General features: G+C 42.1%; 7 protein-coding genes across 12 annotated transcripts; 3 read left to right on the top strand and 4 right to left on the bottom strand.

The window, feature by feature from the left end:
• Window positions 1-1,059: 1,059 nt before the first annotated feature.
• On the top strand, window positions 1,060-11,979 carry nudt12 (nudix (nucleoside diphosphate linked moiety X)-type motif 12). The gene is made up of 8 exons (XM_047380502.1): window positions 1,060-1,165; window positions 4,476-4,681; window positions 5,046-5,349; window positions 7,872-8,151; window positions 8,231-8,398; window positions 9,670-9,783; window positions 9,872-10,071; window positions 11,556-11,979. The coding sequence occupies exons 2-8, from the start codon at window positions 4,476-4,478 to the stop codon at window positions 11,664-11,666; spliced, it is 1,383 nt and encodes a 460-aa protein (XP_047236458.1). The 5' UTR covers window positions 1,060-1,165; the 3' UTR covers window positions 11,667-11,979.
• An 8,999-nt stretch (window positions 11,980-20,978) lies between these two features.
• Window positions 20,979-32,335, top strand: LOC124878221 (neoverrucotoxin subunit alpha-like). Its single transcript, XM_047382071.1, has 4 exons — window positions 20,979-21,085; window positions 21,267-21,366; window positions 28,937-30,418; window positions 30,607-32,335. The coding sequence occupies exons 2-4, from the start codon at window positions 21,276-21,278 to the stop codon at window positions 31,146-31,148; spliced, it is 2,115 nt and encodes a 704-aa protein (XP_047238027.1). The 5' UTR covers window positions 20,979-21,085; window positions 21,267-21,275; the 3' UTR covers window positions 31,149-32,335.
• A 9,803-nt stretch (window positions 32,336-42,138) lies between these two features.
• LOC124877183 (interleukin-6 receptor subunit beta) lies at window positions 42,139-55,941 on the bottom strand. Of its 3 annotated transcripts, XM_047380236.1 has the most exons (15): window positions 55,602-55,940; window positions 54,646-54,753; window positions 53,656-53,764; window positions 53,449-53,582; window positions 52,692-52,822; window positions 52,224-52,383; window positions 50,824-50,906; window positions 50,245-50,446; window positions 47,624-47,824; window positions 46,510-46,608; window positions 46,240-46,380; window positions 45,401-45,529; window positions 44,885-44,969; window positions 43,378-43,459; window positions 42,139-42,970 (listed from the first exon to the last, which is right to left on the bottom strand). In XM_047380236.1, exons 1-15 carry the CDS (start codon window positions 55,861-55,863, stop codon window positions 42,431-42,433), a joined length of 2,466 nt encoding a protein of 821 aa, XP_047236192.1. In that variant the 5' UTR covers window positions 55,864-55,940; the 3' UTR covers window positions 42,139-42,430. The 3 variants fall into 3 exon arrangements, with proteins under 3 accessions (XP_047236192.1, XP_047236194.1, XP_047236193.1); XM_047380238.1 differs by lacking the exon at window positions 47,624-47,824 and having other exon boundaries at window positions 55,602-55,941; XM_047380237.1 differs by lacking the exon at window positions 54,646-54,753.
• A 1,158-nt stretch (window positions 55,942-57,099) lies between these two features.
• Window positions 57,100-85,195, bottom strand: LOC124878422 (protein HIRA). Its single transcript, XM_047382356.1, has 25 exons — window positions 84,905-85,195; window positions 82,805-82,867; window positions 82,206-82,316; window positions 81,331-81,421; window positions 81,148-81,242; window positions 80,920-81,015; window positions 80,066-80,226; window positions 78,570-78,737; window positions 78,378-78,491; window positions 78,157-78,227; window positions 77,976-78,081; window positions 75,675-75,905; window positions 75,434-75,519; window positions 71,545-71,745; window positions 71,318-71,461; window positions 71,017-71,233; window positions 70,793-70,903; window positions 69,438-69,586; window positions 68,972-69,133; window positions 68,810-68,868; window positions 68,354-68,459; window positions 68,161-68,283; window positions 67,917-68,080; window positions 66,758-66,846; window positions 57,100-58,552 (listed from the first exon to the last, which is right to left on the bottom strand). The coding sequence occupies exons 1-25, from the start codon at window positions 84,939-84,941 to the stop codon at window positions 58,436-58,438; spliced, it is 3,072 nt and encodes a 1,023-aa protein (XP_047238312.1). The 5' UTR covers window positions 84,942-85,195; the 3' UTR covers window positions 57,100-58,435.
• Window positions 85,196-87,778: 2,583 nt separating this feature from the next.
• On the bottom strand, window positions 87,779-107,137 carry slc2a8 (solute carrier family 2 member 8). The gene is made up of 12 exons (XM_047382531.1): window positions 106,994-107,137; window positions 106,777-106,865; window positions 106,509-106,682; window positions 104,645-104,807; window positions 104,138-104,344; window positions 102,873-102,972; window positions 97,946-98,157; window positions 97,681-97,830; window positions 96,626-96,734; window positions 94,291-94,443; window positions 93,983-94,128; window positions 87,779-88,934 (listed from the first exon to the last, which is right to left on the bottom strand). Exons 3-12 carry the CDS (start codon window positions 106,601-106,603, stop codon window positions 88,788-88,790), a joined length of 1,482 nt encoding a protein of 493 aa, XP_047238487.1. The 5' UTR covers window positions 106,604-106,682; window positions 106,777-106,865; window positions 106,994-107,137; the 3' UTR covers window positions 87,779-88,787.
• Window positions 107,138-107,376: 239 nt separating this feature from the next.
• On the top strand, window positions 107,377-121,741 carry LOC124878541 (tetratricopeptide repeat protein 16-like). 3 transcript variants are annotated; one of them, XM_047382528.1, is made up of 13 exons: window positions 107,377-107,554; window positions 108,047-108,225; window positions 108,494-108,584; window positions 108,686-108,823; window positions 109,650-109,750; window positions 111,034-111,160; window positions 112,068-112,282; window positions 112,371-112,654; window positions 119,544-119,688; window positions 119,769-119,934; window positions 120,006-120,139; window positions 120,246-120,387; window positions 121,219-121,741. In XM_047382528.1, exons 1-13 carry the CDS (start codon window positions 107,522-107,524, stop codon window positions 121,378-121,380), a joined length of 1,917 nt encoding a protein of 638 aa, XP_047238484.1. In that variant the 5' UTR covers window positions 107,377-107,521; the 3' UTR covers window positions 121,381-121,741. The 3 variants fall into 3 exon arrangements, with proteins under 3 accessions (XP_047238484.1, XP_047238485.1, XP_047238486.1); XM_047382529.1 differs by having other exon boundaries at window positions 120,246-120,406; XM_047382530.1 differs by lacking the exon at window positions 121,219-121,741 and having other exon boundaries at window positions 120,218-120,354.
• A 6,904-nt stretch (window positions 121,742-128,645) lies between these two features.
• mymk (myomaker, myoblast fusion factor) lies at window positions 128,646-133,248 on the bottom strand. 2 transcript variants are annotated; one of them, XM_047382160.1, is made up of 6 exons: window positions 132,931-133,248; window positions 132,124-132,238; window positions 131,360-131,508; window positions 131,037-131,213; window positions 130,782-130,922; window positions 128,646-129,572 (listed from the first exon to the last, which is right to left on the bottom strand). In XM_047382160.1, exons 1-6 carry the CDS (start codon window positions 133,063-133,065, stop codon window positions 129,372-129,374), a joined length of 918 nt encoding a protein of 305 aa, XP_047238116.1. In that variant the 5' UTR covers window positions 133,066-133,248; the 3' UTR covers window positions 128,646-129,371. The 2 variants fall into 2 exon arrangements, with proteins under 2 accessions (XP_047238116.1, XP_047238117.1); XM_047382161.1 differs by having other exon boundaries at window positions 131,037-131,153.
• Between the last annotated feature and the right edge of the window lie 10,483 nt (window positions 133,249-143,731).

The following is a 143,731-nucleotide window of genomic DNA, read 5'->3' as shown; positions in this document are numbered from 1 at the left end:
CAAAGGTACAAAATGCTCTTTTTCTGCTCGTCCAAGATTGGGTCACTGGGATGAAATCGGTCCAGGAGGGAAACCCAGACTTCCTTTTCACCAGCAATACTATCCAGCTTATTCTGGAGTATCTCAAAGTATTCCCATGCCAGAAGAGATAAGGTTATCGGTCTGCCCTAAGGTCTCTTCCCAGTGGGATGTGCTTGACAAACAGAAGAAAAAGAAAGCCATCCCGATCAGATGCCAGAACCACCTCAACTGACTCATTTTGATGCAGTGGAGCAGTGGCTCCACTCTGTGTTCATCGCTCCATCTGTTTCAGTTTGGAGCCTTATTTTAGTGGCTTGTATGCAGGGTTTTATTTTTGTTGGAATGTAGACAGACCAGCAAATCGTGAGCTTCGCTTTCTGCATCAACACTTTCTCCACCTTGATAGACCAGATTAATACCATGACCCCACAGACCACACTCAATGTGTCTATCCATCTCCTCCATCCTATGGGGTGCTGCTTGTAAAGGTCAGTCATCAGTCATTTTCTACCGCTTATTCCATAGTGGGTCACAGGGGAGCTGGTGTCTATCTCCAGCAGTCTATGGGCGAGAGGCGGGGTACACCCTGGACAGGTCGCCTGTCCATCGCAGGGCAACACACAAACAACCACACACACACACTCATTCATACACCTAAGGGCAATTTAGAGTTACCAATTAACCTAACAGGCATGTCTTTGGACTGTGGGAGGAAGCCGGAGTACCCGGTGAGAACTCACGCATGCACGGGGAGAACATGCAAACTCCATGCAGAAAGACCCCAGGCTGGGAATCAAAGCCAGGACCTTCTTGCTGCAAGGCAACAGTGCAACCAACAGCGCCACCGTGCAGCCCAAATCCAAAATTGACAGCAGTAATTTGGGTTATATAGCCTCTCATAGAAGAAAACAAAATGGGGGTTCATTTTTCAAAGTCACCATGTCTATCATACATTTATAAATGTCACAGTTCCAAAGTAAATATTTAATTAGAAAGTTAAATATTTAGTTTGTAAAACGAAGATAACTCGAAATTACTACAGTGCAGGCAGCACCTGAAAGCCTCACAGTTCCTGTGTTGCCCTTGAACGCAGCTCGTCGCTGTTTATTCAACAGCGGAAAGGTGACTTAGAGGAGAGAACAAGGTGAGTGGATTAACTTTTACTTGTAGATTAAATTACAGGCGGTTAATTCCTGAAGTCAAAGTCCTGGATAAACCGTGAAGCTTCTACAGCTTGTGTCATTGTGACCAGGCGGGTTAATGTTGCAGAAAAAATGGTGAAATATGTCTAAGAGGTCTTCAAGACACAGGAGCTAAATCTGAACCGTCAACAGGAAATCATTCCCGGTTTATTAAAGCCGAAACACGGCTCGTTATCAGGGTGACGGTTAGTTTTATAACACCGTGAAGATTTGATGGGCGGGGCTCCAAATCCAAGTTGATTGACACAGCTCTGGTCCAATAGGAGAGAGAGAGAAAAATATTTAAAGGTCCAGAGTACCTTTAACTTTTATTTCAGCTTTTGACTGGATTTAAAGGTGCATCTAAAAATATTAAATATCGTGGAAATTTTCATTTATCACAGTAACTCACGTATAGTTGCATTTTAAACAGAGTATTTGTGAATGTTTCCTTTATTTTGATGATTCTGGCTGTAGCGAATGGAAACTCAAATTTCAGTTTCTCATAAAAAAAACAAAAAACAATGAAAATGTTGAAGGCGTTTTGATACAGAAATGTTATGTTATGACATTTATGGGGAAGACTGTAGAATGGGAAGTTGAGTGAAAGGAAAAAGATTTTGAAGCAGTACTCATTAAAGAGCTTAACCTCTCGTAACCCAAGGCGTTTTTGTGAAGTTAGTGCTCAAAATTACATGGCCAAATGTAATTGAGTTTTTCTCAGCAATTACAAACTATTTAAATAAGCTCGGTGTTAAATTAAAGGTAACACTCTGGAGATTCAATCAGAAGTGTAAATATCACAGTAGCAGCTATTGTTTCAGAGATAATGAGGATGGCACACAGAAAAAAAATTAAGATTTTTTTTCGCTTGCCAGAATATTTCCTGCATTGCACAGTATATAAACCTTGTAGAAATATCACGAGGAAGACTACAAACTTTAGAAAACCCTAAATCCACTTGTGGACATTACCTGTGCAACGTTTCATGCAGCCGAGGTAAACTAAAGCAAAGTTACAGAGATTTTAGTAAAGACATTCGTGGGCGTTTTTCCTTTTGGAACCATATGGCACATTTCGGCACATAATAATAATAATAATCATCTTTATTGGTCATTGCACATGTACATTACAACAATATTTGTCCTCTGCATTTAACCCATCCCTTACAGGGAGCAGTGGGCTGCCATTGTGCGGCGCCCGGGGAGCATTCTGGGGCTAAGGGTCTTGTTCAGGGACCCAGAGTGGTAATCTGTGGGATATGAACCTGGCCCCTTGTGTCCCCTCTGGAACACAAACCTCCTGTTCTAACCACTAGGCCACCACTCCCCCTCGCTAAAAACAAAACAACCAATTTATTGACAACTAGGAATGAATGTACGTGTTTACAACACCTATGTTTACTGGGCAGGTGGGGGTGGGTGTGTCGGGGATAATTACAGATGCAAACATTTCAGTGCTATCTTCCACTGTGTGGCTTACAAATCCATTTATTACAGGACATCACGAAGCACTAGTATAAAAAGAAAATCAATCTTTAAACGTATTTCGCAATAAAACTAAAATTTAAAAAAAGCCTTTCAAGCAGCAGAACTACATAATCCAGCTCATCATTGACCTACCCGGGATAAATAAGCTCTTCGTCTTCAGATGAGGAATCCTCTGCACAGACTGCAGTACCGCAGTCCATTGTAATTAGGTCCAAAGCTTCAGCGACATGTAGAACTTTGTGTGGGAAGCCATTGTGTTTCAAAAACAAACACTCGAACAGGCGAAATGATAACCACATAAACAGCCAGAGGTAGGAAGGTCCGGTGCGTAACAGCTGTAGCGACTGCGCCTTGCGCTACACCGTGCTCAGTGTTTATACTGACAACCTACATTACGCACGACAATAACTCAAGTTTGGATTGGACGAATTGCACAAATGACCCCTCCTTTTCATCCTTAGAGCCAGTAGAGTAAAGTTATCTCAACGTCTGTCGCGTAAATCCTACCAATCAGGAAGCAGAGACCGAGACGTCCGGTGAATCCATTTTGTAGAGTGCGTTTACTTCCCGCATTTTTCTGATTCAACTGCTTGTAGTATTAACTGTGTTTGGTGTTTGTAGAAATGGTTCATATCAGCTTTTAGCCAAGAGTCTGATGTTTCAGAGGATACCACACATGTCTATGTTTAAGTAAGGAAAGTTGGAGCAATAAACAGAAGAAAACGAACTTGGAGCTTAAGAGGCTAAGGTAGATTCCCAAGATGTGTACAGTTTCTGGAGTTGGTACCTCATGAGCCACCACCCATGAACGCATCCAGTACAAGCACTACAACTGTCATAATCCTTGTTTTAATCCACTGCTGAATCAGACACATCAGAAGTGTCTTACCTGGGCTGAGGAGAAAAGGGACCTGACTGTTGTTCAGTGGTCCAAAGTCACCTTTTCAGATGAAAACCAGTTTTCCATTTCATTAGGAAATCAATGTCCCAGAGAAGAGTGGAAAGACACAGAATCCAAGTTGCTTGAGGTCTAGTCTGTCAGTGATGATTTGGGAAGCCTGCTGTTGGTCCACTGTGTTTTATCAGTTTCAAAGACAGTGCAGACATCTACCAAGAACATTTAGAGCACTTCCTGCTGATGTCCTCCATGCCACACTTCACCGATGCAGTAATTCATGCAATGGAGCCCTGTGCAATACTAAGTGCATCAGTGGTCCTGGTCCTCAGGATGTCATGTCCTTCAGGTTTCAGATGTGTCTCTGCTCCAGCACATGATTCACATACCTCCTCAGCTGCCATCAAGTGCTCCTGAAGCCTGTTAATCGCCCATTCCTTTAGGTCAGGTGTGTTGGAGCAGGGAAACATATAAAACATGCAGAACAGTGGGCCTGAGGACCCGGACTGAGAACCACTGCTGTATAGGGATATGGTTTTCAGTTTGTCCACATTTCTGTATTAAAAATATTCTTTATTGGTATGACGTCATCTTAAAATTTTCTAATGAACCAAATTCATCATTGAATCATTGAGAGGAACAGAGATAATATATCACTCCATGTGTGGAATGACTCTGTATAAGATGCAAGTTTTATATTTTGAACTGAATTACTAGACGGATGGTATCCTAATTTATTGAGATGTGGCTGCATATTTAATTCCACAAATGCCCATCAGCATTTAGTGTCCTCAAAGTTATTTAATATTACTGAATAGAAGAATAAAGTTGTTACCATGATTAGCACAGCCGATTTACATCTAATAGTAGGTTCTTTGTAATTACCAGATGACGAGCCTGCAGCTAAGCGCAAAGGAGGAGATGGTGGAGAAGTTTCTGGACACTGCAGCAAGAGGAGACTTGTCCCAGGTGTCCACCCTTCTGTCCCACGCCCCTTCACTTATCAATGAAACGGGATACAGTGGCTGGACGGCGCTGATGCTTGCAGCCCGTAACGGCCACCACCATGTGGTGGAGAAGCTGCTGTCGCTCGGGTAACATCCTCCTCCTACATCTTCAATAATGATGATTCCATGTTCAGATGATAAAGACTTTAGAGCAGTGAGATCTGTTTGTCTTCACCTGATGATAGTAGAAAAACGTGTTTAAATCTAAATTGACACATGCTTTGGACCAACAGGGCAGAAGTGAACAGGCTCAAAAACTAGAGACTGAAACATAAATTAAAACAAAAGCGATTTATTGTCCGAGTACGTACATGTTGATAGCAGTTACTTCTTCAGTTCAAGAACAAATTAACGTATAAAGTACTGTATAATTGAAGGTGCTAACTGTAAAAAGACCAATGAGATTCTCATGTTAAAACAAATCTAACTCCTTTTGTTTTTTGTTCTTTAGTTGTGACAAGTTCACCGTTAACAGTTCATCCCAGACTGCTTACGATATCGCCAAGTTCTGGGGTCACAGACATATCGCCAACCTGCTGAGCCGCTCAGTCGATGGCTGCAGACAAATCCTGCCAGCCGCCGATCTCAGCACACAGGAAAACTACTTTGGTAGAGAGACGCTGGACCGGCTGAGTAGAAAGAGAACTGACAAGGTATGGCTAGAGACCAAACAGAGCGACTCAGACACCATCTACCTCCTGTTCTCCAACCTCAGCCCCATGGTCAGCACGTCCCAGGAGGACAACAGTGAAGAGGTACTACCCTGGGAGCTATCATTGCTGGGGTTGTTTTCAGTTAAAGCTGCAGCTGCTATGCCAGCGGTTGTAGTTTCTCTAACACATGTGTCGATGAGGTGTCAAAATATGATGCCATATGGCACAGAAATTCACCTCTTTAATGATCTACTATATACTCCATCAACGGTTCATTATAGTAATACAAGTATTTTAAAAATGTTTTATTCCTTATCTGTTGAAATCAACTAAAATGAACTGGTCTTAGCTGATTCACCAAGCTAACACTAACAATAGCACGCTAAAGCAAACTTAACATACCTAACCTCTGATTTTCAGATTACCGTATTTTCCGCACTATAAGGCGCACCGGATTATAAGGCGCACCTTCAATGAATGGCCTATTTTAGAACTGTTTTCATATATAGGGCGCACCGGATTATAAGGCGCATAGAATAGAAGCTACTGCAGTCAAACGTTTGACTGGGGTTGCGTTATGCATCCACTAGATGGAGCTGTGCTAAAGAGAATGTCAACAAAACAGTCAGTCAAACTTTATTAATACACTACAAATCAGCGTTCTGATAACTCCATTCACTCCCATGGTAAGGTCTCCTCTACATAGAAGTCTATTGAATAGAGCCAACCGCACGTTAGGAATGCATTGGAGTCTATAAAGTTGAAGTTGAAATCAAACATTAGTTAAAACTTGAAAGGGAACTTTTCCCTGATTCAGTAAACACGTAAAAGAAACAGTTTGATGCACTAAATCAAACGTTAGTACATTCACAATATAGTAACGTTAACTGTTGAATTCTCTCGCTGCTGCTCTATTCCCATGTTCAACTGCGTAGCTGACAGCCTTGAGTTTGAACTCAGCATCGTAAGCGTGTCTCTTGAAAGGTGCAATTTTGGGGTCGTTATACACACACAAGTGGTGTTGGACTAGGAGTAAGCACAGTACAGGTGTTTACCGCTATTACTTCGGCGACACCCCTGACTACGGTAGCCGTAATGCTGCAAGCGGTGCGGCTTTGTAGTTTACCAGTCGTACTGAAACATTTTGACAGAGCGCCGTGTACAACCAGTATGGATCAACCAATTAACCAATTGATCCATATATAAGGCGCTCCGTATTACAAGGCGCACTGTCATTTTTTGAGAAAATTAATGGTTTTTAAGTGCGCCTTATAGTGCAGAAAATACTGTATTTGTATTGCTGGAAGTTATAAGGTTAATGCTAACAAAGCTGGCCACAGCTAGCTACTGGAATTTTAAGATTCCTTGAAAACATCCAAGAACAATAATTCCCGAATTGTTCCCCTTTTCCTCAACTGGGGGAACCTCAGAAATAATAACATAAGAAAAAAGAACATATTTACAACAATTTAACCAGGATCTAAAAAGCTATTACTAATGCTAGCTAATTGGCAGCATTTGTTAGCTTTTCTTCGGGTTTGGGGCAGCATAAAGTCAAGGCAAGAAATGTTTGAGAAAGTAGGCCACTGTCACTTTGTATTAAACAACTCAAAGCTGCAGTGCCTGGTCGGTGGCGGACTGTTTAGGGTGTGATGTCCAGCATGCATTTTCAATCCTCTTTTACCCCCAAGTGTCAAAACGTTTGATAAAACATTCTGGCTTCAGTCCATTAATCTGCTCAAAGTCTGTTCAGATGCCAGTTGATGTGATGCACTACTGTGCTCCGAGAGTTAGCAGGCTACCGCTAACATAGCATGCTAACATCCACAATTGTAGTGACATATGAGATAATTAGCTAAGCTGCTAATGAAACCATATTTAAAACTAATAATACTGACTCTACAGAGGCTACTGCTAACATTAGCTTGCAGACTGCAGTGTTAGCAGTCCCGAAACTTAGCATGGAAACACTAATGTCCACAGCTAATTATTTTAGCATTCAGACCTTTTGAAAATGTTTAAGCATAACAGAATTCCACCTGGGTTTTGTCTTCCTTTGCATTACCTGTGCGATTGCAAATATTTCTTCAGTAAATGGCCGCTGCAACCAAATTAAAATATGTGTAAATAGCTACTGCTAACACTAGCAAGCCCCAGTGTTAGCAACTATAGAAGTTAGCTTGCTAAAGCTAATTTTCAAAGCTAAATGTCAGTCAGTCAGTCATTTTCTACCGCTTATTCCATAGTGGGTCGCGGGGAAGCTGGTGCCTATCTCCAGCAGTCTATGGGCGAGAGGCCGGAGTGTATTTAAACAAAAACATTCCTCTGTTATTCACCTCAGATGTAACGTAGGTGTGCTTTCTCAAGTTTCTCAAGTTTGTTCAGGCAACATGGAAGTGTGAATACTGCAGATAATTATGAAGTACAACTTAATTAGTATTTAAATCAGGTTGCTGGACAATTTGGGTCAATTAAATCTCTGTGTAGTATACATGAAGAGTGAGTAGGTCAGTATTTTGCAGACAGATTAGATTAAGATTTTGAAACCAACATGTTAAGATTAATTTCATTAGTCCAGAATTACCACAAGGCTATCATTTTACCTTTATTTACTCTACCTGTAGCAGGGGGACATCAAGCTGTGCCGGTTCAGGTATGAGGATGTTAGGGACCTCCTGCAGAAAGCTTCAACAGTGATGATCTTCCTTGGAATGGAGAAGATGAAGAATCCTTCCTCTTCCACCTCTTCTCAGACAGTAGAGAGTATATCTGAGCCTCCAGTTTGGTTTGCCATTAACACAGATGAAGATGCTGCTGCGCTCCTTAAACGCTGCAGAGGAAAGAACTGTTTATTCCCAAGATCTCCAAACAGAGACCTCCTGAAACTCAATGAGGAAGAGGCAGGTGAGGAACATGCAGTGTTTTGCTTTTTCCTGCTTAAGTTTTACCTGAACAATGATGCTTCCCTCTCTGTGAACCCAAGGCATCGTTGCACAGGCCCGATCTGTGCTGGCCTGGCACAACCGCTACAGTTTCTGCCCGACATGTGGTAGCAGCACCCATCTGGAGGAGGGTGGATACAAGAGAAGCTGTTTGAACTCTGAATGCAGGAGCCTGAAGGGTGTCCATAACACATGCTATCCAAGAGTTGGTATGAATCTGCACTTACGCCAACCTCTCTGAGTAGCACAGAGCACCCCATATGCTCTGTGCCAAAAGTCAAATATCAACATCAACATTAATCTTTTAATACTCCAAAGAAAAAGCAAGACGACAGCAGGATTAAAAGGAATGCCCCAAAATATTAAGTTCTCATGTACTTTCCATTTTTCTTGTTGGTTATAACGAATATGGTAAAGATTACATATACAAATTAATTAGAGCAGGACCATGTACAGACCCCTGTGGAACTCCATAAGCAAGTGAGACCAAGAAGAACCAGAATTACATGTTGATGGTAACCCCACCCCTGTATTAACCTGACATTTATTGTGTACAATTTCAAGATAAAAACTAAGAAATCTGTCAGAGGGGAAAAATAAAAAAGCTGCACCAACTGGTTGCATAAGTGGACACATCCTTAAACCTCTTCTGTCCACAGCCCTCTCCTTGTTGCCCTTATATTTTCTGTCCAAATTAGCTCTGCATTCTGTCCAAGCTATTACAAAACTTTAATTTTCAAACCCTAAGCAGTCAGCTCAATTTCTAAATTGGGTAATTTGAAAATCTCTTTTTTACCACTAGAGAGGTGGCTTGAACACCAACAAAAGGTGGCTAAATCAGTTTATGGCCTCATTCCTCTGGAATTTTGTGATTCATGCATCTGATCTTCGGCTTAAATAGTCCGTTTGGTAAAAGCTTTGGGTCACACCACCAAATCAATTAATTCTGGTGTTCCAATCACTTCCATGGCTGGATGTTTCTAATGTGTGGTGTGGAGAAACTTGACTGAACAGAGTCCTGACCTCAACCTTCTTCAACACCTTTGGGATGAATTAGAGCAGAGGCTGCAACTCTGGTTTTCTCATCTAACTATGAACACACTCCTAAACCTTGAGGAAGATGTTTGCAGAATAGTTAAAGTTGCTATTGCTGGCAACAATGGGTCCATTAACACATTGGACCTTTATAGATTAAGAATAGGATGTCATCAAAGTTTATATTCATGTAAAAGTAGGAAGACAAATACTTTTTCCAATAAAGTATACCTTAAAAGTTCTCACAGTTTAAGTTCTTAATGTGTTCACAGCAGGAAACTAATTACAGATCGTCCTGCTGCTTTTAAAGTAACAGACTCTGGAGTTATCTTAAACCTAAACTAGCAATAATTGTCTTTGTTTGGCCTTTAAAAAAACATCTAATAATTTTGAGCAGACATGATCAGTAATGGTGACAGGGTGTTATGTTGATTGATGTTTTCAGACCCAGTAGTCATCATGTTGGTGATCCACCCTGATGAAAACCAGTGTTTACTGGGAAGGAAGAAGGTTTTTCCTGCAGGGATGTTTTCCTGTTTAGCTGGGTTCGTCGAGCCTGGTGAGATGGTAGCACACAGACAGCACAACTTCTCTGAAACTGCAACCATAAACAGTCGTAGCTCTGAGCGTATTTCCCTTCGCTGCAGGGGAGACAATGGAGGAGGCGGTGAGGAGGGAGGTGGAGGAGGAGAGCGGCGTGAAGGTCGGCCCGGTTCAGTATGTCTCCTGCCAGCCCTGGCCCATGCCCTCCAACCTCATGATCGGCTGCCTCGCTGTCGCCATATCCACCGACATTAAAGTGGACGAGAATGAGATCGAGGAGGCTCGGTGGTTTCCACGGCAACAGGTCAACAGTTAATCCTAAAGATGTTAGAGACGTTCTGCTAACTGCACAGTTAGACTGCATCTATCATAAAGCACTGTCTTTTTTTGGGTCAGAACTCCTTTAAAATTACCCAGTTTTAAATCCAGTTCTGTAAAATTTCTAAGATAAAAATCATTTATGCTGCTGTGAAAAGCTATTTGACTTCTTACAGATTTTCTTCTGTTTCTGCTTTGTTGTTACACTTAATTGAGATTTTCAAACTACTTTTAATATCAGAAGAAGTTAAGATGATTAAAAACAAAAAGCAGTTTTCTAAAGATGGCAGCATTTATCGAAGTTAGAAAAATTATCCATACTAAGTTGGTCCTGCGTGAAAAAATAATTATACCCTCAACCCAATAACTGGTTGTGCCACCATTGGCAGCAGCAGCTGAGTCTTTGAAATTAGCCTTTTACTGTGGAGGAATCTGACCCACTCTGCTCTGCAGAATTGCTTTAATTCAGCCACACTGGAGGGTTTTTCAGCAAAAACTGCCTGTTTAAGGTTACCGCACACCATCTCAATTGGAATAAAGTCCGAACTTTATTCCAATTATTTTGGACGATTCACCTCAGATTAGCTTCATTGTCAGAGGGTTCAGGTGAGTTGATCTTCCTCATCCAACATCAGAATCAGACCTTGAACTGCTGCAGACAGAAGGTCCAGAAACCAGTTGGATGCTTACAAAAAGCAGGTTGTTCTCATGGATGACAGTTTTTCCAGTTAAAAAGGAGCTGGGTCCAGATAACAAGGAGGAGCTTGTTATCTGGACCCAGGATTAGAAATGAGCAGAAGAGAGGAACAGCTAAGGTTGGGCGGTTTGCAGAGAAACTTGGAGAAGCAAGGTGGAGATGGTTTGGACATGTTTTATTAAGAGATAGTAGAAACATTGGAACTAGGATGTTGAAGATGGAGCTGCCAGGCAGGGGCAAAAAAGGAAGACCCCAAAGACTATGGACAGTGAAGGAGGACATGGAGATGGTTGGTGTAACAGCTGAAGAGGATACGGTGAGACGGAGGCAGCTGATCTGTTGTGGAGACCTCGGAGGGGATCAGCCAAGAGAAGAAGAATGGAGGAGGAAAAGACAAAGACTATAGTGAAGGATCATGTATGTAGTGAAGGAAGATCTAGGGGAAGATAGGGTGGAAGCAGATGGTCTGCTGTGATGCCCCCTAAAGGTAGAAGCTGAAACAAACAGTATTTTAAAGATATTCCCAACTCTTAGCTGGTTTCCTGGTTTTTCCTCCTCACATCCTGTATTTGAATAAATGTTTTTGGAAACTTGTGTAAAATAGAAAAATGTAGTGAATTAAAACTAATAAATTATTGGGCTGGGATGGGTGAATATTTGTGTTTAATGTCAAGGAGACAATCAGACGTGCCTCTCTAAAAAACCTGAACTGATTTTTATCGAAGATATTTGTTATGAAAACACAAAACTGAGTTTTTATTTTCTGTTTTTAGGTGATTGATTCTTTATTCAGAGGAGCTCGATCAGCCTTTATCTTTCCTCCCAGACAGACAATCGCCCATCAACTGATCAGACACTGGATCTGCATGAACTCCAACCTCTGATATGAAACCTTCAGATCTCCTGCTCAGCTGAAGCAAACGTTAGATGGACAGATGATGTAAAAGAACACACCGGCTGCAGGGATCTACAGATTGATTCTTCACATGTTGCTTTAGGTTTACTTTTTATTTCCTGGGAAATGAAAACGTTGAATCAAATGTTTGCATGAAGCTGCGACACAAAGAGCAATCACAGAGTAGGAAACCTGGTGGCAATTTTTTGAAATTGGAGAAAAACAGATCATCGTCATCAGCAAAGCAAAGCAGTTGTACAAGTGGAGTTTCATAAAACTGGTAAATAACAATTTTACAAAAATGTTTATTCAATTATTTGATTATGGTCCTGCATTTAAATCAGTTATTCAGGAATCCCTCAGTTTTAAGTTAGTAGAAGAACTCAATCCCTGTTAGGTATTATTTAATCAACGCAGAAGTAAGGAACGACACAGAGTCAGTTTTACTTGCGGCAAGGGTAGCTGTGCACTACAGACTACGAAGTATTAGCCCCCTCTCTCTTTATTTATACATGCTGGTTCACACACAGTTCAAACAACATTCAGGGTAGGTGTGTGTGTGTGTGTGGGGTCAGAAAGGTTAGGGTTCATTTGTCTTGATTATAAACAAACAGAGGAAGTGGGGACCTGGTGAATAGCCCCCAGATGCTGCTAATAAAAGAATAAAAGCATAACTCATTCTTGTGACCATCTCCCTTCCTGTAACATGTAAGGAAGGAAAAGCACTTACATGAATGATAAACAATACAAAAGTCATAAAAACCCTAACAATCCCAAATTCAAAAATAAAAGAATAAAAACCTAATTACCTTGGGGTTTGGGTTCAGCAGCCACTGGCCGGCTGTGCTTCTTCGAGGGCTGGAGACGAGGGGAAAGAAGTACGACTTGTATCTGCAAAAAAATGTCATTTATATACGTCAGAATCTGAACGCAGCACGAACAACTTCAACTGCTTGGAGAAAACTTTTTAAATTATTTCTATATATTTCTATATTGTTCCACTTTGCAAACAAAACAAGGATGCACAGGGACCGTTTATTTTACTTTGTGCTATCAGAACATGATCATTAAAAACAGCCTGTTTGTGCCCATCAAGTTCTGAAGTCACAGGAAATCCTGAGGAAGGCTGAATTATCTTATCTGCTTCACATCTGAACATCCTTCTTTTTTTTTTTTTTTTGAAAGGTTATTCACAACAGCTTCAGTCCAGTCAAGTTTCCACTGTGCTGCATGTTTTAGATGTTTCTGCAGTTCGGCACTCCTGAATTGAATAAATGGCTCATTAGCAGACATCTGCAGAACTTGATGGCATGCTGAGGAGTTCATTCAATCATTTGTGTCAGCTGTAATGGAGCAGATGCACATCTAAATCATGCTGGAACCAGGCCCTTCTGAGGACCAGAACCAGAAACCACTGCATTAAGAATAGTTTAGCATGAAGGAAGCCTGAACTTTGCTGGAAACTGTTTATAAAGATGTTTAGGATCCTAAATATGAATAAATGTTAATATTACATCTGAACTGCATTGCAGCCTGTTGAACAAGTAGTTTTTTATTTAGCTGGCTGTAGAGGAGCTGGGATGAGAGTCTGGTTCTAAACCAGTTAAAGGTGGACTTCTCCCTTTATGTTGGTAGTAAGTTTCTGCCTCAAGCCGAGGAGTTCAAGGATCTTGCTGTTGTTTCTACAGGTGATGGTAGGATAAAGCAAGAGGTGGTTAGATGGATCACAGTTTCATCACCACTGATGAGGGTGTTGCTACGGTCTGTTGTGGTGAAGAAGGATTCGAGGTGAATGGTGAGGTTCTGGATTTACAGTACTGGTCCATGTACATTCTGATGCCATGGCCATGAGATATGATTGATACCAGAAAGAATGAGATCCTGGATACAAGTGGCTGTAAAGAGCTTCCTCCATAGGATGACAGGACTCTGCCTTAGAGATCCTGGAGGGAGCACAGGGAGCCAGCTGAGGTCCAATCATCTAATCAGGAGGCCTCCTGATATCCCTGCTTTTGAATTTTCCAGGAGTCCAACTGGGAATAGACCCTGGGGCAGACCAAGAATTCCCTGAATGGATAATACAGGTCCTTCTCAAAATATTAGCATATTGTGATAAAGTTCATTATTTTCCATAATGTCATGATGAAAATTTAACATTCATATATTTTAGATTCATTGCACACTAACTGAAATATTTCAGGTCTTTTATTGTCTTAATACGGATGATTTTGGCATACAGCTCTTGAAAACCCAAAATTCCTATCTCACAAAATTAGCATATCATTAAAAGGGTCTCTAAACGAGCTATGAACCTAATCATCTGAATCAACGAGTTAACTCTAAACACCTGCAAAAGATTCCTGAGGCCTTTAAAACTCCCAGTCCGGTTCATCACTCAAAACCCCAATCATGGGTAAGACTGCCGACCTGACTGCTGTCCAGAAGGCCACTATTGACACCCTCAAGCAAGAGGGTAAGACACAGAAAGAAATTTCTGAACGAATAGGCTGTTCCCAGAGTGCTGTATCAAGGCACCTCAGTGGGAAGTCTGTGGGAAGGAAAAAGTGTGGCAGAAAACGCTGCACAACAAGAAGAGGTGACCGGACCCTGAGGAAGATTGTGGAGAAGGGCCGATTCCAGACCTTGGGGGACCTGCGGAAGCAGTGGACTGAGTCTGGAGTAGAAACATCCAGAGCCACCGTGCACAGGTGTGTGCAGGAAATGGGCTACAGGTGCCGCATTCCCCAGGTCAAGCCACTTTTGAACCAGAAACAGCGGCAGAAGCGCCTGACCTGGGCTACAGAGAAGCAGCACTGGACTGTTGCTCAGTGGTCCAAAGTACTTTTTTCGGATGAAAGTAAATTCTGCATGTCATTCGGAAATCAAGGTGCCAGAGTCTGGAGGAAGACTGGGGAGAAGGAAATGCCAAAATGCCAGAAGTCCAGTGTCAAGTACCCACAGTCAGTGATGGTCTGGGGTGCTGTGTCAGCTGCTGGTGTTGGTCCACTGTGTTTTATCAAGGGCAGGGTCAATGCAGCTAGCTATCAGGAGATTTTGGAGCACTTCATGCTTCCATCTGCTGAAAAGCTTTATGGAGATGAAGATTTCATTTTTCAGCACGACCTGGCACCTGCTCACAGTGCCAAAACCACTGGTAAATGGTTTACTGACCATGGAATCACTGTGCTCAATTGGCCTGCCAACTCTCCTGACCTGAACCCCATAGAGAATCTGTGGGATATTGTGAAGAGAACGTTGAGAGACTCAAGACCCAACACTCTGGATGAGCTAAAGGCCGCTATCGAAGCATCCTGGGCCTCCATAAGACCTCAGCAGTGCCACAGGCTGATTGCCTCCATGCCACGCCGCATTGAAGCAGTCATTTCTGCAAAAGGATTCCCGACCAAGTATTGAGTGCATAACTGTACATGATTATTTGAAGGTTGACGTTTTTTGTATTAAAAACACTTTTCTTTTATTGGTCAGATGAAATATGCTAATTTTGTGAGATAGGAATTTTGGGTTTTCATGAGCTGTATGCCACAATCATCCGTATTAAGACAATAAAAGACCTGAAATATTTCAGTTAGTGTGCATTGAATCTAAAATATATGAATGTTAAATTTTCATTATTACATTATGGAAAATAATGAACTTTATCACAATATGCTAATATTGAGAAGGACCTGTATATTCCTTGACTGAGAACACCTTGGGCTCCACTAAGGAGGAGCTGGACTGAATGAATCGATCAATGGATAGATTCTCCTCTGTGTGGGAAGTTGGTTTGCTCAGATTTAGCTTGCATCAATAATGTAGCCCCCAGTGTGTAGTCTGGTTTTCAGCAGCAGAAGACAACTAGACTCTGAGACATTGAGACCACATCATAACCTCAGACATTCTGAAAAGCAAGACAGTTTTAATAACTTAATAGAAGGTTAAAATTCAATAACTGTGAAGAACTCACAGGGAAGGGGTTGGATCTTTGTAAATGGGTCAAACTTGCATCCTTCAAGTAAGTTGAAAAGTTGGCCTGATGTGATTTTGTACAAAATACATCTGCTCTCAAAAACCAATTAGGAGGTAATTCAATAATAGTTTGAAGTCTTGTGGAAAAGTAAGAGGTGTTTCTGAACGGGTAATTTTGACCTTTGAGGAATGTGTTTTAGCTCCCACTCACTCACCCTCATGACCAAGAACAGCAGTGTTTAGATACAGGGGTTGGACAATGAAACTGAAACACCTGGTTTTAGACCACAATAATTTATTGGTATGGTGTAGGGCCTCCTTTTGTGGCCAATACAGCATCAATTTGTCTTGGGAATGACAGATACAAGTCCTGCACAGTGGTCAGAGGGATTTTAAGCCATTCTTCTTGCAGGATAGTGGCCAGGTCACTACGTGATACTGGTGGAGGAAAACGTTTCCTGACTCGCTCCTCCAAAACACCCCATAGTGGCTCAATAATATTTAGATCTGGTGACTGTGCAGGCCATGGGAGATGTTCAACTTCACTTTCATGTTCATCAAACCAATCTTTCACCAGTCTTGCTGTGTGTATTGGTGCATTGTCATCCTGATACACGGCACCGCCTTCAGGATACAATGTTTGAACCATTGGATGCACATGGTCCTCAAGAATGGTTCGGTAGTCCTTGGCAGTGACGGGCCCATCTAGTACAAGTATTCGGCCAAGGGAATGCCATGATATGGCAGCCCAAACCATCACTGATCCACCCCCATGCTTCACTCTGGGCATGCAACAGTCTGGGTGGTACGCTTCTTTGAGGCTTCTCCACAACAGTAAAGGTGGACTCATCAGAAAACAATACATGTTTCACATTGTCCACAGCCCAAGATTTGCGCTCCTTGCACCATTGAAACCGATGTTTGGCATTGGCATGAGTGACCAAAGGTTTGGCTATAGTAGCCCGGCCGTGTATATTGACCCTGTGGAGCTCCCGGCGGACAGTTCTGGTGGAAACAGGAGAGTTGAGGTGCACATTTAAATCTGCCGTGATTTGGGCAGCTGTGGTTTTATGTTTTTTAGATACAATCCGGGTTAGCAACCGAACATCCCTTTCAGACAGCTTCCTCTTGCGTCCACAGTTAATCCTGTTGGATGTGGTTCATCCTTCTTGGTGGTATGCTGACATTACCCTGGATACCGTGGCTCTTGATACGTCACAAAGACTTGCTGTCTTAGATAATCAATCTAATTATGACAAATAAAGTCAGAGTTCTAGGTGATAGGTGTTATGTCAGATCATTCCCTCTAAATAATGAGGAACGAGGAAGATACTCAGAGAGAGATGGAGAAACAACAGAGACGGAGGCTATGGTGCAACTGAACCCAGGATTGCAGGAGAATTGGACAACATGAACAGAACGGATGTTCTGGGCATGTCCCCAAGAAGGGACAGAGCTGGTTGGCAGGACCATTCCTGTTCTTTGTTTGGTGACTTGTTCTATGTCCAAGGTCACAAAGGTAACTGTGCAAGATGGAGGAAGGATGGGCTCATGTGAGCATTTTACATACCATGTCAGCATACCACCTTCTTGGTGGTATGCTGACATTACCCTGGATGGCTCTTGATACATCACAAAGACTTGCTGTCTAGGTCACAGATGCGCCAGCAAGACGTGCACCAACAATTTGTCCTCTTTTGAACTCTGGTATGTCACCCATAATGTTGTGTGCATTTCAATATTTTGAGCAAAACTGTGCTCTTACCCTGCTAATTGAACCTTCACACTCTGCTCTTACTGGTGCAATGTCCAATCAATGAAGACCGGCTACCAGGCTGGTCCAGTTTAGCCATGAAACCTCCCACACTAAAATGACAGGTGTTTCAGTTTCAGTGTTCAACGCCTGTATGTTCTGAGCTGCTGATGGAAGAAGGTTCTCATTATTTAGAGGGAATGATCTGATGTAACACCTATCACCTAGAACTCTGACTTTATTTGTGGTAATTAGATTGATTTATTTTGTTTCACATAAACATGCCTGCAGCAAGAGGATTATGTTAGTGCATGAGTCAACTCCTTGTAATGATTGAAATTCCTCGAAATACAGGGTGGGGAGGAGTAGCAATCATCTTTCTGTCAGATTTTTTAATTAAACCCAAGCCAATTTATAACAACAATTCTTTTCAATATCTAACCCTTAGTTCTCCTCATCCAAACTGCCAAGCAGTTAAACCACTTCTGTTTGTTGTTTCGTAGTGTCCACCAGGCTGGTATTCTCAGGCAATGTCCTGTGCCAGCTGCGACCGGATATGAGGTGAAAATCCGGCCAATCAGATCAATCAGAAGAGTTTCTGCCCCCAACTGACAAATACGCCACTAAACAGAGCGAGAGAGCAGAATATTTCTGTGAGAACAGATGGGTGCAGGGGGCGTGTTTTACTGCTCGCCGTGCTGCGTTCAAAGGCTCTTGAATAAAGGTGGACGCCCGCGATCAGAGCTATGCGCTGAATGAAAGATGCGCCGTTGTGATTGCTTAATACGCTCCTCTGATTTTTGGCAGGGATGTGACGCCATACAAAATAAATCAATCTGATTGACACAAATCTGATTTATACACAGTCTTCCCGTATCTCTGTAGCCCTTTTCTCTCGTCTGCTGGCGTGACAGGTTAGAATCTGCAATATTACTTCTTAGGAACTTTGACTACAGACAGAAAAAAATGTTTGTAACCCTGAAAAAAAGCCAGGAAAGGATTTTACAAGACCTTCGGATGAAAGGTGATCGTTTGGACCTACCAGGATGAGATGCTTCTTTCTTAGGACATCCGTCACCTAGAAATCTGTGATATCCAGGAGGTTCCTCTCCACACATCTCTGAGAAAAGGAATCATAAACACATGATGAAGACTCAACCTAAAAGCTGCTAATCACATTTTATTTCAGCTTTTTAGCAAAATTTGAATTGTTTAGTTTTCTGTTCAGTTTAACATCATTGAAAAGAGATTAATAAAGTTTTTTATGTTTGCTGTAATCTTACATTTGTGGTCATTATGCTTACCTTTTTAGTCGCTTGGGTTGTTATATTACTTTCATTGTTTTTCTAGCTGTATTGAAATCCTAATAACTCTTTGCTTCTTTTTGGTGGACCTGTTTATGTTGCATATTTTTTGGGACTGCATTTTTTTTTTTTTTTTTTGATTAAATAAAAACTGTTATAGTTGGCAGTTAGAGGAATAACTCCATCCCAAACTCAGAAATGAAAGAATGAAAAGGTTTGGTTTCAGCAGCCACTGGTCAGTTGTGCTTCTTTGAGGGCTGGGGACGGGGGAAAGATTCAGGACTTGTACAGTGGGGAGAACCAGTACTTGATACGCTGTCAGTTTTGCAGGTTTTCCCACTTCTAAAGCATGTAGAAGTCTTGAATTTTTTATCATAGCTACTCTTCAACTGTGAGTGACGGAATCTAAAACAAAAATCCAGAAAATCACATTGTGTGATTTTTAAGTAATTAATTTGCATTTTATTGCATGACATCAGTCTTTGATCACCTACCAACCAGTAAGAATCCCAGCTCTCTCAGGCCTGTTAGTTTTTCTTTAAGAAGCCCTCCTGTTTTCCACTCATTACCTGTATTAACTACACCTGTTTGAACTCGTTATCTGTATAAAAGACACCCGTCCACACACTCAATCAAACAAACTCCAACCTCTCCACAATGGCCAAGACCAGAGAGCTGTGTGAGGACATTTGGGGTAAAATAGTAGACCTGCAGAAGGCTGGGATGGGCTACAGGAAAATAGCTGAGCAGCTTGGTGAGAAGGTAACAACTGTTGGAGCAATTACTAGAAAATGGAAGAACTTCAAGATGACCATCAATCTCGCTCAATCTGGGGTTCCATGCAAGATCTCACCTCGTGGAGCATCAGTGATCATGAGGAAGGTGAGGGATCAGCCCAGAACTACACAGCAGGACCCAGTCACTGACCTGAAGAGAGCTGGGACCACAGTCTCAAAGAAGACCATTAGTAACACACTACGCCGCCATGGATTCATATCCTGCAGCTAGGTCCCCCTGCTCAAGTCAGTGCATGTCCAGGCCCGTCTGATGTTTGCTAATGACCATCTGGAGGATCCAGAGGAGGAATGGGAGAAAGTCATGTGGTCTGATGAGACAAAAATAGAGCTTTTTGGTCTAAACTGCATTCGCCATGTTTGGAGAAAGAAGAAGGATGAGGACAGCTCCAAGAACACCATACTTACCGTGAAGCATGGAGGTGGAAACATCATTCTTTGGAGATGCTTTTCTGCAAAGAGGACAGGACGACTGCACTGTATTGAGGGGAGGATGGATGGGGCCATGTATCAGGAGATCAACAACCTCCGTCCCTCAGTAAGGGCATTGAAGATGGGTCATGGCTGGGTCTTCCAGCATGGCAACGACCCGAAGCACAAGGCCATGGCAATCCAAACTTGTTAGGAGAAAGTCCAACTCTCTTAAAAAGATCCCTGCAGTCTCTGAATAAATCAAAAACTGTCAATCGTCCAATTTGGCAGGGGAGAAGAAGATGAGATGAAATGGTCACTGGCCACTTGAGTTTATCCAGAACCTCTGGGTTACCTCTGTTATTTTTTTTCTCTCATGTTTCTGGGAACAGATCTTCATGTTGGCTTTGCTCCTAGACAGCTCAGGTGTGAACTTGCTTCTGGGATTTATGCACAGTCTTCCCACATGTCTGTAGCCCTTTTCTCTCGTCTGCTGGCGTGACAAGTTAGAATCTGCAATCTTACTTCTTAGGAACTTTGACTACAGACAGAAAAAAACTTTTGTAAACCTGAAAACGAGCCAGGAAAGGATTTTATAGTTTAGGATGTCTTCCAGCACAAACAGCTTTTACATGGAGGTTTAATTTTTTCCATGGTAAATGATGCTCATTGGCTGAGTTCTTGAATTTTTCTTTGCGAGTTTAGTCTGATATTGCAGACTGAAGCTGAATTTGTAGAAAACAAAAACGTAGTAGCGTCTCACATTTAGCACAAAGCTTTGCCTTTGAATTCTCATTTCTGAGTGTAACTCGCATCTTTAATCTGTATACTAGCGAAGACGCTGCTTATCCTGAGACACACTCAACAGTGTACAGGTATCTAACCTGGAAAACTACAGCAGTCACCACCAAAATAAAAGCAAGTCTAACAGTACCAAGAGCTTTTATGCATGATGAATAATTAATTCCTAACATTGCCTTTGTTTGTATGGCAATGGGAGGATCTATTTTTTTATAAGCAGTCTGAGGAGATGACTGTTTGGTAAACTGGCATCTGAAGGTGTTCCCATTGTCTCAGTGGGAGGGGTTATGGGGATATAAGGATACAGAAGAAGTCTGAAACTCACACCAGTCAAAAAGACTTCAAGACTACTTGGCTGATCGATAACCTTCAACAGGTAATGAAATCCTTACTGAGGGGACGTAGTTGTTCAAGTCTCAAAATTAAATTTTGTATATTTTATGCGTTTGTTTTAACAATGTCCTGCCTTTTTTCTTTTGCTGTTTGTGACATCTGTTAAGCTTTATTTATTGACATTTTATTTATTAATTTACATCTTTTTCTTTCTGCTGCCTCAGGTTGAAGACATGTCTTCGAATCAAACGCAGGTAGCTGCCTTGGGTCGGCCTTTCTCTTTAGGCATGCTGTATGATGCTCGCAAAGATCAGCTGATGACAGGTGAGATGACACATCTCGGTTTATTTATGCAAAAACAAATAAAGCAAGGAAAATGTTTGCAGATATGAGTCTACATACCTATTCTAGAATGTTTTCCACTTTAGTTTGCCATTGTTCAATTAACCCATAATAATTTGCAAATTCAGTTCTTAACACGTGCGGAAATCCCATTTAATTTTTTGGGGGACAATAAACATGAAAATTATTAGTACTTATAGCATTGTTCTTTATTAGTCCACATTTTCCTGTATACATTTTTTTCTATGTTCAAGCACCAATATTGAATTCAATTCAATATCAACAATGGTATTAGGTGGAGTGTGGCAATGGTACACTTATTCAATTCAATTCAGTTTATTTATATAGCTCCAATTCACAACACGTCGTCTCAAGGTTCTTCACAACAGTCAGGTTCATACATTCCTATTAATCGTAACCATTGAACAGTTCAGTTAGATTCAGTTATTTATTCAAATTGGATAAAAAGTTTTTCTGTCTAAGGAAACCCAGCAGATTGCATCCAGTCAGTGACTTGCAGCATTCACTCCTCCTGGATGAGCATGTAGAGACAGTGGACAGTCACTGGCGTTGACTTTGCAGCAATCCCTCATACTAAGCATGCATGTAGCGACAGTGGAGAGGAAAAACTCCCTTTTAACAGGAAGAAACCTCCAGCAGAACCAGAACCAGGCTCAGTGTGAGCAGCCATCTGCCACGACCGACTGAGGGTTTGAGAGAACAGAGCAGAGACACAAAGAGAACAAAGAAGCACTGATCCAGGAGTACCTTCTATGAGAAGGTAAATGTTAGTAGATGTAGCTCCTTTAGTCGTTTCACCTAGAAAGAAAGAACAGATAAACTCTGAGCCAGTTTTCAAGGTTAGAGTCTGAAAGAGAGCACATAGAGTTAGTCACAGTAGAAGCTCAGTCAGTAGCCATGTCTAGGAGAGAGAAAGGGTTAAACACTGAAAGACAGGGCTATGTGGGTCATTGGTAGAGGGTGAGCATTAAGTTGTTGCCAGCAGAAGCTTGGACGATGCCCCTCTCCAGAAAGGTGTCACAGGTAAACACAGAGTCAGGCCAGGTGTAGCTTCTAGGAAGAGAAAAGAGAGAACATAAAAGTTAAAAGCTGAAATAACAGCAAATAATGCAAAATTGGAGAGTAGTGTGAGAATGTAGCGAAGAGGGCGAAAGTGGTCATTATGTCCTCCAGCAGCCTAAGCCTATAGCAGCATAACTACACAGATAGTTTCAGTTTATTTATTTATATAGTGCTTATTTACAACAATGTCATCTCAAGGCACCCCACAAAGGGGAGGCCGGACCAAACCACCGGGTGCCAGAGCCCGGCCACCCAGAAGGGGCCACGTGTAGGGGCAATAAGTAAAATGATAAACTGATAGTTTGTCCATCTAGAGCCCAGTGATGGCCATTGTTATACTAAAAACCACAAGTATTGGGATACTTCCCTCTGTCAGACTGATTATAACCATTGGAAAAGAGAAGGGGTCATACAGGTAGCAAAAATGGAGGGTGTGTTTGCACCTCAACCATAACTGAGCTGGTTTAGGCTAAACCTGACTCCCCTTTACTCCATCCAACAGGGAGGGAGGAAGGCGTAGGTACAAAATAAGGAAGATGGGCTAAGCCACTCTAACTATAAGCTTTATCAAAATGGAAAGTTTTAAGCCTAGCCTTAAAAGTAGACAGGGTGTCTGCCTCACGGATTAAAACTGGGAGCTGGTTCCACAGGAGAGGAGCTTGATAACTAAAGGATCTGCCTCCCATTCTACTTCTAGAGACTCTAGGAACCACCAGTAAACCTGCAGTCTGAGAACAAAGTGCTCTGTTAGGAACATATGGACCAATCAGATCTCTGATGTATGATGGAGCTAGATCATTAAGGGCTTTATATGTGAGGAGGAGAATTTTAAATTCTATTCTGGATTTAACAGGGAGCCAATGAAGGGAAGCTAAAATAGGAGAAATATGATCTCTCTTTTTAATTTTCATCAGAACTCTTGCTGCAGCATTTTGAATCAACTGAAGGCTTCTAACTGCATTTTGTGGACATCCTGATAGTAAATAATTACAATAGTCCTGCCTTGAAGTAACAAATGCATGGACTAGTTTTTCAGCATCACTCCTGGACAAGATATTTCTAATTCTGGCAATGTTCCGGAGATGAAAGAAGGAAATCCTAGAAACCTGTTTAATATGGGATTTGAATTACATGTTCTGGTCAAAAGTAACACCAAGGTTTTTTACTTTATTATCAGAGGTCAATTTAATGCCATCCAGGTTAAGTGATTGACTAAGCAGTTTTTTATTTAAAGACTCCGGTCCAAAGACGACAACTTCTGTCTAGTCATCCAAGTTTTTATGTCTTCAAGACATGCTTGTAGTCTATCGAACTGGTTGGGTTCATCAGGATTTATGGATAAGTAAAGCTGAGTATCATCAGCGTAACAGTGAAAATATATCCCATGCTGCCTGATAATTTGACCTATTGGAAGCATATATATAGTAAAGAGAATTGGCCCAAGTACTGAACCCTGTGGTACTCCACAATTAACCCTGGAGTTTAAAGATGATTTATCATTTACATGAACAAACTGGAATCTGTCAGACAGATAAGATTTAAACCAGCCTAGCGCTGTTCCCCTGATCCCTACAGCATATTCCAGCCTTTCTAAGAGAATATTATGGTCGACTGGATCAAATGCAGCACTGAGATCTAACAGAACCAGAACAGACACAAGTCCATTATCTGAGGCCATAAGAATATCTTTAGTGACTTTCAGCAGAGTTGTTTCAGTGCTATGATGAGCTCTGAAGCCTGACTGAAACTCTTCAAACAGGTCATTGCTGTATAAATGCTCACACATTTGATTAGCAACTATTTTCTCAAGAATTTTAGATAAGAACGGAAGATTGGATATAGGTCTGTAATTTTTCAAGTCATCTCGATCAAGTGAAGGTTTCTTAAGTAAAGGTTTAATTACAGCTAACTTAAAATTAATTAATGACATCATGATGACAAAGAATGAAGACAAAGGTGGGTAGGTTTGTTAATGTTTTGAGCAAAGCCAATTGAGTCTAAGATAGCATTAAACGCTATATTTAGGCTATCACTTTCAGCGTCTACATGAATGTTAAAATCCCCCACTATAATAACTTTATCTGTATTTAACACTAAATCAGATAAAAGGTCTGAAAACCGATCTAAAAATTGAGAGTAAGGGCCTGGTGGACGGTACAAAACAACAAACAGAAGTGGTTTTAGTGCTTTGCAATTTGGATGAGGAAAACTAAGGATTAAATATTCAAAAGAGTTGTAGCTATTGATTGGTCTGGGAGTAGTCAATAAATCGGACTAAAAGATGGTTGCTACTCCTCCTCCTCGCCCAGTATTTTGAGGAATGTGAAAATTTAAATAATTAGTAGGAGTTGACTCATTTATAGTAAGATAATCCTCTTGCTGCAGCCAGGTTTCTGTGAGGCAAAATAAATCAATCTGATTGTCACAAATCAGGTCACTAACTAGCAAAGTCTTTGAAGAGAGAGATCTTATGTTCAGTAAGCCACATTTAATTGTTTTATTTTTATTTTTAGTCTGAGTTGTTTATTTTTTTCAGTTCCTCCTTTTAGATCATTTTTTAATCTATTCAATTTTGGCCGTGGGTGAGACATTGTCTTAGTAGGGTAATGGGTGGGTAGCAGTACAGAAGCTGCAGAGAGGAGTGTTAAACTACGACCCTGCTTATGATTACATCTAACACAATTTATTTGCATGCTTCTCTAATTTCCACTGTAGTCCATGAGAGTAGATTCATAAGAAATTGAAGCTCAAAGTAAGATCCAAAACTATTAAGAAAATATCATCAAGAATGATCAAACTACTAAATATTAATTTACTGAAGTGTCAACAAACAAAAAAACAACAATAAGATATTACAACTATACCTCAAAATGTTGCAACTTATAAATATACAGTGATTGTACTTGATTGTACTAAATTATAGACTGTAACTTTATACCTATAAATAAAATAAAAAGTTTTAACCAAGCATTCATTAATTTATCTACTGTATGCTATCTTAGCTATCTGTGAAAAAGTATACAGTGCAGTCTCTGTCAACCACACTAAAACATTTTCACCTCACAGAAGATTCTCTAAACAAAAGAACCAAAAGTACTTCTACTTTTTATTTTCTCTCCCATTTCAGCTAACCTGGTTGGCTGACAATTGGACAGGCACACACACACACACACACACACACACACACACACACACACACACACACACACACACAGGGGATATTCATTAGCACACCCTCACCATAAAACAGAAAAAAATCAAAACTGAACAATCTTTGACCTTAAATAAATTAGATATCTGTCAAACTGAACATCTAAGTCATATGATAAAAACAAGCCTACAAAAAATAAAACTCTGACCTCAAACTTAAAATAAAAATACACATTTCAAAATCTGGATATCTCCAGGAACACATGTAAAATGTCAGTAAAATATGAACATCCTGACAGATGCCGTCTTCTCTTGTTCCTCCTCGTTATCCTCCCTCCACTGTGTCCTCTTTTCTCTTCTAACCTCCCTGTCCCCTGTTTGAGCAAGTTAACTACAGTAAATTAAGCTATTTGCTTAGACAACGAGCTGATTAAAAAGGAGGCAGATTTTGAACAAAGAGGGAGAAATGTCAATTTCATGTAACCACATTGGGCTCGTTAATCAAATGGTGTCATAAATGACTTATGTTCCTTTTTCAAAAAAAGTTAATGAAACTCAAGAGCCCTTACAATAATATTAGGAACCATAATGGCTGGAGGGGGTCATACTGAAATAAAATTTTACTATTTACAAACCATAAACTATGCCTGAAGGCTGAAAGAAAAGAAAAAGGACACATCAGCTTTCTGAATTACACACAGGTAGACAAAGAACGTACCGTACAAGCATTATTTATATGTTGTAATTAATAACATCCTAAACCAGCTGATCACACAGAAAATCAGCTGTTCAGACGCACAAACATTTCCCCAAAAACACACAAAACAAATCACCATGAAACAGCGTGTTTGGTTCACAGCAATAGCAGCACATCGCACGACACTGACGGCTAGAGGCGGGGCTTCAGCCGCCATTACTCCAGCCGCCAGTGGGTCAGTGGAAACACAACAGGTACCATACCAAGTAGAGCGAAACCGAGTAGAGTGGAGCCGCACCGCCTAAAATGAGCCAGTGGAAAGGGGGCATTACTGGCTTTTACACATTGGAGCAGTTTCCGCATCGGGTGAGCCATGTTTCAGTGAGCGACAGGCTCCACTGATGAGGAAACTGCTCCAATGTTACCCCTTTTCCACAAACACGGTTTGGAGTCTGTTCCGGTTCCTGAATGTATTTTTGAACCGGAGACGCATGATTCCACCGACGAAAAGAGGTTCCAGAGCACAAACTCTGGTTCAACTTGGGGAACGCAGAATACTTGGTTCTTCTGCGTGAATCACTATGTAACCTGTGGGTGGGTCAAAACTGCAAACAATAGAAGAAAAAAGTAATGCGGCGAAGACGGAGAACCATCCATCAATCATCTTCTGCTTATCCGGGGTCGGGTCGTGGGGGCAGCAGCCTAAGCAGAGAGACCAAGACTTTCCTCTCCCCAGCCACTTGGGCCAGCTTGTCCTGGGCAATCCCAAGGTGTTCCCAGGCCAGCTGAGAAACATTGTCCCTCCAGCTTCTTCTGGGCCTCCTCCTAGTGGGACGTGCCCAGAACACCTCACCAGGGAGGCGTCAAGGAGGCATCCTAACAAGATGCCCGGGCCGCCTCAACTGCCTCCTCTCGATGTGGAGAAGCAACGGCTCTACTCTGAGTCCCTCCTGGATGACCGAGCTTCTCCCCAGAAGACAGAGCTTCTCACCGGCAGGGTGTCTGGGAGAGCCCAGACACCCTGCGGAGGAAACTAATTCCGGCCGCTTGTATCCGTGATCTTGTTCTTTCCATCACGACCCAAAGCTCATGACCATAGATGAGGGGAGGAACGTAGATCTACCGGTAAATCGAGAGCTTCGCTTTTTGACTCAGCTCTCTCTTCACCATGACAGACCGGTACAGCGCCCGCATCACTGCTGACACAGCACCAATCCATCTATCAATCTCCCGCTCCCTTTTACCTCATTCGTGAACAAGACCCCAAGATACTTGAACTTCTCCACTTGAGGCAGGACCTTCCCCCCGACCCGGAGAAGGCACTGTACCCTTTTATGGCTGAAGACCATGGCCTCGGACTTGGAGGCATTGATTCTCATCCCAGCTGCTTAACACTCGGCTGTGAACTGCTCCAGTGAGAGCTGTAGATCATGAGCTGATGAAGCCAATAGGACCACATCATCCACAAAAAGCAGAGACGCAAGCCTAAGGCCACTAAAACGGATCCCCTCAACACCTTGGCTGCGCCTAGAAATTCTGTCCATAAAAGTTATAAACAGTCTCAGTCTCCTTCATCGTCTCTGTCCCATCCGACCTTCAGACCTCCATCTCTGCCACCCTCATCCCCCAAGGTTGCTGCGCCCAAAATCTCCGCTTCGCCTCTGCTGGCTTCCAGGACTCAGTGCCTTCCCGGGAAGACCTCCTGGTCGCCGCCTGAGCTCTGTGCCTCCCTGGGATGACATCCCGTTTCCCGCCTGAACTCTCTTGTCTTGTTTCTTGTCCTCCTTGCAAAGCCTCCTCCGGCCACCCTGTTTGGCACCTCTGTTTTATTGTTGCCGTTTGGGTTTTGGCATATCAGTTCTTTTCCTTGTGCTCATTGATAGGTGTATTCCTTTAGTTCATTATTTTCTGTTTCTCTTGTAAACCCCTTTTAATTTAGTTTCTTGTGTATCTGTTTGACATTTTTCCCTAGGGTTTTCTAGTTTACCTCCTTTCATGTTTATTTGTTCGCCCCCCACCCCCCTATCACTGCTCTTTTCTTCTGTCTCAGCTGCTCCACATTTCCCCTGATTACTCTTCCTCAGATTCCTCTCTGATTAGCTCTTCTGGTTTGCCTGGCTTTTTTCTACCCCTGCTCAGTTTAGTTATACTCATTGGTTCTCTTTGCTCTCCACTGGATGCTGCCCATTGACTTCATGCCTCTGTTGCTCTGTGTTCCCAGAGCTTACAGTATTTCAATTTCATATGTCTCCTTGTGCAAGACCCGTTTTGTAGGTTTTCATACGTGTTCTTATTAAACCATCCAAACAAGTTTATGCTCTGCTCTGCATTTGAGTCCTTTAAAACCAAAACATGACAGCTGGTTTCTTACATTACTCTGCTCTGTTAACTCTCCTCCATGTCCTTGCTCCTTTTGATCGCCTTTTATTCATCCATGCTCCATGTCTAGGTTCTTCTGTAAGTTTGATCATACTTATTGTTAAATCATTCTACTCACCATGCTGGTTCCAGACTCCTTACTGTAAATAACGTATTGAATGCCTGTCTCCAGCTTGGCATGTATATAGTAGTTTTGTGTCCTGAGAACTTTCAGATTAATATTAATGTATTTATTTTTTACAGGTTTCACTCTGTGGGAGAGAGAAACTATCAACAAGAACAAGACCAGACAGATTCAGAAAAGCAGTTTCCCTAATATCAGTGTCTCTGACTCGTTTGAATCCAAGTCTTCTCTGATGGATCTGAATGTGTCTCTCAAGGCCAGTTTTCTGGGTGGTCTGATACAGGTTGGGGGATCTGCTGGCTTTCTGAATGATAAGAAGAAGTTCAAGAATCAGAGCAGAATAACCTTTCAGTACAAAGCAACAACTGAATATGAAGGGCTGGCTCTGTCTTCTCTCAAAGTTGAGAACCCTCAAGCTAAAGAATTAGTTGAGAAAAGCAATGCAACACATGTAGTTACAGGCATCCTTTACGGGGCAAATGCTTTCTTCGTGTTTGACAGCGAGAAGTTAGATTCCAGCAGTGTTCAGACCATTGAAGGCAGCATGCAGGCTGTGATGAATAAAATCCCATTGGTGGATATTGAGGCCAAAGCAGAATTAAAGCTGAATGAAGCAGAAAAATCTATTACCAATAAGTTCTCCTGTACATTTTACGGTGACTTTATTCTTGACAAGAACCCTGCAACGTTTGAAGATGCATTGCACACCTACTACAAGCTTCCAGAGCTCCTTGGAAAAAATGGGGAGAATTCAGTTCCTGTTAAAGTCTGGCTGACTCCTCTGAAGGATCTGGAAATATGTGGAGCTGAGCTGAAGAAACATATTTCTACCGGTTTACTCAGAAAAACTACAAATTCTGTAGAAAGTATCAGAGAAATGGAAATGAGATGCCATGAGGCTCAGGAGGAGAAAGTAGCCGTGCGTTTTCCTCAGATTTGTAAAAAGTTGATTCTTTTTGAAGATCTCTGTAATGACTACACAACAATGCTCAGACAGACCATGCAGGAGAAGATTCCTCTCATTCGGGAAGGTAAAGAAGATGAAGAATCTGTGGAGAAGCTTCTTGATGACCAGGAGAAGTCTCCATTCAGTTATAAAAACTTAGATAAGTGGTTAGATAATGCAGAGAGAGAAATTAACGTCATCAGGTCCTGTGTGGACATTATGGAGGGAATCAAGATCGTTCCAGACGAGAACAACTTGGAAAGAGAGGCTCTAGCGGCCGGCTTAGAGGACGTCACCTGCTTTGTTTTTACCTCTTTGGAAAGTGATGACCCCTTCCTGGACCAGATGATGAACTATCTGAGCAAAGATAAGACAAAGCCTCCACCCAGCGTGACTCCGCCCAATAAAGACCAGTGGTTCTTCTCAGACCAAGTTGTAACCAACATGAGGAAAAAAGCCAGTGAGATGATTTCAGCTGCTAAAGAACTGCAGGGGAGCAGCAGATTTCGTTTCCTTGTAGCAGCTCTGCCCAAAGAAGAATTCAAAGGAGCAACCATCTACCAATACAGGGACGGCCGTCTGCAAACCGAAGACTTCTCCCGGCCTGCTGTTCCTGATGTGACAGCTCAGTTAGACCCAAGAGATCTTGCATGGTGTAAGGCCATTTTCTACAAATGTACAAATACTTTATTCAAGAGTAATTTGTTTTAACAAAATCCTTCATACAAAAGATTGTATTAAACTGTTTCAAATCTATATTAGAGAGGAAAACACGTGGCTCTGTTGTTTTAAATTGTATTAAATGTGATTAGAAGTAACAGATTCTCTTTTTTTATCAATCAGACCACTGCGATTTGACCTTGGATCCAAACACATGCAACGGCTGGCTTCATCTATCTGATCAAAACAAGAAGGCAACATGTGGAACCCAGCAGCAGTATCCTGACAACCCCTGGAGATTTGACCACCATACTCAGGTTCTGTGCCAGCAGGCGCTGACAGGAAAGCATTACTTTGAGGTTGAGTGGAGCACTAAACATCCTAATAAGGTTGGAGTAGCTCTTGCATACAATAGCATGCAAAGAAAAGGAGATAAACAGCCAAGTAGCTTTGGAGAGAACAATGAATCCTGGTACTTTGGTATTAAAAATAATGAGCTCGATGCATGGCGTAATGGTAAGGTGTGGAGTAGTGTTGTTCCTGTTGATGGATGCAGCAGAGTTGGAGTGTATCTAGATACACCAGGTGGCTCTCTGTCCTTTTACAAGGTCTCCAAAAACACACTGACTCACTTGTACACCTTCAGGGCCAAATTCACTGAACCACTTTACCCAGGTCTGTATGTTTGGCATACATCCAACTTTGTTTCCTTCAGACCAATTTAGAAATGAACCATAGAGTCAATAATGCAAGATTCAGACAGATGTGACATCAAATATATGTCATGGCATCATCAACAAAAAAACTACCAGATTCACAGAAGTACTTTCATTTTAATTGGAGCTTTTATTGAACCTTTCACTGCTTTTCCTCAGTGTGAATTTTGATAAAAACGTTTCACACAGTGACTAACCTGATCCAAAGCAGCACTCTCTAGATATATTTGTTAGAATTCATCTAACAGATAAAAATCTTTTTGACTCCAAGTTAAATCCCCACAAAGGAACAGGTGAAGGATTTGATTGAAATCCATCCGATACGCTTACATTTAAAAAGTAATTAGGAAGTGTGACCATCAATGTCTGTCTGTGTTCATGTGAATCCAACATTATAACTGATAACAGCAGAATTCAGACTTGAAGAACATTCTGTTCTGCTGAATTTAAACCCAGCCAAGGGTCCGGGTTACGCTGCACTACCACAAATCATAAAAATATTATGTTTTTCCTAACGTGAATTGTTGATGATTTAGATTTTACATACTGATGACTCAAAGTCAGTCCTAGATCAGTTTATCAGACCATTATTTTTATAGCACCATATGTAAAAGGTTGTGCAACACAAAGTGCTGCATTAAAATCAGACCTCCACCCTGCGGAGTCTCATATTGTTTGAACTTGAGACTGTGTAGATCCTCTGAAGGTGTCTGACTGTCAGCTGCCATCTGCTGTCCATTCTTCCAGGTGAACCACGATCAGGTATCAACATGATGTAAAATCCTATGTAACAAGCTCACAGTCTGTCATGGTAAGAGAGAAGAGTGGTTTGGCTCTTAGGTGTGTTCAGGACAGGTTTTTCTGCAAGTTGGATTACAGGATAACTGTTTTATTAGTCTTTTCTGTTATATGGTACAAGGATCATTTTATGACTTTTAACGGCTTTTATGAACCATACAATATGCTCATGTTTTTAGCATTTACAGGGTTTTCTACCATACCAGGTGAGGTGATAACAAGGATCTACTTTTTTGTGGTGGAGGAAATTAATGTTTTGAGTTACTGGTGAATTTAGGTCCTGTGTTGTGTTCAACTAAATGATGATGCTTTTACGTGCTTCCATAGAAACTGGTATGTGAAAAGGTTTTAATTGCATGCTAAATGACTGTCATCCTTAATAAATGAATAATATGAAAGCTTCCTTGCTTTTGTTCAAATGAAACATCTGTTCAAGAACAGTTGAGGAAAGGTTTTGTCTAATTCACCAACTTTTGATTTTGGGGAGCGTGCAGTCTTCAAACTGTGTCTTTCCATCTATTTTTATAATCACAGCAACGACCATTTGAATTTCTTCTTTTGCGGTACATATTTTTTGTCTTTAAAATAAACACTGAACTATTCAGGAAACATCGTCTTGTGACTGTTTTGATGGTTACCTAGGGTCATCACAATGTCTTTCAGGTCACAGAGTTACAATAAGGGTGTTGTCATAATGTCACTCTTATTGAACTGCCACCTTAACAAGGTGGAGAGGGTTGAGTGTTCGGATGACCCCAGAGGCTATGTTGTGAATTCATTTTAGTTTATTTATATGGTTTATCATTCAAATTGGTTAAAAAGTTTTCCATCAAAGGAAACCCAGCAGATTGCATTGAGTCAGTGCCTCTTGGATAAGCTTGTAGCAACAGTAGACAGTTGCTTGCATTGTGTCATTGACTTTGCAGCAATCCCTCATACTGAGCATGCATGTAGCGACAGTGGAGAGGAAAAACTCCCTTTTAACAGGAAGAAACCTCCAGCAGAACCAGAACCAGGCTCAGTGTGAGCGGCCAACTGCCATGATTGACTGGGGTTTTAAGAGATCCGCGCATACACACAAAAAGCACTGAAAAACACTGAAGCACTGATCCAGCAGTACTTTCTATGTGAAAGAAAATTAAAATGTTAAAGGCAATAGTAGCTTCTCCAGTGGCTTCATCTAGGAGAGAAGGGCAGCTAAGCAGATGAACTCTGAGCCAGTTTTCAAGTCTAGAGGATGAAAGAGAGCACATAGAGATAGTCACAGTAGAACTCAGCCAGTAGCCATGTCTAGGAGAGAGAAAGGGTTAAACACTGAAAGACGAAACCAAGTTGATCATCTGTAGAAGGTGAATATAAAGTTGTTGGCTGCAGCAGCTCAGCCAGTGTCAATTCAATTCAATTCAGTTTATTTATATAGTGCCAATGTTGTCTCAAGGCACTTCACAACAGTCAGGTACATACATTCCAATTAATAACTAACCATTGAACAGTTCAGTCAGATTCAGCTATTTATTCAAATTGGATAAAAAGTTTTTCTGTCTAAGGAAACCCAGCAGATTGCATCCAGTCTGTGACTTGCAGCATTCACTCCTTCTGGATAAGCATGTAGAGACAGTGGACAGTCACTGGCGTTGACTTTGCAGCAATCCCTCATACTGAGCATGCATGTAGCGACAGTGGAGAGGAAAAACTCCCTTTTAACAGGAAGAAACCTCCAGCAGAACCAGAACCAGGCTCAGTGTGAGCAGCCATCTGCCACGACCGACTGGGGGTTTGAGAGAACAGAGCAGAGACACAAAGAGAACAAAGAAGCACTGATCCAGGAGTACTTTCTATGGGAAGGAAAAGTAAATGTTAATGGATGTAGCTTCTTTAGTCGTTTCACCTAGAAAGAAAGAACAGATAAACTCTGAGCCAGTTTTCAAGGTTAGAGTCTGAAAGAGAGAACATAGAGTTAGTTACAGTAGAAGCTCAGTCAGTAGCCATGTCTAGGAGAGAGAAAGGGTTAAACACTAAAAGACAGGGCTATGTGGATCATCGGTAGAAGGTGAGCATTAAATTGTTGCCAGCAGAAGCTTGGACGATGCCCCTCTCCAGAAAGGTGTCAAAGGTAGACACAGAGTCAGGCCAGGTGTAGCTTCTAGGAAGAGAAAAGAGAGAGAACATAAAGTTAGAAGCTGAAATAACAGCAAATAATGCAAAATTGGAGAGTAGTGTGAGAAGTGTGAGTGTCCCCCTCCAGGAAGGTGTAACTGCTAAACACAGAGCCAGACCAGGTGCAGCTTCTAAGGGGAGAGGAAACAGAGAGAGAACATGAAGTTAAAAGCTGAAATAACAGCACATACACAAAATTGGAGAGTCGTATGAGAATGTAGAAGAGAGAGTGAAAGTGGTCATTATGTCCTCCAGCAGCCTAAACCTATAGCAGCACTATGGTAAGGAAACCACCTCATTGGTAAAATGTGTTCATGTGGAGATCCATATTTGATCATTTTGGGTTTATTTTCTATGTATTTGACCAAAGCATACTTTCTGAACAAAACCTAATCTTAGTTTTTTGGTGGTTTCTGTCTACATTAGTGTTCATGCTTTTAAATCAACTGCTATTAGAACAATCTGTAGGCCCGCAACAAAGTCACTGACATATATCAGTCATGAATGGGTTTTGGGATGCAAAATCATTTCCAAGGCTTTTGGACTGCATTGAAGCATTTTTCTTGAGAGGAAAACAAACATGGAAGAGTTCAGAACCTTCCCAGGAGTGGCCCGCATTTCATATTTACTTCAAGAGAATGATTCAACAATAGAAAGACAGACTGAACAAAAAACCCCAAAACAAACACAAAGGGCCCTCTCACATTTGCCAAAAAACACATTGATGATCCTCAATTAGTCCGTCAGTCAATCATTTATAGAACACCTTTCACAGTCAGGAGTTAGACAAAGTTCTTTACAGAGGTTAAAAATAGAAGGACAGATGTTGGGCCGCAATAAGAAAAATACATCTCACCCTTTACTTTAGTTCCCACTCTAGATAACAAAGGTCCCTTTCCAGGGGAGCTTAGGGTTTTGGAGGAGCTGTACACCTGAAAAAACTCTGATAAATAGGTGGGTCTAAGACCATTAAGAGTTGTAAATACCAGTAGGATCACCTTAAAATCCCTTGTATAATGGACCGGTAGCCAATGCAAGGAATTTAAAATCGGTGTGATGTGAGCTCGCTTTATGGTTCTCATGAGCATATATATGCTATATATCTATGTATATATATATCTATATATCTATGTGTATATATATATATACACATAGATATATATATATCTGTGTATATATATATATATATATATATATATATATATATATATATATATATACACAGATATATATATATCTATGTGTATATATATATATATATATATATATATATATATATATATATATATATATATATATATATATATATATATACGGGGGTTGGACAATGAAACTGAAACACCTGGTTTTAGACCACAATAATTTATTAGTATGGTGTAGGGCCTCATTTTGCGGCCAATACAGCATCAATTCATCTTGGGAATGACATATACAAGTCCTGCACAGTGGTCAGAGGGATTTTAAGCCATTCTTCTTGCAGGATAGTGGCCAGGTCACTACGTGATACTGGTGCAGGAAAACGTTTCCTGACTCGCTCCTCCAAAACACCCCAAAGTGGCTCAATAATATTTAGATCTCGTGACTGTGCAGGCCATGGGAGATGTTCAACTTCACTTTCATGTTCATCAAACCAATCTTTCACCAGTCTTGCTGTGTGTATTGGTGCATTGTCATCCTGATACACGGCACCGCCTTCAGGATACAATGTTTGAACCATTGGATGCACATGGTCCTCAAGAATGGTTCGGTTAGTCCTTGGCAGTGACGCGCCCATCTAGCACAAGTATTGGGCCAAGGGAATGCCATGATATGGCAGCCCAAACCATCACTGATCCACCCCCATGCTTCACTCTGGGCATGCAACAGTCTGGGTGGTACGCTTCTTTGAGGCTTCTCCACAACAGTAAAGGTGGACTCATCAGAGAACAATACAAGTTTCACATTGTCCACAGCCCAAGATTTGCGCTCCCTTGCACCATTGAAACCGACATTTGGCATTGGCATTGGCATGAGTGACCAAAGGTTTGGCTATAGCAGCCCGGCCGTGTATATTGACCCTGTGGAGCTCCCGACGGACAGTTCTGGTGGAAACAGGAGAGTTGAGGTGCACATTTAATTCTGCCGTGATTTGGGCAGCCGTGGTTTTATGTTTTTTGGATACAATCCGAGTTAGCAGCCAAACATCCCTTTCAGACAGCTTCCTCTTGCGTCCACAGTTAATCCTGTTGGATGTGGTTCATCCTTCTTGGTGGTATGCTGACATTACCCTGGATACCGTGGCTCTTGATACATCACAAAGACTTGCTGTCTTGGTCACAGATGCGCCAGCAAGACGTGCACCAACAATTTGTCCTCTTTTGAACTCTGGTATGTCACCCATAATGTTGTGTGCATTTCAATATTTTGAGCAAAACTGTGCTCTTACCCTGCTAATTGAACCTTCACACTCTGCTCTTACTGGTGCAATGTGCAATCAATGAAGACTGGCTACCAGGCTGGTCCAATTCAGCCATGAAACCTCCCACACCAAAATGATAGGTGTTTCAGTTTCATTGTCCAACCCCTGTATATATATATATGGTATTCTGTTGATGAGCTTCAAGAGGTAGTCACCTGAAATGGTTTTCACTTCACAGGTGTGCCCTGTCAGGTTTAATAAGTGGGATTTCAAGCCTTAAAAATGGGGTTGGGACCATCAGTTGTGTTGTGCAGGGGGTGGATACAGTACACAGCTGATAGTCCTACTGAATAGACTGTTAGAATTTGTATTATGGCAAGAAAAAAGCAGCTAAGTAAAGAAAAACAAGTGGCCATCATTACTTTAAGAAATTAAGGTCTGTCAGTCCGAACAATTGGGAAAACTTTGAAAGTGTCCCCAAGTGCAGTCGCAAAAACCATCAAGCGCTACAAAGAAACTGGCTCACATGAGGACCGCCCCAGGAAAGGAAGACCAAGAGTCACCTCAGCTGCGGATGATAAGTTCATCCGAGTCACCAGCCTCAGAAATCGCAGGTTAACAGCGGCTCAGATTAGAGAACAGGTCAATGCCACACAGAGTTCTAGCAGCAGACACATCTCTAGAACAACTGTTAAGAGGAGACTGTGTGAATCAGGCCTTCATGGTAAAATAGCTGCTAGGAAACCACTGCTGAGGACAGGCAACAAGCAGAAGAGACTTGTTTGGGCTAAAGAACACAAGGAATGGACATTAGACCAGTGGAAATCTGTGCTTTGGTCTGATGAGTCCAAGTTTGAGATCTTTGGTTCCAACCACCATGTCTTTGTGCGGCGCAGAAGAGGTGAACGGATGGACTCTACATGCCTGGTTCCCACCGTGAAGCATGGAGGAGGAGGTGTGATGGTGTGGGGATGCTTTGCTGGTGACACTGTTGGGGATTTATTCAAAATTGAAGGCATACTGAACCAGCATGGCTACCACAGCATCTTGCAGCGGCATGCTATTCCATCCGGTTTGGGTTTAGTTGGACCATCATTTATTTTTTAACAGGACAATGACCCCAAACACACCTCCAGGCTGTGTAAGGGCTATTTGACCAAGAAGGAGAGTGATGGGGTGCTGCGCCAGATGACCTGGCCTCCACAGTCACCGGACCTGAACCCAATCGAGATGGTTTGGGGTGAGCTGGACCGCAGAGTGAAGGCAAAAGAGCCAACAAGTGCTAAGCATCTCTGGAAACTCCTTCAAGACTGTTGGAAAACCATTTCAGGTGACTACCTCTTGAAGCTCATCAACAGGATGCCAAGAGTGTGCGGAGCAGTAATCAAAGCAAAAGGTGGCTACTTTGAAGAACCTAGAATATAAGACATATTTTCAGTTGTTTCACACTTTTTTGTTCAGTATATAATTCCACATGATTTAATTCATAGTTTTGATGCCTTCAGTGTGAAGCTACAATATTCATAGTCATGACAATAAAGAAAAACTCTTTGAATGAGAAGGTGTGTCCAAACTTTTGGTCTGTACTGTACATACATTCATTGGCCACATTATTAGGTACACCTGTCAGACTGCTCGTTAACACAAATGTCTAACCAGCCAATCACATGGCAGCAACTCAATGCATTTAGGCATGTAGACATGGTCAAGACGATCTGCTGCAGTTCAAACCGAGCATCAGAATGGGGAAGAAAGGTGATTTAAGTGACTTTGAATGTGGCATGGTTGTTGGTGCCAGACAAGCCGTCTGGCACCAACAACCATGTCTGAGTATTTCAGAAACTGCTGATCTACTGGGATTTTCACGCACTACCATCTCAAGGGTTTACAGAGAACGGTCCTAAAAAGAGAAAATATCCAGTGAGCAGCAGTTCTGTGGCGCAAATGCCTTGTTAATGCCAGAGGTCAGAGGAGAATGGCCAGACTGGTTCGAGCTGATAGAAAGGCAACAGTAACTCAAACTAGAAAATTTCGGAAGAAATTTAGACGGGGCCTGCCTCTTGGTGCGTGCTTCTGGGACCGGAGCTAGCTATTTTTATTGAAATTCATTGTCTATGCTATTATCAACTATTATCAGCTTAAAATATTACTACTAACTCTGGAGGACTCAGGCTTTTATTTTGAAATTTTCAGTAAGCCTTATTTTAAAAGGCCAACGTGGGAAACAACAGTGACACCTGGAGAGGCGTGATCGGTAGGAATGGCCTCCCCGATCTAAATCCGAGTGGTGTTTCGTTATTGGACTTCTTAGCTAGTCAAGGATTGTCCATAATGAACACCATGTTTAAACATAAGGGTGTCCATCACTGCACTTGGCACCAGGACACCCTAGGCAGGAGATTGACGATCGATGTTGTCGTATTGTCAGACCTTTGGCCGCATGTTTTGGACACTCGGGTCAAGAGAGGAGCTGAGCTGTCCACTGATCATCACCTGGTGGTGAGTTGGATCTGCTGGAGGAGGAGAAGGCCAGACAAACTTGGCACGCCCAAGCGCATAGTGAGGGTCTGCTGGGAACGTCTGGCAGAGCCCGCGGCCAGGGATGTATTCAATTTTCACCTCCTGGAGAGCTTTGACCAGATTCCGGGTGATGTTGGAGACATAGAGTCCAAGTGGACCATGTTCTCCACATCTATTGTCGATGCTGCTGCCCGTAAGGTCTGCGGTGCCTGTCAAACATCACTGTGGTGAAACCTTTTATTTACATCTGCTTTAGGTTTTCTTAAGAAATCAAATGTTGCAACATTCCTGATTTACTTCTTCTGTTGCCATTCTAATGGTGTAGCTTTGTAATTTTCTTAACAGCAAGCGGTCATGGTTATAATGAAGACGGTAAAGAGTACGTGTAGAAATGTATTGGAGCAGGACCATGAACAGATCTCTGCGGAACTCCATAAGGAAGTGAGATCAAGGAACTCTAGAATTAAATGTTGATGGTTGTCTGAACCGATTTTATTATTATTCAGTATTTTGGGAAGTGTTGTGACCTTGACAGAGCTCACAAAATGACAAAATTTAAAAACCTGTACCTTTAAAATGACATTTATCCTGTAAAATTCAGGTGAGAAAAATACAAATCTGTTTCAGGGAACAATATGAAAAATAAAAAAGCTGCGCCAATCTGGTTGCATAAGGATGTCTTCTGTTCACAGCTCTTTTCAGGTTGCCCTTAGATTTTCTGTCAGATTTAGCTCTGGACTCTGGCCAGGCTATTACAAAACTTTTATTTTCTTCTGGAGAAGTCATCGTTTTTGTTGATTTGCTCAAAATGATTGGACTCGCTTTGATGATTAAAATAAAATTTGTCGTCTTTGTAGTCATACTTGCTGTCTTCTGCTTGTCCGGGACCAGGTGACAGGGGCAGAAGTCTCAGTAGAAATGCCCAGAGCTGGAGAATACTTATGGACCAGTTGGACAAACTCCCATGAACACTCAAGCTCCCTGTAGAGTTTATAGAGCTGGTCCAGTGTCCCATGGCTGGGATGAAAACCACACTGATCCTCCTGAAGCTGAGGTTTGACTATCGGCCGGACTCTCCTCCCCAACACCCTGGCAGAGGTCTTCCCAGGGAGGCTGAGGAGTGGGATCCCCCTCGAGCTGGAACATACCCTCTAAATGTCCTCTTCGTCTTCAGCTTTTTAAGGGACAACAGAAGATTTTGTCCCAGAACTGATGGTTATTTAGACCTCCGCATAACTTCATTCGCCTTGAAAAAAAATCTTAATTCAATCTCAAGAAAAGTAAGCCCACAGCAGGGTGCAGCCCCCACCGTGTTTCACCATGGGTGTGGTGTTATTTTGTAGTTTGGTTTCATCAGAGCATAACACATTCTCCTACGAGAGTTTTGTAAGTTTTTTCTGAAGACTTTCTGTTTTTTGGTAACAAAAAAACTTGTCTTTAACCCTACTACTTAGTCCAAACATATGGAGAAATCAGGAGACTGTCGTCACATGCAGAATAAAACCAGTACTTACTGGGAATTCCTGCGGCTGTTTGTTGTTGTCTGCCGCTTCAGAGACTGCCTGTCAAGTTTCTGCCCCGGTTGTCCCACATTTTCTCCAGGTATTGTTTAACATTTTGTACCTTCTCCTGACAGATACCTTTGTACAATGAGATCTTTTTGACCCTTTGTAACCATTCTGCAAACTATGGCTTTCAAGCTAAATGATGCAAATGGTCAAATGCAAGGAAACCTTTACTGCAACCACAGGCTTTATTTCAGGTTATTCTTGTGCTCTCTAGCACATTTTAGATTTTAGAGCTGCTAAAATCTCAAAGTTTTACCTTCAGGCCACCGCTACAGAGCTCTGTTCACTAAAACCAGCCGCCACAGAGACAGTTTCCTCCCCCAGGCTGTTTCTCTGATGAACATTTAATAGAGTACAAAACAACAGCATAAAGATGTTGCAAATGCACCTTTTCTATTAGATATGTGTATATTGTACATTGTAAATTTGTATATTCTGTAATGCAAAAAAAAAAACCAAAGAGCAAAGTGTACCAGAGTCAAATTCCTTGTTTGTTTGTACGAACTTGGCAATAAAGCTGATTCTGATTCTATAATTGATGGCAGGTGTGATCTCCAGAAGACTGAATGCTGGAACATAATCAAAAGCTGCTGCCACATAATATTAGTTAAAGGGTGTTCACATTTATACAACCACATTATTGCAGCTTTTTATTTTTTCCTATTAATCAATGTTTATTTCTTAGATGAATTGTGCAGTATAAACATGAGTATATGTTGAAAAGGTTTTTAAATGATGTTCTAATATTTTTACATCACAGAAATCTGAAATTCTAACGAGATCTTCTAAGAGCCCCTAAGCAACTACTAAGCAGTCGGCTGAACATCTAAATTGGGTGATCTGAAGATCTCTTATTCACCACCAGAGGGGGAGGATCAGATACATACATCTGATCCACAGTTTAAAAACCTTAAAAGTTATCATAGTTTAAGTTGCTATTGTGTTTACAGAGTCCATGAAGCTTAATCTGCTGCATCAACAACAGGAAACTAATTACAGGTCCCCCTGCTGCTTTTAAAGTCACGGATTCTTCACCTTTGAGCTGCAAAGAGTCTGAAAACCTTTGGCTGAAAGCCTATCATCAGCTACCATCAGCTGATCAGACACTGGATCTGTATGAACTCCAACCCCTAAAATGAAACCTTCAGATCTCCTGCTCAGCTGAAGCAAACGTTAGATGGACAGATGATTTAAAAGAACACACCGGCTGCAGGGATCTACAGATTGATTCTTCACATGGTGCTTCAGGTTTACTTTTCATTCCTGGTAAATGAAAACGTTGAATCAAATGTTTGCATGAAGCTGCGACACAAAGAGCAATCACAGAGCAGGAGACCTGGTGGCACGGTTTTTTGAGGTTGGAGAAAAACAGATCATCATTATCAGCAAAGAAAAGCAGTTTTACAAGTGGAGTTTCATAACACTGGTGAATAACAGTTTTAGTAAAATATTTAATCAAGTATCTGATTATTATCCTGGGTTTAAATCAGTTATTTAACTTGACTAATATGAGTTGATAGAAGCAACTGTTAAAGAAATAAAATTTAGTCAGAATCCCTCAGTTTTAAGGATGTTGTTTTGCAGTCAACTATTTTTTTCTGAAACTGTTGCAATAATTGATGCTCCAGAACATTTTTCCAACATCGGGTTTAAACCAGTATTACAAACATTTCATCTCTCTAAGCAACTGAAAGATATAGATTTCTTCTGTAAGAATTAATTATCAAGATTATCATCTCATTTCAACTTCTTGCAGGATTAAATGTTTTTTTTAATTATAATTCACCCAAGAAGGTTTTATGTTTGGTTTGTGATGGATTTTACAGCCACTAGGGGTCCATATTTGACCTCTAAGTTAATACAGGACTGATCTCATCTCCAGCGTTAGGTTCTGCTCTGAAGCAGCCGTTTGTTAAATACTTGACCTCATGGATCATATTGGAGCATTCGAGCGGTCCACTCTCTGTTTCTGGTCGTCTCAGTAAGTCTGTCAGGAGTTCTGGAAACTGAACATCAGGCTGATCCTGATGATGTGATGTCAGGTAAATGTCTTCCTCTCTTTGAAGAGACCAGCTGCACTCTTCATGTCTGTGCAGCAGAGTCGTGTCGGATGTGAAAACTGACGGAAGGGAGAATAGCTGCTGCTCTGTGATTGGTCTGATGTCAGACTCCTGTCCTCTGATTGGTTTGGTACCAGAATCATTTGCATTGTCCAGTTTGATGGTTGACATCTGAACGAAGAGGTTGCTGATTGACTGCAGACATTTGTCCTTGTGCAGACCTTCGGATGAAAGGTGATCGTTTGGACCTACCAGGATGCGGTGGTCCTGTCCTAGGACATCCGTCACCTGGAAATCTGTGATATTCAGGAGGTTCCTCTGCACACATTTCTGAGAAAAGGAATCAAACACAAAGATGATAAAGACTCAACCTGAAAGCTGCTAATCACATTTTGTTGCAGCATTGTGGCTAAACTTGAATTGTTTTGCTTTCTGATCAGTTTAATGTCATTGGAAAGAGATTAATAAAGTTTTTCATGTTTACTGTAATCTTACATTTGTGGTCATTATGTTTACCTTTTTAGCTGCTTGGATTATCATTTTACTTTCATTGTTTTTTCGGCTGTATTGAATCCTAATACCTCTATGCTTTTTTTTTGGTTTTTTGCAGAACCTGTTTATGTTGCATATTTTTTGGGACTGTAAATGTTTTTTGATTATATGAAACCTCTTGTAGTTGGCAGTTAGAAGAACTCCATCCCAAACTCAGAAATGAAAGAATAAAAATGATGTCATACCCTCAGGTTTGGGTTCAGCAGCCACTGGCCGGCTGTGCTTCTTCGAGGGCTGGAGACGAGGGGAAAGAAGTACGACTTGTATCTGCAAAGAAATGTCATTTATATACGTCAGAATCTGAACGCAGCACGAACAACTTCAACTGCTTGGAGAAAACCTTTTAAATTATTTCTATATATTTCTATATTGTTCCACTTTGCAAACAAAACAAGGATGCACAGGGACCGTTTATTTTACTTTGTGCTATCAGAACATGATCATTAAAAACAGCCTGTTTGTGCCCATCAAGTTCTGAAGTCACAGGAAATCCTGAGGAAGGCTGAATTATCTTATCTGCTTCACATCTGAACATCCTTCTTTTTTTTTTTTTTTTGAAAGGTTATTCACAACAGCTTCAGTCCAGTCAAGTTTCCACTGTGCTGCATGTTTTAGATGTTTCTGCAGTTCGGCACTCCTGAATTGAATAAATGGCTCATTAGCAGACATCTGCAGAACTTGATGGCATGCTGAGGAGTTCATTCAATCATTTGTGTCAGCTGTAATGGAGCAGATGCACATCTAAATCATGCTGGAACCAGGCCCTTCTGAGGACCAGAACCAGAAACCACTGCATTAAGAATAGTTTAGCATGAAGGAAGCCTGAACTTTGCTGGAAACTGTTTATAAAGATGCTTAGGATCCTAACTATGAATAAATGTTAATATTACATCTGAACTGCATTGCAGCCTGTTGAACAAGTAGTTTTTTATTTAGCTGGCTGTAGAGGAGCTGGGATGAGAGTCTGGTTCTAAACCAGTTAAAGGTGGACTTCTCCCTTTATGTTGGTAGTAAGTTTCTGCCTCAAGCCGAGGAGTTCAAGGATCTTGCTGTTGTTTCTACAGGTGATGGTAGGATAAAGCAAGAGGTGGTTAGATGGATCACAGTTTCATCACCACTGATGAGGGTGTTGCTACGGTCTGTTGTGGTGAAGAAGGATTCGAGGTGAATGGTGAGGTTCTGGATTTACAGTACTGGTCCATGTACATTCTGATGCCATGGCCATGAGATATGATTGATACCAGAAAGAATGAGATCCTGGATACAAGTGGCTGTAAAGAGCTTCCTCCATAGGATGACAGGACTCTGCCTTAGAGATCCTGAAGGGAGCACAGGGAGCCAGCTGAGGTCCAATCATCTAATCAGGAGGCCTCCTGATATCCCTGCTTTTGAATTTTCCAGGAGTCCAACTGGGAATAGACCCTGGGGCAGACCAAGAATTCCCTGAATGGATAATATATGCCTTGACTGAGAACACCATGGGATCCACCAGGGGGAGCCGGAGAGCATCGATGGATAGATGCATGGATGCATGGATGGATGGATGGATGGATGGATGGATGGATGGATGGATGCATGGATGGATGGATGGATGGATAGATGGATGGATGGATGGATGCATGGATGCATGGATGGATGGATGGATGGATGGATGCATGGATGCATGGATTTCAGATTTCTCTGATAACTCACAGAGTTCTGGAAAGGATGGAGATGATCATCACAGAGACGACCAGCAGCAGCAGAGGAGTCGCCGTCAACACCACTGGAACTTCATCTGAGGAACAGAAAATTCTCAAATATGAAACAGCTCCAACATCTCTATGACATAGATGCTGGTTTTGTTAAGTCTGGCAGATCTAGGATTAGATGTTGCTGCAGTAGCATGATGTTAGCAGGACGGTGATACAAGGAGATGGAGCCAACCAGCAATGCTGCAGATTCACCATTCAGGACAAACCTGAGTTCTGCTCTGTGGAAAGAGATTCCCTCAAACTAAACACCAGAAAGAGTTAAAAACTTGGTGAGAAGGTGTTGTTGGACCAATCATAACAGCTTCACAGTTCTGGAATTTTATATATAGATCTCAGAGAAGATCAAGTTTCTCTGATGCCCATTTTTGTTCCGGCCTGCAGCTTCTTGAATCACATGATTTAAAAGAACAAGCTAACGTCTCTTTGATTTGGGTTTCAGGGCTGAAGATCTCACCAAAATGAGTGGCCACAAGGATGATGGTTCTGGAAAGATTATCAGCCAGTAGGAGCAGGGAGTACTCGGTGCTGGGAGTCAGGTTGGAGAAGGTGTGCTGGTGCTGCTGGTCCGGCCACAAAGACAGAACTGGAAAACACAGAATTCACATCTTTTACAACCTGTTTGAAGACACACGTCTGTCCACAAGTTAAAGAAACAGACATTTATTTATCCTGGTCTGGATCTGTTGTTTTCCATCCTTTCTTATTTTCCAAAGGTTTTATGGAGCTAGTGGCATTTATTTATTCGTACCTGGACAGGAATAAGCGCAAAGAGAGAAGGGGAAGATATGCAGTAAAAATAGCTGGAATTGAACCGGGGACAGCTGTGATGAAGACTGCAGCCCCTACCACCTAGCGGCTGTTCTCCAGCCTTTCGGAAGGTGTTTCAGCTCCTTTGTTGCTAAAAAAAAAATAATAAGGTTCGGTCTGAGCTTTAATTGATCTTTGCAACTGCACAGGGCCCCATGCTGGGCTTGATTTCACACAGAACAGGCTGACAAATGAATTTACAAGTTGATTTACTAAGAAAAACTCCTACAGCTAAAAGATGTTAACAGAATCTTCATTGAGCTGAATAATAAAGATAATTTAGTTGAAGCTAATTTATTAAGAACGGCTGCTTGTACAAACATTTATTTTACATGCATGTATTGTTGTGTTCTGGTAGCTGGAGGGCTTTAATGGAGGTCCAAAGGAAAAAGGGCCTCATTAAACCTCTGAAGAAATACAAATTGGACCAGAACTTTTGTTCCATATTATGATTAAAAATGTGATTCATTTCAGGTTAAAACGCACTCTGTGTGTCAGTGTCTCTCCTCAGCATCAATCTGTATCTGTCCACTCTGATTGGTGCAGACTTCCTTTGCCACGCCCACATGACGGTCACGGTGGTTTTAGTGACGCTGACGACCGTCAGGCTGACGACTTCCATCAGAGCTGAGAGAAGACAGAGGAAAAATGACCCAGATTCATCTTCCTCCTCTTAAAACAACCTTGCTCTGTGTTTCTGGAGGTGAAGCTGAGCACTAAAACACCCTGGATGTCTTCAGCGGTCGCCATGTTTACCTCCGTGCTGCAGACTGGCTGCCAGAGACTGGGCAGGTCCACACTGCTGGTTGTAGACAGGGAACACACTGACCAGGTAGGACTCATCAGGGTCAACATCTGGAAACACAAGACGGTTAAAAGCTCGTGCGTCCAAACTTTTAACTGGAGCTGCTTCTTAAATATGAAATTTTCCAAAGTAATTTGAAGAAATCCTTCTGTTAGTTCGCTAATTTTAAATAAATTTGGCAACATTTTTACAGACTCTATGGGAGCAGCTGTGATGGAAAAACACGAGACACAAGAAAACTGTGGAGTCTGCGGTTGCTATGGTGATTGACACTCTTCCTCAGACAAACAGACTTAAAATGAAGGCCTCAACAGTCACTGCACAAAAACTACAAGTTGTCTCAGAAAACTTCTGGTGGCCAAACGTGTGAACTTCTAAGTGTCTCTAGTGTTTTACATAGAAGATATGACGGCGTAAACCGACCCTTAAAGTCCCGAAAAACGTTCAGAGCTGGAATATAATGGGAGCCAATTAGAGTTCGGGTTTCTACACTCATGGACGATTTGACAGAAAACCACAAGTCATAAAGCAACATTAGACAAACTGCCTGGAAAGAGACGAAATACCCACATTATGATGTACAAACTGTTCATGTGGAGAAAAAACTGGTTATGAAAGTAGTTTCAGTAAAACGTCTGATGAATATTGAACGGTGAGATCATCACATTAGCTTAAACATTTCACAGTAAAATGTCAAAGATGCATAAACTGTAAAAGGTTTTAAAATGCTGTTTCAGTCAGTTAAGGTCCGACTTTCCTTCATACATCTGAACTTTATATGATGTTTCTGCTGTAAGCTGAGCTGAGATGCTCCAAACAGGTTCTTTCTGTTCTTCCACCAACATTCAGTTTCTGTAACCGAGGGACATTTGTTGCTAATTTTGGCAAAAACAAAAAGAAAAAGTTGAAAACTCGCCAAAAAAGGTCTAGATTAAAATATTTAGAAGGAGAAACCTTCTCCACACTCATCATCTTAGTTTGGTTTGTTGATGTAGGCGATAAGATGTGTGGCTGTGTCTCTTTTTAATGTTTTTATTATAATAAATCAAACACATCTGAGATGACCTGTGATGACAGCAGAGGAGGTGAAACCGTCAACTCTACGCCATCGGCTGGTGGACAGATTTTTCTCTGAGTGCCACCGAACCGCAGCATGGCTGCCAGGCGGGACAGAGGATGGAGCGCCAGGGAGCGTCCACTGGACCAGGAGCTCTTCGTCTTCTGGAAAATTGCTGGAAATCCACAAGTTTCTCACAGAAGGCAGAGCTGCAGAAAGTATTCAAAGAAAAATGAAACGTTCAGCTGCAGGTTGTGAAGGTCAGAAATAAAACACCTTTGCGCAAAGACATGTAGGATAAAAATTATACAGTGTTAAATGAGATGAAATGATGACACTAAATGTCATGATGTGAATTTAATTATTAAGTAACTTTACCTTTGAAGAGTTACAAAGTCTTTTTAAAGTCCGCAGTATTAATACTCCAGATCTAAGATGGCTGCTAAAAACACGTTTGCTCCCAGATATTGTAAAACTCCTCTCTTTATAAAGCATCAGTCAACAGGTTTGATTATGTTCAGTTTAGGAGGTGGAGCTAATCAAATAGCCCCGCCCAGGTGATAAGGATCAGTCCCAGGCATATACTGGTCCTTCTCAAAATATTAGCATATTGTGATAAAGTTCATTATTTTCCATAATGTCATGATGAAAATTTAACATTCATATATTTTAGATTCATTTCACAATAACTGAAATATTTCAGGTCTTTTATTGTCTTAATACGGATGATTTTGGCATACAGCTCATGAAAACCCAAAATTTCTATCTCACAAAATTAGCATATCATTAAAAGGTTCTCTAAACGAGCTATGAACCTAATCATCTGAATCAACGAGTTAACTCTAAACACCTGCAAAAGATTCCTGAGGCCTTTAAAACTCCCAGCCTGGTTCATCACTCAAAACCCCAATCATGGGTAAGACTGCCGACCTGACTGCTGTCCAGAAGGCCACTATTGACACCCTCAAGCAAGAGGGTAAGACACAGAAAGACATTTCTGAACGAATAGGCTGTTCCCAGAGTGCTGTATCAAGGCACCTCAGTGGGAAGTCTGTGGGAAGGAAAAAGTGTGGCAGAAAACGCTGCACAACGAGAAGAGGTGACCGGACCCTGAGGAAGATTGTGGAGAAGGGCCGATTCCAGACCTTGGGGGACCTGCGGAAGCAGTGGACTGAGTCTGGAGTAGAAACATCCAGAGCCACCGTGCACAGGCGTGTGCAGGAAATGGGCTACAGGTGCCGCATTCCCCAGGTCAAGCCACTTTTGAACCAGAAACAGCGGCAGAAGCGCCTGACCTGGGCTACACAGAAGCAGCACTGGACTGTTGCTCAGTGGTCCAAAGTACTTTTTTCGGATGAAAGCAAATTCTGCATGTCATTCGGAAATCAAGGTGCCAGAGTCTGGAGGAAGACTGGGGAGAAGGAAATGCCAAAATGCCAGAAGTCCAGTGTCAAGTACCCACAGTCAGTGATGGTCTGGGGTGCCGTGTCAGCTGCTGGTGTTGGTCCACTGTGTTTTATCAAGGGCAGGGTCAATGCAGCTAGCTATCAGGAGATTTTGGAGCACTTCATGCTTCCATCTGCTGAAAAGCTTTATGGAGATGAAGATTTCATTTTTCAGCACGACCTGGCACCTGCTCACAGTGCCAAAACCACTGGTAAATGGTTTACTGACCATGGTATCACTGTGCTCAATTGGCCTGCCAACTCTCCTGACCTGAACCCCATAGAGAATCTGTGGGATATTGTGAAGAGAACGTTGAGAGACTCAAGACCCAACACTCTGGATGAGCTAAAGGCCGCTATCGAAGCATCCTGGGCCTCCATAAGACCTCAGCAGTGCCACAGGCTGATTGCCTCCATGCCACGCCACATTGAAGCAGTCATTTCTGCAAAAGGATTCCCGACCAAGTATTGAGTGCATAACTGTACATGATTATTTGAAGGTTGACGTTTTTTGTATTAAAAACACTTTTCTTTTATTGGTCGGATGAAATATGCTAATTTTGTGAGATAGGAATTTTGGGTTTTCATGAGCTGTATGCCAAAATCATCCGTATTAAGACAATAAAAGACCTGAAATATTTCAGTTAGTGTGCAATGAATCTAAAATATATGAATGTTAAATTTTCATCATGACATTATGGAAAATAATGAACTTTATCACAATATGCTAATATTTTGAGAAGGACCAGTATATCTTTGGAGGTCATGTGACAGGAAGGTGTTTGCTCCACCATCTGAACTCTCACTTCCTCCTCTGATAAGAAACTTAACCCGACTCAGGATGTTGCAAAACCGAAGGAACAGAAGATGCAATCTAATAGTGGAAGTTTAGCCGGTGAAGGTGAAATCTTCTGCTTTGGTCTAAGAGAATAAATGTTTTTGGTGTTTATTTTACACAGAACTGAATCTTACTGATCTGTCCTTCCTACCAGGAACCGATTATTTTATATTAATAGTTTATGATGAAGTCAACAGCTTCTCAGGCGACATGGAGAAGAAAACAGTGACAAAGACTATGTATAATGTTTAGTTTTTAGGTCCGCGGTTGATCATGTCTTCTGTCAGAAGATAATGTTCTCAGAACCATAAAAACCGATCCAGGCGCCACACAGTGAAACACTCACAGATCTGGGTTTGTGTGTCGATTTGAAGTCGTGCTGCAGGTCCAAAACCGGCTGTGTTGAAAGCCTCAACAGTGATGCTGTAGTTCCCCTCCTTCACCACCAGGAGCAAAGTCGTCTCTGTGACGTTTTGAACGGGTTCACGTGGATTAATGCTGACCCGGTATCCGAGGACCCGATCTTTGGCCCCACCAGGGTCAGGGGTCTAAAATAAAGAGAGGACACAAAACAGCTGACGAGAAGCTGTTTGGAGGAGTTTCTAACATGTTTTTATCACTTTTTTAAATAAATTAGTAATTCCTGTTTTTTATTAATTAACATGTTTTTAATGAATGCATTAAAAAAAATATTAGAAGCTGTAGATCTAGAGATTTTATTTTTCCAACCTGCATTATAAAAAGAATATATAATACCAAACAATTCATATCCCCAAACTCCCCCTAATGTTACTCATTTTTATTTTAATTATTCAAACATCAGATAATTGGGACTGAGGCTTTGCCTCATTATTAGTTTGACTTGTTGAACTGAGTCAGTAGTTTGTTTCTTATTGATAGGATGCGTTCATTCAACACATTTTACCACCCAGATGAGATGAAGGAGGAGAGACCCATCAGTGCCGGTTTTCTCCACTCTGTAACACATCTCTGGAGGTTGGGAAGGCGCTGGGAAAATAGCAGTTAAATATAATATTAACTGATCATTTCAACAAGCATAATTCATTTTACATGAAGTAAAAATAAAATGAATGAATCTCTTAATACCATTTTGTATTGTCTCTGTAAATGATGAATGTGCTTTATGTTCTCAGTTTCCAGGTAAATCTGTGACTGTGAAGGGCCCGTTTGCTTTTACAACAATTTAATTCAATTCAGTTTTATTTATATAAGTCACAACACTTTGTCTCAAGGTTCTTCACAACAGTCAGGTTCATACATTCCTATTAATCGTAACCATTGAACAGTTCAGTCAGATTCAGTTATTTATTCAAATTGGATAAAAAGTTTTTCTGTCTAAGGAAACCCAGCAGATTGCATCCAGTCAGTGACTTGCAGCATTCACTCCTCCTGGATGAGCATGTAGAGACAGTGGAGAGTCACTGGTGTTGACTTTGCAGCAATCCCTCATACTGAGCATGCATGTAGCGACAGTGGAGAGGAAAAACTCCCTTTTAACAGGAAGAAACCTCCAGCAGAACCAGAACCAGGCTCAGTGTGAGCGGCCATCTGCCACGACCGACTGGAGGTTTGAGAGAACAGAGCAGAGACACAAAGAGAACAAAGAAGCACTGATCTAGGAGTACTTTCTATGGGAAGGAAAAGTAAATGTTAATGGATGTAGCTCCTTTAGTCGTTTCATCTAGAAAGAAAGAACAGATAAACTCTGAGCCAGTTTTCAAGGTTAGAGTCTGAAAGAGAGAACATAGAGTTAGTCACAGTAGAAGCTCAGTCAGTAGCCATGTCTAGGAGAGAGAAAAGGTTAAACACTGAAAGACAGGGCCATGTGGATCATCTGTAGAAGGTGAGCATTAAGTTGTTGCCAGCGGAAGCTTGGACGATTCCTCTCTCCAGAAAGGTGTCACAGGTAGAAACAGAGTCAGGCCGGGTGTAGCTTCTAGGAAGAGAAAAGAGAGAACATAAAAGTTATAAGACAAGAAACTGATAACAGGCTTTACAACCTGTTCAGGTTTGTTTATCTCTGGTGTTTTCAGGCTGTGTCTGTCATTAACTTTTTATTCAGTCCAAAAAGCTCAACAATCAATCAGGTTCGGGGATTTTTTTTTCCTCCTGTGGTTCTGCACCTGAGTGGAGAACAATCAGTCTCTATGCTGTATGGTTGGTTCCCATGGTGAACATTTTGGTGCAGAGCTTTGGTTCTTAGCGTATTTATGGTTAGCCATCTTCTGCTGCATTGTTTGATTATTTTTAGGGGCCCAGTTATGTCCTGTAGTACATACTTGTGTGTGTGACGTGAAGGTTTACCTCTATCCAGTGTTTGTATGTTTGTGTCTGAGCTCCAGTCGCTCCAGATACCGGACTTCGTCATGCAGGCCACAGCAGCTTTGTACGCCATAAAAGGTAGGAGGTTTGTGATTGTGTAGTTCAGAGCCTGACCTTCATATGCAGGAATGAGATCTGAAATCTAGAATGAAAACAGGAAGAAGTCTGTTTAGCAGCCTAGACAGAAGAAGGTCCCACCCTGCAGCATGAAATCATTAAGACACGTTATTACCAAACTTCACGTTGTTTCTACCTGCTCCACTGCAGGAAAATCAGAACAACAAACCACCTGAACTTCTATTGTTTGGTATTTTTGTAAATCTCTGAAAAGGGAATGTGTATGTGTACACAAGAGGACGGCAAGTTTGTTTCCAGCAAGTTTTTATGGTGCATCAAACAAAGGAGGAGACCAAGTGCTGATTAATCGAAGTTTGCTTGTACGATGCTAACCTCGGTCCATGTGTGAGCGTCGTTGGGTCTATACCGAAGCCGACAGCTGCCACGAACGCTGCTTTTCCACGACGCAACAAGTGAGTCCGCAGTGGAAGCAATGAGAGCTAAAGCAGGCTGAGAAGGTTTGACTGCAGAGGAAATAAGTATTTCATCAGTTTCACTGCAGTTGGTCAACTTTTTTAGGAGGCGCAGAAAAAAATACAAAAATACAAAATCAATCGATGTGCACACAAGAAAGCACAACCAAACACAATTGTAATGTGTGCACCAGTAAATGTGGAAAATGTGCTCCAAATGAAACATGCACACACATGTGCAAACAAGACAGTTACACAAAACAAATTCACATGCATACAAAAAATTAGAATGTGCAAACAGCATAAATAAATCTAACATCTGCAAAAAACAAAATAAGAAGCACGCGAGATATCAACATGTGCACACAAGATAATACCATGTGCTGCAAACAATACAGCAACATGTGCACATAAGATAGTTATAATGTGAACACATCATAACCTGACTAATCTAAGTGCTCTGCTCAGGTTGAACATGTTTCTGTTTATACAGCAGAGTATAAGAACCTGTTAAGCTCCAGGTCTGCCTATATGTTGCACAGACCCCCTGAAATTGGGAACAGGTATCTTCTCATGAACACACAGCGTAGTACCGTTGGTCCCTCAGGAGCTCAGAAGTTGATAAACATGCTGGAAAGATTTACTTAAAATCAGGAGAAGTGTGTCGGTGTTTTAACCTTTGTCAAACAGAAACATCCTATGAGGCTGGGACCAAACGTCCGTCCCAGTCAGGTAGCTCTTTATTCGGGCTGTCACTTCGAGGGTGGCTGCTGGGTTAAAGATGCCATGGCAGGAGATGATTTTATAGTCGCTGAGGAAGACAGCAAAGCATTAACCAAAGCTGGTGAAGATATCTAAAGATTTCAGCGTAGAGCTGGGTTTACCTGGTGAAGACCAGAGAGGCCTTAGACTCAGACACCTGACTCCAGCTGCAGGTCACAGACCTGTGTTGATCTGAAGTTTCCTGGTAGTAGCAGGACATGTTCAGAGTCTCTGCAGTGAGGAGACAAAAACCATGATTCAAGTTCAAGTCCAACAGTTTCACCCTTTTATTTCTCTCAGCTGCTGCTGTTTCTGTTTGGTTTCTTTGTTTATTGAACAAAATGTCGCCACAATCAAAAGGTAACAGCTTCTAGAGGAAAGTCAGTATAGAGCCAACTTAGTGAAAAGGAAACCCGTGGTTCATTCTCCATGTGTCTAAATGAAGATTGGTGCTGTGCAGTCACCCTGTGGGCCTCAAGCCTAAATTTCTTTGATAACAGCCTTCAGGTCATCTGCCTCACTGGGTCTGGTGTCTCTCATCTTCCTCTTGACAACACTCCATAGATTTTCTATGAGATTCCGGTGAGGGGAGTTTGCTGGTCAATCAAGAACAGGAGCACCATGGTTAATGAACCAGCTTTTGGTACCTTGTTCAGTGTGGACCGGTACCAAGTCCTGCTAGAAAATGAAATCAGCATCTCCATAAAGCTGGTCAGCAGAAGAAAAGCCTTTTTTTTCTGAGACTGAATTCTGGGTTTTCATTCTCTGTGAGCCATATTCATCAAAAATTACAAGAAATTAAGGCTTGAAATATTTCACTCTGTGTTATAAATCTATGTAATTTAGATGTATCCGTAGCATAGAATGCAGCGCCTCTACAGGTGGCTGGTGGTATATCACACCAGGGCAGGGGGGCTTGTTTAACCCTTAGAAACAGGAGAGCCACCACTGCTCCACATAAAGGAATATGTTGTTGCTTCTACAGTTCATGAGATATGTCTGACAATCTTTAAATATTGTAGTGATGCAACATAAAGTCTGCCGAAATGTGATTTTATCAGGATATATTTTCCATTTCAAAGCACTTTCATAAACTTCAAGACTCCTCTCACTCCTCAGTGAAGAAGAAGGCGGTGGATGTTGGCAGTCTTGCGAGTCGGTGACACAGACACGGTCGTTTTCCTTACATGGCTTCAGCTCCGAGTGTCTCACTGATACTTCTGTCGGATATAAAAACACAAACAGATCTAATCATCCAATCTGATTTCATATAAATGGATGCAACCCCAACAGCTTGTAGAACCACCTTCAGTGACTCTTCAGGTGTGTTTCTGCACTACAGCATTTTAATCAGGTTGGGATCTAGACTTTGACTAGGCCTTTGAAACATTTTCAGCCATCCTGTTGTTTGAGATCATTGTTCTGTTGATGACCCAGATTGGACCGAGCTTCAGGGCTCTGCAACCTTGACAACCTAAAGAGCCATTTTCAGCCTCGTTTAGAGCTGCTAATGTTATTGGAAATGTGTTGCCATTTTTAAAGAACCACTATTTTATTTCTATTTTTAGCTTTTTAAATAAAGAACATAAAACTTTAGCAAAAAACATGATGTATACATTTTCTTCTGAGATCCAATCCAAATCCGTAATTTATAAAGCACATTAAAAACTGTTTGTACTGAACAGTACTAAAACAGACATAAATAATAATAAAGTAGAATGAAAAACAATAAAAGCTAAAACACACAAACCAGTTTTTTGTGCCTTTAAGAGACTAGAAAACAAGAAGAGTTGATTTTAAAGGTCTAAAGAGCCGCAGGTTGCAGAACCCTGGGACAGATGGACTCATTGGACTGAACTTTGAACGGATCAATGAAAAACAAGATTGTTCTGATCGATTGAGTTCCGGTATTTTTTTTTAATCTTTCTCCACACGGAAAGCTTTGAAAGACCTGGATCTGTTTCAAGTCATTTTCCTTCATGATGTCCCACCAGAAAAATAAACAGGAGTGAAAGAAACACCAGAGTTTAAAAACGGGTGAATCAAACGGTTCTGATGAAAAACTCACCGATAGAGAAGACACCAGGGCGGCTCAGCAGGGTCCATATAGCAAGCTGGAGCTTCAGAGACCAAAGGTCCATTTTAATAGGAAAAACTGTCGCCCATGAGAAACATCTGCTTGTTATGAAGAGTAGAAAGCATCCATCTGGTTTCTGGAGCTTCTGCCTGCAGCAGTTGAAGGTCTGAACCTGATGTTGGAGGAGGAGCAGGAGGAGGAACTCACTTGAACCCTCTGAGACTGAAGCTGCTGAGGAAATGACTGCATTCATCTAAAAGTGACGGCCTTCTCGCGTCACATCATCATGACGCACGCAGGAGGGTCTGTGACTAACTGAGGTCATGGAGCTTTTAGAGGAACATCTGATCTGCTGCTGTTTCTGATCTGGTTTGAATTTGCTGAAGGTTTTCCAGCCGATAGAAACTGGTGTAAAAACTGGAGATAAATATTTATTCAGGGTTTGTTTGCTTTTAATCGTGTGTTGAATGTAAGACAGCAAAAAGTTAGAAAAAATAATACATTTTATCAAATTTAGGCTTTGAGGGATTAATCTTTCCCAAAATTAAGACTAAATCCAGATTTCTCCTCCCTGTTTTCCCCTAAATTATGAAACCTTTGTCACAAAGAAATTATTTATATTTTAGAAAACCTGAACAGTTCAAGATTTGGTAAAAATGTCTAAAATATAATTTCATGAACTATTTAGAACAAAATTAAACAAAACCGTTTGATGCAAACATCCTTTTAATTCAATGCACATAAATGTAACTAGTAATAAATGTTAAATATTGGATATTTTTTATAATTGAAGCTTTTGTTACCTGATGAACGGCTGTTTGTCTGGTTGGATGGATGGAGGATGGATGGAGGATGGATGATGGTTGGATGCCAACAGCAGGTTTCCCTCCACAGACACAAACTCAACATCTGGTGTCTCCTTCACAACTAAATCTGAACCTTCTGTGGTTCCACCATCATCAGATCACCTCACGGTTGATAAACATTGCTTAGATGTTCTCCTCTGGCCTCATGCAGTTAAGCCCAGAAGTATTCACACTCCTGCCACATTGAGATGAAAGATTTTAATTCAGCCAAGAGGTTCGTTTCTGACGGGAAATGGGACGGACGATGAAGGAAACAACTGTTTTATTTTTAAATCATTTTTTATTTTCTTCATAATCATTGGGAAAAATCTTCAAACCCTCCTGGTTGCTGAGCAGCTTTTTGCAGCTTCCCTGATATTTTGATGATTTAATTTTGGGGATGAGCTCCAATTCTTTGAGCTTGGAAAACCTCCTTGCCATCACCCTAAGCTCCCTACTCAGATTCAGGTCTGGACTTTGACTAGGCCACTGCAAATGTTGGTCAAATTAAATATTATTAATATTAAAAGTAAATCTGCCAGAGGTATGAATAATTGTGAGTTTCACTTTATGAACATGTTTTCTTTAGATTCAGCTGCTGGTTTGTCTGCAGGAGGAAATAAAATCCAAACCAACAAATTAAATTCATTAGTTCCACTTTTTAATCTTCATTTTTGCTCCGAAACAAAATTGCTGCAACTTTATTTTATTTCCTTTTTCATATAAAATAAAAAAAAAAAAAACATACGAAAAACATTTACAAACATTTGAAAACAACACAAAAAGAAGCAGGAGAAAGAAACCAGTGAAACTTTGTACAGATGGACATTAAGGAAGCGAAGGGAGCGTTAACACTGCGACACTCTGACTAAACGTTAACCTCTGCTGCCACCGGCTGGCTCTGCTGCTTCATCTCTGATCGCTGCAGAAACCCAAAACTAAAAAACATTTATGAGACGAAAGCAAATTTTCATGTGGTTTTCAGATTCTGGGTGCAGTTATTCCAAAATCTGCAGCCGTCTCCGTTTCCCCACAGCTTCTATTGAAGCAACCAGCAGCTACAACTTCTCCCATTGCCTCATGATGAAGTTTCTAACCTTTAAAACATCTGAGCTTCCTGATTATTAAGTGACTGACGACAGTTTTTCACCTGATTCTGACATAATATTGTCTAAAAAGCAGAACATCTAGAGGGATTCCTGCAGGACAGTAACAGCAGAGGTCTTCATTTTTCCTACTTCATTGCTCAACTGACATGAGGTCCAGGTCAGTACTCAGAAACTGCCGGGAATATTCTCTCTGCTGTGGGGGAACTGGTTTCCATCGGCGAAAGCAAACAGAAATGAAAGCAGCTGGTTCAGTTGGAGCGATCCGTTTGGGATTCTGTTCTTTAAACATCATTAAGTGCTCTCAGGCTGATCAGCAGTAAACCTGTAAAAACTCACTGAGCTTCTCTGTCTGGACCATCCAATGCTTGCAGACGACACTTTGGTTCGAGCGGTCTGCCTTTTTATGCTGCTCGGCTTTGGTTCTGAGGAGGAGCAGGTGGGTCCAACCTTTCACTTCCCTTCTCCCTGGATTTACCTTCAGAAATTCCTGATTGGAAAACCCAGAGGATGAGCACAGGTCAGGGACGAGGAAATGCAGAAGAAAAAAGAAACAAAGTCAAATTAAAGGAAATCTGGAATAAGAAGAGCGACGGTGGGTTCTGAAGAGCGACGGTGGGTTCTGAAGAGCGACGGTGGGTTCTGAAGAGTGACGGTGGGTTCTGAAGAGCGACGGTGGGTTCTGAAGAGGTCCGGTGTCCAAACAGTGGCAGACATGTTTTAAGGTCCCAGAAAACGGTTCTGTTTCCTGGGCCTCAGCTAGAGAAGCGACTCCAAGCACCCTGTGTGAGTTTACCCGAAGCGGGCCGAGTGGGACCAAACCTGACTGGTTTCATTCAGTCTGTGTGAGAGTGTTTGTGGGTCAGTCTGGATGTTATTTGACACGTAGCAGCTCCAGCTGGTCCTGATACTCTGTGAAAAGTCTCTGAAACCGCAGATTTTCTCCGATGACGGGTAGAACCTCCCGCAACAGCTCCCGTTTGTGCAGCCCCTGAACAATGAGACACAGAGGGACACAATGAGACACAATGAGACACAGAGAGACACAATGAGACACAGAGAGACACAATGAGACACAATGAGACACAGAGAGACACAATGAGACACAATGAGACACAGAGGGACACAATGAGACACAATGAGACACAGAGAGACACAGAGAGACACAATGAGACACAATGAGACACAGAGAGACACAATGAGACACAGAGAGACACAATGAGACACAGAGAGACACAGAGAGACACAATGAGACACAGAGGGACTCAGAGAGACACAATGAGACACAGAGGGACACAGAGGGACACAATGAGACACAATGAGACACAGAGGGACACAGAGAGACACAATGAGACACAGAGAGACACAGAGAGACACAATGAGACACAGAGGGACTCAGAGAGACACAATGAGACACAGAGGGACACAATGAGACACAATGAGACACAGAGGGACACAATGAGACACAGAGAGACACAATGAGACACAATGAGACACAATGAGACACAATGAGACACAGAGGGACACAATGAGACACAGAGAGACACAATGAGACACAATGAGACACAGAGGGACACAATGAGACACAGAGGGACTCAGAAAGACACAATGAGACACAGAGGGACACAGAGAGACACAATGAGACACAGAGGGACACAATGAGACACAATGAGACACAGAGGGACACAATGAGACACAGAGGGACTCAGAGAGACACAATGAGACACAGAGGGACACAATGAGACACAGAGGGACACAGAGAGACACAATGAGACACAGAGGGACACAATGAGACACAGAGAGACACAATGAGACACAATGAGACACAATGAGACACAGAGGGACACAATGAGACACAGAGGGACACAATGAGACACAGAGGGACACAATGAGACACAATGAGACACAGAGGGACTCAGAGAGACACAATGAGACACAGAGGGACACAATGAGACACAGAGGGACACAGAGAGACACAATGAGACACAGAGGGACACAATGAGACACAGAGGGACACAATGAGACACAATGAGACACAGAGGGACACAGAGAGACACAATGAGACACAGAGGGACACAATGAGACACAGAGGGACACAATGAGACACAATGAGACACAGAGGGACTCAGAGAGACACAATGAGACACAGAGGGACACAATGAGACACAGAGGGACACAGAGGGACACAATGAGACACAGAGAGACACAATGAGACACAGAGGGACACAATGAGACACAGAGAGACACAATGAGACACAATGAGACACAGAGGGACACAATGAGACACAGAGGGACACAATGAGACACAGAGGGACACAATGAGACACAGAGGGACACAGAGAGACACAATGAGACACAGAGGGACACAATGAGACACAGAGAGACACAGAGGGACACAATGAGACACAGAGAGACACAATGAGACACAGAGGGACACAATGAGACACAGAGGGACACAGAGAGACACAATGAGACACAGAGGGACACAATGAGACACAGAGAGACACAGAGGGACACAATGAGACACAGAGAGACACAATGAGACACAGAGGGACACAATGAGACACAGAGGGACACAGAGAGACACAATGAGACACAGAGGGACACAATGAGACACAGAGGGACTCAGAAAGACACAATGAGACACAGAAGGACACAGAGAGACACAATGAGACACAGAGGGACACAATGAGACACAATGAGACACAGAGGGACACAATGAGACACAGAGGGACTCAGAGAGACACAATGAGACACAGAGGGACACAATGAGACACAGAGGGACACAGAGAGACACAATGAGACACAGAGGGACACAATGAGACACAGAGAGACACAATGAGACACAATGAGACACAGAGGGACACAATGAGACACAGAGGGACACAATGAGACACAGAGGGACACAATGAGACACAATGAGACACAGAGGGACTCAGAGAGACACAATGAGACACAGAGGGACACAATGAGACACAGAGGGACACAGAGAGACACAATGAGACACAGAGGGACACAATGAGACACAGAGGGACACAATGAGACACAATGAGACACAGAGGGACACAGAGAGACACAATGAGACACAGAGGGACACAATGAGACACAGAGGGACACAATGAGACACAATGAGACACAGAGGGACTCAGAGAGACACAATGAGACACAGAGGGACACAATGAGACACAGAGGGACACAGAGGGACACAATGAGACACAGAGAGACACAATGAGACACAGAGGGACACAATGAGACACAGAGAGACACAATGAGACACAATGAGACACAGAGGGACACAATGAGACACAGAGGGACACAATGAGACACAGAGGGACACAATGAGACACAGAGGGACACAGAGAGACACAATGAGACACAGAGGGACACAATGAGACACAGAGAGACACAGAGGGACACAATGAGACACAGAGAGACACAATGAGACACAGAGGGACACAATGAGACACAGAGGGACACAGAGAGACACAATGAGACACAGAGGGACACAATGAGACACAGAGAGACACAGAGGGACACAATGAGACACAGAGAGACACAATGAGACACAGAGGGACACAATGAGACACAGAGAGACACAATGAGACACAATGAGACACAGAGGGACACAATGAGACACAGAGGGACTCAGAGAGACACAATGAGACACAGAGGGACACAATGAGACACAGAGGGACACAGAGAGACACAATGAGACACAGAGGGACACAATGAGACACAGAGAGACACAGAGGGACACAATGAGACACAGAGGGACACAATGAGACACAGAGGGACACAATGAGACACAATGAGACACAGAGGGACACAATGAGACACAGAGGGACTCAGAGAGACACAATGAGACACAGAGGGACACAGAGAGACACAATGAGACACAGAGGGACACAATGAGACACAATGAGACACAGAGGGACACAATGAGACACAGAGGGACTCAGAGAGACACAATGAGACACAGAGGGACACAATGAGACACAGAGGGACACAGAGAGACACAATGAGACACAGAGGGACACAATGAGACACAGAGAGACACAATGAGACACAATGAGACACAATGAGACACAGAGGGACACAATGAGACACAGAGGGACACAATGAGACACAGAGGGACACAATGAGACACAGAGGGACACAATGAGACACAGAGGGACTCAGAGAGACACAATGAGACACAGAGGGACACAATGAGACACAGAGGGACACAGAGAGACACAATGAGACACAGAGGGACACAATGAGACACAGAGGGACACAATGAGACACAATGAGACACAGAGGGACACAGAGAGACACAATGAGACACAGAGGGACACAATGAGACACAGAGGGACACAATGAGACACAGAGGGACTCAGAGAGACACAATGAGACACAGAGGGACACAATGAGACACAGAGGGACACAGAGAGACACAATGAGACACAGAGGGACACAATGAGACACAGAGGGACTCAGAGAGACACAGAGGGACACAGAGGGACACAATGAGACACAGAGGGACACAGAGAGACACAATGAGACACAGAGGGACACAATGAGGCACAGAGGGACTCAGAGAGACACAATGAGACACAGAGGGACACAATGAGTCACAGAGGGACACAGAGAGACACAATGAGACACAGAGGGACACAATGAGACACAGAGGGACTCAGAGAGACACAATGAGACACAGAGGGACACAGAGAGACACAATGAGACACAGAGGGACACAATGAGACACAGAGGGACACAGAGAGACACAATGAGACACAGAGGGACACAATGAGACACAGAGGGACACAATGAGACACAGAGGGACACAATGAGACACAGAGGGACACAATGAGACACAGAGGGACACAGAGAGACACAATGAGACACAGAGGGACACAATGAGACACAGAGGGACACAATGAGACACAGAGGGACTCAGAGAGACACAATGAGACACAGAGGGACACAATGAGACACAGAGGGACACAATGAGACACAGAGGGACACAATGAGACACAGAGGGACTCAGAGAGACACAATGAGACACAGAGGGACACAATGAGACACAGAGAGACACAATGAGACACAGAGGGACACAATGAGACACAATGAGACACAGAGGGACACAATGAGACACAGAGGGACACAGAGAGACACAATGAGACACAGAGGGACACAATGAGACACAGAGGGACTCAGAGAGACACAATGAGACACAGAGGGACACAATGAGACACAGAGGGACACAATGAGACACAGAGGGACACAATGAGACACAGAGGGACACAATGAGACACAGAGGGACACAGAGAGACACAATGAGACACAGAGGGACACAATGAGACACAGAGGGACACAATGAGACACAGAGGGACACAATGAGACACAGAGGGACACAATGAGACACAGAGGGACACAGAGAGACACAATGAGACACAGAGGGACACAATGAGACACAGAGGGACACAATGAGACACAGAGGGACACAATGAGACACAGAGGGACTCAGAGAGACACAATGAGACACAGAGGGACACAGAGAGACACAATGAGACACAGAGGGACACAATGAGACACAGAGGGACACAGAGAGACACAATGAGACACAGAGGGACACAATGAGACACAGAGGGACACAATGAGACACAGAGGGACACAGAGAGACACAATGAGACACAGAGGGACACAATGAGACACAGAGGGACACAGAGAGACACAATGAGACACAGAGGGACACAATGAGACACAGAGGGACTCAGAGAGACACAATGAGACACAGAGGGACACAATGAGACACAGAGGGACACAATGAGACACAGAGGGACACAATGAGACACAGAGGGACACAGAGAGACACAATGAGACACAGAGGGACACAATGAGACACAGAGGGACACAATGAGACACAGAGGGACACAATGAGACACAGAGGGACACAATGAGACACAGAGGGACACAGAGAGACACAATGAGACACAGAGGGACACAATGAGACACAGAGGGACACAATGAGACACAGAGGGACTCAGAGAGACACAATGAGACACAGAGGGACACAATGAGACACAGAGGGACACAATGAGACACAGAGGGACACAATGAGACACAGAGGGACTCAGAGAGACACAATGAGACACAGAGGGACACAATGAGACACAGAGAGACACAATGAGACACAGAGGGACACAATGAGACACAATGAGACACAGAGGGACACAATGAGACACAGAGGGACACAATGAGACACAGAGGGACACAATGAGACACAGAGGGACACAATGAGACACAGAGGGACTCAGAGAGACACAATGAGACACAGAGGGACACAATGAGACACAGAGGGACACAGAGAGACACAATGAGACACAGAGGGACACAATAAGACACAGAGGGACACAGAGAGACACAATGAGACACAGAGGGACACAGAGAGACACAATGAGACACAGAGGGACACAATGAGACACAGAGGGACACAGAGAGACACAATGAGACACAGAGGGACACAATGAGACACAGAGGGACTCAGAGAGACACAATGAGACACAGAGGGACACAATGAGACACAGAGGGACACAATGAGACACAGAGGGACACAATGAGACACAGAGGGACACAATGAGACACAGAGGGACACAATGAGACACAGAGGGACACAGAGGGACACAATGAGACACAGAGGGACACAGAGAGACACAATGAGACACAGAGGGACAATGAGACACAGAGGGACTCAGAGAGACACAATGAGACACAGAGGGACACAATGAGACACAGAGGGACACAATGAGACACAGAGGGACACAATGAGACACAGAGGGACACAGAGAGACACAGAGGGACACAATGAGACACAGAGGGACACAATGAGACACAGAGGGACACAATGAGACACAGAGGGACACAATGAGACACAGAGGGACACAATGAGACACAGAGGGACACAGAGGGACACAGAGAGACACAGAGGGACACAATGAGACACAGAGGGACACAGAGAGACACAATGAGACACAGAGGGACACAATGAGACACAGAGGGACTCAGAGAGACACAATGAGACACAGAGGGACACAATGAGACACAGAGGGACACAATGAGACACAGAGGGACACAATGAGACACAGAGGGACACAGAGAGACACAATGAGACACAGAGGGACACAATGAGACACAGAGGGACTCAGAGAGACACAATGAGACACAATGAGACACAGAGGGACACAGAGAGACACAATGAGACACAGAGGGACACAATGAGACACAGAGGGACTCAGAGAGACACAATGAGACACAGAGGGACACAATGAGACACAGAGGGACACAATGAGACACAGAGGGACACAATGAGACACAGAGAGACACAATGAGACACAATGAGACACAGAGGGACACAGAGAGACACAATGAGACACAGAGGGACACAATGAGACACAGAGGGACTCAGAGAGACACAATGAGACACAGAGGGACACAATGAGACACAGAGGGACACAATGAGACACAGAGGGACACAGAGAGACACAATGAGACACAGAGGGACACAATGAGACACAGAGGGACACAGAGAGACACAATGAGACACAGAGGGACACAATGAGACACAGAGGGACACAATGAGACACAGAGGGACACAATGAGACACAGAGGGACACAATGAGACACAGAGGGACACAATGAGACACAGAGGGACAAAACAAACTGATTAGCTTCGTCCATTCATCCACGACATCTCATTGTATAGTTAAAAGCATTTATTGAGACAACATTTGTTAATTTAAGGACTGAATCCTAATAGAAATCCAGTATTTTCACAGCTTGAGGTAGAAAGACGTGCAGCAGTCTGCTGGTTCTGATTTTGATGCTGCATCTAGGGAACAGTCACCTCTCAGGTATAAAAGTCGACGGTTGAATATGACACTTTTTAGGCTGCTGTTTGTCACATTATTTTTGCAAACATCGATTTTAGGATGAAGACATATTGTGCAGCCCCAGGCTATACAAGACCGTGCGCTTGGAAAGTACCTGAAGCAAGAGTTCACTGCTGCCTACGCTGAACGAGAAGGCGAGGGCTCACCTCGTCCCTTTAGAGACATCAGGAAAACAAACAAGCAACAGAACTTATGGAGCTCATTTTAATTTATCACGCGATTAATTGATTACTGCGACAGGTGAGGAGAGCTGAAAGTTTCAACCAAATGTCTCGACCCTCTGTCCATGAAGATGTTTTTAACGTATCTAACGAGATCCAGCGCTGCCCGGTTGTACAGTTGATAGCAGGGGGCAACGGTGGCTCGGGGTTGCTGGTTCAAATCCCCACTCTAAATTGTTGTGTCCTTGGGTAAGACACTTCTCCCACTTTGCCAGCAGATGGTGGTCAGATGGCTGTGTGGCACTGATTGTATGGTAGCTCACCTCTGTCAGTCTATGAATGGGTGGATGACGGATTGTCGTGTAAAAAGCTTTGGGGTCTCTGGGGACTTGATAAAGGGCTATAGAAGTACAGGCCATTTTACTGTTGCTTTGCATCAAGAAGGTCATGGCTTCAAAATCCCGGCCTTTCTGTAGGAGTTAGCATGTTCTCTCTGTGCACGCACGGGTTCTCTCTGGGTACTCCGGCTTCTTCCCACACACCAAGAACATGACTAGGCTAATTGGTCTCTAAAGAGTGAGTGTGTAAACATGGTTGTCTGTCCTGTGATGGACTGGAGACTTGTCCAGGGTGTCCCCCTCCCACCCAGTGACTGCCGGAGAAAGGAACCAAATGACCAAAAAATTACAAACATCATCTGAAACCGATGCCGATATATCGCACATCCACACGGTCACCGATTACCTGTCAGGTGTGGAACTTGGTAAACGGTCCCAAAGCTGAAACGCTGCCCATCCAGCTCAGACTTGTTTACATGACTTTTAGTTTTAAGATTGATTTCTACTTTTTCACCGTGAGATGAAGTCTGTGGGTTACCATGATTAGAGGTCTTTACAGACTCCCAGCAGATACATGAACACTAAATGTTTGCATCATTTTAAACCTTATTTACCTCATTTATAAACATGTACGCACCACATACTTGCAGCCAAATAATATTTTCATACAAGTAGAAACATGTCTGGTTAAAAATAAAGTTAAAGGAGATATCATGGAGTCAGGAGAGCTTTAAGGGATGGATAATAAGATCCAGTGGTATGTTACCAAAGTTGCTGGTTGCCAGCATGAAGCAGCTGATTTGTGGACCGGACCCAGAAGTTCTTTACAGAGTTCCCGGAGACGATACTCAGAACCTGGAAGGAGAAGGAAAAAGACAAAGAAGCAGTCAGAGGAATCAAAACAGCTGCTTCAAAACATTTGAGCTGGAGGCGTTCCTGAGCTGCGTACCTCATATTAGGGGCATGAAATAAATTAGTGGCTGTTATCTGTGTCTGACTGATCATGTGGGGAAATATTGGTTGAACTGCAATTGTAACCCATATATCAATGTAGCTTCTCCAAGACCGACTCCAGCAGCAGTTTTCATCATTTACTGTCAACAATCAGGTCTGCTGAGAGGATCATCAGGGCTGACCTTCCCTCCATCCAAGACTTGTACAGGTCTAAGGTCAGGAAAAGGGCAGCTAACATCCCTGCAGACCCCACACACCCTGGACACAAACTGTTTAGACCTTTACCCACAGGTGGCGCTAGAGAGACAGTTTTGCCCCCCACGATGTCTCTCTGATGGACATTTCAGAGTCAGAGAACCCAGATCCATACCAGGTATATTTACACTAATTCAACCTCGTCTTCCTCTTTCACTGCATATAATTGTCTTTACAAGAAAAACTTTATTTCCCCTTTTATACATTTCTATTTTGAATGTCTTCACTGAGAGCAAAGTGGAACTGAAGTCAAATTAAGCTGATTTTTCTGTCAAGTTTCTCTAAATTTAGCAGGTTGTGTTTCCAGGATTCCTGCAAGTTTTCCATGGATGGAGATTGACTCATGGAAAACTGATGGATGGTTAAACTAATAGACAGATAGTTGGTTGGATGAATGGATGGATGGATGAACTGCTAGAGGGCAGGTGAATGAACAGATGGATGGATATTTGAAAGATCGGGGCAAATTGAATGAACCAATGGGTGGATGGAAAGAAAACTGGCTGGACGACGGATGAACAGTTAGATGAATGGATGGACAGATGGATGAAGGGACGGATGGATGGATGAACGAACCGACCAAAAAATTCATGCAAGAACATTTGGAACGATTGTTGGATGGACATAGAGGATGGATAAAACCTTGAATCAGTGGGAGCGCTGGATCTGTTCAGCCCCATGTCTGTGTTTATAACCTGTGTCTGAAAGCTCAGTACCTTCATTGACGAGGAAGCGGGCGTAGATCAGCAGCCAGTAGCGGTACTCCTGCGACGACTGCAGCGTCAGGGCGGACGCCAGCTGGTTCTCCAGGAAGGCGAGCGTCATGCTCTGCTGGAGGAGGTGCGGCGTGGACGACAGACGGGATGCCAGCCGCCCAGCGCTGTGGAGGAGACGGGAAGCTTTTAGTCTGGAGGAACATGCTGCAGCTCAGAGGTGGAAACTTTGATAATAGCAACGTACTGAAGGTTGCGTCCCTGCATGACAGCCAGCGGTCCCAAGGACGCAGGTGCATCCTGGGAAGGAAGGCAGCTCCTGAAGTCGGCACACTGGATCAGAGAGTCTCCTTTATCTGCGATCAGAGTCCTGCAGGAGAGGGAGTGTCATTAATCAGGAGTTTTACTATAAAAACTGTCAGAACTGTTCCAGTTCTCACCATGTTTCCAGAGACAAGCTGAAGCAGTAGGACTTCCCGTTGGACAGTCCGATGATCGGAATGCCCTGCTGGGTCAGCAGAGACTGAGACACTGTGGTGTCAGCACCTGTGGACCCGAACAGGATGTTTGTCATGGAGAACGGAGACAACCAGTGTATAAAGTGATTTATTAGAACATCTACATCTAGAGTTACAGCACATCCCAGAGACTCGGTAGCCGAGACGTTGCTACAAGTCATTTCTGCACAGAATGGAGATCAGAAGGGACATGCACATTAGAATAGACCCATCAGCAGTGCGTTACTGCCACCTAGTGGACTGAAATGGCCAAAAGCAGACTGACAGGCTGAATACTGGGAATGAACAGGAACATTATGGAAATGTCCCAGCGGATTGGACATGTTGGAACTCTTTGAGAGAAGTGTGTTTATGAGATCGCCTGGTTCAGAGTCTCACCAGATAAAATCGTCTGCAGAGACTCGTTCTTCACCAGAGCCTTCTGCCTCTGAACATCCCTGCACACAAACACATTCATCCACGTTACCAAACATCATCCGTAAACTTCCTGCTCTTCCAGTGGTAAAAAACAGCGTCATCATTTGTGTGTGCAGCCCTGACCAGACAGACAGCGTCGCTCCGGCGGTCAGAGCCATGACGAAGTGGGAGGAGCAATGCACTGCAGAGACCGGCGTGGCCAGCTGGATGGCAGGGAGGAGGCGGCGCCCGCAGCTTGAAAACACCGACAACATCCTGTCGTCACAGGCGACAGCAAGGATGTCGCTGAAGAGAAGGAAACATTTAGTATCTCTTCATCGTGAGACGTTTCAGAGCAGACGTGGGACATAAGATGAAATACTTGAATAAATGTTGCTGCACATGAACTAACAACGACCTCAAAACAAAGGCAGCAAAAGAAATCAGGAGGAACAGCAAAGAACACAAGAAATTATTATTAAGTTTTAGGATTAATAAAGAAACTCTGAATTAATTTCATCAGAAAAGTGCTTTCAGGAGCTGTAAGCCCAGTAAATGTAAATTTTGTTGTATCCTTGAAGATTAATCTTGCTGCAGCAGCGCCCCCTACCTGCTCCCCGCAGCAATGAGCACAGAGCTAGGCAGCAGCGTGTTCCAGTCCCGTCCGTCTCTGGAGCACCGCAGCTGGCTGAGCTTCGAACCAGCAACCAGCGACACCTCATTCTCCACCTCCAGGAACACGGACGGCTCCATGCTCACCTGCACACAAACACCTTTACACTAACTGCCGCCCGGAGAAGCAGTTTAAACAAAGAGGGTATAAGCTTTTAATCCAGCTGTTCTATGAGGGTCAAACATGCTGGTGTGGATTTCATGTGAGACGAGGCTCAGGTGAAACATCTAAAGATGAACAGATTTCCAGGGAACGAGGCACCGATGTGAGACATGCAGCAATCAGGCTTTTTTCTGGCAGATCCAGATTTCTGGTTTCATTTGAGGTCAGACCTGCTGAGGTCCTATTTTCACCAGTCCCATTTGATTCATTTTTTCTTGTTTTAATGACTATAACACAGAAATCAGTTTACATGTGTGTGATAGGGATTTTAGTTTGAAATCCAACATAAAATCAGAGTACATTATCTCCAGAGCGCCTGAACCTGTATCTGATTATTAAACCTGACGCATTTAGACTAAAATTAGTAAATGAACTGGAGAACACACGGTTTCATTATTTGACCTGCTGCTCACCAGAGCAGATTAAAGCAAAACTCTCCATCACTGACCTAAATATTTCTGCTTTGTCCACAAATAGATGTGTTTACACGTTAATTGACATTTTTTCCTTTTACTCTAATAGAAATATTCTTCATTTTTAACATGTGGGTAAAACCTTGCTTTTAGCAAGGAATCTCAATCTGGGTTTTAAACAATTTAGGACTTTTATGGTGGATTTCAAAGAGAGACTAAATGTTTGTCAGCAGACCGAGGAACCACTTTGTGCATCCATTGAACCAGACGATTGTCGCTCTCCCTGCAGGGCTTTTATTTTGAATGATTCATGTTTTAAATATTGGGTGCAGCAAAGTTTAGAAATTACGAAGCGGGTGACGTAGCGACAGATACGCGACCCATAAACAGAGGCCTCAGATTTTGACACAGACGTCCCAGGGTCGAGTCCCCACCCGGAGACCTCTGCGGCATGTCTTCCCCTCTCTCCACCCCACTTCCTGTCTGCCTGCTTTGATAAATAATGAAAATTAAGCCACTAGTGCTGCAAAGGAAAAAACAACAAAAAATGTACGAATCTAAGCAGCTTTTTACAAGATGATCTCAGAGAGAAGCTCAGTTAAGTTTTGCTGAGTTTGTTTTCTGGAAGTAAATCACTGAACTGCACTGAACCACTCGACTGACAGATTTTGGGGCAGGACTGATGAAATGTAAGCAGAGATGCTGGAAGCCTGATACCTGCAGTCTGAAGGCCTTCTGTGGACTCGGAGTGGGCAGTCTGAGAACAGCTGCAGGAGGTGGAGGAGCTGCAGCCCTGCTGGGCTCCCGTTCAGGTGGAGGAGGAGTTATCTGAAGGTGGAAGGTCAAACAATCTGGTTACTTTATGACACCTTCTCTGGTTTAACGGTACGGTACCTCTGTCAGGACAGAAAGACAAATCAGTCCAACTTCTCACTCGTTACCTGGGTGAACGTTTGAGGGACGGTGGCGGCCATCTTGTCTTTCCTTGGCCGTCCCTTCTTCCTCTTCTCCACCACTTCTCCTCCATCCAGCAGCAGTTCAGGTTTCCTCTTGGCGAACGTCAAGTTCTTGTTGATGGCGGCCATCTTGTCTTCACTGTCGCTGCTGGTTTCTTCTTTGGTTTTGGTGTCCTTCAGGGCAGAGACAGCGTCCTTCGGTCTGTTGGATAAACAGAACAGATGAAACGTGTTCCTTCAAATATTTCTGACATGTTTTCGTGATCTGCTTCACTGAGGGAATCACCTCTCCAGAGGGGTGAGTCCGGCTGTGGAGGAGATGGCTGATGGGATCCCAGGCGTGGCCTTTGACCTCTCTGTGAAGCGGGAGTCCAGGGCTTTCATCGGCTCGATTTTGGAGGCTGACGTGAGCAGCAGACTGGACTTCAGCCTGAAAGCAGAGAAGAAGAGTAACAGGTTAATCTGATGGAGACTGCAGCTGGGTCAGAACATCTTCTCAGTTGCTGTACGTACCCGTCTTTGTCGTTCTCCAGGCCTTTGGTGCCACTGTTGGCAGGCGGTGAGGTGAGGACGCCGTCCTGGTTTGGCCTCACACCCATAGAGGAGGGCTGTCCTGGGCTGGAGTCTGAGTTGAGCTGAGGAGCGAGCTGATTGGACATGGAAGAACCAGATGGCAGAATGGGAGCGCTGTTGAACAGAGCCGGGGAGAAATCCCTGTGGAGAAAAAGCGGACAGCGACTTATTCCAGGTCATAACACGCCCACAACGTGTCCGACTATCATGCACCAGATGTCTTCGCTTTCATCTGATAGTAGCATTACGCTCAGAGTGAAGCACAGAGTGGCCAGCAGAGACCACAGACCGTATGAGCAACATAAAGTCAGGTCTTTTTTGGGGCTTTTCTATGAGTTCTGAAGTAAAAACAGATGTTCTGGAGGGCAGGGGGTGCTTCAGAAGTCATTGTTTCACTCTGTGGTGGCATCAGCCAACTTCTATGGTTAAGTGAATTGGAGCAGCAGTTCACATCTGTGTGGAAGCGTTAAATAAGTTCCTCAGGAAGGTCAGATCTGTTCTAGGATGCCCCTTCGCCCGGTGTAGATGGTGGAGACAGAATGACTCTAGCAAAAATATCATCAGTGTTGGACAATGTCTCCCATACAATGCATGAAGCTGCTGCAGACCTGGAGAGGTCAGAAACCAACTGCTGCATCCTAGGTGGACAGAGGAGCGTTATCACAGGTCCTTCCTTCCAGCAGCTGTAAAACTTTATAACCATCAATGCTCCTAACAACCGGTTTACATCACTGCTGATGTAAGACCACCAAGATGGCGCCGACGATGGCCGTCTCGGAGCTTCGCCCGCTCTTTGTTTGTGTATTTTGCGTTTTTATGTTTTTCGAGCCACAGAACTTCTCAACATCAGAGAGTCCTCTCTTGGGATTTTTTCACCATCTTTCATTGATCCGAAGTTCATCAAGCTTCTGGCAAGCGGAGCTGCGGCACTCTATGGGATTCTGTGCGGACGGAGACGTCGGAGGGGAAAGCGTGCTGGTAAAGCTCCGCCAAAGAGGACTTCGCACACCACTGCCTTCAATCCACCTGGCAAATGTCCGCTCTCTAAACAACAAGATGGACGAGCTGCTTCTTCTCACCGGTAAAAACACGGACCTCCGCGGATCAGTGATTCTCTGCTTCATCGAGACATGGCTGAGTGAAAACATCCCGGACCGAGCACTGCTGATGCCGGACCTCCAGCTGCTCACAGCGGATCGCAGCGCGGAGTTATCGGGAAGAGGCGAGGAGGCAGAATCTGCTTTTATATAAATGAAAGTTGGTGCAGAGACGTAAAAGTGCTGGAAAAAACATGTAGTCCTGATCTGGAGTCATTTTCCATAATCTGTAAACCGTTTTATTCACTGAGAGTTTTCCTCGTTTATAATAATCGGCTCATATTTTCCACTTCATGGCTGCACTTCTGCTGCTGAAAAACATCTTGCTGAGCTGATTACAGACCTGGAGAAAAAATACACGGACTCTTTCAACATAATACTGGGAGATTTTAACAGAGAAAACCTCTCAAATGAACTCCCCAAATACAGACAGCATATTAAGTGTCCCACCAGAGACAAAAACACACTGGACCATTGTTACACAGCTTTAAAGGACTCATATCATGCTGTTACCAGGGCTGCTCTGGGTTTTTCAGATCATTATCTAATCCATCTCATCCCAACCTACAGACACAGACTAAGAGCTTCCAAACCCAAGGTTCACACTGTTAAGAAGTGGACTGAGGAATCAAAGCAGATGCTACAGGCCTGCTTTGAATGCACAGACTGGACTGTTTTTGAAACCTCAGCCACTGACTTAAACCAACTAACTGATGTGGTGACATCATACATCAGTTTCTGTGAGGACATGTGAGTGCAGACCAAGACCTTCTGCACCTTTGGGAACAATAAGCCATGGTTTACTCCACACCTCAGGAATCTGCACAGGGAAAAGGAAGAAGCTCACAGCAGTGGAGATTGGGCGCGGTACAGGCAGGCCAGGAACAAACTAACAAAGGAGATCAAAGCAGCCAAGAGAAGCTACAGTGAGAAGCTGAAGAACAGCCTTTCTACTGGTGACACTTCAGCTATATGGACTGGTCTGAGAAACCTGACTGCCTACAGGAGCCCCTCCACCCATCCTGAACAGAGTCGTCTCCTGGCCAACCGTCTGAATGGCTTCTACAGCAGACATGACAAGAAACCATTCACACCTCAAGAGAAATGTGAGGTCCCCTCCTGCCTCAAACGATCCACCATCATCCCGGTTCCCAAGAAACCCACCATCCTAGGATTAAATGACTACAGGCCTGTAGCCCTGACGTCTGTGGTCATGAAATCCTTTGAGCGGCTGGTGTTGAAGCACCTGAAAGACATCACAGGCTCCCTGCTGGACCTCCTGCAGTTTACTTACCGAGCAAACAGGTCAGCAGATGATGCTGTTAACTTAGGTCTACACTTCATCCTGCAACACCTCAACCACCCAGGGACGTACGCCAGGATCCTGTTTGTAGACTTCAGCTCGGCCTTCAACACCATCATACCAGACATCCTCCACCAGAAGCTCACACAGCTCAATGTCCCAGCCTCCACCTGTCAGTGGATCAACAGCTTCCTGACGGACCGACAGCAGCAGGTGAGACTGGGGAGCATCTTCTCCCGATCCAGATCAATAAGTACTGGTGCCCCCCAGGGGTGTGTTCTATCCCCACTCCTCTTCTCTCTGTACACAAATGACTGCAACTCATCGGACTCGTCCGTGAAACTCCTGAAGGTTGCAGACGACACCACAGTCATTGGACTGATCCAGGACGGTGATGAGTCAGCATACAGACAGCAGGTGGATCGGCTGGTACACTGGTGCAGCCAGAACTACCTTGAACTCAACCCACTCAAAACGGTGGAAATGGTGGTGGACTTTCGGAGAACACCACCCCCATACACCCCCCTCACCATCCTCAACAACACTGTATCGGCCGTGGACCACTTCAGGTTCTTAGGAACCACCATCTCTGAGGACCTGAGATGGTCTTCACACATAGACACTGTTTGAAAGAAGGTCCAGCAGAGACTGTACTTCCTGAGGCAACTCAAGAAGTTCAACCTTCCTCAGGAGCTGCTGGTCATCTTCTACACTGCCATCATTCAGTCTGTCCTGTCTTCATCCATCTCAGTGTGGTTTGGATCATCCACAAAACAGGACAGGTCCAGACTGCAACGAATAATCAGGAATGCAGAGAGAATAATCAGAGCTGACCTTCCCTCCATCCAGGACTTATACAGGTCAAGGGTCAAGAAAAGAGCTGCTAAAATCTCTGCAGACCCCACACACCCTGCACATAAACTGTTCAGAGCTTTACCTTCAGGTGGCGCTACAGAGCACTGTTCACTAAAACCAGCCGACACAGAGACAGTTTCTTCCTCCAGGCTGTTTCTCTGATGAACATTCAATAGAGTACAAAACAACAGCATACAGATGTTGCAAATGCACCTTTTTTATTAGATATGTGTATATTGTAAATTGTAAATTTGTATATTCTGTAATGCAAAAACAAAACCAAAGAGCAAAGTGTACCGGAGTCAAATTCCTTGTTTGTATGTAAGAACTTGGCAATAAAGCTGATTCTGATGTTGCACTGTTTTTCCATTTCTTGTTTTACAGACTGGGGTTAACTAGAGCAGAGACGGCAGTTCTGGTTCTGATCCAACCATGAACACACATCTTAACCTTGAGGAAGATGTTTACAGAACAGGTTGCTGTTGCAGGGAAGAGGGACCATCCACATATTGGACACTAGATTGTCATCAAAGTTCATGTAGATGTGTGCAAACGTAATGGTTTGTTTTCTCACCCCGTGTCCAGCTGAGCGATGCAAAGCGGAGTGATTCGTCTTCTTCCATCAGCCGTTCTCGTCTCAACCTGCTTCTTCAAAAGGTTCTGCAACACAAAGACACAACAGATCAGGAAACCTAAAGGTCAGAAGGTGTTTAATCCAACTTTCCACATGAAACCTTAGAGCCTAAAAACAATTCATTACATTCAGTTTTTAATTCACACTGGGACCGAACATGTATCTGTATCTCTCTGCTCACCTTCCTGATGTCCTCCAGAGACTCTCCGTTCATGACACTGTTGACCTTTGGAGCAGTGGATTCAGGCCCGGTGGTGGCTGCAGCAGCTGCTCCGGCATTGGTCTGCGCATAGTTCTGGCGCTCCTGCTGATATCTGAGCATCTCAGGGTTCTCGATGATGGTGGTGGAAAGATGAACCTCGGTGTTGGTGATGGCCAGGCTCTTCCCGTAGATGTTCTGGTGGATGGTGTTCTGTACGGCACAGACGGAGGGAAAACGTTCTGAAATGTTATCTGCTTTTCAGTCCGCCGACATCGTCAGGCCGGAGCGTGGATCCAAATCAGGTGTTTCCAAATGTGTTTTCATAACATGTTTAAATTAATTGTGTTTATGTGGCAGAAAATCAGCAGCTTTTAATGCCATGGCAACAACTCTTGAATCCAAGTCTCTACAGAGCCGTTGGTGCCTTTCAGTCAGACAGGATCCACGTTCTTCCTGGGATCCACTTGGAATATTAAACAGTTTGCATTTAATTTTGGGCATGAAGAGTCTCCTTATCTCTGCCGTGGAGCTGCACTCAGCTACACAAACGAGGAGAAAGCCTCTTTTTCTTTAATCTTTATAAACCCCACTGGCTGGGAAATACGAGCATTTAACTCAGTAAACTTCTGGGTTTTTTATACCCAGATTTAGTTTTCTTCCACAGTGCTGGTTCGGTCAAGCTCTTCAGAACGCTGGATTTCTCCTCAGTTTAGATGGCAGCTGTTACTATGAATCCACTGCAAAACATGTTCAAACCTCCCTCACTGAATGAACAAGAGAATATAAAGATTAAAATCTAAATATAAAAATGAAAAATGAAACTCAAAGAAGGAATAAAATTAGTATCAGTCCAAACATGATGAGACGCAGAAAACAAAGCAGCTTTAACTGAAGTCCTGTTGGTAAAAAGTCTGTAGACTCTGTGAGGAAGAGCCAGGAAGTGCACTCCATCATCTCTGTGCTGCAAAGACCCATCAGCGACCTCTGACCTGTAAGGTTACAGTAGTTCTGAGATATGATGGAGAGCTCATCCATGTCAGGCCTTCCATGTTCAAACTGAAGCTTTAAATCAGGTTTCTGAATGTTTCAGGACGTAAAATTTAGGACTTTGAGACCTTTTTAAGATTGTTAGGATTTAAATTTATGACCTAAATGAACTATGAGAGAGAAGTTAACTTTACACATTTTTAAGAACTCAAATTTAACTTATTTTAAAACTTAAATTGCTCTTTTTCAGCTCCTGTGTGTGACTCCACTGCTTTTACATCAAAACTAGAGTTTTATGGTGAACCCAGACTGGGCCAGAAGTGACATCATCTGGACCTCTATCAGTTCTGGAGCTGCACGATCTTCATCAAAATGGTTATGAATGCAGGTCTGTAAAAGCAAAGGACTGCATAGATGCAACATTCAGTAGGATGTTATATTTCAAGTTTCATGCATGCCACTAATATGTTTGGCCTGATGGATGGACTTTCATCATCCTAGATGCTCAAACTAGATTTATATTTTTCAACGCTACGAGGAAGGAGAAGGAAGAAAAGACAGTCATTGCAATATACAGGAATCCTATCATAATTAGACCTTTTCCTGCTAAATGCAGGCCTGAGAGGGCTTCCTGCTGAAGAGCACCGAGGCAGCTCAGATCTCTGGACTTCAGCCATGGATGAACATTTTCACACAGGAGTGCCCTGAAGTGGCGCATGGCATCCAGAAATAAAAGTGACGCCAACGTCAACTAGTTAAGACAACTGAAAAAACTCACTAAAATTCAGGCGAGTAGAATAAGCCTCTGACTAAATACCAGAAGCTTCTGACAATTTGTGCAATATCACAATAGCGAAGGAAAGCTTGGATGCAATATTTGGCAAATTATCATATGTCACCCCAAACTACATAAAGCAGAGAAGATACCAGACCTTCCTAATGCAACGTTTCATCCATCCAGCTGGGAACACATCAGACAAGACAATAGGTCCCAGAACAGAACCCTGAGGAACCTCACAAGATAAGAGTTTCCATTTCTACCATGACCCAATTTTCACAGACACTGAAAAATCTCTCAGAAAGGTACGATGTAACTTCCTTACTCATCTCCAGAACTTATGTATAATGGTTGTTCAGCTACAAATTTATCTCCAGAATCTTGGACCCAAAAGGTAGTTTCACGTAATGATCTGTAGCTACTTGGAAGAGATGGATGCAGATTGGATCAACAGCAACATAAGAAGACTGTGCAGTATCACTTTGGTCCCAGTGAGAAGGTATCGTTCATCTTACCTTCTCCTCCTCACTCAGAGGGTCTCCCAGTTCATCCAGGGAGAAGTCCAGGTAGGCCACAGTACCGTCCATTGAACATACCACCATCCCCAGACCTGTCAGGGTCCTAAAAGCACACCTCATACTCAGACATGGAGGGCAGTTACCTTCATATCTGCATGTTACAGTAACACATACTCACCAGGAAATGTCCATTATTGATTTATCAAACAGATCATGGATGACCACCAGAGGGCGCTTCAGTGAGGTGAGCTGAGGAGAAAATGATTTCAAGACATTTTGTTAACCTGACTGGAAGCCGAGTTAACAAGAACAAGCGTCAGGAAACATAAAGCTGCAGCTATCAAGAGAAACAAGCCCAGCTGGTACTGATACATGTAGAACCAAGTGAGAAGGACCGACCCAGACGGAGAGCGAGCGGTCTTTGCTTCCCACGGCGCAGCAGCAGTAAGGACAGCTGGGCTTCGGAGAGCTGCCGTTCTTCTGTTTCTTCTTAAAGATCTTTGGGTTGAATTTCTACAAACACAGAGAACCACATCAGTCAGAAAGCTCGAAGGAGAACACGGGCTGAACCCATCACTACAAGCTTCTTACCACCACAGTGACGGCTTTGCGATGGCCGACAAAGTCCATGTTGGTCTTCCAGCCGTCTCTCTCCACGATCTGAGCGGTGGGGCCAGAGTTGTTCATGGCGTGGGCGGAAACCAGGTACTGACCATCTGGAGACCAGGAGAGACGCAGGATGTGGGTCGTTCCACCGCACTGGAAGACATTTTAGATTTGGTTTCACTGAACTGCAGTTCAAACAAAAAAAACCAAAACATAACTTTCTAGGGTTGCCACGAATTAATGGCCCAATTTAAAGAATTTACGTTCTTCCAAAAATCAAAAGCAAATATTTATTTTTTGTGTGCAAACGTTGGTATTTATGTCTACAGTTACAACAGTTTTGCTACAAATTAATGTGTGCAGAGAGGCCTTCCCGTGCAGTGTGCAGCCCAGAACATACCGCATCAAGTATGCATGTACTTCAACTTAGGAGAGTAAAGGAGGTCTGGATACTTTTCAGTCTTTGTTACTAACAGGAGCAGCACAGCGCCATGCATGAGCAGGTGAACACACAAACCCAGAAGAAAACTAAACTGATTGCAGTTTTTTCTTTTAATCCTCTGTGAGGTATGAAAACTTATCTGTCTGGTACGCATCAAAACCTTCCAAACACAGTTTTACCTCACTTCAACTTATTCCACCACAAAGACCTTTTTAATGTTTTAAGACCCTGAAATAAATATATAAATCTGGCTTTAATGTAATTTTCTGTCAGTAATTCACTTTGTCATGACTCATCCATGATGAAGCTAAAAAAGCTTAATGTAGCTTCTCTTAATGGTTCTTCTTTTATAACTTTTGTTCCCCTTCCCATAGAAAGGACTCCTGGATCAGAACGTCTGTGTTCTTTTTCTGTCTCTGCTCTGGTCCTGGCAGATGGCGGCTCACACTGAGCCTGGTTCTGGTTCTGCTGGAGGTTTCTTCCTGTTAAAAGGGAGTTTTTCCTCTCCACTGTCGCTACATGCTCATCCAGGAGGAGTGAATGCTACAAGTCACTGACTGGATGCAATCTGCTGGGTTTCCTTAGATAGAAAAACTTTTATGAATAATAAACTGAACTTAACTGCATTGTTTAAGAACTCGGATCTAATTGGAATGGATGTACTTGACTTGGAATCTGTATGGTTGGTCTGAATTTGACCATGTGGTATTTGTTTGGTCATGTGACAGTAACAGTAATGCAGCACAGCATTATGGGGTGTTTAACTGAAGCTGAGAAGCAATGTCAGCAGTGTGGTCTTTCTTTCAGTGTCTATAGGGAAAGGGAAATATACATATCGGTAAATATCGGCCATAACATCAATAGTAATATCAGATACCGATATTGGCCCCATATTTTCATATCGGTGCACCCCAGACAACTACATGTGGTTTCTTCTCTGGTCTTTAGATTTTAATGTTGACACATTATTACAGTCAGCAGTATCTATTATGACGATTAGCCGCAGCAGCCTGAGATGTTTGCAGTCACAGCTTTGTACCTCACTGAAGGGTTTGGTGATGTTTGCCTCCATCTGCCAATCCACGGTCCTCCACACTTTCAGGCTGTGGTCGTCGGCCTGGGAGGCGATGTACTTCCCAACTGGATCCCAGGTCAGACCTTTAACCAGTCCTGTGTGCCCTCGCAGGCAGGTGATCATCTCTGAGAAAACAGTGAAGACTTCCATCATATTTCAGCATAAAGCAAAGATAACGTTTTGCTTTAACCCAATTTGTTTGGAAATGTACATTTTAGCCATGGTCCTGTGTGGTTCTGACTGCATGATTCTGTGGGCCAGGATGTTGCTGGTTAGTTAGCAGGATTGTAACCTGCTCCAACGCAGAGTCTGAAGCTAACTGTTACTTCACTTAAAGTATCCGAGTCATTACCGTTTTATGTCTACTGGAATGAGGAAAGTCTAGAGAAAATCCTCCATCTGTGGCCATAGTACACAGCTGACTGACAACTTGCAACAACAGGTGGGGAAATGGGAGTACTACTTTATGATGCCTTGACTGGAAACCAGTTCATCCACGCCAGACCAGGTCCGCTGCAGAACTGGAAACCAGTTCATCCATGCTAGAACAGGCATCTCCAAAAATGACCAAAAATGCATCTCTGCATATATTTCAGTGAGATTTTAGAGACCGTTGGAGACCGAGTCGTGGATCTAATCACATTTCGGATCAGTTCATAAAAATGTTGTTCTGTGATTCATTTGGACTCTCTTCATCATATTTCGGGTTTTCTGCTTATAATTAGGGACATGCGTGTACGTAGAGTTGATCATAATGTGTTTGTTCCTCAACATTTATTTTCAGTTGCAGACCAGGTGGCAGCAGACAGTTTTCCCACCTGGGAACTTTCGAGCGTTCCAGATGACGATGGTGTTGTCCACACTGCAGGAGGCCAGCCACACGTCGTGAGGAGACCAGGCCACATCCATCACATCTGCAAACACAGCACCAGAACCCATAAGGTGCATGAACCCGGCTGAGAATCTGATTCCGACTGACGGATCGAGTCCTAACGACTCTGCCATTATAAACATGGCAGTAACCCCAAGTGTGTGTCGTGTTGTACCTCCGGTGTGGTTCCTCAGGATGGTCACACACCTCCACTGCTCCACGTTGGCCAGCTTGCTGCTTGACCCAAACACAGTGCTTGGACCGATCAACCTGCACAGATCAGAAAAATAAAGAGAAGAAACTGTTAATTCTAAGTTTTCCTGAGGTGGAAACATGTGGTGTTAGTTGGTAGACGTACGCTGCTCTCTTCCACACCATGACCAACTTGTCATCTCCTCCTGAAGCCAGGCAAAGCCCGTTGTTGGACCAGCGCACGCAGTTCACACAGGCTGCAGAGAAAAACACACACCTATTGATTCATGTTATAAAAACAACTATTTGGTCTCTCCTCTGAAATCTGCAGTCTGGCTGCACTAAAGGATTCGGTAAATAACCGATTCAATCACACCAAAAGTGAATAAAATACTTCGGGAAACCATTTATTTCTGTCACAGCGCTCGGATGCAACAGTTCAGACACGTTCTGATGACTTGTCACAGCAGACAGAGAAAGACCGGAGGTTTTCCATACCAGATCCAGCAGATCTGTTTTCTTCCAGAGCGGGCTTTGATTCTGTTGGTGGACTTGACCCATCAGGCCAGGATCCAGGCCAGGATCAAAGCCACCCTCCACTTCCGGTCAAATTTCAATCTGATGTGATTTTAAACTGTTTCCAACGTGGGAAATTATTAGATTTAAATGACTGATTATTATTGACATCCTGATCCTGAAAGCTCAGCACAAACTGAATCAGGTGATCTTTGTCTTCCAGGATTCATTCAGAGCAACTGATCAGTGATCCACAAACCTATCTGTGAGTCCTGGCGATAAGCCACGCTATCCTCTGCAGCCTGTTTATTGATCAGATGTTGCATGGATTACTTTTGTGGCACATTTCCACTCAGTCCTGGGAATGCCAGCATTTTAAAGCCCTGATTTTTAGATCAAATCTTTTTTTTTTATCTGGTCACATATGCTTCTTATCCACCTTTAAATACCCAGAACTGTCCACAGCAGCTCTGCAGTTTGAAGTCTGCTGAAAACACTGTTAACAGTTGAGACGGGGCTGTTTACCTAAGTGATTGTCCATCTGACAGAGCATTTTAGGAATATTCTCATTCTTCTCATCTTCCTCTCTGAGGACAGGCGCCATGTTCCAGATCATCACCTTCCCGGAGTCCTCCCCTGAAAAATAAATCCTCATTAAACATTTCAAATGTTGTTTTAATTGAGTAATTAAAAATCTGGGATGGAGAATAAACCCAAACTGTGATGCAGTAATTCCTCCCTTTTCACTCTGTTAACACATCATTTAACAATATGACCTTCACACCTTCTGATTTGAGTTTACTAAGAATTAGAGTTAAAGGTTAGAGATGCATGCCATGCTCCATAAATGAGGATAATCTTTAGAACCTACTAACTATAATCAAGAAATCTAGAGGACACTGAAATAAAACAAGCAAATGAATTTGGGTTTATTATATTTCTGAGAAAGAACATTTGCATCTGCAGGCCAGACTTCATGAAGGCCAGAAACGTCTGACAGGCGCATTTCTACTGTTTGGTATTAGAGGGGGAAACATCTATATATATATTCTGATGGATGTTATGATGAACCTGTAAGGTTCATCATAACATCCATCAGAATTCAAGGCAGGAGAAGGTCTCACCTTGTCCACCTGTTGCAAACTTTGTCCCATCTGGGTGGATGTCCACAGAAAAAATGGGTTTGCCTGAAAAACACAAAAGTCAACATTTTATTTTTTGATTCAATTAAGTTTGAATAAAGTCATAAAGCACAGCTAACACTTCCTGGTAATGCAAAAACAAAAAACAAACAGGGAGCTTTAGAAAATACCTGAGCAACCATCACAGAAGCACCTCTGTGGATTTTAGTCCTTTCGGTTTGCCTTAATAGAAGTTTCCAAACTATTCTGTGACTTTCCAAAGCTGTGTCAGAGCACACGGAGGAGCTGAAACCAGTTTCTTCTTTGCTCTTGAAACTGTATATGCCCACAGTGCTTTCTAGGATTTTCCTAGAAAGAAATCTGCTCCAGCTCCACCTCTTCCTTTCTCTCTGAAAACATCTTTCATAATCTGTTTCTGTATTTTAACCTTTATTTTAGTAGTTATTTACTCAACTATAATAATCTAAACGCAATAATCTAAACAACAATGTTAGTGTTCAGTTTTCCCTTAGCCTGTATTAAGAACAACACTATCAGAAACTAATGGCTTTATCAATGAACGAGTCAACGTAAGCGCAGGTCGTTTTCCAGTACGTTTTATCTGAGGCAGGTTAGTGTTGCAACAAAGCTGAAGCTGCCCTACAGTGGGCGGCCCCGGGGTAGCACTTCAAAATAACATGTGGGGCATGAGCTGTTACTGTTAGTTTTGAAAGTAACTTCTTAAAATCTGCACATAACTTCATACTGGTAATCAACCCATGCTTAATCAGGTGTGGGCATCAAAGACAGTCCATCAAATGTGTGAAATATAATATTCCCATGCAGAGCATTAATGCACAACACATGAAATATAAAAACCTACCAAATATTGCCTCCAAGTAGTCTTCTGTGATTGTGATATTGCACATTTTCATACAATTAGTTTGATATAATGGGCAGCTCTTGGGATTATTAACTTTTTGTTTGCGGTATTCTTCTCCACATTTAGACACCTCTTTCTAATGGCAGAAATATGTTTATAATCTGCTGCCAATTTCACACTCAACCAAAATTTCAAACTAAGAGCACCAACACATTAGGTGGTGGTGGATTCAGTTACAAACTAGGGCTGCACAAAATCAGTAAAACAAGTACTTTTAATGTTATTGTTAAATATTGTGATGACGATATTGATTACGATCTACTCAGATTTTAATGCTCTTCTCGTTAGTAGTACCATGTCCCCACATGTTTTAGCTCCTTGGCCACTAAAATATACACCGACCTTTGGCATCAGGGACACTAAAAGGCCTTTTAACTGGCATTAACTGTTTCAATGCATGGCTCCTGAAATATAATTCGATAAATTTGGCATCTTTGATGCAAACCTAAACATCTGATCTCCCTGTGTGCACCTCAGGGTTTGCAAGCCAAATAAAAAAAAAACAATGTAGCCAACTGAAATAAATTAAACTGTGGTAAACGTTTGTTTTGAGTTATTTATGTGTAAAATGACATAGGTTCTGCAGGTTGCATGTTTTAAACCCAATATAAAGATCAGTTATGAGCTGTTGAGACTGAAGATGTGAGCTGACGCCGTGCTTCCTTCCCCTCAGACAGCTGGAAACCAACCTGTTCCATAACCTGATCCCTGCAGCGGAACATTCAGGCCGTTTCCTCAGCGGTTAACTTTCCAAAGTAACACCAGCTGGAAGCTTCCTCCAAGCTCTCCGTCTAAACTCTCAGCAGTTTGATAAAATGTCGCTGAGAGCGCTTAAAATATTGAACAAAATGTCACTTTGACAGACTAACTTTGAATTTATGTCATTTTTTCGGTTCGTTTAGCGTCGGGGAATCCGAGCTAGTCGGGGGGCTAACCAGCTAGCTGTGTTAGCGAATTTACATGCATTAAACCATAGAGAATAAATGTCCTAAAGAAGAATATATATGATGTTTTTATTGCATATTCAGGAGTGTTTGAGAGTAGGAAAGGGATTAAATTGAAAACAAGTGAGGACCACCACCATGCCTCCTGAACAAGTCCCCCCCCTCCGACAACAAAAGCCCAACTTGGTCCAACAGATTCCTGCACAAGCAGCTTACCGTTGTGGCTGACCCAGCTCGGCTTCAGCAGCTTCATCTTCACCGGCACTTTTCTCTATTTCTCTGTTAACAGTATAAAAAAGGAAATAAGCCCACCGGGCGGTCAGTTCAGGCGGTGAACTAACGCCAACCGCCCTCCCTTTGTCTCAAACTCCGTCCAACAGTTCGCTGCTTCTGCGGCTGAACTCCATCTCTGTCCGCGTCGCGACTGGCAGCATCACCGGCTATCAGAGCCGAGCAGCGGGCAGGCTGACAGCCAGCAGCGTCGGAACATAAACGGTGTGACACCAGCAGGCGGTTCTGGACTGTTTCCGTTAGGTTTAACCGCGCACAGGAAACAGTTGTGCACCTCAACGAGTTCTTAAGTAAAAATAAGAATAAACAAAATCTGACACTAAAACTCGTAAACATGCCTTTAGTTCAGTTTTAAGGATTTTTATTGTTTTAAAAATGTCTTAAACTCAAATAAAACATTCAGCAGCATAGTGACGATAGGACTTTTATTTTGAAATATTAAAAACAGCAAGTGCGCAAACTCAGAAATTCAAATAACGATTTACGATTAAGCGTTTATATGATTTATTTTTTATTAATTCTAAAACATTTGATTAAATATTGACGTAATTTAATAACTATATACGGGATACAAAAAATGTAAATACATATTTTGTTCCGTTAGTTTTTTTCTACTTTATTCTTTCGAAGATCCTGGAAAAAGACCATCTCGGTTTTTTGTGCGTTATTAGTCACCCAGTAAAATAAAAATTAATTGATTGGACTTATATTTGCTTTGTTATGTTTGATTTTAGGAGGTACTTGTTCTGAAGATTATTTTAACGCTGTACATACATAAAGGGTAAAAAATAAAATAAAAAAAAAGTTTCGTATGTTTATCATTTCATTTCTCACTCTTATCTGTTAAGAATCCCTCAGAAACTTCAACTCACTTCGTTCTTTGCTATTACTTCAGGAATGAAATAAAAACAAATTAATTTGATTTTATCTGTTACTGCCCCAATGTTTTATTTCCAGAAATACCAGTCTTATATTAAAATCAACGTGAGATTATTATTATTTTTAATTGTATAGTTTCCTAAAGACTACCAAATATAGTTAAAATATACATTTAAAACTGAACTCCTACTTGTGGAACAGGGTCTCTGAGAGACATCCTTTTAGTTATGCTACAGGCTTTGGCTTCTGGAGGATCTGACAAACACACATTTTCCTTTTATTTTGGATGTTATTGTGTGTTTTTATTGTTATTATCTTTGTGTTTCTTGTTTTTTATCGACAGGTTGCAGCTGTCTGCCGCATCAATGTTTGTCTATGTTTCGTTTCTTTAATTTGAGCACTCAGCTGGTCAAAGCAGTTTGGGTTCTGATTGAGGTTTTTACTGTTAAAAAGAGGTTGCTCCACTCCACTGTTGCCATGCGCTTGCTCAGGAAAAGAAAGCACATCAAAATGAAGATTTGGTGTCACCTGCTGGCTTTGTAAGACAACTTTTTACCAGTTGGCAAGAATTTGACTGGAATTGTGTTTAATTGGATCTAATTGGAACCTTTCTGTTTTTGATGGAAAATTTACTATTATGACTAAAATTAACCAATTTGATGTAATTGTATATAAATTTGATTTTTTTTTGTTTTGATAAATAAGGGGAATCTAATGCTTCTGTTGAAATCATTGGAATTTATTACAAATTTTATGTTTTTTTGTCTTCCTCAGCTCAACATTTCATGAGAAAATTAATCTGTTTTAAAATAGTTGTTACATTTAAATAATTCCTGCAGAAGTTGAAAAAATCACACAAATTAAATTTTTCAAAAGTCATCCAGGGTCATTGAGAAGATAAAACACATTTTGAAAACAGTCTTCTTGGAGCTACGTGCAGCCAACTGTAAAATGATAGCGAGTGGAACAATGTTTCTGCAACACAAATTCATTGATCTCGCTTTAAAGAAAACCCAAAACAATGACTGTAACTTTTTTTTACCCAAGGAGATGATGAACCAGCAAAAACAGGAAATGTAATTTTACAAACTTTGAAGAAACAAAAGGACCAATATGCACAAGTCCATGTTTAAAACATTTAATTTACAAGAAAATAAGCATAAAAAATATTTTAAAAAAACACTGCAACCCACTATGGAAGAAGCGGTATAGAAAATGACTGACTGAGATTGGAATAGACGTATAATTACCCATCACAGCTGTCAGTTTATTGTTTACAATGAACAAAAATGTAGTTAAATTGGTGTAAACAGGACTTCTGTTATTTCATGATGCCTTCACTTCCTGCTTCATTTATAATATAGTATAGTTTTCTTTTTCTGCAAAAGTCTTCTGCAGAAAGCTAGTTTAACAAACAATATCCACCTAAACTACAACAAACAAAGCAATAGAAAATGAGAAGTTTCAGCAGATCTTTTAAAGGGAACTATTACAGCAATTGCCCAGAAATCCAAAATACACCCACAGCCTTCTGTTGGTGCCGTTAATTTGCTAAGATTATTCTCACCTTTTTAATCAGACAGGTAGAAAGAAACCAAACCTCAACCAAACAGTCACTGTGTGAACATTTAAAGTCTTATTGACGCATCAGAACCTTTTGGAGGCCTCATTTGTACATTATTGTGTTTGTAGTGTTTTATGTGTTAGAGTACGGCAGTTTAAAATGAGCCCTCAGTTGTAGCTTTAAAAAACAAACTAAAAGAAGAAATATAATGTGAGGGAATTAGAGTTTGCAAAGCGCATTTGGCACTATAGATATCAGACAGAAAACTATAGGTCCAACAGCAGTGGGAAACACTAGATGAAAGTAGACAAAAATGCTAACATTTTGATGCAGAAATGGTACAGGAGAAATAAAACTATGGTCATGAAAATAGTTTAATATATTTCAACAGCGTCAACATTTGGAACATGTGCAAACAATTTGTGGTAAAATCTAAAAAAAAGAAGAGAGAAATCTTCATTGTTATTATTTAAAAACTGTATAAAATATCCAAAGACAAACACAGTCAGGTCCAATCCAACTTTCTCTGACTAATTTAAACTTTGTTAGTGTTTCTAATGTAAAGTATGACTAAGATATGGAGCTTCTATGAGGGCTGGGTTTTCCGGCTGCTTTTGGGAAAATCCTATTAAAAAACATGAATACTTTTTGTATTTTTTTGCATACATTTCATAAACCCCATCCTTATCACACCACATTTTTACGTATTTCCTCTATGGATTTTTCTAACTTTGTGGTTAAAGCAGCAAACTATAAATATTGACAGAAACGTAAGAAAAAGCAGCATAAAAACTCTTAAAGGGAAAAGGTTCAGTACACTTAAATGTTTCGTTAGCAGTTATAATCCTCACGGCTTAATGATTAAACAGCAAAACTCTGTGATCATCTCTATTTCATTTCTTATTATCATATTAAAACCTTTTTATAATTGATAAATTATTGTAAAAGCTGTGTCTAAACACACAGACTCAAAATTAAGAACCGATGCCTTCTATGGCCTGCAGGGGGCAGTGAAGAGCAACAGGTGCTTCCGATCGTTCAGGTGTCTCTGTTCATGTTAGGTTATGATATTTTTCAGGAGCCAACATGTGGAGATGTCCAACTGATGATTAAACATATCATCACTGCGTGGGCAGTTCAATCGTACCTCACTAATAAAACACAGTTCAATGGCACAACTTATTTAACATAAACTGTTTTTTCAAAACAGCATTTATAAAAACAGGAATCATTTCACATCTTCAGATGTTTGGATAATAAAAGAAAATAAAGAAAATGTTTAAATTAGCTTCATGTTCATAGAAGATTTTTTTTAAATGCCCAATTTAACAGTCTGTTGAGGATCTTTCGCTGGTTGGGGCGCTTTCACGGACCTGATGTCCCCCTGAAAATGGATTCTATCTGCTCCAGCGTCTTGCCTTTGGTTTCTGGGACCAAGATGACAGTGAAGATGATGTTGAGGGCACACATGCAGGCAAAGAGCCAGAACGTCCCAGCGCTGGTTAGAAGGTCCTGCAAGAAGACACACATACAGTATGAGTAAAGCTGCCACAGAGGAGAAGAGGCTGCAGAGGAGAGAGTCCTTCAGAAATAACATAGGCCCTCTAGATGGATGGATGGATGAGTGAATGGGTGGGTGGATGAATGGATGGATGGATGGACGGATGGATAAGTGAATGGATGGATGAATGGGTGGATGGATGAATGGGTGGATGGATGATGGATGGATGAGTGAATGGATGGATGATGGATGGATGGATGAATGGGTGGATGATGGATGGATGGATGGATGGATGAGTAAATGGATGGATGAATGGATGGATGGATGATGGATGGATGAGTGAATGGATGGATGAATGGGTGGATGATGGATGGATGGCTGATGGATGGAGGAGTGAATGGATGGATGAATGGGTGGATGATGGATGGATGGATGGATGATGGATGGATGGATGAATGGGTGGATGATGGATGGATGGATGATGGATGGATGGATGGATGAGTAAATGGATGGATGAATGGATGGATGGATGATGGATGGATGAGTGAATGGATGGATGAATGGGTGGATGATGGATGGATGGATGGATGAGTGAATGGATGGATGAATGGGTGGATGATGGATGGATGGATGATGGATGGATGGATGAGTGAATGGATGGATGAATGGGTGGATGATGGATGGATGGATGATGGATGGATGGATGGATGAGTGAGTGGATGGATGAATGGGTGGATGGATGATGGATGGATGAGTGAATGGATGGATGATGGATTGATGGCTGATGGATGGATGAGTGAATGGATGGATGAATGGGTGGATGATGGATGGATGGATGATGGATGGATGGATGAGTGAATGGATGGATGAATGGGTGGATGATGGATGGATGGATGATGGATGGATGGATGAGTGAATGGATGGATGAATGGGTGGATGATGGATGGATAGATGATGGATGGATGGATGGATGAGTGAATGGATGGATGGATGAGTGAATGGATGGATGAATGGGTGGATGATGGATGGATGGATGGATGGATGATGGATGGATGGATGGATGAGTGAATGGATGGATGAATGGGTGGATGGATGAATGGGTGGATGGATGATGGATGGATGAGTGAATGGATGGATGAATGGGTGGATGATGGATGGATGGATGGATGGATGAGTGAATGATGGATGGATGGATGATGGATGGATGGATGAGTAAATGGATGGATGAATGGATGGATGGATGAGTGAATGGATGGATGAATGGGTGGATGATGGATGGATGGATGATGGATGGATGGATGGATGAGTAAATGGATGGATGAATGGGTGGATGATGGATGGATGGATGATGGATGGATGAGTGAATGGATGGATGAATGGGTGGATGATGGATGGATGATGGATGGATGAATGGGTGGATGATGGATGGATGGATGATGGATGGATGGATGAATGAGTAAATGGATGGATGAATGGATGGATGGATGATGGATGGATGGCTGATGGATGGATGAGTGAATGGATGGATGAATGGGTGGATGATGGATGGATGGATGGATGGATGGATGAATGGGTGGATGATGGATAGATGGATGATGGATGGATGGATGGATGAGTAAATGGATGGATGAATGGATGATGGATGGATGAGTGAATGGATGGATGAATGGGTGGATGATGGATGGATGGATGGATGAGTGAATGGATGGATGAATGGGTGGATGATGGATGGATGGATGGATGGATGAGTGAATGGATGGATGAATGGGTGGATGATGGATGGATAGATGATGGATGGATGGATGGATGGATGAGTGAATGGATGGATGGATGAGTGAATGGATGGATGAATGGGTGGATGATGGATGGATGGATGGATGGATGATGGATGGATGGATGGATGAGTGAGTGGATGGATGAATGGGTGGATGATGGATGGATGGATGGATGAGTAAATGGATGGATGAATGGGTGGATGATGGATGGATGGATGATGGATGGATGGATGAGTGAATGGATGGATGAATGGGTGGATGATGGATGGATGAGTAAATGGATGGATGAATGGATGGATGAATGGGTGGATGGATGATGGATGGATGAGTGAATGGATGGATGATGGATTGATGGCTGATGGATGGATGAGTGAATGGATGGATGAATGGGTGGATGATGGATGATGGATGGATGGATGATGGATGGATGGATGAGTGAATGGATGGATGAATGGGTGGATGATGGATGGATGGATGATGGATGGATGGATGAGTGAATGGATGGATGAATGGGTGGATGATGGATGGATAGATGATGGATGGATGGATGGATGAGTGAATGGATGGATGGATGAGTGAATGGATGGATGAATGGATGGATGATGGATGGGTGGATGGATGATGGATGGATGGATGGATGAGTGAATGGATGGATGAATGGGTGGATGGATGAATGGGTGGATGGATGATGGATGGATGAGTGAATGGATGGATGAATGGGTGGATGATGGATGGATGGATGGATGGATGAGTGAATGGATGGATGAATGGGTGGATGGATGAATGGGTGGATGGATGATGGATGGATGAGTGAATGGATGGATGAATGGGTGGATGATGGATGGATGGATGGATGGATGGATGAGCGAATGGATGGATGAATGGGTGGATGATGGATGGATGGATGAGTAAATGGATGGATGAATGGGTGGATGATGGATGGATGGATGATGGATGGATGGATGAGTGAATGGATGGATGAATGGGTGGATGATGGATGGATGGATGATGGATGGATGAATGGGTGGATGATGGATGGATGGATGGATGGATGAATGAGTAAATGGATGGATGAATGGATGGATGAGTAAATGGATGGATGGATGGATGAATGGATGGATGATGGATGGATGAATGGGTGGATGGATGATGGATGGATGAGTGAATGGATGGATGAATGGGTGGATGATGGATGGAAGATGGATGGATGGATGGATGAGTGAATGGATGGATGAATGGGTGGATGATGGATGGATGGCTGATGGATGGATGAGTGAATGGATGGATGAATGGGTGGATGGATGGATGGATGAATGGGTGGATGGATGAGTGAATGGATGGATGAATGGGTGGATGATGGATGGATGGATGATGGATGGATGGATGAGTGAATGGATGGATGAATGGGTGGATGATGGATGGATGGGTGGATGATGGATGGATGAATGGGTGGATGGATGATGGATGGATGAGTGAATGGATGGATGGATGGATGGGTGGATGGATGATGGATGGATGAGTGAATGGATGGATGAATGGGTGGATGATGGATGGATGGATGGATGAGTGAATGGATGGATGAATGGGTGGGTGGATGGATGGATGAATGAGTGGATGGATGATGGATGGATGGATGAGTGAATGGATGGATGAATGGGTGGATGATGGATGGATGGATGATGGATGGATGGATGATGGATGGATGGATGAGTGAATGGATGGATGAATGGGTGGATGATGGATGGATGGGTGGATGATGGATGGATGAATGGGTGGATGGATGATGGATGGATGAGTGAATGGATGGATGAATGGGTGGATGATGGATGGATGGATGGATGAGTGAATGGATGGATGAGTGAATGGGTGGATGATGGATGGATGGATGATGGATGGATGGATGGAAGGGTGGATGAATGGGTGGATGGATGATGGATGGATGAGTGAATGGATGGATGAATGGGTGGATGGATGGATGGATGAGTGAATGGATGGATGAATGGGTGGGTGGATGGATGGATGAATGGGTGGATGGATGATGGATGGATGGATGGATGAGTGAATGGATGGATGAATGGGTGGATGGATGGATGGATGAGTGAATGGATGGATGAATGGGTGGATGATGGATGGATGGGTGGATGATGGATGGATGAATGGGTGGATGGATGAGTGAATGGATGGATGAATGGGTGGATGATGGATGGATGGATGGATGAGTGAATGGATGGATGAATGGGTGGATGATGGATGGATGGATGAGTGAATGGATGGATGAATGGGTGGATGATGGATGGATGGGTGGATGAATGGATGGATGGATGAGTGAATGGATGGATGAATGGGTGGATGATGGATGGATGGATGGATGAGTGAATGGATGGATGAATGGGTGGATGATGGATGGATGGATGAGTGAATGGATGGATGAGTGAATGGGTGGGTGGATGGATGGATGAATGAGTGGATGGATGATGGATGGATGGATGAGTGAATGGATGGATGAATGGGTGGATGATGGATGGATGGATGATGGATGGATGGATGATGGATGGATGGATGAGTGAATGGATGGATGAATGGGTGGATGATGGATGGATGGGTGGATGATGGATGGATGAATGGGTGGATGGATGATGGATGGATGAGTGAATGGATGGATGAATGGGTGGATGATGGATGGATGGATGGATGAGTGAATGGATGGATGAATGGGTGGATGATGGATGGATGGATGGATGGATGGATGAGTGAATGGATGGATGAGTGAATGGGTGGATGATGGATGGATGGATGATGGATGGATGGATGGATGGATGAATGGGTGGATGGATGATGGATGGATGAGTGAATGGATGGATGAATGGGTGGATGATGGATGGATGAGTGAATGGATGGATGAATGGGTGGATGGATGGATGAATGGGTGGATGGATGATGGATGGATGGATGAGTGAATGGATGGATGAATGGGTGGATGATGGATGGATGGATGATGGATGGATGGATGATGGATGGATGGATGAGTGAATGGATGGATGAATGGGTGGATGATGGATGGATGGATGGATGAGTGAATGGATGGATGAATGGGTGGATGATGGATGGATGGATGATGGATGGATGGATGGATGGATGGATGGAAAATATTTAACTAACAAACTAACTTTATTAGCCTGTGTAGAAAAACCGAAGGCAGAATTCCAGTTTGATTTGTTCTATTACAAGACATAGCTAAGGAACAAAGTAGGAATATATGGCTTGGTTGCCCATGGAAGACCCACCATCATGTCCTGGAAGGATTTGGTGACGACGAACGCCATGCCCCAGTTGCTGAGGACCACAGCAGCTCCAGCAAACCCCCTCACTCTGACGGGAATGACCTCGGACATGATGAGCCACGGGATGGGACCCCAACCGATGGCAAAACCTGAACACGACAGCAGTTAATAATGTTGTGCAGTGTGCAGGACAAATAGAGGTCAGCTCTTTTACATCATCTTCTTGACATAAGTTTAATCTTTAATAATTAGTGTGCTTTAAAAAGTCTCAAAAGACTGTGATGAAGCCCATGTGTAAATGTGGAACTCACCTGCGATGAAGATGGCCATGCTGGCCAGGGCCAGCCAGGTCAGGTCGGAATGGGGTTCTACAGCTGCTGAGCTCACTGACGCTGTGCTGGGAGTTTTGGAAACCAAGTAGAAGTAAACTCCAAACGCTGTGGTGCTGATCATCATGAAAAAACCTTCATTTAATTAGAGAAAAACAAAGACAAGGTACTTTAAGGTACTGGGGTCAAAGAGGACATTGGAAATAAATTCTACAACCCTGGAAAAATCAGGAATAGACCAGAAATGAGTTGGATAGTTTGAAAAGAGAAAGAAAGAAGAAACAAAACAACGAATTCACTATCGATATAATTGAACCCAGGATATTTCAGATTTTGTCCCATCAAATTCGATTTATTTGTTAATATAATTCCACCTCTGAGGATTAGCAGGTGGTTGTTCATTTGATTTTCTAAAAAGTATTTACAAAAAATACACCTGGCAGCAAAGATAGATTGAGGATCTCCAATTTGATGCCAAATGTTGCAGGAAAACCCGACAGCAGTAATCTCTGATTCCTCAGACTGTATCAAGAGCCATCATTCTTCAACAGCTGAGAGGATATGGGAACAATTTGGGAAACGTTCTACAATAGGAGTGACTTTATTGTGTAGAAAATAACTCTTATGTGAACCTGGTCCAGAGGTGGCATCTACTTCTCTGGCATGGATGTTCCACCAGTGAAAATGTGGATCGAGGTTACATCCTAGTATTTTTATATTAACACAATGGTCCGGCCTGCCCGTGGTCCTGATCTGCTCCTGGTAGAAGATATTGGAGAACTTAGAAACTTAAAACGATGACCCCCTTCTGTTTGGACACCTGGAACACCTGTAAATCTACAAGTCTTGGTTTTCTCACTGCCAGCACATCAGGTGGGAGTAAAGAGAAGGAATGGGAACTTTATAAAGAGGGAAAAATACCTACTGACACAACAATTTAGGAAGATGTTTTAGGCTCAAATGGAGGAATGGTGACAAGGCAAGCTCATTTGTATAGCAAAATTCAGCAACAAGACAATTCAAAGTGCTTTAAATGATGATAAAAACATTTTAAACGTACACCGCAGTGGTATGATAAAGAAAAGTAAAGAAAAGTTGGACCACAGATTGAAGTTAATGACCAGAACCTTCTTGTAAAATCATAAGACTAAACAAACCGCTGCAGAAAAGTAAAGATTTTTAACCCATTCATTGATCCACTCTGTGCTTTTTGGTCCATATTTTTTTTTATCATAAAATCAAACATCTCTGGGGAGGAGGTAAGTTTTTAGAACCCGTCTGGCCCATTATACAGCCTGGGGAGTGCAGCTTCTACATGTTTGGTTCTGATTCTGGGGATGGAGAGTAGACTGGAACCAGAAGACCTGAGTGGTCTAGAAGGTTGATACAACAGCAATAGATGTTTAATGTATTTAGGTGCTAAGCCATTCAGTGACTTAAAAACTAACAGTTTTTAAAAGTCTATTCTCTGAGGTTCAGGGAGCCAGTGAAAGGACTTTAGAACTAGGCTGATGTTCTCCACTCTCTAGGTTCTAGTGAGGACGGCGGTTAGCAGCACTCTGGATCAGCTGCAGCTGTTTGATGGACTTCTTAGGCAGACCAGTGAAAACACCGTTGCAGTAATCAATTCAACTAAAGATAAATGCATGGATGAGTTTTTCCAGGATGGGTTTAGTCCTTTAATCCTGGAAATGTTCTTCAGGTGATAGAAGGATGACTTGGTGACTGTTTTTATGTTTCTCTGACGGTTCAGGTCTGGGTCCATCACTACATCCATGTTTCAGGTCTGATCAGTGTTTTCTAGCTGTAGAAACTGAAGCTGTGTGCTGACTCTTGATTGCTCCTCCTTTGGTCCAAAAATAATGACTTTAGTTTTGTTTTCATTCAACTGAAAAAATTATGACACATCCACTCATTGATTTGCTCCATTCGCCTCTCTAACGAATGAATAGGTTCATAGTCTCCTGATGACATTGTAATGTAGAGCTGTGTGTCATCTGCATAGCTATGGTAAGTTATCATGTTGGTATTATGATCTGAGGGGGAACATGTATGTATTGAATAGGAGGGGTCCCAGGATGGAACCTTGGGGAACCCCACATGTGATGACTGTCAACTCTAATGTAAATCTACCTATTGACACAAATAGTCCCTGTCCTTCAAGAAGGGGACTTGAAGGACAGGGATATTTGAAAATGAAATAAAACTGATAAAACCTAAAATATATCCTGTCTCTACATGATGTGAAAAGTAAAACGTTTCCTTCTTCTGTTCAGTCTTTCTTTTTCTTGATGTGGTATCTGAAAAATGAGAATACCTGAGATGATGAGGAGAGCTTTCCTGCCAGCCCTGTCCATGATCACAGCTGCTATTCCAGTGAAGATGACCTGAATTAGAGCAACGATCACCGAAGCCAAGTCGCTATCCTGAAAAACATCATTAAAGCCATAATAAGGAAGAGAAAGTGCTGCAGATTCACGTTCTGGACTAATTTGTACCTCTGCCTGAAATAAATGCGTTAGTTACTTTTCTATTCACTTCAGCTCAGCCGTTTTCAAAGAGTAGATGTGCAAGATAAACGTCTCCGTCAATGTTTCAGAGTGACAGCATTTGAGAGCAGATTTGTTGAAATTAAAAACATTTTTATTACATTTTGAAGGATGCATATTCAGCTACTGCCTAACAATCCAACATAGATCCACGTTCTTCTGTTAGCCCCGTTACGGACTTCAATCCACTTCATGATGGATCGATAAAAGAAAGAAGATCCTGCTGAGTAATACAAACCAGTGGAGCCCACAGCACCATTATTTACACCAGAAACACAGAGAATTAAAACCTCAAATAATAATAAAAACTCACAATGAGAAAACTACAAGTTGAACTGACAGATTCAAAAGTGCAAAAACCTATAGCAGTGAGAGACACACTGAATGAAACCAGACAGAAATACATTTATTTTGATATATAAACTGGAAACGTCGAGATTAAACTTTGGACACGAGAGCTGTTTCTGGTTCAGCTATGACGCTACAAAAAGGCCTGGGTTTTCTCACTGCTTCTGCAAAAAATCGCATTAAAGTGTTCTAAGTTGAAATGTATTTTCTTTAATATAAAACAGAAAATAAATGCTGCTTCACTGTTGTGATAGTGATTAATTACTGTTTATCATGTGGGTGCATGTTTTGGATGGCTAATTTTTCCAAAGCTGTGGGATATGTGGAGGTGGAAACCAAATATCACGACCCAAAAAGAAGAATAGTAAAAGAGCAGATTGATCATATGTGTGCTTTAAAGCTTTTGAACTGTGACTCCTAATAATAAGAAAGCATTTTGTTTGCAGCAGCTGTAGGAAGTCAAGAGCAGGCTTACCTTAAAGTGCGCCTGTTCAAATATGTTTTCAGCGTAGAACATGATGGCATTGATCCCAGTCATCTGCTGAAACACCATCAGCAGGATGCTGATCAGCAGAGGCTTGAAAATGCTGGGATCCTTCAGGTCGGACAGGTGGAAAGTGGACCCCTAAGAGAAAACAGAAACCCATCTCATAACTTGCTTGGTCCATTGAGTGGAGAGGTTGATTCTAAGGAGTAAATGTATGTTTGGTGAGAAATTTGCCTTTAGGCGGTTATTTCACCTGTTCATTACACGCGTCCTCGATACGAGCGCACTCCCACTCAATGGGAGCATCCGGCCCTCGCAGGAAGCGCAAAGCCTCCTCGGCCTCCCGTCTCTTTCCTTTCGACAGCAGGAACCGTGGCGTCTCAGGCATGAAACACATGGCGACCATCATCAGCGACGGCGGGAGGGAGCAGCAGATCGCCAGCCAGCGCCAGTCCATGAACAGACCTGCAGGACGGGTTCAGACAGTTGACTTTATGATTCTGCTCAAACCTGGGTTCTGTTTGAAAACCAAAAACACAGATTATGACAAAGTAGGTATAGGATCACCTAAAAAGCACGTTAAGCTACACCGATGAACTATTTTGAAATCTGTGATCTTTTATCCCATGAAATGTTATTCTCAAGTGGCCACAACAGGAAGAAAAATCACAGAAATGCTGCTTCTTAAAATAAAACTGTCTGTTGATGTGATTGTTACACTGGATTAAAACTATGACAGTGTTCACTCTCTGTTTTTCAGCTTGAAATTCAACATCCTGTAATAAACAGAAATGCATAAAACACTCCTTGTTCTTCCCATTAGTTCCCTCCTTTTCATGTAAAATTAAACTAGTTTATAATGATTTAATCTATCCACACACAGCGAGAAATAACGGTTACATTTCTGTACCCAAAGTTAAAGCACCCTTCAATGAGTTTTATCAGCTGTGGCACCATAAAGCTTCACCTATCTCAGCACCCAGTTGGTACTGGTCCAGAACAACTGATTTTCCAGGTGTTGTGAGCATCACGCTTGAAACCCTTGAAAGTTTGAATTTTAATTAACCTAAGTCAAATCAAAAGTAATAAATCTACTGTAAAATCTAATGTTTGTTTAGATATTCCCATCATGTAGTTAATATGAGTCAATGCACAGCATGGAGCAGAGCTCACAATCATTATTTTACATTAACTCTATAAATGTTGCTTCCAACTCCGTCCATACACGCTACCAAGTCTTATTAAGCTCATTGCATCTTAGTTTATTTTGGCATATTTTACTTCAGCTTTGGTTCAGCTTACTTTTTTTTCCTGAATTTTATTTGAACTTTGATTAGTCTATAGCTTCTTCCAATTAAACTTTCATATTTTATATCAGAATTTATTAATTTGTTATAAATCCCAGTTTGAATATATGTATATGTATACATACGGGGGTTGGACAATGAAACTGAAACACCTGGTTTTAGACCACAATAATTTATTAGTATGGTGTAGGGCCTCCTTTTGCGGCCAATACAGCATCAATTCGTCTTGGGAATGACATATACAAGTCCTGCACAGTGGTCAGAGGGATTTTAAGCCATTCTTCTTGCAGGATAGTGGCCAGGTCACTACGTGATACTGGTGGAGGAAAACGTTTCCTGACTCGCTCCTCCAAAACACCCCAAAGTGGCTCAATAATATTTAGATCTGGTGACTGTGCAGGCCATGGGAGATGTTCAACTTCACTTTCATGTTCATCAAACCAATCTTTCACCAGTCTTGCTGTGTGTATTGGTGCATTGTCATCCTGATACACGGCACCACCTTCAGGATACAATGTTTGAACCATTGGATGCACATGGTCCTCAAGAATGGTTCGGTAGTCCTTGGCAGTGACGCGCCCATCTAGCACAAGTATTGGGCCGAGGGAATGCCATGATATGGCAGCCCAAACCATCACTGATCCACCCCCATGCTTCACTTTGGGCATGCAACAGTCTGGGTGGTACGCTTCTTTGGGGCTTCTCCACACCGTAACTCTCCCGGATGTGGGGAAAACAGTAAAGGTGGACTCATCAGAGAACAATACATGTTTCACATTGTCCACAGCCCAAGATTTGCGCTCCTTGCACCATTGAAACCGACGTTTGGCATTGGCATGAGTGACCAAAGGTTTGGCTATAGCAGCCCGGCCGTGTATATTGACCCTGTTGAGCTCCAGACGGACAGTTCTGGTGGAAACAGGAGAGTTGAGGTGCACATTTAATTCTGCCGTGATTTGGGCAGCCGTGGTTTTATGTTTTTTGGATACAATCCGGGTTAGCACCCGAACATCCCTTTCAGACAGCTTCCTCTTGCGTTCACAGTTAATCCTGTTGGATGTGGTTCGTCCTTCTTGGTGGTATGCTGACATTACCGTGGATACCGTGGCTCTTGATACATCACAAAGACTTGCTGTCTTGGTCACAGATGCGCCAGCAAGACGTGCACCAAACAATTTGTCCTCTTTTGAACTCTGGTATGTCACCCATAATGTTGTGTGCATTTCAATATTTTGAGCAAAACTGTGCTCTTACCCTGCTAATTGAACCTTCACACTCTGCTCTTACTGGTGCAATGTGCAATCAATGAAGACTGGCTACCAGGCTGGTCCAATTTAGCCATGAAACCTCCCACACTAAAATGACAGGTGTTTCAGTTTCATTGTCCAACCCCTGTATATTTATATATATATTGTTATAATGTCTTATGCTGAAAAACCTGTAAACGTGAAGATGTTTCTCTATGTATGTATTGTTTTTGTTGTTACTGTTTTGGTCACCTCAGTGGGGTTTATTTAGGATTAGCTAAGATTAGTTTAGTTTCTGTTGCCTTAGCTTAGGTAACTTATGTTAGCATATCTTATTTGGGCTTATTTTCTTTTATTATAGCTTTGGGTAGTCAACCGTATCTTATTTGACCTTAGTTTAGGCTTACCCTCGCATATTTTGGATTAGAACAGGTTAGTTTAGCTTAACTTATTTTATTTTAGCTTTGGCTAGTCTTTCTTAGCTAATTTTATCTTAACTTAACTTGGCTTAGTTTATCGTTCTTTTCTTGACCTTTGGCTTGTCTGTTGTGGCAGGAGCAACAGGCCACTCTCCAGCTCATCTGGGGGACCAGATTGGACGACTCACCAGAATATTCTGGGTCTGCCACAGAGTTAACCCTGCTCCTTTAATCTTCTTCGTCTTCTTCCCTATGTGTTCCCGGGTCCAAGCACAACTTCACCTAATCATGACACCCTACTTGAGTTCAACAACCCTACTTGGTACCATTCCCGTTCACAGATTTTTTTAGTGTGCACATCTTTCATTGAACTGTGAAATTAAATTTAAGTTTATCCAATTATGACGCAGAAATGAATTATATAATCCACTTTTATTTACAAAGGAATCCAAAGAATCCATATGAAAGGTTTTTCTTATTAAATTGTGACATGTATATTACTTCATCGATGTTAGATTTGGACACATAACTGAAAACGAGACAGTTATGCATCTAATAACAAACGAAGGCTGCTCATTTCCACAAAAACAGATTAAAAAACACTGATATAAGTGTTCTACGCAAAGTGTATCACAGATAGACTGCACTGAAAGCCTGCTTTGTCTGTCTTCTGATTCCTTAATTAGGGGTTGGGGTGCTTCGTGCAAACACAGGCCTAACTCCAATAGGCAAGTTTTTCCAGTGGTAACTATGCAGCTAATGTGGTTATTATAATCCAGAGGATGCACGTCCAAAAAAACAAAAACCTTCTACAGAAACAGAGACGAGACAACGAGTCGCTTTCATCAACTCATCCTAACAGTGTCTCGCTACAGAGCTGAATGTTTTAGAGATTTAAAAGAAATTCTACTAAATCAATTTCAGAAAAAAGGTCAAAACAACAATCTGACATTTTTAAACACTATGTTTGTGTTTGTCCATAACTGTGGTTCTAATCAATGGTTTTCCGGGCTTTACGGGTGTATTATAAAGTTTTTCTTTGGACTTTGGCTGATTTATTTTTATATTTTTGGCTGTTAAGTATTAAGCCATCACATCTCACCTTTGAATACCAAAAGGCTTGCAAACTCAGGCATGAAACAGTGTTGTGTCAACACATACAGACAAGTTTTAAATTCACTTTTAAGGCCTGCTGTGTGTGCAGCATTTAATAAAGACACTCTTTGTTCTAATTTCTTTGGTAAAATCTATAAAAACCCCAAAGGTAACAATAGATAATGAGATGATGCATCCTTTGTTTACTTTAATATTTTCTAAAAAGCTTCAACACACCAATAATTTTTGTTGTTTTGCATCTATTTTAGAAATGTATGTAAAAAAGACAAAATTAGACATTATATATTACAGAGGAAATTTGTATCCTTATTCTTATTAGAGGAAAGAAGAACGCCTTGCTGCTTGGAAGAGAAATATATAAAAATAGGAGTGGTTGGGCTTCTTCCATCCTGCCATTTTGGTTCATGTTGACTACTACCCATGAAGCACCTTTAATCTAATTAGTCTGTTAAATCTAATGTCTAATCTAAGTTTTTTTCCTATCTGGCATCCTTGTAAAACTAATAAATCGTAAAAGTTTTGGACCTTATATTTGTCACAATTCTGGCTCTGAATATAAGGAGGAGTGAAAACAATAAATCTGACCCTGAATGAAGAAGAATAGCTCTACCTTTGATTACTCACTCTAACATGAAGCAGAAGAAGATCCCTCCACTCCTGCAGCATCCTAAATACTCAATGGTGATCATTTTATTCTTCTGAACTTTAGCTCTGTTAATAATCAACTTTTCTTCACAGCTCTGAACACCAGAAGAGGAGCCAGGCTACCACGAGACAACCCACATGACTGGACATGAATGTCATGCAGCAACCCAGATCAGTGACTATTTCACACAGGTACGGGCTGCAGAGAAATCTGATCTTGTCTGATGATCACCTAAAGTCCAGCTGCTCACCTCTTCCTCAAGACGTTTCAATCAAAGCAGTTAAGAAGCCTCACATAAAACACACAGTGAGCAGACAACCAGATCAGACCCAAGAGGACGACTGAGGATCTCTTTTATTGATCAGAGGAATCTGTTAATGATTAACAGCTCATCTGTTTCCTAAGCCTGAACTCAGCCGTTACAAAACCAGTAGCAGGGACTTACCTGCCAGGTAAACTCCCATGATCCCAAAGACCACCATGAGCTGAACACAGGAGCCCAACAGCCCGCGGACCTTCTCATGGGCCGTCTCAGAAATATACAACTGAAGAGAAAAAGGGAAAAAGGTAGAATTATAAAAGAGGGATATCACAAGTGCAAGCACTCCTCGTCGGTTAATTAGAAATAATTGAAAGCCTTCTTGGTTTAAAACACTCCACCCTATGATCCAGCAGTTGTAGCAACCAGTAGTGTTTTTCTGTCTGACTTTATCAGTCTCTCACATTCTTTGGAGGACTTTTGGACCGTTCTTCTTTCCTGCACCGTTTTCTTCAGGTTTGCTGAGGTTTGAAAACATGTGTTTGCGAAAAGCTGTCTTGAGGTAACACTACAACATTTCACTTAGCTTTAGGCCTGGATGTTGGACCATTGCAACAACTTGATTATTTCATTTTTCAGCTGCCCTGCTGTAGATTTGCTGCTGTGTTTGTGATCGTTGTTCTGTTGATGATCCTGTTTGGGTCAGGCTTTCCCTGTCAGACAAACAGCCTCACATCTGACTCAAGAATACTTCGGTAAACAGAGGATTTCAGGTCTAAAGCAAGGCCAAATCACCATGCCACACCACTGTGCTGGACAGTTGTTATGCTGTGTTTGGTTCCTTCCAAACATGGAGCTGTGCACTAACACCAAACATCTCTACTTTGGTTTATTCTGTTCAAAGTAGATTGTTCCAGAGCTTGCATACCTCAGTTGTGGTGCCACAATTTTTTTTTAGAAAGAAAGGGTTTCCCCTTTAACTCTTCTAAACAAGCCATACTTGTTCTGTCGTGACCTTTAACCTGCTGACTGAGGCCTGGAAAGTCTGAGATGGAGCTCTTGGGTTTTTAGTCATTCCTCTGAGCATTGCACACATCAACCTCAGGGTAAATCTGCTGGCACGTTCACTCCAGGGAAGATTGGCAGCTAAATTCAAGTTTTCTGAAAAATCTTTATCTAGAATGATGGACTTCAAAGAGCGCTACTGATGTCTTTCCAGTTTGTCACCGTGTGAACAGAGTGCTGTTATTCAAGGCAGCAAACTGTCAAAGCGTTTGCTTTCAAAGCTGTGGTCACACTGATGTTAATCAGATAATCAGTGCATTTGATTAGCAGCACTTGGCTGCCACTTACCCGACAGAAGAACCGAGTAAAGCTGGACTTTTCCGTACCGAAACTCCAGCATTTCACACACACATCAAACTGAGATAAAATATTCAGGTGCTTCTTACTGGGGTTGCCAGCGATGTAATGCCGCTGGCGATGCCTGTGAGCACTCTGCCGACGTAGAGCATCCACACGTTCTGAGCAGCGATGATGATGGTGAAGCCGAAGACGTAGGGCAGTGTGCAGAACATCAGAGTGAGCTTCCTGCCGATCTTCTGCACCATCCAGCCACCCAGCAGACCGCCCACCGCTGCTCCAATGGTTACTATGGACTAAAAAACAAACAACATAAAGCCTCAACAGTTCAGCAGCATATTGTAGGACTTAGATGAGGCATAACACAATGGAAGGATCCAATTTACACAGATCTTTTGTGGTTAATGAATGAATTCTAATCAAAACTTTTTAATTTATCAAAATCTTCCTCTTTAGGCGTCTGGTTAACATGTTTTCCAACATGAGTTTTTTTCTGCTGTAATAAGTGTTTTTTGGGCAGCATGTGATGACCTAAAGCTGCTGATGCAGCCTAAAGTTAACTCTGCTTCCAAACATGTGATGTTACATCACCGTACCCCAAACCAGGAGCCCTGGATTTCGCTGAGCCTGAGCCGAGGGTCGGAAATCCTGCTGAGCTCAGGGATGGCAGGGGAGCTGTATCCCAGAACGAACCCAAAGCTCATGGGACCCAGAACGGCAGCAAACGAGGCCAGGTACAACTTCCTGTTCTTCACTTTGCTGTAGAACAAAAAAGGGAAGCGGGTCAAACATGCTTTAAATATTTGTGCAGTTTTACACATCCAGATGATTTATTACTGCATTATAATTGAAGTTGGTGGCATTTTCAAACCTTGTGTAACAACCACTTTGTTTGTGTTTGTTTGTGCACAAACACGCCTACCCCCTACATCTTGTTACATATAGAAATCTGAAAAGTGTGGAGTGTGTCTGTATTCAGGCTTTTTGACTCTTTACTCAGAGAAGCAGAACCACCTTCTGCGAGAATTGTAGCTGCAGGTACTTTGGGGTATTTCTCTACCAGCTTTGCACAACTAGAGACTGAATTTTTGCCATTCCTCTTTAAAAAAAGACCACAAGCTCAGTCAGATTGTATGGATTAAATCTGAGAATTTCAATTTCCAAGTCGCCACAGATTCTCAATTGTATTTTGGTCTGGACTTTGACTAGGGCTTTCTAATACATGAATATGCTTTGATCTACAACAATAGAAGATTTAAATTTATTGGTATTAATGTTGCCCTAATTACAAATTAAAAGTCTCCACCTGCACTGGGCGGCCAAATTTGTTTCATCCTTGAAAAATCGTCAGGAGCTGCACAAAATCCATCGTTCTAACAAACCCTGGCAGCTCTTATCTACCAATCTCACATGTTTGTTAATTATGTGTTAAAATCTGATTCAGCTAGATAAAAATCAGAACATGCAGGACACTGGGTCCTGAGGACCAGTGAAGAGAACCGGTCTTTAAGTCCAAGATCTATAAGATTTATAAATGGAGAAAACCACCTCAGCTTATTGATATATGAAGTAAAACACGTGATGTGGCATGAAGCCTTTTAAAGACCATGTGAGAAGGTAACCCTTTGGATGTTATCATTAAATCTGTAAACTTTCCACCATTTAATTTATTTATTTAATTTCCCTTTGGGATTAATAAAGTATTTTTGAATTGAATTGAATTGAATTTAGCATTAGATGCACACTTTTGCCTGCAGATTGTACAACTTAATGTTTTGGTCTAATTTCTAATTACAACCTTCATTACACTGAAGTGCAGGTCACGCAACACAGACAGGAAGGAAGCTGCAGCAACCAGTACAGTCTCTCTGTGGTGTGGACGTGATTATAAAGTGTGAAAGATGCTTAGATTGTTACGGAAACTATATTCAGTTGATAATTCTCAATTTTCTGCATTTTACATTTTATATTACTGTAAACATAAAACCTTTGGCTTTTGCTTTGTTGATCAAACAAATCAAACAAGTCGGACTTCATTAAATGAGAGAACACACAGTCCAGATTAAATGCAGTACAATAATCTGCTTGCAAAGTGGCCATTTCATGTAAATTAAAAGCATCAATACATTTTTGATAAAAGCTAGAGTGATGTTTCCCAGCCCTGGTCCTCGGGTGTAAAATAACCTGCATGCTTGAGATGTTTCTCTGTTCCAACAAACCTGATTTTAAACTGGTTTCTGCAGAGCTTGTTGACCAGCTCACTGTGCAACTCAAGCCTCAGATTTAGGTGTTGTAAAGCATGGACACACCTGAAACATCCAGGTAACTGTCCACCCAGGATGAGAGCCGGTGAAGAACTATTTAGAGTTTGTAGGACCAGAAAACCCATTTGAAATGATCGGTTTGTCCCGTAAATATCCTGGCTGCAGAACACTATAAATAACTGGTAGTTAGGCTGACCTGAGATAAGCCTCCTGCTCGGATATGAGTCCTGTTGGGTCATCATCTCCACCCTCATCATCCAGCAGCCTCCTTCTCTCGGTCTGGACGTCCATGCTGACGGCAGCGATCCTTCCCTGGTGTTTACCTTCTGCTCTCGGTCGCCCTCAGCATGAATCCACCAACCGGAAGAGTCTGTGGCAGAGAAACAACAGCGGCTGGTTTACTGGAAAAGAAGCGGAGGAAATGAAAACGGTTGTTATCAGATATGAGTTCTAGCTGCAGAAACCTGAACGACTGGACGATCGGGAAGATCTCAGCTTCCTCCACCGGCGGACAACTTGCTTTATCAACATTAGAGTCAGCTGACCACCCTTTCTGCTTGTTACAGGATTTTCAAAATAAAAGTCAGTTTTGTAACACAATCTTTATTACATGCTAGTAATTAGTGTTTCACTTAAAAACCACATTCTCAAATTAGCTGGATATGTAATAAACCAACTTACCGTATAAAATATGGATGAACACACTTCATCGTTATCGGATATATATCAACATATATATTACCAGATTAAACCAGTTTAAATTATTTTAAACATTAGTTTTTAACATCCGGTAGTTTCATTTCTCTTTGATAGCCCAATAACTACATGTTTAGCTAGCAACATGACGCCGACAGCAAAACGGAACAAAGAAGAGTAAGAAAATAACAACGGGTCAATTTTATACGATATATACTTAGATTCAAAATTTAGTTTTCATGCAAGAATGTTAGCAGCTTTCAGGAACGTTATTTGGCAGCTCTGGCTAAATCTAAACGTTACCGGAAGAGACAGACGGTAACCCTCTCGCTCGGCGTCTAAACTCTTTGTTTAGAAAATAAAAGCATCGTGGCGTTTTGACTTGGTTTCCATGGAAACGCTCAGATTTAACGTTAGACTTTAGATACAAGCGCAAAAAGAAACGAATGAAAGCTAACAACGTTGCGTAAATCGTTGTGTAAGTCCTGCTTTGTAAATGATCTTTTACAAACAATGGAGACATCTGAGAAGACAAATAATCAAACGGTAAATCAATTATTAACAGACCGCGTAAACATAGCTTTTTTCAGTGTTAGCTAAAGTGTCGTAACTCTGCAAGATAAAGATTCCCAATCAAACCACAGCTTCTTAACTTAATCACTCTTTTCTGTTCTAAAATTATTTTTATTTCGTTTCTAATTCTAATTAAATTTAGTCTTGTTTTAATTGTTTTCGTTCAGTTGCGTTTTAACATAATTTATTTTACTTCCATTTTAATCTATTTTATTTTATTTTAAATTTAATTAAATAACTCATCAATTTATTTCATTCTATTTTATTTTTTGTTTGTTTTATTTAAAAATGAAAAGAAATTGTATAAAAAATATTTTTGTTGATCTGTTTTATTTTTCCCTGCAAGAAGACTTGAGTAGAAGAAACTGTAGAAAAATACTGCAAATTCTGTAAAAAGTTAATCAAATACTGGGTGAATATTTGTTCCTTATATTTTTATTTGTTCCTCTTTCTGTTGTCTATCAGCATGAAGCTGGACAAAGTTTATTTCCAACTGCTGTGTCAGAGGAGAAGCTGGATGAGGCCCGGAGAAAAAGCACTTTCAGCGGCTTTAGGAAGCATCTTCAGGCAACCGGAGAGAATCAGCTTCAAAGATCAGACTTCCAGCCAGGAAGCATCATCGTTCAGAGCAAAGCTGCAGAACAGTGAGGAAAAAAAATTAATAAAACACTTATCTGGAGTAGAAAATTATCTTAGCTTCATTGTTTTTATTTGTTATTGCAACATTTGCTGATGACATTTGATACATACTTAGGATTTACTGAAATTGTTTCCAGCAAAGATTTTAGCTTTAAACACCAGTAAACCTGCTCTGGATGATTTCTACCAAAAATATGTATAAAATGTGTAATACTTAATCATAATATGATGGCTTTAATTAATAATTGAAGCTTATCATGTTTCTTTGAACAGTTACATAAAAGGAAAAGAAGCAGTGGAGAAGTCTGAGTTTGAGAAGGCTGTGGTCTGCTTTTCCAAAGCCATCGTTCTGCGTCCTGAACTGGTGCTTCTACTGTTAGAAACATCTGAAAAACCTTTGCTTCATTAATAACTGTTCTGATTAGGTAAAACAGCTTTTTAAAAGTTTGAACGTTGCTGTTTCAGGTTCAGCTGCATGTGAGCCAGGGGGAGGCATATATTCAGCTGTGTGACTTCGAGTCAGCAGCTGAATGTTATAAACGAGCCTGTTTCCTGGAGCCTGGAGCTTACAACGCTCGTTTAGCCTTCATCTACAACCAGCTGGTAAAACATCCCACATTATTTTTCTGTTCCTGCAATGGGCCACCATTTATTACTAAACTGCAGCCACGGCCTGAGGTTTTGCAGCCTGATATTCTTCAGCGAGGACAAGAATGAACAGCAGAACCCTCATTATTTACTTTCTGATTGTTAGAGAGCCTCTGTGTTCTTCTCTTTTATGAGCTGGCTCTCAGTTCGTCCCAGGAACACTTTCATAAATGAAGCAGATTTTGGTGACACTGTATCACAAGGCTAAAGCATTAAGGAAGTACCTCACAGATCAGAATGCTGAAACGTTGGTCCTGTGGTGAGGAACCTTCTAGATATGTAATGTCTATAACAAACTGGCACCACCAGTAATTCATTGTTCACACTCTGCTGAATGTACTCCACCCATGAAGGAAAATCTGAAATCTTAAACATTCTGTTGTACCATACAGCCATTTATAAATGAACAATACTACTGAAATACAATTATAACTCTCCATGTGGCTCCAAATATTTACTATCAAATAGAAACAAGAAATGAGGATTGATGAATAATTTATCTGACTATAATCATTGCCTTCCTTCCTGACAGCTATAAACCACAATTGATCATCTATGAATGTAGAATTCTGTTCTGTTCTGTTCTGTTCTGTTCAGTTCTGTTCTGTTCTGTTCAGTTCTGTTCTGTTCTGTTCAGTTCTGTTCTGTTCTGTTCTGTTCAGTTCTGTTCTGTTCTGTTCAGTTCTGTTCAGTTCTGTTCAGTTCTGTTCTGTTCAGTTCTGTTCAGTTCTGTTCTGACTGAACCGCCTTTATGCGGTTTTCTGTTTGCTGATGTTCTCAGGGTCAGTATTTGTTTGACGGAGGCCTTTTCCTCGAGGCTCTGCAGGCGTTCAGGAACGTTGCTGAGCTGAAGCCAGACGACAGGACCTACAGAACTAGAAGGTCTGCACCATCTTCTAAAGCTGTGTGCTCTATGGGACCATCTCACTCGTTCCCGCATTATCATCCTCCGTCCCACCAACTTTCTGCTGCTCCTCCTTCATTACATCCACTAACTTTCTCCGTGGTCTTCATCTGCTCCATCTCCCTGGCAGCTCCACATTCAACATCCAATATATCCGCTGTCCTTCCTGTTCACATGTCCAAACCATCTCAGCCTTACCTCTCTAACTTCCTGTTAATTTCTCTACCTGCCTGTGTAGGACACTAGATCGTCAGATTTACACTTCATGCACATGTTCTACACCGATCCGGGATAACATTATGACCACTGACGGGGAAGTGAACATCTCTTCCTCATGCCCCCCTTTAAAGGCTGAGATTTACTGGGCTCCAAGTGAACATTTTGTCCTGAAGGTTGATGCTATGGAAGCAGAAAAAATGGACGGCATGATAGTTTCAGTTTGACAAGCATCACATCCTAAAGGCTCAGAGTATCTCTGGAACTGAAGATCTTGCAGGATAATCCTGGTCTGTAGTGGTCAATATTTATCAGTAATGGTCTAAGAAAGCAATAGTGGTTAACTGGGTCATGGACTGCCAAGGTCCACTGATGGCCACTCCACCAGATAAGCTGCTGAAGGTCAAATTGCTGAACAAGTTCATGCTGGTTGTGGTAGAACGGTGTCAGAACACACAGAGGATTGCAGTTTGTTGCATATGGGCCTGCAGTGCAGTCTGGGTAACCATGCCATCCCTGATGGCTGTGGCCTCTTTCAGCAGGACAATGCTCTCAGCAACAGAGAAGAATTGGTTCAGGAAGGCTTGAGGAGCACATCTACAAGTTTCATGCGTTGACTTGTAAAGGATCAGTGAGACGAAAAACAAGTGTGATCCATGGAGACCCCAGCTCCACACTCACAGGACTTAAAGGATCTGGTGCTAACATCTTGGTGCCACCTTCAGTGGTACCCGCTTTGGATAGGTCAGGGCAGGTAGTCATAATGTTATGCTTGAGAGGTGTGTTTTCTTTTATTAGATGCAACTTTTTGATACTAACAAATAAAAACAAGGTCACCGTTTTTAAGTCCAGCTGAGCAATATGAGGATTAAAACCCTCAGTGGCAAATTCAAAGTTTAACAAAATGCTTCAAGAAAACCATGAAGACAAACTGGGAAACATCTCATGATAGAAAATCTGTTTATTATTAACTTCAGGGTTTCTGTACAGCTGGACTCAGCTTGAATCCATTGTCTTCGGTTCCGTTTCCTGTTTCTGGTTTCAGTTTGGCCTGTCTGACAGCTGCAGGTCGACACGCCGACTGTCTGAAGGAGCTGAACGGTTTGATCACAGAGAGTCCCACTGCTGAGCTTTACGTCTTCAGAGCCCGAGTTCACAAGGTGATGAACCAGGTAACCAAGCTGCAGGGAGGTCCGCAACCGAAAGGTTCTACCCACCGAGTTTACAGGTTCTACTCTGTGGTGACGTTCTGCTTCAGGTTCATTGGACTCTTAAACACAGCTCAATGAGTGAAAGCAAATAAGGTTCACCAGAACCACAGGCTGCATTCATAGTGCAGGTGAAGAGGAAATAATGTGAAACTAGTGAGGAAGAACAGAAAATAGTTCGCTGAGTGAATCAGTCTCTCACCTTCCTGCTGTAAAGCCCTTCACTTTAAACTTTAGAGTTAGCTTAGCTTTGACTCTACAATCTCTTCACTGATGAATATCACACAGAAACCTGAGATACACCAGACAGACGTTTGGTCTGATCAGTTCTTGGTTTTGATGTGTTTAATAAATCAGTAAGAACTGATTTTTTCAGTGTCTAACCAGCTGATCACAAATCAGAACCAATCAAGGAAAATTATCTGATTGATCCTGCATCTCAAATAACAACTATCCTGATGAAATACCGCCTGATATATATTTTAATCTAATTCCAGCAGTCGCCAACAGATGTCTCATATCCATGTTTTTATGGATGAGCTTATTTGTGATTTCAGTCTGCAGCATAAAGTTGGTTTGTTTCAGGGTTTAAAATCCTTAGTTTCTTTTGTCACAGTGACTCTAAAAATCCCACATTCACATTTATATCTTCACATTTTTACAGCTGAAGCTAAAAGCTGAAATCTGTTAACATGTTCCTCATGTTCTGTAAGATTCCTTCCATGTTTTGAACTGAAAACTGGGTGATCCACCTCTGATTAAAGGAAACTCTACGTTTGATATCAATTTTTTATTCACAGTGTTGCAAATATTTTTTTGCAGTAACTTCAGGTTTTTGTGTCAGTAATGTCAGGTTTTTCTCTTTTGTCAGACATCTTGTTGTGTCCGAGACGTGAAGTCAGCGCTGGCGTTGGACCCGACGTGTCGGGAGGCCGAAGCCCTGCTGCTGCAGCTCAAGGAGGCCAGTGAGGAGGCCAGACAACAGGCTGTTCTCAGAATGCTGTCAGACAAACTGCAGGAGGCGCTCTGCTTGATCAACACCGCCCTGGAGAGCAGTCCGGAAGATGGACGGCTCTACCTGTTCAGGTGGGATTGTGGATCATCTGTGACCAGAAGATCACAAAATGAGGTCTCTTCGTTTAATTTGCATTGGAATAAACTTGTTTCCCATCAGAGGGATTCTGTACAGACGTCTTAAGGAATTTACCTCCGCCATCGAGGACCTGGTCCAGGCTGCTGAGCTCAGTGAGCTGGAGGAGAAGAAGGTCAGGAAGGTCAAAGAGGAGACAAACGAGAGCTGCTCTGTCCAAGAGGAGGTGCAGCTTCAGCTGGCTCTCACCTACAACGACTTTGCTGTCCAGTGTTTCAGCAGAGGCCTCTACGCTGAGGCCACTCTTCTTCTGAACAAGGCCATCAAGGAGGAGAAGAACCTGGCCGGCCTGTACCTGAACCGAGGAGGTGAGGTGGCTTCACCTGATCTGTATCTGTGTTTGTGAGTGTATCTGGTATCACGACGGTGAGTTTAATCCAGCTCTTCATTCTGTGGTGGACCTGGAGCTAACACTACAGACAGATATCCTGAAAACGTGGCATCCAATCCTGAAGCTGTGTGCAGAAAGCCGTTAGTTAACTGACCTGGTCCAATCAGGCATCTCTGTTCATCAGGCAACTTAAACTGATAACTAAATCCTCTTTTCTGTGATTTTATCTTTAGTCCTCCTGACAGCCGTTTGTTTCCTTGATACATAAATAGTTTTGTTCTTGCTGCGGTAACTGAGATATAGGAACATGCTTCATTCATAGAACTATCAGTTTTGATTTTATGTTTTTATTTTGCTGATGTTCTGACTGATGGAGATCTGATTATTTCTCTGTGTTACCTATGTTCTCATCCATCTTAGTTCTAGCCACATTAGGTTGGTTTATTTTAATTAGTTTAACTTGGTTCCAAACTAGATTTTGTCCCGTTGCTGCATAAATGTACCTACATTTCTACTGTGGCAGTTATGGACAGAGTTATAAACAAACATGGTGTTCCACAAGGCTCCATTCTTAGCCTCCTTTTATTTGGTAAATATAACCCCCTCTAGCTGTGATCCCAGAGTATTACAACAACTCCTACCATACTTAAAATGCTTTTTATCTGTGTGTGACCATATATCTGCAGTCTTTTACACTCAGTATTTCTATAAAACCATATCAAAGGATGGATGGGTCAGAATTTGTTCCAGCTTAATACAGAAAAGACAAAAGTCATTGTTTTCTGTCCCAAACATGTTAACAAGCTTAGAGATCAGGACTGAGTGAAATATTTAGAGCAACAGAAAGTTTATTAATAAATCAGCCTACAACCAGGGTAAAATCATGGCTAGACTAAGAGGTTTCCTGTCAAACAGGACAGGGCATACTTTAAGTTTAGTAGGTTAGAATATTGTAACAGTGTTTTTTATTAACTTTATGGGCTTCAGCTCATCAAAAAGGCTGTTGCCAGAGTCCTGACCAACACCAGGAAAGTGGATCATATAACACCGGGCCCGAAATCACTGCTGTTTGTAACGGGTTTAGAGTTAGGGTCTGTAAAGCACTCAGTGTTCTTGGACCTAGTAAACACTTCAGAACCATAAATGCCAGTGTGAGGTATGAAGCTGTTTACTCACTGTTCCCAGAACCAGAACTAAACAAAGGGAGGCAGCATTTGGTTTCTATGCTCCTTCTATGCTTTACGGTTTCTTTTAATATATATCAAATTCACATTTTACTGCTTTTTATGTTAAAATTGTTATAAATGCTTTTTTCTACAAGGGACAATATATTTCTTTTTATACAAAAAAGCTTTTCTTGAGTTAGTTATAAATAAAGTAACGTACACTCAGACACTGGATGCTTCCTCCTCAGATCTTTTCCTCCTGAGATGGAAGACTTCCTGTGGGCTGAAAGAAAAAATGTTTTTTTAATTTGTGGCAGCGAGGCTCAGTTGGTAGTTGTTCATCTTGTCACCGATGGGTTGCAGGTTTGAATCCGTCTCAGTCTTTGTGTCATTTGGAAAGACGCTTCATCCGCCTTGCCTGCTGATGGTAGTCAGAGGGCCCGGAGGCGCCGATTGTGGCGCCCAGGGCAGCCTCACTGCAGTGTGGTCTACCTCTGTCAGTGTATGAATGGGTGGATGACTGATGGTAGTGTAAAGCTCTTTGGAGTCCTCAGACTTGATAAACGCTATATAAGTGAAGGACATTTACCATTTATTGGTTCCCAACCAGTCCTGAAGGAATAAACAGCTGGTTCCGGTCCAGGTAGGGATGACATGGCAGTACATCATGGGACGCTGAGACTCTCAGCCAAACAGGAGGAACCTGAGAAACTGGATCATAATTCATTACAGTTTAATCAGAAGCAGTGCTGGTTCTGTTTCACTGTGTTCCACAGACTCTAATGAGCTTTAATGAGGTTTTAACTTTTAATAAATCAATCTGATCATTTGTTTTGAAAATATAATCTGTTAAAATGATATTAATGATTCCTTTCTGTTTAAATGCGTCATTTCTTAAAAAGTAGGTATTTTTTCCACAAATGTGACACATTTAGAACCTTTCCCCAAGTTTAACAGTGCTGCTTAACTTAGACTGATTCTGTGACCCGGTCAGTGTGTTAGTTAAACTGATTCTGTGACCCGGTCAGTGTGTTAGTTAGACTGATTCTGTGACCCGGTCAGTGTGTTAGTTAAACTGATTCTGTGACCCGGTCAGTGTGTTAGTTAAACTGATTCTGTGACCCGGTCAGTGTCTTAGTTAAACTGATTCTGTGACCCGGTCTGTGTGTTAGTTAAACTGATTCTGTGACCCGGTCAGTGTGTTAGTTAAACTGATTCTGTGACCCGGTCAGTGTGTTAGTTAAACTGATTCTGTGACCCGGTCTGTGTGTTAGTTAGACTGATTCTGTGACCCGGTCAGTGTGTTAGTTAGACTGATTCTGTGACCCGGTCAGTGTGTTAGTTAAACTGATTCTGTGACCCGGTCAGTGTGTTAGTTAGACTGATTCTGTGACCCGGTCAGTGTGTTAGTTAGACTGATTCTGTGACCCGGTCTGTGTGTTAGTTAGACTGATTCTGTGACCCGGTCAGTGTGTTAGTTAGACTGATTCTGTGACCCGGTCTGTGTGTTAGTTAAACTGATTCTGTGACCCGGTCTGTGTGTTAGACTGATTCTGTGACCCGGTCTGTGTGTTAGTTAGACTGATTCTGTGACCCGGTCAGTGTGTTAGTTAGACTGATTCTGTGACCCGGTCAGTGTGTTAGTTAAACTGATTCTGTGACCCGGTCAGTGTGTTAGTTAAACTGATTCTGTGACCCGGTCAGTGTCTTAGTTAAACTGATTCTGTGACCCGGTCTGTGTGTTAGTTAAACTGATTCTGTGACCCGGTCAGTGTGTTAGTTAAACTGATTCTGTGACCCGGTCTGTGTGTTAGTTAAACTGATTCTGTGACCCGGTCAGTGTGTTAGTTAAACTGATTCTGTGACCCGGTCTGTGTGTTAGTTAGACTGATTCTGTGACCCGGTCAGTGTGTTAGTTAGACTGATTCTGTGACCCGGTCAGTGTGTTAGTTAAACTGATTCTGTGACCCGGTCAGTGTGTTAGTTAGACTGATTCTGTGACCCGGTCAGTGTGTTAGTTAGACTGATTCTGTGACCCGGTCTGTGTGTTAGTTAGACTGATTCTGTGACCCGGTCAGTGTGTTAGTTAGACTGATTCTGTGACCCGGTCTGTGTGTTAGTTAAACTGATTCTGTGACCCGGTCTGTGTGTTAGACTGATTCTGTGACCCGGTCTGTGTGTTAGTTAGACTGATTCTGTGACCCGGTCTGTGTGTTAGTTAAACTGATTCTGTGACCCGGTCTGTGTGTTTGTTAGACTGATTCTGTGACCCGGTCTGTGTGTTTGTTAGACTGATTCTGTGACCCGGTCAGTGTGTTAGTTAGACTGATTCTGTGACCCGGTCTGTGTGTTAGTTAAACTGATTCTGTGACCCGGTCAGTGTGTTAGTTAAACCGATTCTGTGACCCGGTCTGTGTGTTTGTTAGACTGATTCTGTGACCCGGTCTGTGTGTTAGTTAAACTGATTCTGTGACCCGGTCAGTGTGTTAGTTAAACCGATTCTGTGACCCGGTCTGTGTGTTAGTTAGACTGATTCTGTGACCCGGTCAGTGTGTTAGTTAGACTGATTCTGTGACCCGGTCAGTGTGTTAGTTAGACTGATTCTGTGACCCGGTCAGTGTGTTAGTTAGACTGATTCTGTGACCCGGTCTGTGTGTTAGTTAAACTGATTCTGTGACCCGGTCAGTGTGTTAGTTAGACTGATTCTGTGACCCGGTCTGTGTGTTAGTTAAACTGATTCTGTGACCCGGTCTTTGTGTTAGTTAAACTGATTCTGTGACCCGGTCTTTGTGTTAGTTAAACTGATTCTGTGACCCGGTCTGTGTGTTAGTTAAACTGATTCTGTGACCCGGTCTTTGTGTTAGTTAAACTGATTCTGTGACCCGGTCTTTGTGTTAGTTAGACTGATTCTGTGACCCGGTCTTTGTGTTAGTTAGACTGATTCTGTGACCCGGTCTTTGTGTTAGTTAAACTGATTCTGTGACCCGGTCTTTGTGTTAGTTAAACTGATTCTGTGACCCGGTCTGTGTGTTAGTTAAACTGATTCTGTGACCCAGTCTTTGTGTTAGTTAAACTGATTCTGTGACCCGGTCTTTGTGTTAGTTAGACTGATTCTGTGACCCGGTCTTTGTGTTAGTTAGACTGATTCTGTGACCCGGTCTTTGTGTTAGTTAAACTGATTCTGTGACCCGGTCTTTGTGTTAGTTAGACTGATTCTGTGACCCGGTCTGTGTGTTAGTTAAACTGATTCTGTGACCCGGTCTTTGTGTTAGTTAGACTGATTCTGTGACCCGGTCTTTGTGTTAGTTAAACTGATTCTGTGACCCGGTCTTTGTGTTAGTTAGACTGATTCTGTGACCCGGTCTGTGTGTTAGTTAAACTGATTCTGTGACCCGGTCTTTGTGTTAGTTAAACTGATTCTGTGACCCGGTCTTTGTGTTAGTTAGACTGATTCTGTGACCCGGTCTGTGTGTTAGTTAAACTGATTCTGTGACCCGGTCTTTGTGTTAGTTAAACTGATTCTGTGACCCGGTCTTTGTGTTAGTTAAACTGATTCTGTGACCCGGTCTTTGTGTTAGTTAAACTGATTCTGTGACCCGGTCTTTGTGTTAGTTAGACTGATTCTGTGACCCGGTCTGTGTGTTAGTTAAACTGATTCTGTGACCCGGTCTTTGTGTTAGTTAGACTGATTCTGTGACCCGGTCTTTGTGTTAGTTAGACTGATTCTGTGACCCGGTCTTTGTGTTAGTTAGACTGATTCTGTGACCCGGTCTTTGTGTTAGTTAGACTGATTCTGTGACCCGGTCTGTGTGTTAGTTAAACTGATTCTGTGACCCGGTCTTTGTGTTAGTTAGACTGATTCTGTGACCCGGTCTTTGTGTTAGTTAAACTGATTCTGTGACCCGGTCTTTGTGTTAGTTAGACTGATTCTGTGACCCGGTCTGTGTGTTAGTTAAACTGATTCTGTGACCCGGTCTTTGTGTTAGTTAGACTGATTCTGTGACCCGGTCTTTGTGTTAGTTAGACTGATTCTGTGACCCGGTCTTTGTGTTAGTTAAACTGATTCTGTGACCCGGTCTTTGTGTTAGTTAGACTGATTCTGTGACCCGGTCTTTGTGTTAGTTAAACTGATTCTGTGACCCGGTCTTTGTGTTAGTTAGACTGATTCTGTGACCCGGTCTTTGTGTTAGTTAAACTGATTCTGTGACCCGGTCTTTGTGTTAGTTAGACTGATTCTGTGACCCGGTCTTTGTGTTAGTTAAACTGATTCTGTGACCCGGTCTTTGTGTTAGTTAGACTGATTCTGTGACCCGGTCTTTGTGTTAGTTAGACTGATTCTGTGACCCGGTCTTTGTGTTAGTTAGACTGATTCTGTGACCCGGTCTTTGTGTTAGTTAAACTGATTCTGTGACCCGGTCTTTGTGTTAGTTAGACTGATTCTGTGACCCGGTCTGTGTGTTAGTTAAACTGATTCTGTGACCCGGTCTTTGTGTTAGTTAGACTGATTCTGTGACCCGGTCTTTGTGTTAGTTAAACTGATTCTGTGACCCGGTCTTTGTGTTAGTTAAACTGATTCTGTGACCCGGTCTTTGTGTTAGTTAGACTGATTCTGTGACCCGGTCTTTGTGTTAGTTAAACTGATTCTGTGACCCGGTCTTTGTGTTAGTTAAACTGATTCTGTGACCCGGTCTTTGTGTTAGTTAAACTGATTCTGTGACCCGGTCTTTGTGTTAGTTAAACTGATTCTGTGACCCGGTCTTTGTGTTAGTTAAACTGATTCTGTGACCCGGTCTGTGTGTTAGTTAAACTGATTCTGTGACCCGGTCTTTGTGTTAGTTAGACTGATTCTGTGACCCGGTCTGTGTGTTAGTTAAACTGATTCTGTGACCCGGTCTTTGTGTTAGTTAAACTGATTCTGTGACCCGGTCTTTGTGTTAGTTAGACTGATTCTGTGACCCGGTCTTTGTGTTAGTTAGACTGATTCTGTGACCCGGTCTTTGTGTTAGTTAGACTGATTCTGTGACCCGGTCTTTGTGTTAGTTAGACTGATTCTGTGACCCGGTCTTTGTGTTAGTTAAACTGATTCTGTGACCCGGTCTTTGTGTTAGTTAAACTGATTCTGTGACCCGGTCTTTGTGTTAGTTAGACTGATTCTGTGACCCGGTCTTTGTGTTAGTTAAACCGATTCTGTGACCCGGTCTTTGTGTTAGTTAGACTGATTCTGTGACCCGGTCTTTGTGTTAGTTAAACTGATTCTGTGACCCGGTCTTTGTGTTAGTTAAACTGATTCTGTGACCCGGTCTTTGTGTTAGTTAGACTGATTCTGTGACCCGGTCTTTGTGTTAGTTAAACTGATTCTGTGACCCGGTCTTTGTGTTAGTTAAACTGATTCTGTGACCCGGTCTGTGTGTTAGTTAGACAGATTCTGTGACCCGGTCTTTGTGTTAGACTGATTCTGTGACCCGGTCTGTGTGTTAGACTGATTCTGTGACCCGGTCAGTGTGTTAGACTGATTCTGTGACCCGGTCAGTGTGTTAGACTGATTCTGTGACCCGGTCAGTGTGTTAGTTAGACTGATTCTGTGGCCCGGTCAGTGTGTTAGTTAAACTGATTCTGTGACCCGGTCAGTGTGTTAGTTAGACAGATTCTGTTACCCGGTCTTTGTGTTAGACTGATTCTGTGACCCGGTCTGTGTGTTAGACTGTTTCTTCAAGCAGGGCGATTGGTGTTACGCTCTTCTCGACTACCAGCAAGCTGAGGAGATGATGAGCTCTGATGAGCCCGCCGTGAGGCTCCGTCTGGCCGTCATTCACAACACATTGGGCTCTTTCTGCTTCCAGGACGGGTCAGAACCACACATTAACACATCTGGGCCTTTTAATAAAAAGTCTCTTAGATGTTTGATGGCTGTGTGTATGTCTGCAGGCGTTTCCAGGATGCCGTCGACATGTTTTCCCTGGCCATAAAGTACAACCCTACAGTCAGCCAGTACTATGAGAACAGGTCAAAGGCTCTGCGCAGGGTTCAGAACCTACGGGGGGCTAGAGAGGACTTCCTCTGCATGCTGATCTTGGACCCCAACAATGAGGAGGTCAGAAGCAGATTTTTAGAGCTCACTCAGTAAATTTGATGAAACTGTGAGTTTTGTGTCTGTTTGTTCAGGCTCCTCCGATGATGATGAATCTGTTCCCTGGCAGCACCATGTCTGAGGTGATGTCCAGCACAAAGGAACGAGCACTCCGAGCTGAGCTGACAAAAACCATCCAGGCCTGGAATTCATCTTCTGATCCACAAAGGTTAGCAGCACCAACTCTGGACAGACATCAGAAGACTATCAGCTCACTGTTACCGCTTACAGATTAAATCTCTCTTAGTCAAATATTTCCATTCGACTTGTTTTAGCCTGAATAAAACTCTGAAGAAGATGACTCTGACCGAGACGAAGACAGAGAGGGATTCAGCCAATCTGTCCGAAGCTGCGCAGGAGCTGAGCCTGTGTGTGAACATAAAGGACCTGCAGAAAATAGCAAAGGCCCTTCTGCAGGTACTGGGAGAACAATCAGGTTTGGAGACATAGCTGCTGGTTCGTTAAATGTTCCTAGATTTATTGTTAAAGTTTGTTGTGTTTAAAAGGGAACTACGCGCATGACATTTGACCCTTTTGAGGCCAGATGTCATGCATGTAGCGACGCTGCCATGCTGACTGATGTTTACTGCAGCCAGTATAAATGATATAAACAGTGCCTTAAAATGTGTTCACGCTTCTTAAACCTTTTCAAAGTTTATCACATAGTTAAGAAGTGGAAGCAAAATGACAGTTTTCAGTTTTTATTTTCTGAAATCTGTGGTGAGTATTTGTATTCAGCCCTCTTTATTCTGATACCCCTAAATAAAACCCAGCTCAATCAACTGTGTGTCGTTAAATCTGAGTAGTAATGCAGCTGTTCTGTTTCTGGCCTCAGAGGTTTGTTAGAACAACCAGCATCATGTGGACCAAGGGACACAGCAGACAGGTCAGGGAGGAAGTTCTGGAGAAGTTTAAAGCAAGATTAGGTATTAAAACAAAATCCCAAGCTTTCAGCATATCCCAGAGCTCTGATCATCTATTATTACAGACTATTACAGACCCCAAAAGACCTGCAGCAGGACCTGCAGAGAGAAGTGGTTCTACAAGGTATTGATTCAGAGGGGATGAATCCAAATACACACCACACTTTTCCAATTTTTATTTAAAGAATCTCCACTTAACAATTTTTCACTAGTTTCTTTTTTGTAAGATGAGCTCCAACATTTTGAAACCATAAAGCCCTGAGGTGGAAGTTCTGGTGACTGGATGCTGTTGACCCACTAATGTTCTGTGTCCCCGTGTGGCCAGGTGGAGGACGCTGTGGAGTCGTTCGTCCCCGACTGTCCAGTGCTGCACCACAATAGGACAGATCACACCTCAGACTGTCCACCAGCCGCATCAACGCCATCCACATCTACTCATCCACCTTCAGGAGATCCGAGCTGTCCGGGGTCTGCAACCCAGACCTGACTGAGAACAATAACCCAATTTTTCATACCCATGCAAACAGTTTAGTTATATTTACTGGTTTTTATTTTTCTACTTCTTCCAAATTTTTTAGTACCGTAATTTGCTGTTGGTTCAGTTTAGTTTACAGCAATTGTAGAATAAATAAAAAATTGTTTTCATACAATAAGTTCTACCGAAAGACCTGACCACTAAAACATTTAGAAAACCATAAATAATAAAACTAAAAATCTTCTACAAAAGAAAATGTTGGGTTGTGGAAATATTGACATATTTCTTATATTTGCATGACACAAAATTGTTGATCCTTTTGAAAATGATGCAGCATGTTCACTGAAAATAAGATAAAATTCATGCAAATCACTTCAGTTGTGAAAGGTGTGCAAGTCTCTGACTGTTTTTAACAGTGTAGCTGAACATTTTCCACTAAACAGACATGAATCAGCACAAAAACACAAAAGTCAAATTATTCAATAAACACTTGTCAAATTATTAAATTAGATCCAGAAAAAAAACAGCAATGAGTTGAACTATAAAGAAATGTCTGCAAATTTATGATTGTATCTGTAATATAACATGAAGTCCAGCAGGTGGCAGCAGATTCGTAGTTTTTGTGTGTTAGCTGTAATTTTATAGTATTCCATTTATTCTGTTTTTATTGAACTGGGAAGGTTGTATTTAGACATAACACCTCTTCATTCAGAGAGTCCTGCTCAGCTTGGTTGTGTAATAACAAACTAAACAGAACACATTAAAAAATAAACAGGCACACAAAATTACAACTGTAAAATCAGAATCAGCTTTATTACCAGGTTCGTGCATACAAACAAGGAATTTGACTCCGGTACACTTTGCTCTTTTGTTCTGTTTTTGCATTACAGAATAAACATATTTACAATTTACAATATACACATATATAATAAAAAAGGTGCATTTGCAACATCTGTATGCTGTTGTTTTGTACTCTATTGAATGTTCATCAGAGAAACAGCCTGGGGGAAGAAACTGTCTCTGTGTCGGCTGGTTTTAGTGAACAGTGCTCTGTAGCGCCACCTGAAGGTAAAGCTCTGAACAGTTTATATGCAGGGTGTGTGGGGTCTGCAGAGATTTTAGCAGCTCTTTTCTTGACCCTTGACCTGTATAAGTCCTGGATGGAGGGAAGGTCAGCTCTGAAGATTCTCTCTGCAGTCCTGATTATTCGTTGCAGTCTGGACCTGTCCTGTTTTGTGGATGATCCAAACCACACTGAGATGGATGAAGACAGGACAGACTGAATGATGGCAGTGTAGAAGATGACCAGCAGCTCCTGTGGAAGGTTGAACTTGTTGAGTTGCCTCAGGAAGTACAGTCTCTGCTGGACCTTCTTTCAAACAGTGTCTATGTGTGAAGACCATCTCAGGTCCTCAGAGATGGTGGTTCCTAAGAACCTGAAGTGGTCCACGGCCGATACAGTGTTGTTGAGGATGGTGAGGGGGGTGTATGGGGGTGGTGTTCTCCGAAAGTCCACCACCATTTCCACAGTCTTGAGTGGGTTCAGTTCTACGTAGTTCTGACTGCACCAGTGGACCAGCCGATCCACCTGCTGTCTGTATGCAGACTCATCACCGTCCTGGATCAGTCCAATGACTGTGGTGTCGTCTGCAAACTTCAGGAGTTTCACGGACGAGTCCGATGAGGTGCAGTCATTTGTGTACAGAGAGAAGAGGAGTGGGGATAGAACACACCCCTGGGGGGCACCAGTACTTATTGATCTGGATCGGGAGAAGATGCTCCCCAGTCTCACCTGCTGCTGTCGGTCCGTCAGGAAGCTGTTGATCCACTGACAGGTGGAGGCTGGGACGTTGAGCTGTGTGAGCTTCTGGTGGAAATAATACGGAAATGCTGTCCGACACATTTTACCAGCGAAAAAGCTTAGAAGAGAAGTTTATCTGAGTGCAATTCTTGGGAAATAGTTGTCTAAAAAACCTTAAAGTGATTATTTATTGCAGCTGCATAATGTCACACTGAAAAGTATATATAAAAATCCAGCCTTTAATTTGAGTACATGAATTAAATTATTTTTAATAAAATCACAGTTGCCACAATTATTGACACACCTGACATTTCCTATAAAAATAAACGTGGCTGAAACAGTTTCTTTTAGAAAACATGTTGGTTTTCTAGATTAATCAGTGTCTAGAGACTTTTAATCTACCATCCATGACTTTGTTTTTCTCTGAACTGTTAATATGACACAAAGGCTCATTTCTCTTCCTCACTTTTTAAAATGGGAAAGACTAGAGAACATGCCATTCAAGTAAAGTAGATGTGTGCTAAGCTTCACAAGTCAGCGAAATAGTACTTTAAAGCTTGTTCCAAAATATCCAGCTTTATAAAAATACAATGTTACATGATCTTTGGGATTTTGGTTTCTAATTTGTGATTATGTTTGGTTTCGTCATGCATGGGGTTCCATATACAGGTCCTTCTCAAAATATTAGCATATTGTGATAAAGTTCATTATTTTCCATAATGTCATGATGAAAATTTAACATTCATATATTTTAGATTCATTGCACACTAACTGAAATATTTCAGGTCTTTTATTGTCTTAATACGGATGATTTTGGCATACAGCTCATGAAAACCCAAAATTCCTATCTCACAAAATTAGCATATTTCATCCGACCAATAAAAGAAAAGTGTTTTTAATACAAAAAACGTCAACCTTCAAATAATCTTGTACAGTTATGCACTCAATACTTGGTCGGGAATCCTTTTGCAGAAATGACTGCTTCAATGCTGCGTGGCGTGGAGGCAATCAGCCTGTGGCACTGCTGAGGTCTTATGGAGGCCCAGGATGCTTCGATAGCGGCCTTTAGCTCATCCAGAGTGTTGGGTCTTGAGTCTCTCAACGTTCTCTTCACAATATCCCACAGATTCTCTATGGGGTTCAGGTCAGGAGAGTTGGCAGGCCAATTGAGCACAGTGATACCATGGTCAGTAAACCATTTACCAGTGGTTTTGGCACTGTGAGCAGGTGCCAGGTCGTGCTGAAAAATGAAATCTTCATCTCCATAAAGCTTTTCAGCAGATGGAAGCATGAAGTGCTCCAACATCTCCTGATAGCTAGCTGCATTGACCCTGCCCTTGATAAAACACAGTGGACCAACACCAGCAGCTGACACGGCACCCCAGACCATCACTGACTGTGGGTACTTGACACTAGACTTCTGGCATTTTGGCATTTCCTTCTCCCCAGTCTTCCTCCAGACTCTGGCACCTTGATTTCCGAATGACATGCAGAATTTGCTTTCATCCGAAAAAAATACTTTGGACCACTGAGCAACAGTCCACTGCTTCCGCAGGTCCCCCAAGGATCTTGAATCGGCCCTTCTCCACAATCTTCCTCAGGGTCCGGTCACCTCTTCTCGTTGTGCAGCGTTTTCTGCCACACTTTTTCCTTCCCACAGACTTCCCACTGAGGTGCCTTGATACAGCACTCTGGGAACAGCCTATTCATTCAGAAATTTCTTTCTGTGTCTTACCCTCTTGCTTGAGGGTGTCAATAGTGGCCTTCTGGACAGCAGTCAGGTCGGCAGTCTTACCCATGATTGGGGTTTTGAGTGATGAACCAGGCTGGGAGTTTTAAAGGCCTCAGGAATCTTTTGCAGGTGTTTAGAGTTAACTCGTTGATTCAGATGATTAGGTTCATAGCTCGTTTAGAGACCCTTTTAATGATATGCTAATTTTGTGAGATAGGAATTTTGGGTTTTCATGAGCTGTATGCCAAAATCATCCGTATTAAGACAATAAAAGACCTGAAATATTTCAGTTAGTGTGCAATAAATCTAAAATATATGAATGTTAAATTTTCATCATTACATTATGGAAAATAATGAACTTTATCACAATATGCTAATATTTTGAGAAGGACCTGTATTGTGTTGTCATTTTTGGCTTGTCTTTGATTTGATCCTGTTGTTTCCATGAGTAATCTTCATCTTTATTTTAGTCATTTTCCCTCAGCTAGCTCTGCGTGTTTCCTTACATTTGACCCATCTGTGCTTCTGTCTTCCTCTCCCGGGTTTCCTTGTTCCATTGCTCCTCGTCGTTCCTGGTTCTTCTCGGGTCAGAATGTTCTTCAGTTTTTTCATCATTAAATCACGACACCACCCTGCGCCTGCCTCTCTGAGTCCTCCTCAAACATCAAAAATCATTAAAAAAACACCCTAAGCAGTTTTAAAGGCTAGTACCTGTCAGTGAAATGCCTGCCCATGATGCTCTGTATTGACTTCTGATTCCTGATTAATATACAGTTAAAACCAGATATTTGCATACACTCTATACAAAGACGCATCATTTTTATTCTCACTGTCTGACATTAAATCAGACTAAACTTCCACTGCTTCCACTTTCACTACTGTAGTAGTGAAAACACACACACATGCACACGCACACATCGGACAAGTTGTGGCACCTCTGTGCAGTGAAAGCGCCAACATACAACACATACTAGAGACGGTCCCTGTCACTTCTGAGCTCAGAGGGCTTTCAGGTTCAGCTATCTGAGAAGGTTCTGCTTTGGACTGTAGGAGTAATATGTTTGCTTTAGTATATGGATTTGAAGGAAAGGGAAAGCAGATTCAGCAACAGTTTTTATCCAATAGCTAAACTCAACACGTCCAGAATGTTAAGCAGATGTAATAATGGGTATGTGTGTACATGTTTTTATTTTATCTTTTTACCAAGCTGCTTCCTTCTATTTTTCTATCTTACAAAAGTTATTTATTGCTCTATGCACAGACCAGATTCGTTCCCAGCTTTGTTGTGCTCGTGACAATGACTAAATAAAGGATATTCTGATTCTGCTTTGGCTGTCATGAAGGAGACCAGTACTTCAGAGCTGAAGAACATTTATTAAGTTTTCCTTGATCTTTTTTTAATCAGCCTTCAATTTGATACTCCTTACAGCACTGGACGTGCTTGACTGGATAAATGCAGAATGACTTTTAGTTGTTAAACATTTTTCTGTTGATTGTTTACAAATTTAGCAAAAGCTACAGATTTTTTTTACCTCAAACAATAATGAGATTAAAACGGAGAGAGGAAACCCAGCAGGAGAAACACCATTCAAAGTTCAAACACGTTACTAAAACTTGGACTTTATGTGATTTTATGTGATTGTGTGCAAAGGGCAATGCACTACGATTGCGTGAGATGTGCATAAAAATTTATAGCACTATTAATTTCTATAATGCCCAGTGAACCTTTGAGAACCTGTTCTGTTCAGAACCATCAACCCCTGTTATGAAACCATCCAGGCTGAAGTCCAGTGATCGGTGGTCTCAGTGTACTTCTACACAATTTGTCCAGAGTGTGTTAAAGGTGGCAAGAGGCTCAGGTCTTTTGACATGCATCCCAATGTGGGTTTCCTTTTAGAAAAGGTGGGAGTCACTATAGCAACCAGTGACACTTTCTCCCCTTTCTTTGGTCCTCACATTTTCATCATAGAGTAGCGCCCTGCCATAAAACCCTGTAAAATTTCCTTATTATTTATCCCTGAAATTAAAGTGGAAATTCCTCAAAGTAGATGTTTCTTTTAGATCGTTTGTGTAGTGAAGAACTCACAGTCCTAAAAAAGAGCAAGCAGGTCCCCAGAAACATACAGATACTCCTTAATTTAAGAGTCTGGCTCTGTCTGACTGAAGTAGGTTCCAAATTCCCGGTAAGATAAAAACATTTCTGTCAGATCTTGTTGAACTACCACCCTTTTAAATCTCATATGAAAACCTTTAGTTATTTTTCCATATTCAGAAAAAAAGACACAGTTGATCAGTTCAGATTCCCAGTTTGGTTTTCGGGAGTTTCTGTTTGTTGCCATGACAACGTTTTAAAACAGAGGTTTTTAACTGGAAATTAGAGTTCTTAACTCAGTAATCACAGGGAGCAGAACATAAATGTTACAAATCCTGCATTAAACAAAGACAACCTACAGATCCATCTGTTACATTAATAAATTCATCAATAAATAATGTTTTATCTTCCTAAATTTAGGAATTGCTGTTAGTAAATATCGATCTTGCCATCAAGTGGTAAAAATAAAGCATAAATTAAATGTTTTGTACCACCGTTATAATGCTGCCTATCTGCCTATTGTTTCAATGGCACAAAAACACAATCCCATTGGAAAATAACACTCCTGCATCACCTTCATTTAAACAGGGTATGCTCTTTGATCACCTCTTAAGGCTGCAACTCAACTATTGCATCAATGACCCAATAATAACATTACCCTATATACACTATGAGGATACTCTAATGCGCTGATGAAGATTCACTGCTGGATACTTGAAACTTAAAGTGAAACTGACAGCATGACCTATTTTCTGGTTAAATTGTCCAATATCTAAACGAGCATTCGGGAGCGCTTAAAGTATTGAATTTTTATTTTAAACTGGTGAACTTTAATTAATAAAAAAAAATATTCAAATGGGACGATGACTCACAGCAAAATTAGCATACCCTGTCCTGACACAGTAAAACACTGTGAATACCACACCCAAGATTCCAATATACATGGGCATTTAACCTTTTAACAACAGGAACACATAACAAGCAGCAGACATACTTTAAAGACTTGTAGCGACTTGATTTGACCCCCAAACCCCATGACTTTCACAAGTTTAGACCCATGTAACACACATTTTGTAATACACATCCATGGCAAGATAGGAAGCAGTGTGACGGCAGCTTCAGTGTAGAGAAAGTGTAAAGTCTTCCCAGTATGATCCCGAGTTCTGGCTGTGTGTGGGCCTTGGCCTCTTGGTGGAGCGCTGCGGCACAGACAGCGGTCGTAAAGAAGCTGAATTGTCTTTCACACCGGTGCAATAAAAGGCTCACGTTACCGTCCTGTCAGGGCTGGGCCGTGCAGCCAGCCAGGTCTCTGAGCCCAGACACAAACACCTTTCTGTGGGTGCGGGAGCAGGCGGTTTGGCCCCAGCTTAAAACATTCCCTAATGGTTGGGGAGGCTCACTCTCACTTTGGATGGAGACTGCTTTGTCTGAGATAAGCAAGACGGGTTTGTAGACTTTGGGTCGAGTTCAGGACAGGTGACGGCCGTGCACACACAACTCTTAATACTCCTGAAATGGAAGTGAAACAAGATATGTTCATTCAGAATTAGATTAATGTTACTAGACTGAAGTATGTGGCAGTCAGAGCTGTTCTCAGTTGTCAGAAAAAGGCTAAAGAAGTTAAAACATCATCAAGACTTTAAAAGCTGTCAAACGTTGTCTCAATATTCCAGTTTATTTTCCAAAAATTACAAAATTATGAAAATCAGACACAAACCATTCAAACTGTAATAAATAAATACTTTATCACACAGAGTGAAGTGAGATAAACAGAGACCGAGATGACAGCAGGAGTCCACCTGTTTCTCCAGAAAACATTAAGATGCCTCAGTCAGACTGTTGTCTGGGTGGCTGCTCCTCATGACGTCTATGGCACCTTCAGGACGTATAAAACAGCGAATATTGCTTTACAGTCTGATAACTCTCAGAAGCCATGTGCTTCTTTTCTCTAAAGATGGAAAAGAGAAGGAAGAGAGGATGGGAAGAGGCGAGCAGACCAACATTTTCCCCTGAGAAACATCTCTAAGTACAATTTATATATTTTGGCGAGATAAACCATCTGCTGGTCTGATCATCTCATAAATTTCTCTGTCAGTTTTACAGGGTCGTCTCGGCCGTCTGTCTCAGAGACGGTGCTGTGTGTGTCCTGGGCTCTGATCTGAGGTCTAATTCACCTCACATTTTACATCAGGTCACTTTTGTTTGTTTATCATCTGGCTTCAGCCACTGGTGGATTCCTGAGATAACTGCTTAAATAGTCTACCAGCCAAAAAGCAGTTTTGAAGCAGAAATTCCACATGATGGCTGGTTTTCATCTTTCCTGACAGGTATTTGGTGAGTTTCCAGTTGCTTGTCGAGCCGTCAGAGTGACCAAGGCTTTACTTCCAGCCGTTCATCTCTTTGAGCTTGCTGATGCTCGTCCCTTTAACAGGTGTGGAGGGTGGGGGACTGCAAACCGGAAGGATGGGGGTGCTGGACCCTCGAGTCCACAGCTTCTCTGTGGGGACTTTCCAAAGTGTCCGAGACGACTTCTTCTTTGGTTTTTCTGTTTTTTCTTTGGAAGAACCTGGGGACATGGTCTGGAGAGGGGAGAGAGCAGGATTAAAGATCAGACCCACCTTCTGACCTACTGTAGCAACTTATCTCTTTTTGGTAAAGAACGTTTTGAAAGTATTCACAACCATGAAATATTGTTACTGTTTGTGATGTTTCAACCTCAAACTGCAATGCATGTTATTGAGATTTTATGTGAAAAAGCCACCCAAAGGAAAAGGATTTATGGTTTTCAAAGTACTTTCTAACTAAAATCCTGAAAAGTCCGATGTCCAGTATTCAGCCCCCCTGAGTCAATACTTTGTAGAACCACCTTTCATGTTTCCCTTTTGGGTCTGTTTCTACTAGCTTTGCAGAACTACAGCCTGAAACATTTGCTTGTTCTTCTTCACCAAGCAGCTCCAGCTCAGTCAGATTGGATGCAGAGACTGTGAACACGCGTTTTCAAGTTTTGCCCCATTTTCTCAATCAGTTTCAGGTCTGGACTTTGACTGGACCATTCTAACACATACATTAGCTTTGATATAAACAATTAAATTGTAGCTCTGGTTGAATGTTCAAGGCTGTTTTCCAGCTGGAAGGTGAACCTCAGATATAGCTTAATCCGCCTTCCCATCACCTCTGGTCAGCTTCCATGTCCCTGCTGAGCAAACACATCCCCACAGCATGATGCTGTCACCACCATGTTTCATGGTGGGCGTAGTGTGTTGAGGATGTTACTTTAATTTAATACACAGCATGTTAGTTTTCTTCTGTGATTAATGCTCTCCCCGCCCAGCCTGTCAGTTTAGGTGAACATCCATGTCTTGGTAGGTCTGCAGATGATCCATTCTCTTTCCATGTTTAGATGATGGCTGGAACAGAGCTCTGTGAGATGTCCTGATGTTCTCTATCAAACCTATGAGGCCTTCACAGAACAGAAGTATTTAGACTCAGATTAAATCACACAGGTGGACTCTTTTTACTAATCAGGTAACTTCTAAAAGCAACTGGTTTCACTGGACTTTCTTTAGGGGTATTATTTTAAAGGGGACTGGATACATACTGTATGTACAGTACCACCATGTATCATTTTGCTTCTAGTTCAACAGTAAGTGCTACTTTGTGTTGGTCCATCCGTCACATTAAATCCCAATAAAAACACTGAAGCATGTGGTTGCAACCTGGCAAAATGTGAAAACGTTTCTGGTATTTGATATTCCTGCAAGTCTCTGTGTATTGTGAACGTAACATACGCAGCAGCAGAGAGTAAAACAGGTGATCTTTGCAGCATTTCCCCCCGTCCCTGCATAACGATTTTTCTTCGGGAGCAGCAGCACGAAGGACACAGCCAGAGACAGATGGTAGAAGCTGTGGACGTAGGCGTAGTCCCACTCCTGCAAGGGAAAAGAAGACAGCAAGACTCCATAATTAAAACCCAAACAATAGACTCACAGGTCAACGTCAAACAGTTATCTACTGGGCTTGGCTTTATTTTGATGATGAGTCACCTCAAAGTAGAAGCGCAGCATCAATGCGAGAGCGCCGAAACAGCAGCCTGGACCGACCTGCTGCGTGTAAACGGTCCTCTCTGGATAAACGGCCCTCAGCTGCTTCATCTTCTGAAGCTGGAACAGCAGGACACCGTCACTCAGATCAACCCAACAGACAATAAAAAACTTATCTGACTGCGGAAAGCAGATTAAAAAATAAAAGAAAAAGAAAATTTAAAATGAGGATGGTAAAGGAAAAGGTAAAATGAAAGAACTCAATATATTAGACTTTAAAGGAGAAGTTAAAGGTTCCTTAGTTGTTTCTTTCAGCTGTCCCTCACCCATTTGACAGTGATGATGAAGACGGCTGATCCGATGGGTCCAGAGTAGATTCCGTAGCCCCAGCGGTCCTGGTAGATCCTAACAGCGATGGTCAACACTCCAAACATAGTTATACTGGAGCGCTGGGGTTCATCGAAGTCTCCCAGGGCTGGAGCAAGGAGACAAGAGACAGGTTCATACTGGGGATCTTTGGGTCTCGTCCTCCCTGAACAGCAGGAAATGGATGCTACACTGCAGAGATGTTTTTTCATGCCGATCAGGTCACAGTTTGATCAAATTTAGAACAAATCTAAGTCATTCCTGTTACTTCAACACCAGGTAACAAGTAGGGAGGTCTGACTCCAGTTTGAAAGACAGTAACTTGTCGCGACCAGTAAGAGACTTTAAAAATGTATCGGAACCAATCGGAAACCTGGATTTAAAGTAGTCCCATTCTAGATTACCTCTGAATGAAGACTTAGGCATTACAGCTCTGGAGACATTTTAAAAACATGTTTGACATACAAAAAGACACAGGGATTAGTGGACTCAGACGTCCACTGTCTGACATTCAACACATAATTTATTGTAAAACCTCAGAGGCTTAGATAGGGTAGGACCAAACACGTGTATGCCTCTAACAAGAATGTCTGCGCACATGTGTTCACAAATCAAAGACACAGCAAATGTTAGCAACAACTGCAGCAGGCCTGGCCGGTTTAAATCTCAGTGAGTCCACAGTTCTTCAGAACAATCATTCCGAGTAGTTTTACCATAGTTTTACCTGTGAGTGTGACCCACATCGAGAGTGCCGTGCCGTAAACACTGAAGTACTCCAGAATGTCGTATCTCATAAAACACAGGATGGAGAGGCCTGGACCATCACATGCATGATAAATCTGCAGGAACACAGTCAAATATTTACAGTTTCACCAGGATAGATTAGATTAAATTCAGCTCAGAACAACTGAAACCCTTCAAAATAAAGTTACAGTAAAAAGAAGATTTATATTCCACGTAATAGTCAAATAATTTATTTTAAAAATTAAGTCAAATTGAATTTATATATATAAAAAAAAAATCCTAAACAAAGAATATTAAAAGACAAAATTTCCAATTTCCAATTTTTTAAAACTTTTTTTAAATAAACCCTCAAAATGTAAAACAATAAAAAAAATGTGTAAACATTTTAAAATCAACTTTTTATTTTATTTTAGATTGTTGAAAACTTTCATATGTAAGAAAAGTTATTTTCACATTTAAAATAATTTTAACTACAGATTAATCATAATGCTATTTAAGAGCAATCATTTAGTTAGGAAATTGACATTTTAATAAAAAATTTATTGACATTCCTAAAACATTTTTTTTGATAAACCTTTAGATGAGTAACAGTATGAAAAATACGTCATATAAATACCTGTGTTTTAGCCTTTCTAAACATATTTTTAGGTAAATAAAGTAGATAAATGTGCAGACAGAAGGTGTTTTTTATTCATACTGCAGGTAAACGCTGCATTAAATCAGTTTAAACTGGATCTCAACAAGTAACACGAGATCTCTCAGGCAAACAGTTGAAGCGAACTCTCACCGCAGTGAAGAACATGGTGAAGAAGTAGACCATGGCCTCGGTGTGGAAGCCCCTCTTTGCAGCCACGCTGGCTGCCGGCAGGAACACCAGGCTGCTGACGGTCGGAAGCAGCATCTTGGCGATAAAAGCACCCATGACTGGATCAAATGCTCAGCAAACTCCAAAAGGTTTTACATAAGAACAAATCCTCAACGCGAGGCTTCAGCTGAGGGAACAGAGCTCCTCCAGCCTCTTATCCTTGCTGTTCTTCAGGCTGCATTTATGTTGAAACACACTCCCTCACACCCAGCTGTCCACTTTGGCCATTTAAAGTTTAAATGTCCCTCAGATGACAGCTCCATGCTGGATAGTGGGGCAATGTTTTTGGCTGCAGCTGTTTGCATACCAGCAACATGGGAGAGGCTTCATGTGGGGCGAGGACCAACAATTTACACTGAATGTATCTGTGACCTTCTAGGTCTACATGAACCATGTATGTGTGGGTTAAAATGCTGCCATCTGATTGCTGTTCTGTCTGGGTTCTGTTGACAATAACGTCGCCAGAAAAAATGTTCAGATTCTGACGTAATTTGTTCTACATGGAGACCTGCATGGATCAGTTTGTAAGGAGCTGGACATGCTGTCTATTATGGGCACCAGAGACTTTAAGTGCTGGTACCAAGTGTGTGATTTTAGGGTTATCAGGCAGTTACTGAAGCATCTGACAGTCGGTCCAAACAATGAAAGAAGGTTAGCAGATGTAGAGGATGCCTCATAGATCCATCAGAATCAGTGCCAACAGCTTACTCTAATGCTCCTTTCTAATAATTGTTTTTCTGTCAGTCTACTCAGGCATAGGAGTTTTATCACTTTATGTCTCCGTCACAAATGATGTCAATGAAAGGTGATAGTTTACTGCACCTTTCATTCACAAACCCAGGAAATGTAAGCTTAGTGCACACCTCTAAACAATGCTGTTGGCTAAACCTGGACATGTGCAAAATATTCAAGTCCAGACCTTTTTTTTTTCTCCGAATATATTCAAGGGAGCCTCGAAGTTCATGTAACTGTGAGAATGGACCTGGAGGTAGGATAATTAGGAATTCATCTTCAGTAATGAGTTTGTTCCTCTGGATTGTTGTGGAGAGAGGAGGCTGAGCTGAAACGTTAAGCTCTTGATTTACTGGTCCAGCTACATTCAAACCTTCACCTACCATTGAAAGAATTTGTTCCCAGATGAACAAATCCTCAGCTGGTGGGTCCTGTCTTCTTCTTCTCTTCTGGTCTGTGCCCACATAGGAGTCATGGAGGCCATGAGTGACTGGGATATGGACACCAGTTTGTTGAGCCTTTACTGGCGTTTCATTCAAACACCTACATTAGGAGGAAACAATTATCATATTGCAGGAATAAGGAGGGTGATAATTTGTCTCGTCCAAGCTTTGTCATATCATAAATGTAGATTTTTTACCTTTTTACTGAAGCCACTCTGAGACTTGGTGGGACATTTAAGAGAATTTTCACTCATTGGAAAAGGTTTGATGGGTGAAAAGTCTTGGTGTCATTCTCCAGCAGAGCTTTGAGGCTAGTCTGATGATTAATGTCAACAGGAGAGGAGAGTAAGAAATGCACAGAGTGAGTGAGTCCAGCTTTCTACAGCTCCCTGCTACTTGGAGGGAATTTGTAGTTTTTATTTGTCACTTCCTGTCGGGGAGAAGATTTTATAGCCGGTTTCGCTCTGTGGTTGCTCGTCTCAGCCTCGTCAGATGGCTGTATGTCTTCATTATGGGGTTTATAAGTGTTGTGCTGAAATCCTGCTGAGCTACGGCCATTAAAGTACAGACATCCACTGGGTGCACTGGTAAAATCTTCTGCTGTGAGAGTAAAAACATGTTGCAGAAGTTTGCAGCTTTACTGTTATTTAAATATGATTTTTTAAATAGTTTTTCCTTTTATTTTATTTGTATTTATGTCTTAAGTGTTGGACAAAATCTCCAATCATCATCATAACAGACTGTTATCGAAGATGGAAGAACTAAAGTTTAAAAGAGAGTAATGTCAAAGCGCCACAGTGAGTCACACCTGACAGGTCAAACAAAATATGGGAAAATATGGAATTAAAAATGATAATAAGATAAACCGAGACATTTACAGCTGTGGTCAGTTGGGAAAGTGTAGAACCGCTCATCATGAGCATGACTGACGCTGATGATTCGTCACTCTTCAGAGCCGTAGGACAGAAGCTTAACGTTAGTCTGCTTCATCCACTTTAAAACCAGTTTGGATGAACGAGTGCTGGTGTTGGACCACCAGGTTTTCAAGTTAAACTGTGAACTGTGCATTTTCCAGTGTTATTAATACGCTTTCTTTACTCCATAATAATAAGAAATCAAACTACATTGAGAAAAGTCAGACCTCATATTCTGTACATTTGCCAAGTTTTTTCCCATGTCTCTGTGTCAAAATATACATCTTCTGAATTCATTGTTCATGTATGAGAAGAAGCATCTTTTTACCAGCTTCACTGAATTATTAGTGGAAGTTAGAGCTAACATAAACCTGTAAGGCTACTCTGAGTAAAACCGGATTACAAGCAAACAGCTGATCCAGGGACAGTTAACAGCTGTTTTTAACACCAACCAGTTTGATCCTATGGTGGTCAAAGCTGTGTGGATATGTAAATAAACACCATGTGACACATAAGGCTAATTAGTGCTTACTTCCTCCCAAAGAAGCCTTATTTGACTCTGATCTGCCCAGGGAGGATTTCTGAAGACGGTCTGCCAGCAGTTGTTCTCTGCTGCTCCCCACTCAGCTGTTGCACCTGCTCAAAGGCTCGAGGCAGCAGCACAAAGGGTCCAGTATCACAGAGGAGTCTGACCACATGTCTCAGATTCCCAGAGAGTTTTATCAACCAGAGCTGGCAAAGTATGGGGAAAATGCTCTTGGGTTTGATGGTTTTGGAAAAACTGTTGAGGCTGAACCACACCATCTGCCAGGAATTAACTGTAAATATAGACGCAAACAAATTTGTTTGCAACTCTGGTTAGGATTGTCTAAGGCAGCAGCATGATCTCATGATCTGAAAATCTGACTATAACCCAACCTTTAATTTGAGGACAGTTTAGTGGAGGAAAAAAATCTATGCCCAAAAAACATAGTTTTAGCAAAATCAGTGATCCCACAACAATTAACACCTCTGCTGTCAATATTTGTACAGTCCTGTTTGGCTGATAAGACTGTACCTACATGGGGTGTCAAAGTTCAATCTTATTTTCATCTGACCAAAGGTCAGAGTTCTAGTTAAAGATGCAGTAAAGGTTAACAAACTCCACACATTTACATGTGTGATGGCAGGACAGAAAAGGGTTTTTGGGATGTAGACAGAGTCTAAAGGTTGGTATTGAGACCTGAAGACCCCAAAATGCTCCTCTTCTGTGCATTTCTTCATATTTTCATACCCCAGTGAAACAGAAAGTCATTGACTGCTAATTAGAAGTTTACAGGAACTCCGATTGACCTAAACAAAATAAAATGTACCTTTAAAAACTTGTTTTTGTGTGTATTGTTTTACTCATTCGGTTATTCTAGTTTTTCCTCGCTCCCCTTCCTCCTTTTCGTGTTCATTCTGTGTCATTTTAACACACCTTCTATGTTCCTGCAATTGGATTTAAGCTGCAGTAGGTAACTTTTGTAAAAATGTATTTTTTGCATATTTGTTAAAACTGTCACTATGTCCTGACAGTACAATATGAGAAAGATGATCTGTGAAAAAAAATCAAGCTCCTCTGACTCCTCCCCAATAAGAACCAGGAGGAAGGTCTTAGTGGTGTCAATCACACTTGTGTTTTGCCGACCAGCAATCTGGACGATGCTATGCGCAGGGGTGTGTGTGTGTGTGTGTGTGTGGGGCGGGGGGGGGGGGGGCATAATCAATGTAAAGCATATCATAGCTATTTAACAGACATCATCAGTGACCCTGCTTACTAGCCAGTGTGTTTAAAAAAAATCCACCCTCTACATTATTCTGCCTACCTCCTGCCTGCATTTGGGTGCTCAAACACTGCAAAATGTGACAAAATATACTTTAATTATCATTTATGTAATAGGAATGTAATATGACCTAATCTAAAGTATACCTTCCATCCATCCATGAATCTTCAGATCCTTTTGGGTGATCCCAAGGTGTTTCCAGGCCAGAATGCATGTGTAGCTGCTCCAAGAACTTCTGGGTCTGCTCTAGGGTATCCTCCCATTAGACAACAGTACCAGCACTGGATGGAGTTTATTAAATGTCACATTGTGGATTTGCATCATATCTTGTAATTTCCCTCTATGTGGGGCATGCAGATGTCGTATGGCCCAATGTTTAGGGTTAGTGGGAAGACGGGAGCCTCTCAAATGCTATGTTGTTCTGCATTGTGTTGTAAAGAGTTGCCCAAATTACTTGTATTATATAATTTTTTTCTTATTTCAATCATGTTTGGATGTTTATCCTCTGTCTTGGTGAAGCACTTTGACTGATTTTTATCAGTCAAAGGCGCTGTATAAATAAAGGTTACTTAATAACAAAATATTTATTTACACAGTATAACCACCGTGCCTCATGGTAATCCCAGTGTCCCCTATTACACTCCATCCAGGACTGGCAATGTTGTCTAGTGCATCTATGAGGTATCCTCTGTCTCCTGACCTTCTCTCACTGTTTGGACTGACTGTCAGACGCTCCTGCAACTGCCTGATAGCAACATCTCTAAGTTCAGGGAGGCACCACTTATGGCCTCTGGTGTTCGCTGTAGTTGTAGCTGCTTCTTGGCAATGAAATCATTTACATATCTATCTGTGGTCTATACAGGTCGTTCTCAAAATATTAGCATATTGTGATAAAGTTCATTATTTTCCATAATGTAATGATGACAATTTAACATTCATATATTTTAGATTCATTGCACACTAACTGAAATATTTCAGGTCTTTTATTGTCTTAATACGGATGATTTTGGCATACAGCTCATGAAAACCCAAAATTCCTATCTCACAAAATTAGCATATCATTAAAAGGGTCTCTAAATGAGCTATGAACCTAATCATCTGAATCAACGAGTTAACTCTAAACACCTGCAAAAGATTCCTGAGGCCTTTAAAACTCCCAGCCTGGTTCATCACTCAAAACCCCAATCATGGGTAAGACTGCCGACCTGACTGCTGTCCAGAAGGCCACTATTGACACCCTCAAGCAAGAGGGTAAGACACAGAAAGAAATTTCTGAACGAATAGGCTGTTCCCAGAGTGCTGTATCAAGGCACCTCAGTGGGAAGTCTGTGGGAAGGAAAAAGTGTGGCAGAAAACGCTGCACAACGAGAAGAGGTGACCGGACCCTGAGGAAGATTGTGGAGAAGGGCCGATTCCAGACCTTGGGGGACCTGCGGAAGCAGTGGACTGAGTCTGGAGTAAAAACATCCAGAGCCACCGTGCACAGGCGTGTGCAGGAAATGGGCTACAGGTGCCGCATTCCCCAGGTCAAGCCACTTTTGAACCAGAAACAGCGGCAGAAGCGCCTGACCTGGGCTACAGAGAAGCAGCACTGGACTGTTGCTCAGTGGTCCAAAGTACTTTTTTCGGATGAAAGCAAATTCTGCTTGTCATTCGGAAATCAAGGTGCCAGAGTCTGGAGGAAGACTGGGGAGAAGGAAATGCCAAAATGCCAGAGGTCCAGTGTCAAGTACCCACAGTCAGTGATGGTCTGGGTGCCGTGTCAGCTGCTGGTGTTGGTCCACTGTGTTTTATCAAGGGCAGGGTCAATGCAGCTAGCTATCAGGAGATTTTGGAGCACTTCATGCTTCCATCTGCTGAAAAGCTTTATGGAGATGAAGATTTCATTTTTCAGCAAGACCTGGCACCTGCTCACAGTGCCAAAACCACTGGTAAATGGTTTACTGACCATGGTATCACTGTGCTCAATTGGCCTGCCAACTCTCCTGACCTGAACCCCATAGAGAATCTGTGGGATATTGTGAAGAGAACGTTGAGAGACTCAAGACCCAACACTCTGGATGAGCTAAAGGCCGCTATCGAAGCATCCTGGGCCTCCATAAGACCTCAGCAGTGCCACAGGCTGATTGCCTCCATGCCACGCCGCATTGAAGCAGTCATTTCTGCAAAAGGATTCCCGGCCAAGTATTGAGTGCATAACTGTACATGATTATTTGAAGGTTGACGTTTTTTGTATTAAAAACACTTTTCTTTTATTGGTCGGATGAAATATGCTAATTTTGTGAGATAGGAATTTTGGGTTTTCATGAGCTGTATGCCAAAATCATCCGTATTAAGACAATAAAAGACCTGAAATATTTCAGTTAGTGTGTAATGAATCTAAAATATATGAATGTTACATTTTCATCATTACATTATGGAAAATAATGAACTTTATCACAATATGCTAATATTTTGAGAAGGACCTGTATGTGTAACAAAGAAGATCCAAACAGCACAGCTCCTTCACAGTTCCTTGCTGAACTGTTTTTGTCAGTAAATGTTACTAAATAATTTTTAAAAATTAGTAGTAGATGTAATTTAGCCAGATTTTTCTTAAAGCTTTATATTCTTAAATGCAATTGCTTTTAACTGTTTTATCTCACATCCAGAAAAGTCAAATTTCTTCCTCTGAATATTTTCTCTGCGGTTCTGTTTATGAAAGGTTTAATTGCTCTTTGTCTGGAGGCACCAACCCTAATGACTCACAACACTTTGCATGCGGCTCATGGGCACACACACTAAAAATCCCACCCGTGGGAGTGTTACTTGTTTCGGGTGCAACACATTTATTCAACAGCCTGCCTTTGATGAACTGTCACATGGTCATATTACTGGTCTGGGAGATGGTCTGAACTGCTTCCATCAGCAAAGTAATGGAGGGGGCACTGTTGAAGAACCTCAGCAGCAGAGGTGAAGTCCAACAGTAATGCTTGAATGTTTCTATTATGGTTATTATTCAAACTTGTTGGCGACAGGGGGGAAGTTAAATATGTATTTTATTTTATTTTGAAGTGTTTCTTTTTTCTGCTTGTAATGTTGGTCAAAATTCTTCTTATGAAAAACCCAGACAGCTTTTATTGGGTGAAAAGTGTCTATAAAAGCTGTCTGTCTATTTGTTACTTTGTCCATTCGTAAAGATATCAGAGTTTTAGAATAATTGAATATTAAGCATGGACCAACTATGACCTGTAAAGTCAGATGAATAAACTGAACTTTATTTTAACTAGAAACTCAACTCAACTTTATTTCTACAGCACTTTAAAATACAGTTCAGTTAGATGAAGTGGGATACATAGCTTAAAATGCTAAAAAAAAAAACACATTTTTAAAAATATAACAAAATACAATAAGTAAGAATAGAGTAGATACATAAAAAAACCTCAATAAAACCACAAAAACCAACATCTCAAACTGGGTTAAAAGCCAGAGAGAAAAATATGTGTTTTAAGTGAAGATTTAAAAACGGACAGTTGGCCTGCCTGACATGTAAAAGTAATTGCACCGTCGCCTCTCTGCACTCTCTCTGTCGTCCGAATGACAAATAAAAACTGATCTGCTGAACTGAGAGAGCCAGGGGGAGCGTGTAGATGGAGTAGGTCTAACAGATACTAAATAAACTAATTTTAAAATCAATCTAAAAACAAACCAACAGCCAATAAATTGCTGCTAAAACAGGAGAAACGTGCCCTTGTCATTTGATACCAGTGTAAAGATGAGCAGCAGCATTTTGGACCAAGTAAGCCCCGTGTGAAATGGATTGCAGTAATTGTTGTAACTATTATTATATTATTTAATATTTCTATTTATTATTATTTTATGAAATAATAATTCTGTCTTTTAATGTTGTCCGGTGAATGCTAGCCCAATAAGGCGGTGGTATAATAATGAAATGGGTGAACCAAGCTCTGGCATCATTGAACAGCAAAACTCTGCACACACATGTAATAAAGTCACACAAGTTCTTGAAATACAAGAATTTATTAACAAAAATAAGTCAACTCAAAGTCAAATATATTTCAATCAACAAACGCTTTACTTTACTATAACAATTCAACTTTAAACTACCAAGCAGAATTAAAGAATAAAGACCAACTATATACAATATAAACAAGGGAATCAAAAATGGTTAACAACCATGACCAGTAATATGATGCAATATTACCATTCAATGTTGTTTATGTTTGAGAACCAAGGATTATCTTGAAGAATCTGGAAATGAAGTTCAGTTAGTCTTGGAACCAACTTAGACAGTAATTGGTATACTTCAAACAATCATTCACAATGCAAGATCTGATAAAACATTATTTTAATGAAATAATGAACTGTAACTGCACTTTCACCCTCACTGTTCCCCCTTTCCTCACTCTCTGGCTCATAGTCTTCCTCATTCTCAGTGTCTCTATCATACTCACTCTCTCCTTGCTGGGTTGCAAGCTGCTCGTTTTCTTCATCACTAAATCCTAATTCATCCTCACTACCATTTACAGGAAGTGCTAGTTTGGTTTTCTTCTGTAAGAAACTATAAAACATTGTTGCATTCATTCTGTAAATGGAAGAAAGAGTGTCAAATAGAGTCATTTGCAATATGGAAAGAACTCACAAAATGCATTGTTATAGCAGACTCTAGAATATCAGTGCATACCATTAACATGCCAGGCTAGCAATACAATGGTAATCTTATTGGTACAGTGTCACCATATGGCAACATCCACATCTTGACCATTTAACATTATTAAACGATCAAATACAGCTCAATAAACCACAGAATAGTGAACCTACGTCACTTATTGTTGAGTACGTATTTTTTTTCCCCGTCAAAAAATGTCAGAAAAATACTTTTTTTGATGATTTCTGAGAAGTCAAATGGTGAAGCTCCTTAAAGCTTCCTTAAAGTCAAGCATGTACCTTTATCGTACCATTAATAAAAGGATTGAAATGCATAAGCGTTGACGGCGCGTTACACTCTTTAAATAAAGTTTGTCTTAAGTCTTCAGTCTACTAGCACTTGGATAGCTGAGTTTCTCAATACAAACAAAAACCAAACGTCATGAAACGAAAATTATTTAGATTATTTCATCCTAAACTAATTGTCTCTTGCCCAAACACCACCACTTACGTGAACCATTCTGAAGCTACTCTTAGTAGTATTATCTAACTTTGTTGCACAGGATCGGCATGATTGTAATCACTTTTGGATCCAAGCTGAGGAGTGCCTTCTAGCCAGCAAGGAGACAACTGAAGTGCGTTGTGTCCCTCCGTCTGGGTCTCCTGGAGACCCGTGTGGTAGAGGTCGCCATGTTGGAACATGTGTTTTTGTTCAAACAGTGACATCACAGGGAGTCAGCTATGACTCCTCCTCTTCCTGGGCTGGATTAGGTGAAGTTAGTGTGACACTGAAAGGTGCAGAAATGTTCTTACCAACCTTTTACAGTTCAGAGTCCATGTTCTTCTATGTTGTAACCCATGGCTGGGGTCCCATCGTAATCTAAATGAGTTGTAATAAAAGCATAGATTAGAACATTGACCAACTCTTTGATTTGAAAAAGGCTGGACCTGACCTCTGATTTAATCTGAGCATCAGGGTTAAGATCACTATCCAGTTGAAAGCTGAGGTCAGAACCAGTCTGTGTCAGATACTGACTTAAAGGACCCGGGTCAACACTGCTGTCAAAGACATCACTGGTCCCAAACAACATGACCTCAGTCTTTTTATTCTTCAGGTGTAAGAAATTCCATCCATGACTTGGTTTCTGCAAAGCATTCAAGTAGATGGTTCCCACAGTAACTATTTTCCTTTTTCAGTGGCATAAAAATCTGGCTGTCATCCGCATAAAATAAGACGGCTATAACGTCTTTTTGTAGAATTGACCCCAACAGGAGTATGTAAGAACAAAAGAGACGAGATGAGATGAGACAAGACGAGAAGAGACGAGACGAGACGAGAAGAGAAGGGGACCAAGAATAGAGACTTGAGGCACTCCAGAAGAGAGAGGTGCTGTATGGGACTCAGAGGCCCCAGTACAAACACAAAAAACATCTTCTTGTTATATAAGACCTGAGGCAATCTAGAGCAACCCCATAATTGCAGATGCAGGTCTCTAGACGTGAAAGGAGAATCTGATGGTCCTCTGTATTAAAGGCAGTTGTTAAAAACAACAAGACAAAAACAATACAGTGACATGCGCCTGTGGCTAAAAGAACATCCAGAGCCAACTCAGTACTGCGGTGGGTTTTCAGACCGGACTGGAACAGTTCAGACACCTTGTTCCTATGAACTCAATAATAATAATCGATTTCTCCAGAACCTTCGAGAGGAAATGGATTTGCTGGAGTTACTGAAGTGGCAAATCAGAAAAGTCGTTTTGCACAGCAAACAGCTCAGGGCACTTGGTAGAAGTTGAGGAGAATCTAGTTCGAGGGTTAGGGTTAGGGTAGCTCAGGAAGTAGTGGAAGGTAAGTGGACGCTTAGATGCTAGAGAGGCATAGTTCAGGGGAGGACCGTTGGCGGGAAGTTGATATTGTTTGAATCCATCTTCAGATGGATTTGATGATAGGCAGGGGAGATGAGGAAAGTAGTTTAAACATAGAAGACCAGTATGTGAAGGGTGTGAGTTTCCAGGTGAGTACTGCAGAGGTTGATCAGACCAAGAAGTGACCAGAGGATTGAGAAGCTACTTTGGTGATGAAAGGAGGTGAGCACCAGGTAGGCTGAATAACTGCAACCATAGACAGATCTGGCAAGGACTGAGACTCCCTCTGGTCTTCTTAAGACAAGAAGGCTTGATGA

The sequence above is a fragment of the Girardinichthys multiradiatus genome, chromosome 12, assembly GCF_021462225.1.
Source record: "Girardinichthys multiradiatus isolate DD_20200921_A chromosome 12, DD_fGirMul_XY1, whole genome shotgun sequence".
Classification (NCBI taxonomy): domain Eukaryota; kingdom Metazoa; phylum Chordata; class Actinopteri; order Cyprinodontiformes; family Goodeidae; genus Girardinichthys; species Girardinichthys multiradiatus.
Note: the sequence above shows the minus strand (reverse complement) of the source record. Positions and strands in the feature narration are given on the sequence as shown.

Bases quoted from the DNA above. Each gene is read 5' to 3' on its own strand.
- nudt12 (XM_047380502.1), top strand. From the start codon at position 4,476: ATGACGAGCCTGCAGCTAAGCGCAAAGGAGGAGATGGTGGAGAAGTTT. The intron at 4,682-5,045 runs GTAACATCCTCC...TTTGTTCTTTAG, and splicing joins GAGAAGCTGCTGTCGCTCGG to TTGTGACAAGTTCACCGTTA. The intron at 8,399-9,669 runs GTATGAATCTGC...TGATGTTTTCAG, and splicing joins CACATGCTATCCAAGAGTTG to ACCCAGTAGTCATCATGTTG.
- LOC124878221 (XM_047382071.1), top strand. From the start codon at position 21,276: ATGTCTTCGAATCAAACGCAGGTAGCTGCCTTGGGTCGGCCTTTCTCT. The intron at 21,367-28,936 runs GTGAGATGACAC...TATTTTTTACAG, and splicing joins CAAAGATCAGCTGATGACAG to GTTTCACTCTGTGGGAGAGA. The intron at 30,419-30,606 runs GTAAGGCCATTT...TTTATCAATCAG, and splicing joins CCCAAGAGATCTTGCATGGT to ACCACTGCGATTTGACCTTG.
- LOC124877183 (XM_047380236.1), bottom strand. From the start codon at position 55,863: ATGAATGCAGTCATTTCCTCAGCAGCTTCAGTCTCAGAGGGTTCAAGT. The intron at 52,384-52,691 runs GTTAGCATCGTA...TTTTCATTCTAG, and splicing joins ACGCTCACACATGGACCGAG to ATTTCAGATCTCATTCCTGC. The intron at 44,970-45,400 runs GTGAGATCTTCA...TCTGTTCCTCAG, and splicing joins CCTTGTGGCCACTCATTTTG to ATGAAGTTCCAGTGGTGTTG.
- LOC124878422 (XM_047382356.1), bottom strand. From the start codon at position 84,941: ATGAAGCTGCTGAAGCCGAGCTGGGTCAGCCACAACG. The intron at 81,243-81,330 runs GTACGTCTACCA...TGATCTGTGCAG, and splicing joins ATGGTGTGGAAGAGAGCAGC to GTTGATCGGTCCAAGCACTG. The intron at 68,284-68,353 runs GTGAGAACTGGA...CCTCTCCTGCAG, and splicing joins AGCTTGTCTCTGGAAACATG to GACTCTGATCGCAGATAAAG.
- slc2a8 (XM_047382531.1), bottom strand. From the start codon at position 106,603: ATGGACGTCCAGACCGAGAGAAGGAGGCTGCTGGATGATGAGGGTGGA. The intron at 96,735-97,680 runs GTAAGCCTGCTC...GATGTTTTTCAG, and splicing joins TTGAACAGGCGCACTTTAAG to GATAGCGACTTGGCTTCGGT. The intron at 94,129-94,290 runs GTGAGTTCCACA...TGTCGTGTTCAG, and splicing joins CATGGCCATCTTCATCGCAG to GTTTTGCCATCGGTTGGGGT.
- LOC124878541 (XM_047382528.1), top strand. From the start codon at position 107,522: ATGGAGACATCTGAGAAGACAAATAATCAAACG. The intron at 111,161-112,067 runs GTAACCAAGCTG...CTCTTTTGTCAG, and splicing joins TTCACAAGGTGATGAACCAG to ACATCTTGTTGTGTCCGAGA. The intron at 112,655-119,543 runs GTGAGGTGGCTT...TCTGTGTGTTAG, and splicing joins CCTGTACCTGAACCGAGGAG to ACTGTTTCTTCAAGCAGGGC.
- mymk (XM_047382160.1), bottom strand. From the start codon at position 133,065: ATGGGTGCTTTTATCGCCAAGATGCTGCTTCCGACCGTCAGCAGCCTG. The intron at 131,509-132,123 runs GTAAAACTATGG...TCCTTGCTCCAG, and splicing joins GATGTGGGTCACACTCACAG to CCCTGGGAGACTTCGATGAA. The intron at 130,923-131,036 runs GTGACTCATCAT...TTTCCCTTGCAG, and splicing joins TGCTGCGCTTCTACTTTGAG to GAGTGGGACTACGCCTACGT.